This window comes from Nerophis lumbriciformis, linkage group LG22 (assembly GCF_033978685.3).
Source record: "Nerophis lumbriciformis linkage group LG22, RoL_Nlum_v2.1, whole genome shotgun sequence".
In the NCBI taxonomy this organism is placed as follows: domain Eukaryota; kingdom Metazoa; phylum Chordata; class Actinopteri; order Syngnathiformes; family Syngnathidae; genus Nerophis; species Nerophis lumbriciformis.
In genome coordinates this window covers 26,414,959-26,537,458 of record NC_084569.2, presented here as the reverse complement: position 1 = coordinate 26,537,458, position 122,500 = coordinate 26,414,959, and the positions used below count along the sequence as shown (strand labels likewise).

At 42.1% G+C, this 122,500-nt stretch overlaps 3 protein-coding genes across 4 annotated transcripts; 1 reads left to right on the top strand and 2 right to left on the bottom strand.

Annotated features, from left to right (window-relative positions):
* The first annotated feature begins 9,683 nt into the window (after positions 1 to 9,683).
* On the top strand, positions 9,684 to 15,180 carry trir (telomerase RNA component interacting RNase). Its single transcript, XM_061973582.2, has 3 exons — positions 9,684 to 10,454; positions 13,496 to 13,567; positions 14,874 to 15,180. The coding sequence occupies exons 1-3, from the start codon at positions 10,134 to 10,136 to the stop codon at positions 14,979 to 14,981; spliced, it is 501 nt and encodes a 166-aa protein (XP_061829566.2). The 5' UTR covers positions 9,684 to 10,133; the 3' UTR covers positions 14,982 to 15,180.
* Positions 15,181 to 15,920: 740 nt separating this feature from the next.
* ubn2b (ubinuclein 2b) lies at positions 15,921 to 100,946 on the bottom strand. Its single transcript, XM_061973538.2, has 17 exons — positions 100,341 to 100,946; positions 94,767 to 94,895; positions 94,592 to 94,693; positions 94,339 to 94,464; positions 94,158 to 94,261; positions 86,712 to 87,183; positions 86,583 to 86,653; positions 83,195 to 83,324; positions 78,608 to 78,714; positions 78,423 to 78,533; positions 62,428 to 62,568; positions 62,296 to 62,346; positions 62,186 to 62,228; positions 36,751 to 37,980; positions 31,916 to 32,117; positions 16,548 to 16,616; positions 15,921 to 16,469 (listed from the first exon to the last, which is right to left on the bottom strand). Exons 1-17 carry the CDS (start codon positions 100,653 to 100,655, stop codon positions 16,426 to 16,428), a joined length of 3,447 nt encoding a protein of 1,148 aa, XP_061829522.1. The 5' UTR covers positions 100,656 to 100,946; the 3' UTR covers positions 15,921 to 16,425.
* Positions 100,947 to 101,918: 972 nt separating this feature from the next.
* rpsa (ribosomal protein SA) lies at positions 101,919 to 108,374 on the bottom strand. 2 transcript variants are annotated; one of them, XM_061973541.1, is made up of 8 exons: positions 108,250 to 108,374; positions 104,055 to 104,226; positions 103,860 to 103,978; positions 103,382 to 103,627; positions 102,452 to 102,580; positions 102,210 to 102,366; positions 102,108 to 102,140; positions 101,919 to 102,049 (listed from the first exon to the last, which is right to left on the bottom strand). In XM_061973541.1, exons 2-8 carry the CDS (start codon positions 104,185 to 104,187, stop codon positions 101,955 to 101,957), a joined length of 912 nt encoding a protein of 303 aa, XP_061829525.1. In that variant the 5' UTR covers positions 104,188 to 104,226; positions 108,250 to 108,374; the 3' UTR covers positions 101,919 to 101,954. The 2 variants fall into 2 exon arrangements, with proteins under 2 accessions (XP_061829525.1, XP_061829524.1); XM_061973540.1 differs by having other exon boundaries at positions 102,108 to 102,366.
* Positions 108,375 to 122,500: the final 14,126 nt, after the last annotated feature.

The following is a 122,500-nucleotide window of genomic DNA, read 5'->3' as shown; positions in this document are numbered from 1 at the left end:
TTTATTAAATGTGCTTTTTTGTGTGCTACAGTTTGTATGTGTAAAGTTAAAGTACCAATGATTGTCACACACACACTAGGTGTAATGAAATTTGTCCTCCGCATTTGACCCATCCCCTTGATCACCCCCTGGGAGGTGAGGGGAGCAGTGGGCAGCAGCGGCGCCGCGCCTGGGAATCATTTTTGGTGATTTAACCCCCCATTCCAACCCTTGATGCTGAGTGCCAAGCAGGGAAGAATGCTGGTATGAGCTTTTAAACATAACCCTTTAACTGCTGCCAATCAAATGGTGAATAAGATACTCTTTAGGGTTCATATGTTTGTAAATCTGACTGTGATGAAGTCAGTGCCTCACCAGCCATCAACCTCACCGCACGTCACTGATATATGTATGTATTTATATATACTGTATATATGTGTAATATGTGTGTGTATATATATACACACACACACATGTATCACATATACGTATGTATTTACATATGTACATATATATGTATATATAAATATATATACATGTATTATATATATACAGTTGTGCTCATAAGTTTACATACCCTGGTAGAATTTATGATTTCTTGGCCATTCTTCAGAGAATATGAATGATAACACAAAAACCTTTCTTCCACTCATGCTTAATGGTTGTGTGAAGCTATTTATTTGCAAGAAACTGTGTTTACTCTTTTTAAATCAAAATGGCACAAGAAAATACCCAAATGACCCTGATCAAAAGTTTACATACCCCAGTGACTTTGATCTGATAACATGCACAAAAGTTGACACAAACAGGCTTGAATGGCTAATCAAGGTTCCAATCCTCATCTGTAACCTGTTTGTTTGTAATTAATGTGTGTGTATAAAAGGTCAGTGAGTTTCTGGGCTTCATTCATTTTTATTTATCTCATTCATTGATGTGCATCTTTGATTGATAGACAATTATACCACAATTATTAAATTTTACATTTACACACCAATGCCTGAGAAGGAGCAGGATGAAGAAAAATCTTATATTTTCCTGCCCCCTTCAACATAATACGTAGTCTTACTTAATAATATCATATAAACCAACAATTACATCCAAATATAACGAAAACAAACAAAACACACAAAAAAAAACCAAGTGCAAAACTTAATGAAGTACATACCGAACAAAAAAACAAAAGAGGTAATGTACACCTCACGGGATGATACAAAACAAACAAAAAAACCACACACAAAAAAAAAAAAAAGTGCAAAACTTCATGAAGTACATACCGAACAAAAAAACTAAAGAGGTAATATACACCTCACGGGATGATACAAAACAAATACAAAACCAGGCAAAAAATAAGTCAAATAATAAATATAAAGCAAAATGTAAACACTTATGGCTGTCCATACGATCTTATTGTTCTGTTTTTATATATTTTTTTCAATTGGAATATATTTTTACAATCGTTTATCTCATTGTAAAGAGAATTCCATAGTTTAACCCCCACCACTGATATGCATATTTGTTTTAAAGTTGTCCTTGAATACTGATGTTGGAAATTACCTTTTCTTCTATGCTCTTCATTTTCAGAAGTGATGACATTTTTTGTAAATTTGCTGGTAATGTTTTACTTTTAGCCTTAAACATGACACTTAATGTCTGTAACTTTACTAGCTCCTGTAATTTCAATAAACCCGAATTAATAAATAATATGTTAGTGTGTTCTAAGTAATCTACTTTATAAATAATCCTAATAGCTCTTTTCTGTAGTTGATACAATGCCTTTACGTTACTATTATATGTGTTCCCCCACCCTTCCACACAGTAGCTGATATATGGCAATATAAGTGCACAATACAATATACGCATTGCCCTATAATCTAACACATATTTTACCTTATTTAATATAAAAATACTCTTAGACATCTTTTTCCGTACATGTGCAATACGAGATTTCCATGTCATATTGCACATGTACGGAAAGAGATGTTTGACAGACCATTGCATCTTTCATCCAGTCCTGCACAGATGTTTCTGGATTCTGAGTCATGGGGAAGGCAAAATAATTGTCAAAGGATCTGCGAGAAAAGGGAATTGAACTGCATAAAACAGGAAAGGGGTATAAAAAGATATCCAAGGAATTGAGAATGCCAATCAGCAGTGTTCAAACGCTGATTAAGAAGTGGAAAATGAGGGATTCAGGTACACCAGCAAAGATTTCAGCCACAACTGCCAGGAAAATTGTTTGAGATACAAAGAAAAATCCACAAATAACTTCAGCTGAAATACAGGACTATCTGAAAAATTGTGGTGTGGCTGTTTCTAGATGCACAAGAAGGAGGCACTTGAAGAAAAATGGGCTGCATGGTGGAGTCGCCAGGAGAAAGCCATTTCTGCGCAAATGTCACAAAGTATCCCGCTTACATTACGCCAAACAGCACAGAGACAAGCCTCAAAACTTCCGGAACAAGGTAATTTGGAATGATGGCTTTCTTCTGGCGACTCGACCATGCATCCCACCAACTGTATCTCTGTCTGGACTGGAGCCTGCAGCGCCTCAGACTGGAAGTCTCTGCAGAGAGTGGTGAGGACGGTGGAAAAGATCATAAGAACTCCTCTTCTTCCTATCCGGCAAGAAGCCGCTGCCTGACCAGGGCTCAGAAAATCTGCAGAGACTCCTCCCACCCCCACCAAGGACTGTTTTCACTGCTGGACTCGAGAAAGAGGTTCCGCAGCCTCCGTAGCAGAACCTCCAGGTTCTGTGACAGCTTCTTCCCTCAGGCCGTAAGACTCTTGAACGCATCATAATAATCCACTCAATTCCCCCCAAAAATGGATTATCTAGCTGGAATATAAAGACAATACATCCATAAACGTGGATGCATATGCAAAAGTGCAATATATTTATCTGAACAGTAATTATTTATTTATTGCTTGTTCTGAGACGAGTGCGCCTGGAAGAGGGCAGCACATCATGTAGCTCCTTTGAATTCCTTTCATTTTACTTTATTTTTGGTATTATTCTTAACTTTTCTTGCCTTTTTTTAATCTCTTACCTTCCGTAAACCACTAATTATGGTTCTTGGGCACTTTTGTGTATTTTCGTTACTTTTCTTTTTCTTTTTGGGCAGTTTTGTTTGGCTTTGATCAACGGAGCAGTAGACCTTTTGTTTACACACGCGAGGAGCTGTTTGCGCTCTCTTTACCAGCGCTATGGGGAACGCGGCCGGACCTTCCCGTGGAACTACGGAAAAAGCGCAGGGGACGCCATGCCGGTGTTGTACCGAAATCTGTTACCCATCAGAATTTGTGCCTCCAGGGGGCGATGTTCTCATGGCGTTTGTTTGATGGTTAAACGGCAAGCCCAAAGAGGAGGCGAGGAAGAACGCTTGCGTAAATGGCGTAAACTATCGTTGTCAGAATGTCAGCATTAATAAATTACACATATTCTGGAAATCAATGATTTACTTTCATTATAGTGTGAGTCCATTGTATCAGCTGTTGATTCTCTCTCACACACATACATTTTCCGGATTAAAAGCTATCATGGAATGAAATGTCAGTTGTCAGAATTTCAGCATTAATAAATTACACATATTCTGGAAATCAATGACTTATTTTCATTATAGTATGAGTCCATTGTATCAGCTGTTGATTCTCTTTCACACACATACATTTTCCAATATAGATAAGGCTACATGCACATATGCGGTTGTTCTGTTTGTTATGGCTGTATGTTCCATATTCTTAAACCAGTCACCTAAATTACAATTTCCTGCCCTTTTTACACACACACCCCCCCCCCCCCCCCCTTCATCTCCATTCACTTTTTCTCATTTGGACCCCCAGAATCAGGACGCACTAGGGTTACATTTTCCGATAAACCCGTCGGCGTTTTGCCCAGCCAATTAGGCGTAAATTTATGGCATTTCACACTATTAACAGGAGGTGGCGCCTTACCAAGGTACTTGAAACATTTGGCTTTATCCAGTTTGAAGCCCACCTTCTAATTTATTTGCGGATTTTGACTCCAATCTAAATCATGGAATCAAGCACCTATAGAGAATTGTTGGAATACCTTACCGAAGGGAAAGTACCACCAAATTCCAAAAAATACGAGCGCTTCAACCTGAAAAGAAAAGCGGCAAACTACATTGTGGAAGGCAAGTTATGGTACCTAGCATCGCACTTGATGACCACCCCAACAAATGCCAAATTGTCTCAAGAGGTTCAACGACTTAGTATTATTAGAACAAAATGTGATGGTGTTAATGTATTTAAAGAAAAACAGAGCATTCCCTTTCTAAATTTACAGTTTTACATTATACTAACTACAGCATAATTCAATCCAATCCAATCCAATCCACTTTATGTATATAGCACATTTAAACAACAAAATGTTTCCTAAGTGCTGCACAACAATATTAAAAACAACATTCAAATACTATCTTGAGCTCCACCAATGACTGAATAAAAAAAAATAAAAAAAATACATATAAAACCAATATAAAAACAATATAAAATAAATATGATTAAAAACGATTTTAAGGGTGAAACCAATTCAAACAGTAAATAGAAATCAAAATGTTAAAACACAGAGGGCAACAGTGTTCAGTGTTTGTAGATTTTCATACTTAAGATGGACTCTCACCTAGCACGAGAATGCGGCGCAACTTTACTCAGGTGCATAAATGGTGTCTGAAATTGTACATATTTTAACCTAAATCCATGGAAAATTGAAGAAAAAGTGAAAGTAATGTTAATTTCCTTTTTTTGTTCCAAAAAAACCTTTCTGTATATTTTGGGTTGATGGCAGTTCTCTGCCTCATCGGATATTGACCCTTTGAGGCCGTGCCCATATCCTAGTTGATTGTGTGATGGATAAGATATTTTTTGTCGCGGATTTACTCATGTGTTTTGTTTTTTTGATAAATAAACGGTCTCAGAGCCATGTTTTCATTTTATTAATGTAATAGTCTAAGAGTAAATCTTAATATACATAGATCCTTCATGAATGAATATACACTGCCCCCACGCCATTTGTGAGTTTTGCATTTAATTTGTATTGAATTAGGCCGCTCACTTTGTTAGGTGCGAGCACAGCAAGTAAAGCATTGAAATTTCTACAATAAACAAATACCATTGCTGCAATCTCTGGATTTCAAATCAGAGATATTTGTATTTCACTGTATTACTTTTCATTGTAAGAAATAAGCTTTCAATTAATGCTTTGATTTGTCATAGATGGCAAGCTATATTACCTCCGCCACAAAGGATCGGCCAAAGAGCTGAAAGTTAAAGTGGTGTGTGGGGCAGCTGAAGCAGATGCCATATTTAGAGAGTTCCACTCAAGTGACATTGGTGCACATTGTGGCCAGATCAAAACAAGGGATGCAATTTCCAAGAGATTTTACTGGCCCTCCATGACGTGTGACATTGAAAAATGGGTAAGATTTGGTTTTTCCTCATTTTTGCCTTTACAACATGTCTTGCCTGTCTTACTGAAAGGTACTGCTGCCTTGTCAGAAATAAATGGAATACAGTCCATCATTTTATTTATGAAGGGCACTTATGACTGTCCACTTTGAAGGACAGTCTGCTGGCTTGTCATAAAAACATTAAAAATAATAGAGCAATTAAAAAAAAATTCTGAATGTCAAACAATTCAGATATTTTGGCCTTCATTGCTGAAATAAACAATTTGATTCCCAAGTATATATCAAAGAGTCTTTACCATTTTGGCCTATATACCCCATTCCCCTTTGTCAAACAATTAAATAACATACTCTGCACATACCCATACTGACATAACTTTTAAGCCATTAAATATTTTGTATTGATCAATGTTTTCTATACTCAGGTGTCTGAATGCACATCCTGTCAACAGAAGGGCAGGGTTGACCTAAAGGCAGGCACAGAGTACAAGCCAATCAAGGTGAACTTCACCTTTTGCATTTTAATTACATAGCATGTATCCTTGGCGACAGGTGGGGTGGCTAGCACTGCAATCTCCCATGAAAAGGTGGCCCTATTCAAACTCTGGCAGGGATAAGGCCTCGCTGTTTATAGGTCAATCATTTGAGACTACCAAAGTCAAGACAGAGGAATGTTGCACTACCAAAGTGGTCTGCAAACACAGTGCCTCACAGTCTACAAAAAGACAGTACCTCCTGTGGGATATTTGTATTGAAAGTAAGTTCATTTCAAAATTGCTTGAATGATTACTTAATACATCATCTATATCTGACAAACAATTGCAATGGATTTTACGTGCATTTCCAGAAAGCTTTATTAAATATCAATAAGGGACAAGATAGAATATATATTGAGGGGCATACATTTTTTCAGACTAATTGAGCTTGTATTAATTCACCATCACTTTGTCTATCACTCAATCCTAGTATGCTGAAAAGGTGTTGGCAGAGGAGGCACCCATTTTCGATAATTCTGACCAGGCGGTGGAGGCATATCGGATGGATGTTGCAAAAACGCTCCTCAAGGAAACTGGCCGGGCCGGCCCGTGGCATAGGCCGTATAGGCAAATGCTAAGGGAGCCGTCCATCAGGGGGCGCCACGCCAGTGCCACAAATGTTGGAGAAAAAAAAAAAAGAAAGAAAGTTGGTACTATTATTTCTAAATACAAAAAATGATCCCACGTTAATTAAAATGCAAAGTAAAGCCTATTTAATAGAAATATTATTTGTTACAACATTACGCCCCCCCCTCTCCCTTACCGTAACATGACTCTTCTTGGACGTCACCACATCAAAAAATCAACACAAGATGTCAAAACGGCCAAAACTGTCAGGTGCCCAAGGAAGAAAAAAGAGAAAAGAAGAGGAGTAGAAACGAGAAAAGACAGAGGTAGCAGGTAGGCAACGTTAGCCTACATGAAATGGGGGGGGGGCGCCACCTAAAATCTTGCCTAGGGCGCCAGATTGGTTAGGGCCGGGCCTGGAAACTGGTGTGTACTTTTAAAACAAATTTCCAATGAAACTACTGGGATTAGCAAGGTGTCCCTCAAAGTTACAAATGGAAGAATCTGCGTGCTGTGTTTTCACATCCTTTCGTACGTCACAAAGAAAATCAGGTTTTCTTTGTGAAAATCTCTTGCAGATGATCTCAGTGAGCTCTGCCACAGCTGCGGAGGGGAGGAGATTGGCGGGAGCCCCAAAAGTGATACCACTGACTGGGTAAGATATCTTGATAAGAAAACAAACAATATTTTCCCTTGCCACATTTGTTTAACATCAGCCACTGAAAGAAGCCAATTGATATTGATATACTGATATTGATTTATATCAATAAATATAATTTATTTAATCAATTTACATATTGATTTACATTGAACTGATACACTTGACCAAATGCATTAATTTCAGATCCAGTGTGAGCGGTGCGGGCGATGGTACCACAGCTTGTGTGTGGGAAACCCCAAGGAGGAGGGATATAGTTGTGATGCATGCCAGGAACATACCATGTTAATTTATGTATTAGAAAATAAGTTATGATTGTATGTTGCATTTGAATTCCAAAATTTATTGTAAAAAAAAAAAAGGTTTCTGTTTAGCTCTGTTTCTGCTTAGTTTAGTTTGATGGTTAGGGTATATGTATTTGAATAAAAATCTGTATTATAAATGCTGAAAGATGCAGTGAAGTAAGGTCTCGAAATCTGACGGCCAAGTCACAGTTTATCGGAAAATGTAACCCTAGTGCGTCCTGAATATGGGGGCCCAAATAAGAAAAAGTGAATGGAGATGAAGGGAGGGGGGTGTAAAAAGGGCAGGAAATTGTAATTTAGGTGACTGGTTTAAGAATAGGGAACATACAGTAAGGTCTCGAAATCTGACGGCCAAGTCACAGTTTATCAGAAAATGTAACCCTAGTGCGTCCTGATTCTGGGGGTCTAAATGAGAAAAAGTGAATGGAGATGAAGGGTGGGCGGTGTAAAAAGGGCAGGAAATAGTAATTGAGGTTCCTGGCTTAAGAATAGGGAACATACAGTAAGGTCTCGAAATCTGACGGCCAAGTCACAGTATCAGAAAATGTAACCCTAGTGCGTCCTGATTCTGGGGGTCCAAATGAGAAAAAGTGAATGGAGATGAAGGGAGGGGGGGTGTAAAAAGGGCAGGAAATTGTAATTTAGGTGACTGGTTTAAGAATAGGGAACATACAGTAAGGTCTCGAAATCTGACGGCCAAGTCACAGTTTATCAGAAAATGTAACCCTAGTGCGTCCTGATTCTGGGGGTCCAAATGAGAAAAAGTGAATGGAGATGAAGGGAGGCGGGATGTAAAAAGGGCAGGAAATTGTAATTTAGGTGACTGGTTTAAGAATATGGAGCATAACAAACAGAACAACCGCATGTGCATGTATAGCCTTATCTATATTGGGAAAATGTATGTGTGTGAGAGAGAATCAACAGCTGATACAATGGACTCATACTATAATGAAAATAAGTCATTGATTTCCAGAATATGTGTAATTTATTAATGCTGAAATTCTGACAACTGACGTTTCAGCATTAAGGATAGTTTACGCCATTTACGCAAGCGTTCTTCTTCTCCTCCTCTTTGGGTTTGCCGTTTAACCATCAAACAAACGCCATGGGAACATCGCCCCCTGGAGTCACAAATTCTGATGGGTAACAGATTTCGGTACAACACCGGCATAAAGACGAAGGAGCGCAGAAGGAAATTTAAGCCTGCAATCCCCTCTGGGAGTCCACTTGAACAGCAGACTGGACTGGAAGAACAACTGCAAAGCTGTTTACAAGAAGGGTATGAGCAGACTCTTTTTCTTGAGGAAGCTTAGGTCCTTTAATGTGTGCAGCAAGCTGTTGGAGGTATTTTATCAGTCTGTTGTGGCCAGTGCCCTGTACTTTGCAGTGGTTTGTTGGGGGAGCAGCACCAGCAAAAGGGACTCAAACCGGATTGATAAACTGATCCGGAAAGCCGACCAAACTATTGGCACGCAGTTGGAGGCGTTTGTGTCAGTGAGGGACAGGAGGACACTGGACAAACTGCTGGCCATCATGTACAATCCTGCCCACCCACTCCACCTGACAATTAAGGGACAGCGGAGTTCATACTCCAACAGGCTCCTTCAAATTCCTTCCCGCACTGTGCGATTCAAGAACTCCTTCATTCCCCACTCCATCCAGCTGTATAATCACTCGCCATACAGCAATAGATGATATCTGCCTATTACCTGACATCTGACATGCTAGCTACTTCTCTTTGTTTTTAATGTATATTTTCTATTTTCTGCTGGATCTACTCTCTATTTTGTTTTATGCTGCTGCTTTCACATATACTGTAATATTGTACATGGTCATTGGTATATATTGTGTATATGTTATAGACATAATATAGTATATCTGTATATATATTATTCTGTACACATATGTATATATTCGTATATATGTTAGATTTTGTATCGCTATATTAGTCTATTTATAGCTGCATTGTCCTTTCCATCCTTACACTTTCCATCATTGTAACTGAACTACGTGTTGAACAATTTCCCTTGTGGATCATTAAAGTTTGTCTAAGCTATCTGCACGTAATAGCTCTTTTATCCTGCACTACCATGAGCTAATGCAACGAAATTCCGTTGTTATCTGTACTGTAAAGTTCAAATTTGAATGACAATAAAAGGAAGTGTACCGGTAAGTCTTAAGTTTAGCCAGCAAGTTTCACTTCCGGTATAGCAGTTAGAGCCACACCCATGATATGACGTCACGCAGGAAATTAAACATGGCCGACAGCTAGCGAGGGGCTTGTTGACAACCTAGCCCAAAATATTGGCGAACTAGGGCACATTCTACCATTCTGGGCGACAATTTTTACACGTTTTGGTGGGTATTATCTACTTTTGTAACATTTTTGACGTTACCAAACCCTAATCGTTGGGCTATTTTCTTTCGTCGTACCGGAGGAGCGCAGTGAAGCCGACTGCGTTAGCAGCATTAGCATTTGAGCTAGCTCGCGGTTTTGTGTGTTTGTCACTAAACACGCGCTCGAGGAGTGACACTTTTTGTGGGGGGGGTTTTAATTTTTTTTTTTCTCAAGTCGACCAGTGTTACGGAACTTCAGTAAACGACTAAGCCATACCGTTGGATATTTGCTTGAGCAAACACTTGAGAAGCAACCGGAAACAACATGTCGCAAAGACGCAAACATGGCGGCTCTCACAACAACACCAGCAGTAGCAAACATGGCGGATCTAACAACAACAACAACACCACCAGCAGCAGCAGTAGCAGCAGCAGCGGGGATTCGGACTGTGGCAGCCCCGCTTCCCACTCCGCCGAGAGCCTCCAAGCCTCCTCGTCATCGGGCAACGCGTTCGCCAACGACGGCAGTTTCATGGAGATGTTCAAGAAGAAGATGGAGGAGGAGATGAGGAAAAAGGCGCAGGGGACAGATGGAGAGCAAGGACATGCGTCAGTGGAAAGGAAGCCTCCTCCAGTGACGAGCTTTGTAAGAGCTTGTGTAGCACATCCAAATTAGCCCTTGGTGTTGCTTTAATACACAAACACATAGTGGCAACACATATATACAGTCGTGGTCAAAAGTTTACATACTTAGACTTAGACTTCCTTTTTATTGTCATTCAAATTTGAACTTCGTTACATAAGCTCATGGTAGTGCAGGATAAAAAAGCAATAAGGTACATATATAAATAAATAATATATAAAATAAATAAATATATATAAATAAATAGATTACTGTACAGATAAATATATTGCACTTTTCCACATGCATCCACGTTTATGGATGTATGTTATATTGTCTTTTTTATTCCAGCGAGTTAATCCATTTTGGGGGGAGTTGAGGGGATAATTTAATTGTGATGCGTTCAAGAGTCTTACGGCTTGAGAGAAGAAGCTGTTACAGAACCTGGAGGTTCTGCTTCGGAGGCTGCGGAACCTCTTTCTAGAGTCCAGCAGTGAAAACAGTCCTTGGTGGGGGTGGGAGGAGTCTCTGCAGATTTTCTGAGCCCTGGTCAGGCAGCTGCTATTTGCGATCTCCTGGATAGGAGGAAGAGGAGTCCTGATGATCTTTTCCGCCGTCCTCACCACTCTCTGGAGAGACTTCCAGTCTGAGGCATTGCAGGCTCCAGTCCAGACAGAGATGCAGTTGGTCAGCAGGCTCTCTATAGTGCCTCTGTAGAATGGGGGAAGGGAGCTGTGCTCTTTTCATCCCACTCAAAAAGTGCATGCGCTGCTGAGCTCTTTTTACAAGAGCTCCGGTGTGTAGGGACCAGGTTATATTGTCAATTATCTGCACCCCCAGGAGCTTGGTGCTGCTTACTATCTCCACCGCTGTGCCGTTGATGTAGAGTGGAGACTGGTGCTTTCTGAAGTCGACGATGATCTCCTTGGTCTTGTCGACGTTCCAGGTTGTTTGTTCTGCACCAGTCAACCAGATGTTTCACCACCTCCCTGTAGTCCATGTCATTGTTGTCACGGATGAGGTCCACTACTGTCGTGTCGTCCGCATACTTCACAATGTGGTTAGTAGTGGACCTGGCGCAGCAGTCATGGGTCATCAACGTGAACAGCAGCGGACTCAGGAGGCAGCCCCGGGGGGAGCCGGTGCTCAGGGAGATGGCACTGGAGGTGTTGTTCCCCACTCTCACAGATTGGGGTCTGTCTGTGAGGAAGTCAAGTAGCCAGTTGCATAGGGGGGTACTGAATCCAAGGGGGGCCAGTTTGCTCACCAAGTGCTGCGGGATGATGGTGTGTACACTTGTAAAGAATGTAATGTCATGGCTGTCTTGAGTTTCCAATCATTTCTACAACGCTTATTATTTTGTGATTGAACCACTTGTTGGTCACAAAAAACATTCATGAAGTTTGGTTATTTTATGAATTTATTATGGGTCTACTGAAAATGTGACCAAATCTGCTGGGTCAAAAGTATTCAACAGCAATGTCAATGGCAAGTTTTACTGCAATAAGGCGCTTTTGGTAGCCATCCACAAGCTTCTGGTTGAATTATTGACCACTCGTTTTGACAAAATTGGTGCAGTCCAGCTAAATTTGTTGGTTTTCTGGCATGGACTTGTTTCTTCAGCATTGTCCACATGTTTAAGTCGGGACTTTGGGAAGGCCATTCTAAAACCTTAATTCTAGCCTGATTTAGCCATTCCTTTACCACTTTTCACGTGTGTTTGGGGTTATTGTCCTGTTGGAACACCCAACTGCGCCCAAGACCCAACCGGGCTGATGATTTTAGGTTGTCCTGAAGAATTTGGAGGTAATCCTCCTTTTTCATTGTCCCATTTACTCTCTGTAAAGCACCAGTTCCATTGGCAGCAAAACAGGCCCAGAGCATAATACTACCACCACCATGCTTGACGGTAGGGGTTAAAGGCCTCACTTTTTCACATGGACAAAGATAAGACCTTCTGGAGGAAAGTTCTGTGGTCAGATGAAACAAAAATTGAGCTGTTTGGCCACGATATCCAGCAATATGTTTGGAGGAGAAATGGTGAGGCCTTTAATCCCAGGAACACCAATTCCTACCGTCAAGCATGGTAGAAGTAGTATTATGCTCTAGGCCAGTGGTTCTCAAAAGGGGGTACTTGAAGGTATGCCAAGGGGTACGTGAGATATTTAAAAAATATTCTAAAAATAGCAACAATTCAAAAATTCTTTATAAATATATTGAATAATACTTCAACAAAATATGAATGTAAGTTCATAAACTGAACATCAAATCAAGTAGGCTATTTCATTCATTACAATGCAATATTCAGTGTTGACAGCTAGATTTTTTGTGGACATATTGATGTTAAAGATTTCTTTTTTTGTGAAGAAATGTTTAGAATTAAGTTCATCAATCCAGATTGATCTCTATTACAATCCTCAAAGAGGGCACTTTAAGTTGATGATTACTTCTATGTGTAGAAATCTTTATTTATAATTGAATCACTTGTTTATTTTTCAACAAGTTTTTGGTTATTTTTATCTTTTTTTCCAAATAGTTCAAGAAAGACCACTACAAATTAGCAACATTTTGCACTGTTATACAATTTAATAAATCAGAAACTGATGACATAGTGCTGTATTTTACTTCTTTATCTCTTTTTTTCAACCAAAAATGCTTTGCTCTGATTAGGAGGTACTTGAATTAAAAAAATGTTCACAGGGGGTACATCACTGAAAAAAGGTTGAGAACCACTGCTCTAGGCAATGTGCTCCAATCACTCTATTACAAAAAAATAAGAGTTGTAGAAATGATTGGAAACTCAAGACAGCCATGACAACATGTTCTTTACAAGTGTATGTAAACTTTTGACCACGACTGTAGATATATATATATATGTATATATAATATATATATATATATATATACACACACACACACACACATATATGAACACGAGAAGAGTTAAGTTTAGGGATGTTCTCCACAGATGAGGCTGGTGGTTGGACCGCAGACTAAATGTAGTCTCCTTCATTGACAAGCCAAGGCCTCCTATAACGGTGTCAGTCTTCTATCCCCTAACCCAGGTGGGGAAGCGCAGAGGCGGAGTGTTCCTTAAGACCGGCATGGTTGCGAAGAAGCAGAAACCCGACTCGGAGGTAAGCCATCGGTAAAGATGACTGATGTCACACTAGGCAAAAATAATCATCACCATTTGATATTGAAATCACGATTAGTAGCACAAATATCCATTTATTGTACCACCAAAATTCAACTTTGGATAAGAGTTAACAGAACAAAGGATAAGCAAAAGTAATAGATGAACCACAAGTAAAATAATAATGGTAACCGCAATAAAATAGCAATATAAAAAAAACTATCTTTTTTTTTTGTTTAATTTTTTCGGAATTCCGTTTTTTACTTTTTACATTTATTTTGCCAAACTATGTGCCTTTTGTGTCATGAATAAAATGTTTGTTAATTACACGCTAGACTCCTCACATTTATTGATGCCATACATATTGGTGAAGGGGCGGAAGTTAGCTGCTGTTCTGTGAATGACGAGTTGGAAGTTGAGGCAGTTTTAAAAAAGTTGCGATTGCTGATTGTTTGTACGATGATCCTACATGATGATGTTGTTCACAACAACACACCATATGAGATGTGTTGTGGGTGTATGATTGTTTATACATTAATGTTGCATGGATGATGTCGTTCACAACAACACACCACGTGAGATGTGTTGTGGGTGTATGATTGTTTATAAATTAATGTTACATGGATGATGTCGTTCACAACAACACACCATATAAGATGTGTTGTGGGTGTATGATTGTTTATAAATTAATGTTTCATGGATGATGTCGTTCACAACAACACCATGTGAGATGTGTTGTGGGTGTATGATTGTTTATACATTAATGTTACATGGATGATGTCGTTCACAACAACACACCATGTGAGATGTGTTGTGGGTGCATAGATTGTTCTTGCTAGCTTTAGCTTCCTAGTTTAGTCGCTGTTTTAAGTTCAGGATGTGGCGGTTGAGAGTTTGGGGGGTGGGTGAGCGGTATGGGACACATTATTTTCCCAAACAAATGTTCCTTACCTCACAATGACAACATTTCTCTCACATTTTATGCCAATGTTCTTGCATAAACAGTGGATTTAATTTTATTGGCCAATTCTAGTACTCTGAACCATCTGTGGTTACGTGGCAATAATATGCCTTATTTTTTGTTGAGTGATAATTGCTTAGTCCCACTAGCGCTGTGTCAAAAAGTAGCAACTATCGCAAACTTCTAGTAGGCCTGGTCTTTTTTTCATCTGTTTTGTCACAAGCTCCAAAGTGTGCGTGCACATTAATCGTTTTTTTTGTTTTTGTAATATTTTGATGATTGTGGGTTAATTGTCCTGTCCTCCGTCGACTCCTCCCCATAACTTGGTTTTTTTGTCTCCTGGCAGACCGAGCCGGGCAAGAGTGACGCCTGGTCAAAGTACATGGCCGAGGTGAAAAAGTACAAAGCCCACCAGTGTGGTGACGACGACAAGACGAGACCTCTGGTCAAGTAGAAGCTGAGCAGGAGAAGAAACCAGAGGAGAGACCTTCATCAGCCTTGCTTCCATTTTGTGTCGACCGGTTTGCTTTGACACATTTTTTTGTATGATTTTCCTTCATTCTGTTTCATAAACTTTGCATACATGCTTGATGGTTAAGTCCTTTTAGTATGGCGTGATTTATGTTGGGGCTGGATTAAAATCTACACACTTGGTTGATGTTCAGTGTCATTGTGTCGCTGGAAATGGTTTTAAAACAGTCTGTAATAGGGATGGCATTTATGGATCTTTCAAGGGAGCCGTTCAAAAGACTGAATCATTCATTCCACAGCTTGTTTTTATCAAGGAAACAATCACTAGTATCAGTTATATGGTATGAAAAAAAATTGCACTACCATACTTGGTGTGTACATTTAATTACCCCTAAGAATAGTGGACCCGAAAAGTGATTACAAATTAAAATAAATAAAATATTTTTACTATATAAAGTAAATATGCCAATGACGGAAACATATTTCTTTTTAATCTGAATGCTGCAATATTGACTTATTTTCCAGTCAGGTGGCATGTGCTGACACCTAATATGCATGTGCATCAAAAAGGGATCGGTTCTCATGGTTTTCTTAAAAGAGCCATTCAAGAGTGGATTTGTTCATGAAAGTCACATCTCTCATCCCTAAAATGGTAAAGTACCACTGATCGTCACACACACTAGGTGTGGTGAAATTACTCTCTGTATTTGACCCATCCCTTTGTTCACCCCCTGGGAGGTGAGGGGAGCAGCAGCGATGGCCGCCTCGGGAATCATTTTGGTGATATAACCCCCCCATTCTAACCCTTGATGCCGAGTGCCAAGCAGGGAGGTAATGGGTCCCATTTTTATAGTCTTTGGTATGACTCGGCCGGGGTTTGAACTCACGACCTACCGATCTCAGGGAAAGTTTTACCTGAAATTAGACATTTTGGCAATTTACCAGTCCATTTTTTTATGACATGCTTGAAATAAAATAGCCTTCTTAAATGCATTCCATCATATATCGACTCGTAATCAGCCTTGTGAAAGAGGATTCTTTTTAATTAAAAAGTTTCAGTACTATACAGCATAGAACTCCTTTATGAATTCAAGTATGATAAAAAAGAAAAAGTACAGCTTGAAGGGGAAGCTCAAATTCAGCAATCTGCAGTTGACATGTTATACAAGTAATCATCTAGTTGGAAAACAGCACCATGCATCTGAGAGAAACATACAAAAGGCACGCTGTCGATGCTACCATCACACACACACACACACACACACACACGTCCTCCCTGGCCACAGTGATTTAGGTCTGTCTTGTAAACACGACAAGCTGTTTATTTAGCAAATCTGTGAAGGATAGCGCCTTAAAAATGAGGACAAAGTTTGTTTTTTCCTTTTGAAAACTGGCATTGGTGGGGGGGAAAGTGGTTTCCTGCAGTATCATAGAGTCTTCCTCTTGGTGTCTCCTTGGCTCTGGTTGACATCTGCAGACACAACATTGTTGGAACCGTTACTTTCAACATGAAGAGGATGAGGAAGACACGAGGACAGGTGATATTTACCTGAGAAAGCCAGCTGCACGTGAGGAGGCCGAGCAACCTGAGAGCCCGACTGGAGGCTCTTATATAGATCTGTGGACAAAGGACAGCCACAGAAGGACACACAACACCACAATAAGATGTACAGTCATGCTTCAAATATTGCAGCAGATACCTTGGCAAGATTATTCCACACATTTCAGCCTAAATGAGATTGTATTGCAGTGAGTGGGTTCGACATCTTGCTGTTTGATGGATATTCTTTTCCAGTGCAGTTTGTGTTAGAGATTGACCTATTATTGATATTTGGCATTGTGACGTATTATCATATCGGCTCCTTTTTTTCTTCCTTCAGTGCAGTGTGTTAGAGACCGACTGATTATTGATATTTACCATTTAGATATATATCGGTATTTGTCTCTTTTTATCTGTATCGGTCCTTTTCCTTCAGTGCAGTATGTGTTCGGCATCCACCGATCATTGATAGTTGGCATTTTGATCTGTATCAATATCGGCCTCTTTTTATCGATATATCTTTTTCTTAGTGCAGTGTGTATTACAAATTTGATCAATATCTTTTTTTCTTCTTCAGTATGTGTTAGAGTTCGACTGATTATTGATATTTGGCAATTTGACGTAGATCGGTTTCGGCCTCTTTTTATCCGCATTGGTTCTTTTTTTAAAACATTTTTTATGACGACTACAACAGAACTACATCATTAGATAAAATATTTACACAAATGATACCGGTAATGAAATAACTCATGAGAAAGTAGATAGTGCTCACGTGGCGATATGCATAATGAAGTCATTTGCTGCAACATTAGTTAAACAATCATGTTTGCAACTAATGCAACTAATGTTGCAGTAGTGACATTGTCACTACTGCAACATTAGTTAAACATGATGTCAATACTGCAACATTAGTTAAACATGATGTCACTACTGCAACATTAGTAAAACATGATGTCACTACTGCAACATTAGTAAAACATGATGTCACTACTGCAACATTAGTTAAACATGATGTCACTACTGCAACATTAGTTAAACATGATGTCACTACTGCAACATTAGTAAAACATGATGTCACTACTGCAACATTAGTTCAACATGATGTCACTACTGCAATATTAGTTCAACATGATGTCACTACTGCAACATTAGTTAAAAATGATGTCACTACTGCAACATTAGTTAAACATGATGTCACTACTGCAACATTAGTTATACATGATGCCACTACTGCAACATAAACATGATGTCACTACTGCAACATTAGTTAAACATGATGTCACTACTGCAACATTAGTTAAATACGATGTCAATACTGCAACATTAGTTAAACATGATGTCACTACTGCAACATTAGTTAAACATGATGTCACTACTGCAACATTAGTTAAACATGATGTCACTACTGCAACATTAGTTAAACATGATGTCACTACTGCAACATTAAACATGTCACTACTGCAACATTAGTTAAACATGATGTCACTACTGCAACATTATTAAACATGATGTCACTACTGCACATTAGTTAAACATGTCACTACTGCAACATTAGTTAAACATTATGTCAATACTGCAACATTAGTTAAACATGATGTCACTACTGCAACATTATTAAACATGATGTCACTACTGCAACATTAGTTAAACATGTCACTACTGCAACATTAGTTAAACATGATGTCAATACTGCAACATTAGTTAAACATGATGTCACTACTGTAACATTAGTTAAACATGATGTCACTACTGTAATATTAGTTAAACATGATGTCACTACTGATCCAATGTTTCCTCAAAAACATGTTCAAGTCTTGTCCAGCTGTTATATTATTCATCTTTAAATCACTTTTACTGCAAATGAATATCGGTTATCGGCCTTCTTGACTACTAATAATTGGTATCGGCCCTGAGAAAAAAACGTATCTGTCGATGTGTCCTATTTTTGGCCCTGCGATGAGGTTGCGACTTGTCCAGGGTGTACACCGCCTTCCGCCCGATTGTAGCTGAGATAGGCTCCAGCGCCCCCCGCGACCCCAAAAGGGAATAAGCGGTAGAAAATGGATGGATGGATGTTGTGGTGATTGATAAGATATCCACCAAGCGGGACTTGGGTGGACAATGCTAACAACAACATGGCGGCTAACTTCAGGGCGACAATCAAGTTGACAACTTTGTGATGCATCTTGTCTTCACCGCCTGCCTCATCAATAGCACATCTCAACTTTGACATGAAGATTACGCCAACAAGACTGCCCTCAATGCTAAGTGGCGATTAACTCATTTCCGACACGCAATGCTAACAACACGGCTAATGGTCGTAGCAGCGACTGTCAAGTTGACCAAGTTTTTGCAGAACAACACACGTCTGTGGTTTCATCACATGGATGCAGTTCTAACTACCCAGGAAGTATTTCCACTTGTGGCCATGTTGTAGTGGCTGGGTGACAACCATAGGACTCGGGGGACCCTCTGGGCTAGCGGTGAGTACAGTGTGTGTGTGTCTGTCTGTAAGACTATGATATCAATATAGTATATGTGCGATACATCCTGTAAGACTATGATACCAATATAGTATAGATGCAATACATCCTGTAAGACTATGACACCAATAGTATGGGTGCGATACATCCTGTAATACTATGATACCAATATAGTATGGATGTGATACATCCTGTAACACTATGATACCAATATAGTATATGTGCGATACATCCTGTAAGACTATGATACCAATATAGTATATGTGCGATACATCCTGCAAGACTAAATACCAATATAATATGGACGTGATACATCCTGTAGACCAGGGGTGTCAAACTCAAATACAGAGTGGGCCAAAATTTTAAACTGAACAAAGCCGCGGGCCAAGGTTGAACAAATTAACCTTTTAACAGGGACCCAAACAAGTTTTGCATTGAATATTGAACAAGCAAGGCTTATATAACTTTATAGTGACATGCAAAATCGAGTTTCAAATAATAATAATTGTTGGAATAATTGTTTGTAAGTTATCACAAAAGAAATGTTGTATTATGAATGCTGTATTTCAAATGTTGTATTATGAATGCTGTATTTCGAGGCCTAACAAAAGGATGAAGTCTCGGGAAACGCCACTGTGAGTTCAGCACGGACAGATGGCAGGATGTGCTCAACTCCTGGGGGAACTCTCTTTGAAGTGTTAAACGAACTCTCTTTGAAGTAATTCACAAACTCTCTTCCCTCTATTTGGTCAACGCTATTTACGACACGCTGCCTTCTTGAAGTCACTGTGGACAGGAGACGGGAGGGGTTGTCCATTGTCCTCCAACTCTCTTCCAACTATTTGGTCAACGCTATTTACGAGACGCTGCCCTCTTGAAGTCACTGTGGACAGGAGACGGGAGGGGTTGTCCATTGTCCTCCAACACCTGCCCCAGCTGGATCCAGGAAGAGCCAAGCCCGAGAAGTCCTCTTCTTGGACTTCAAAGCGACCAAAAACAATGACTGTTTTACATACCTCCCCATTCCTATTGTGACATATGTTGGTGCGTGAACATGGAAGATCTGAATTAAAAGAGGAGACGAGAACCTTCTTGGTCAGAGCGTGGTGCAGGACTGTGCAGAGAGTACAGTGACCATGTCTTTCCTCAATTGAGTCCAAATTGAATTCTGTCTCTGTTTGATTCCTTGCCTTTTGTCTTGTGTAACAGATGTCCTGTATTTGAACCTGACATCTAATTGGTCCTTCGAGCCGGATTCCAACACGTCTGACGATTCCAGCATGAGTGAGTGAAACCAGAGGACCATGGCAACCAAATCCTGATTGAGGAACTGCTTTTTCTTCATTTCGGGCTGGAATTGAAAGACTGACGGAAAATCCGAGGACAACAGGAAGGAAGGCAGAGAGCAGTGAGTACGTTTTAAATTGACGAAGAAAGAAACGACTGAGAGAAAGCGTGTGACTGAGGGTTACGACGCATAGACAAACCCTGTAAATCCTAGGCTCTAACAGGTAAAAAGGCCAAATTAGAGGGACGTCGGAGTCCAACGTCCGTGAGTATTAAAATTTTAAATAAAAACTGAATTAAGATAAAAACTGAAGAGGCCAAAAGACTGCAGGTAAACGGAACCGCGAAAACTGGAATCCGTAATATCCATAAACAAACATACTAGGGGGTGTCGGAGCCCACAATAATTTGAAATATCCGTGAACCATTATCCTGGGGACGTCGGAGTCCAACAGACCTAAAATGGTCTATTCAGAATAAAAAACTGAATTTTGTCCGTGAAAAAACAATAACCTGGAGGGCGACGGAGTCCGCATGTAATATACATTGAAATTTCCGTAGATCAATATACTGAAAGGTGTGAATGTGAGAGTGTGTGGGAGTAATCGCCATTAGGCTATCACTCCATATGAAAGTTGTGAGAAGTAAATAGTGGGTTATTGTGGATGCTCTAGGCAAGACACCTCCACTGGGGAACCATCTCCAGTAGAAGCGACGTGTACCACAATAATAAATTAAACCACTATCTTACAACAAAAACAAAAGTAATCCTTATAAGTTTCGGCTCTGTATGGGGCGACGGATTACTCCAAATTCTCAAAATGGAAAGAGGGACACAAAGAAACGCAGATCTAATATGGTCTATTACAATCTATTTAAACCAAAATAGAAGACAACAACCACAACGTCAGCGGTTAGACCCTACTGCATGTTGGCGTTGAAGCAGAGAAGGACATTTTGCAAGAAACTGTCCTGGGAAAAAAAAAAATCAAAGTAACTCAGCATGACTGTTAAAAGACGACACCAATTAGTCATGTTGTCAGCGTATGCCATTGGTGGTAAGATCGCTGCAAATGTGTTTGTTTGTTTGTTTGTTAGTGTGTGTTTAAGTGTGTATCTTTCCAGGTACAAATTGTGTAAAAACCCTGGAGGTTCAAATAAAAATAAAAATAGGTTAAAGGAAAAAGCAAATAGGAGAATAATCTCAAAGTGCTAACGTGAGAGAAAAGTAAAAAGAAATGAAGAAATGGGGAAAAATCAATAAGAATTAATGCAAAATGAAATAAACTAATGCGAGAGAGAGAGATAATGGGGGTATTGAAATAAGAGATGAAGAAAAGGTAGACTGAAGATATACATGTATGTTTGGATATATAAAGAGCGCTTTTATATATACAAATATATATATGTATAATTAAATAATGGAACAAATAAAAACCTAGATTAATAACTATAATAAGAGTTGAGAGGTATAGTATGATAAAATGATAAAGTGGGTTACATGTTTATTAGCTGAGGGAAGAAAAAAAAAAAGGAGAGAAGCTCAAGTGTTGCTGACCTTTGCCCTAAGAAGTGCACTCACGCCCTCACACACCACCTTGTGTGTGTGTGTGTGTGTGTGTGTGCGTGGCGCAGTGGGGGAGGTGTGGAAGTGAATTTATTACATGTAAATTTAAAGTAGGTTTAACTTTGAAGTGTAGTATAACATTCTTAAGTTAGATTATGGGAAGAATGTAAATTCAGAGTTTAAAAGTATAGATTAAGTAGCATATAGACAGTTAAGTGAGTTTAAAACATTACTTAAAAAATGCATAAAGTAATATGTATAACAAGCATTGTCCTGAGGTTCCATGCAGATCTAAACAAAGGCAAAATAATGCACCTTGGATGATAAACAGTTTGAAAAATGCATGTAAAAAGAAAAATAGACTTTGTAAGGCGTTTATCAAATCAAGAACAGAGAATGCTGAAAAACGCTGTAAGAACTACAAAAACAAGTTGACCAATATATTGAGACAAGCAATGAAAGGAATACAAAGAAATTATGAGGATGATGTTGAACAAAAAAGACATCTATGTATGTCCAGACAATAAACCAATCTTACAAAGAAAAATCGGTATAAGTGAGCAGCAGTTTTGAGCCATGGTTGAACTCATGGCTCAACAGGAGGGATATGAATGCCCTTATACAGAAGTACTATACTTCCTATAGTTTAATTCTTATAAAAAAAATTGTATAAAACATCTATGCAATTAACTAAATAAGAGTGAAGGAAAACATTATTGTCTGGTCATAGTAGATGCATTTTCAAAGTAGTTAGAAATATTTCCTAAAGGAAAAGCAGATGTGCTGACAGTAGCAAAAGCATTATGCAAATATTTAGTAAAAATGTACATTAACATTACAAGTACAACAGGACTAACACCATTTGAAAGATAGTGGAAAGACCAACCTGGGTACACTTAGTACATAGTAAAAAGGTCATTTCTGTTGAATCATCCAATAAGGAAAGGGAAGCAAGGTCTGGTAATAGTGTGGACGCACACGATGACTAGAGTTGAGCCAAACCACTGACCTTGGTAGACGAGTGAATCAGCAGAAATGACACCCCAATGGCTCAGACGATCCATAAACATATGGGTTAACGATATTGGTACTGGTCGGCCCTGCCCCCCTAATATGGTTCACTTGGGAATCTGAGGAAAATGTAGAACTCAGGAAACAAAATGATACTGCACCCATAGTAAACCCAAACCACTGGCAGAATCAAGAAGTAAAATACACTCACAGGGGAGGTCGTATTAGAAGACGGGTAATGGGAGGATTCGGAATAACCCCATTAGTGAAAAAAATGCCAGAAAACCCATGCCAGAAAAACAGTAATGGGAAAAAGTATTTGGGATTGTATTTAAAAAGGTCATATAATGGAAAAAAAAGTATTTGGAATTGTATTTGTGTTATCAAAGGGACATGTTAACTAGCACACTACAAATTCCACTGTGACAAAGTTGTAAGCATACCATTTGATGGTGTGTCAAAGTTTGATAATAATTGGTTCCTGTTTTGGTAATTAATTTGTTCCTTATGGCGGAGCAAGTGGGAAAGGCTACAAAAACTGATTGTGTTGTATGTATAAGCCCAGACAATTACTCAAGATGAGTCAAAAAAAAAGTTGAATTGAAGTAATGAGCAAAACAAAATTGACCCTGTAGCTAAAGAGACAAAACAGAAACCAATATTTGATAAATATGTGAAAAAAGCTAATTATACCTGCATTAACATGCAAGACTCTGTACAACAGTTAGGAAACGTATCATCAGATAACTGCATACACATAGTAAAAGAATCAATATTTGTACAAGAATTGTTAACACGCCTGAACAGTTTGATATCTGAACATTGGAAAATAATTAGACATGATGTAAACTGACAAAGTGTTGTAGATCCAACTTATATTGATGGGTGTCCAAGAGGTGTACCTGACGACTATAAATTGGTAAATCAAGTTGCAGCTGGATTTGAATCATTTGTCTGCTGGTGGTGTACGATTAACAAGAATGTTGACAGAATAAACTATGTCCACTACAACGTACAGAGATTGGGAAATTGGACACAGGCCGGACTTGAAGCAGTCGCTGATCAACTCGCCGCCACCTCCCTTATGGCCTTTCAAAACCGTATGGCGCTGGACATGTTAGCGGAAAGAGGGGGTGTGTGCGCAATATTTGGTGAACAGTGTTGCACGTTCATACCAAACAACACCGATGCAGAAGGTAGCCTGACCAAAGCACTGGAAGGCCTTCGCACCCTCAACGGTAAAATGAAAGAGCACTCAGGCATAGATACATCTATGTGGGATGGGTGGATGGACGGTTTCGGCAAATACAAGTCTTTGGTATCATCAATTCTAGTATCTATGGCCGTGTTTGTAGCAATACTGACGTTGTGTGGATGTTGTTGTATTCCCTGTCTGCGTTCTCTGCTTAACCGTCTGATTACCACAGCGATTAGCCCAGCAGATGATAAAGCTGTTCAGATGCACTTCCTGGCGGACGATAAGGAAGATGAATCTGATGATGGGGATACCTACCTGGATGGTGTTCCTGATCTGTTTCCAGACCCGAGTAACAATGAGAAAAATTGATGTTGAACTCTGAGTGTAAACATAACTTTGTCGTAAGGAAATTAACCATTAACTGAAAATTGCAAGAAGACGTTATTAGGGATAAGGAGATTATGGGAGGTTTTTGTGATAAACAGGGGGGAAATGTTGGAATAATTGTTTGTAAGTTATCACAAAAGAAATGTTGTATTATGAATGCTGTATTTCAAATGTTGTATTATGAATGCTGTATTTCGAGGCCTAACAAAAGGATGAAGTCTCGGGAAACGCCACTGTGAGTTCAGCACGGACAGATGGCAGGATGTGCTCAACTCCTGGGGGAACTCTCTTTGAAGTGTTAAACGAACTCTCTTTGAAGTAATTCACAAACTCTCTTCCCTCTATTTGGTCAACGCTATTTACGACACGCTGCCTTCTTGAAGTCACTGTGGACAGGAGACGGGAGGGGTTGTCCATTGTCCTCCAACTCTCTTCCAACTATTTGGTCAACGCTATTTACGAGACGCTGCCCTCTTGAAGTCACTGTGGACAGGAGACGGGAGGGGTTGTCCATTGTCCTCCAACACCTGCCCCAGCTGGATCCAGGAAGAGCCAAGCCCGAGAAGTCCTCTTCTTGGACTTCAAAGCGACCAAAAACAATGACTGTTTTACATACCTCCCCATTCCTATTGTGACATATGTTGGTGCGTGAACATGGAAGATCTGAATTAAAAGAGGAGACGAGAACCTTCTTGGTCAGAGCGTGGTGCAGGACTGTGCAGAGAGTACAGTGACCATGTCTTTCCTCAATTGAGTCCAAATTGAATTCTGTCTCTGTTTGATTCCTTGCCTTTTGTCTTGTGTAACAGATGTCCTGTATTTGAACCTGACATCTAATAATAATAATAATAAAAAAAATATCAATGGCATATCAAATACAATTTAAATAAAAATGGAATGCCTCTTTTCTATTTGCAGCTATCTGAGGTAAATATCAACATTAACTTTTTCCACAGGCTAATAAATTTGAAAATAAAATAACAATGAATAAACCAACCATTCAGGACTTTAAACTGCTCAGTTTGCAACACACTGATCTAATCGGATGTGCCCAAGCCAGATACCTGGCATCTTTTCTTGGATGCTAGTTCATTAATGTCGGGGCTCAGGCTTTGAGCTGAGGCAACCTTCATTATCGAACGAAGGTGTTCATCAGTCATTATATCTCGTAGTCCACCCGGACCACAGTCTTGGGGGCGTGTCTTAAAGGCACTGCTTTTAACGTCCTCTACGAGCTGTCGTCACGTCCACTTTTCATCCATTCTAACAACGTGCTGGCCCAGTCACAAGATATGTGCGGCTTCTGTACGCACACACAAGTGAATGCAACGCATACTTGATCAACAGCAATACAGGTTACACTGAGGGTGGCCGTATAAACAACTTTAACACTGTTAGAAATATACGCCACACTGTGAATCCACACCAAACAAGAATGACAAACACATTTTGGGAGAACATCCGCACCGTAACACAACATAAACACAACAGAACAAATACCCAGAACCCTTTGCAGCACTAACTCTTCCGGGACGCTACAAAATACACCCCCCGCTACCACCAAACCCCCCCCCACACACCTTGTAGCGTCAGTGACCTGCAGTGACCGCACCGATCCGTCTGTTAATCTCGCCTTCTATTCTTCCCTCACTCGTGAACAAGACACAGACATACTTGAACTCCTCCACTTGAGGCAGAACTTCACTCCCGACCCGAGGGCTGCAGTCCACCCTTGTCCCACTGAGAAAAATGGCCTCAGATTTGGAGGTGCTGATCCTCACCCCAGCAGCTTGATATCCATGTAGACCAGGGGGTGTCCACACTTTTTCTGCAGGCCAGCTACTTTTCAATTGACCAAGTGGAGGGGATCTACCTCATACTGTATATATAATTTAAATGTATTTATTTATGAAATATATGTTTTTGTTAAATGTGTTTAATGATAATAAAGCATGTTTAACACATATAGATTCCTTTCTTTCATGAAGACAAGAATATAAGTTGGTGTATTACCTGATTCTGATGACTTGCATTGTTTGGAATCAGACAGTAGTGATGATAACGTCCATATTTTTGAATGGAGGAGAAAAAAAGTCCTTCTTTCTGTCCAATACCACATGAAAGTGGTTGGTTTTTGCCATCTTATTTGTCCAGCTTCCATACTCCTTTTTGTACACTTTACAAGAAATACATTGGTGGCAAACTCCGTAGCTTGCTAGCTTGTGCGCGCCAACTTTCTGAGAGTCTTATTTTGTTAGCGCTTTTATTGTGAAGACAGGAACTGTGCAGTCAGAGTTTTGACGGCAGGTACGGCGTGAGAGTCTGTTGAAATAAAAAGTGTTTCTGGCCTTCCTGTCGGTCATTTTTTCTTAATAATGATTTGGCAGCAGCCAGCGTCATCTCACAAGACCCTCGGGTGCCGTGAATGTCAATCAAGTTATGAAAGTGACGTTTTAGTGAAGATTGATTATCGCTAATTTTAGGTCTATTTTTTTAATGCCTGGTTGGCGATCGACTGACACACCCTACGCCATCGACCGCTAGCTCGCCATCCATGTAATGGTAGAGACTGATGTAGAAAATAATGAATGTCCATTTTGTATCACAACTTTGCTAGCACATGTACTTTTTACCCCACTCGACGTGGGTTTGATTCTCAGCAACGTCAGTTCTCAAATGTGTTGTTCACTCTAAACATGACATGTATTAAAGTAAGGCATTCTGTATTATTCTTTTTAACCAACTACCGGAGAAAAAAAATAGCCTAAAACCAAAAATAAAAATGTAGTAAATCTCCTCTGTTCTGTCCAAGTTATGTTATATTGTCATCTTGCTCTTTATGCCATTTACTCAACATTATACAACCTGCCATATTCATGTTGGCAAAATACCAACACACAATATATATAACACATAAACCATATTTTACTATACTTTGTTAATTTACCTGGCAAAACCCTTTGATCAAACATTTATTGTCATTTCAAAAAACCATAATAGACGCAACATTTCAATGCATCACACATTAAGTGGTTAAGGTGTAATTATACATTTGACCAGCAGGTGGTGTCTTGTGCCAAAGTGGTTCAATGCATCATGAGGCTTCATCTGACCATCACTAGTTGTAGTATTAGGAGAAATATATCATTATTCTAATAGAATTATGATAGTAGAAAATGCTCTCATTCTTTCCATGTTAACACAGAACAATAACACAGCCATACCTTTTTTTGTTGAGTAGTGATTAGGCCGATTAGCGCTGTGTCGATTAAAAACTAGGATCTCAAATGTGCTTGTTTTTTTTCACTCGCTCATCTCTTTCAAAGCTCAGGAGTTTGCACACATGGTTTTTCCCAAATATAATATTTTTATGAATGTGAGGAGCCAAAATAGAAACGGGATTAATTGTCCAGCCCTACTTAATAAATAATATTTAAAGACAAAAAAAACCATGAGAAAAGTAAACGTGTTTGTATGATAACTAAGTTTTGGTAATATCATAAAATCTAATAATCATTTTATGGAAGTACAGTTGTAAAATTTGTTATTATTTATAAAAATAATAATAATATTGTGCATTTGTATTGTACTTTGCCTTTTTATATTAGATGTCATTTCTGATATTTTAACACTGTTGTGAAGCACTTTGTGGCTTTTTTAGTCTGTGAAAAGTAAAAAAAAATAGTACATTTACAAGTTGTAGTATAACGAGAAAAAGTCATATCATGTAAATAAAGTTGTGAAATATGAATAAAACTTAACATAAGTGATCAAGTACGGTAAAATGTCATAATTTTACAAAAATAAAGTTGTAATATGAGAAAAATCTTGTAACTGTGTGTTGAAAAAAAAACACTATTAGAAAAGAAAAAAACAAGTAATTTTACAAAAATAAAGTTGTAATATGAAAAAAAGATCATGAGAATTTCATAAAAATAGGAGAAAACTAGATACGTGCTTTTAAGATAATTAAGTAGTGGTATCGTGATAAAAATGATCATTTAATAATAATTAAGTTTAAAATGTTTTATGTTAAAATGGTTTACAATCCATCCATCCATCTTCTTCCGCCTATCTGAGGTCGGGTCGCGGGGGCAGCAGCCTAAGCAGGGAAGCCCAGACTTCCCTCTCCCCAGCCACTTCGTCCAGCTCCTCCCGGGGGATCCCGAGGCATTCCCAGGCCAGCCGGGAGAGATAGTCTTCCCAACGTATCCTGGGTCTTCCCCGTGGCCTCCTACCGGTTGGACGTGCCCGAATCACCTCCCGAGGGAGGCGTTCGGGTGGCATCCTGACCAGATCCCCGAACCACCTCATCTGGCTCCTCTCGATGTGGAGGAGCAGCGGCTTTACTTTGAGCTCCTCCCGGATGACAGAGCTTCTCACCCTATCTCTAAGGGAGAGCCCCGCCACCCGGATGTAAACCTCAATTGTAAACCTCCTGGTTTACAATTGTACAAGAATAAAGCTGTAATATTCTTGCCAAAATGTCTTTTTTCAACAATAAATATTGTGGTAAAATAATTTGAAGTGGAAAAACAATCCAGTGATACATTTTAGTAGAATAAAATGTCAACGACGAAGGCAAACATTTACCGTATTTTCCGGACTATAAGGCGCACTTAAAATCATTTAATTTTCTCAAAAATGCACAGTGCGCCTTATAAACCGGTGCGCCTAATGTACCGAATAATTGTGGTTGTGCTTAGCGACCTCGAAGCAATTTTATTTGGTACATGGTGTCATGATAAGTGTGACCACCAGATGGCAGTCTGACATAAGAGATAGGTGTAGACTACAATATTACGCCAGTAAATAACACCAAAACTTTAAATGTTTCATTGAGAATATAGAACATTACACACGGCGCTCAAAAATCTGTCAACATTTTTTAGTACGACTTTGATAAGCTTAGAAGCCGCACTGCTTGATGGATTGTTGAAGCATTACGGCTACCGTAGTCAGAGATACAAGTGTTATTATGGTGTGTGTCTACGGACACCAAAATGGCACCCATTAGCAGACATTTTATCTGAAGTTTTTTTTTGCATTATGCAAAACCAACTTTTCTTATCTTCTGGTACCTGATGATGTGTATTTGGGATCTGCACAGGGCTCAAATTTAACCACGGCAACTGCGGCAATTGCCGCGACCGCCCTCTCATTTGCCATAATGCCCTAAAAAATTTACCAACATTTGCATCAACAACTTGCCGTGACCGCCCTTGACTTTTTACTTGCTAATGGACGAGGCTTATAATTGTCCACGGCATTATGATAAATCGCCATAAGAATCAAGATCATTAGTCATACCATCTACTTTATAATTTATCAATACCACGTCATTTGTTAATGCATTTTAAGCACCACCAAGTCAGGCGCATGCGCACTAATGTCGTTTAACTGATTATTCATGGCGGACCAACAACATCAACCTTGCTCCAGAGGCACTCCCTCGGAGTATACTTAATCAACAGCCATACATGTCACACTAAGGGTGGCCGTATAAACAACGCCAACACTGTCATAAACCTATGCCATATAGTGGGACCATACTAAACAACAATGACAATTACAATTCGGGAGAATATTTGCACCGCAACACAACATAAACACAAGAGAACACATTCCCAGAATTCCTTCCAGCACCAACTCTTCCGGGACGCTACAATTATTTTCCCTCGCTTCCTGCCGTGCGTTTAAAAGCGCACTGCTGTGTTTAGATGGAGACAGGTGTGGGCCATATTGGAGACAGATGCTCTTGTCCCCACACAAAGTATACAGCGAAGGAGAAAAACTATACGATGTTGCTTTCATTTTGACAATACAGCGTCCATCAGCTGATGTGACTGAGAGTGAATGAGGTGAGGAAACACCTGTCACTCCTGGGTTTTTTGTTGTTTGCCAAACTGTTGTACTGAACCACAAGGGTGGCGTTGGAGCAGAAAACATATTGTTTATAAGACTTTATCTTCATTAGCCAAACTGCTTTGTGTTTTATTTTGATATCAAAAAGTAAACGGCATGTTTTTTTTTACATTACTTGTTTTTTTAATGTCACAAAGGTATTGCTTTAAAAACCATTTGACACATAATTTTGTTAATGTTTTATTGTGTATAGTTAATTCCTATATGACACATTTCTGCTCAAACTCTTAATGGATCTGTCCCGATACAGCATCTACATGTACATAACTTTAAAAAAACAATAATAAAAATATATACTTTCCTCTATCAAAAGATAAAAATAGAGTTAAAGGCATCATGAAATGACAAAAAGCTGACAAGATTATATTAATAATGAATAAAAAAACAGTATATGTATGCTTGCATGCTTTGGAGCCCCTGCCTGGAAAGAAAATAATGTTTGCCTTGGTGCCCTACTAACTTGCCTTGGTGCCCTTAAATTTGAGCCCTCCTTTAAGGCAACACTTGCCTTGACTTTAAAAAGTTAAAATTTGAGGCCTGTCTGCATAAGTCCTGAAAATGTGCGCGTGTCCACCATTGTAGCCCGTGCCGACACCGTAGTCGATAAGCTTCTTCTTTTTCACTATTTTCTTGACATTCATCCTCCGCTGTTGCCATTTCTAATATAAAGTAGTGTAAAGTTCTAACTTATATCTCGCTATGGAAGCGCTAAAACTACCAGTGTAGTGGGTTTACATCATTCACCCACAAAACTTTAGTTATTAGAGAGTTCCAGTCGGATGGTTTTTCACGGGACACATTTCCGGCTTTCTTATTGCACTAGTGAGCCATGGATGAGAAGATGCTGCTCCGTTGTTGATTTAAGTAAAGTTTGAATGTCATTAAAACAGTTAAGTCCATCTTTTGACACTTCTTCCATTCCCGCACGCTACACAGCTACAACAAAGATGACGGGGAGAAGACGCTGCCAAAGGTAAATAAGACCGCCCACAAAACGGCGCATCCTGAACCTAAGGTCAGAAAAGTGACTTGAAGATGATCGAGTCATACCAAAGACTATAAAAATGGGACCCATTACCTCCCTGCTTGGCACTCAGCATCAATGGTTGGAATTGGGGGTTAAATCACCAAAATGATTCCCGGGCGCGGCCACCGCTGCTGCTCACTGCTCCCCCCACCACACCTAGTGTGTGTGTGACAATCATTGGTACTTTATCTGTAAAACATAATCTATGCAACATTTCGACCAAAGAATGGTCGAAATGGAAGTATTTTAAATGTAGAAAAAAATCATAATATGACCCCTTTAATGCGCCTTATAAAACGGTGCGCCTTTTGTATGAAAATAGACCTGAATAGACGCACTCATCGGCCGTGCGTCTCATAATCCGGTGCGCCCTTTGGTTCGAAAAATACGGTATGTTTTACATGCTGCTGCTGTCGCATCGTTTAGTTTTCTTTTCTGCAAACGTGAACAGAGTTTCTTTGAAGCAAAAAAAAAAAGTAAGTTTGCACTCACTCTGAGTCAGGAAAGAGGCGTTGCTATTGGTTGCTGAGCTCCCGGCCACCGTGTTGGAGCTAGCTGTGCCCAATGTCGGCATGTTGAGCAGTGAGGGGAACTGGAAGGGCAGCGAGACGGGAACCAGGCCGCCTAGCATCCCGAAGCCCAGATTGAGAGACGCCGTGGAGCCCAGCAGACCGCTGCCCCCTGCTGAGGAGACCTGAGGAAACAATACCATAAGGGACCAGCAGGTGACAGTATTGCTCTGCAAACATCTTGCATTACTGTCCATCAGCTGAATATACATCAATATGTTCATTTTAGCACACCTTATTATTATCATTATATTTGACATGGGATAATAGAAAAGAATAGAAGTTGTGTACAAAAAAAAAAAAGATTGTTTGACTTTGGAGGTTCCACTGTACACTTTGTGCATGAGTTTGCAGTATGATGACATCATCGCTGCAAGCCCCACCCCTCTCTGATTATGCTAGCACAGCAGCAGCCTCAGCTAGACTCACTCCTGTCACCACAGAGCTGCTTCTATTTTTTTTTATACTTCTCAGTTGCCTTTTTGAAGTAAATGTCTTTTTTTCCGTTCAACAAAAGCCAGTTCCACATGGATTAGTTCCGCGAACAAGCATTTGGAGGACATTTTAGCCGCCATTGTTCCTATGGAGAGCCATTAGGGAACAAAATTAAATACACAAATCTTTAAATAATTACCGTGTCAATGAGTTTTATTTTAACAAATGATTGTTTATTTGATTATTTAAATTATTTTCACTAATTATTAAAAAAAATACTTAAATGCATCAATGAGTTATACTTGTAATTAAATACATAATTGTGCTATTACATGTAAAATTACATTTAACTATTTAAGCAACTGATTTTATTATTTGATGTTTTTTATCATTTAATTTATTTTTACTGATTATTAAATACTTACTTAAATGTGTCAGTGTTATACTTGTATTTAAATACATAATTGTGCTATTAAATCTAAAATTACATGTAATTATTTTTAGCAATTGATTGTTGATTTTATTATTTAATTTATTTTCACTAATTATTAAACAATTATTTAAACATGTCAATGAGTTAGACTTGTAATTAAATACATAATAGTGCTATTAAAATGTAAAATTACATTTAATTATTCAAGCAACTGATTTTATTATTGAATGTTTTTTTATAATTTAATTTGATTTCAATAAATACATAATTACTTAAATGTGACAATGAGTTATACTTGTAATTAAATATATGATTGTGCTATTACTACTAAAATTACATTTAATTATTTTAAGCAATTGATTGTTTTTATTATGAATTTTTTTATGGTTTAATGTATTTTCATTAATTATTCATTTAATTATTTACTGATTTAATAATTAATGACACATTGAAGTGAACATTTTAAGATTTGTTTATTTAACGTTGTCCCATTGATATGTCAAAGTCACCTGTCAAAGTCAGTGGGCGGGGCTAACACAAATCTGGTCTAATCATTGCAAGTGGAAGTGCCCAATATGATGTCATATAATTTGCATAATGAGCAATCGATATATTTCCTTTTAAAGGCTAAACAATGTTATACATACTTATAAAAACAAATCTGTGTTATTATAATTCATATTAACATATTTTATCTTATAATTTATCTTTTTGCAAAATGTTTTCAATTGTTGCGTCTTATTGTAGAGACTTCTTCCATTCTTTTAGTGACATTTTGTTCAGTATTAAAAACGACAAGCAACAAACTAGCATTTTTGTCAGGTGTTATTGGAGGCTGTACTCGTGTTTGGAGACAACCCCGTGCGTATCGCTCGCGTCGTCACAACATCCGGTTTCAGCAGCGCTGTTCCGGTGATCCAAGTCTTTTTTTGGCGGTCGAATTTTCGGTGCCTCACTAGTCAAAAGCAAATACTAGGCAATATACAGGTGAACATGGTGGAAAAGTCCATTTATTACAGCAGTTTAACTTCAAATGTGATATAAACTTATTATACCAGTGTTGGGACTAACGCGTTGTAACGGGGGTGGGGGGAATGGGGGGGTGGTGTCTGTGTTCAAGACATGGCAGAGCCAAAGTCCAGTTTCTTAACATGGAGATATTCTCACTACTTTTCTTTTGTCGACCACAAAGAAAAGAACATTTTAGTTAAATATAAGTTGTGTCTTGGATCAAAGATCCTATCCTAGCAATTCAAATCTGCTGAAATAGCTACAAAAGCAACATGCTTCGACAAAGCTAGTAAAGAGAGACACACTTCACCTCCTAAGCAACAGCGGCTGGATTTTAACGAGGCACTGCGCACTGAGGGTACACACACTCTGTCAATTCTCTTACATACTCTTTCATTCTAGACTTCTAGAGTGTTTGATTATCACATCACTCTAAATGTATAGACTATACAGTTCACAAACATAAAGAGGGATGCTAGTGGGCCAGGCCAATCTTTCCTTATCTCTAAACTAAAACTGGGGAAATGTGTAGTGTTCTGGGCTTCAGACATGATTTTATTTCAGAAAAAACGCCTGGTTAGGCTTTGTGTATGTAGTGTGTGCCTTCCTTGGTTTACAGCTATGTTGTTATCATGCTGTTTCTTACTTTTGTATGTTATGTTGCAGCTATTTAAAATAGTTTTGTCAATTTGTTCTGGCCTGAAACAAATTGGCCCTTTGAAACATATGGTCTTTGTGTGTTGTTTGTAGACCACATTGCTTAGCAGAGTTCAGTGATGCAAATGCATGTCAAGTTGATCAACAGATTGTATTATTCTCCACTGCAATAACTGTACTGAAATGAAGGCTAAAAGGGCATTCATTAAAGGGGGCCTTAAAAAATATATATATAAGTAACTAAATAGTTACTTTTCACAGTAACACATTACTTTTTGGTGTAAGTAACTGAGTTAGTAACTGAGTTACTTTTGAAATAAAGTAACTAGTAACTGTAACTAGTTACTGGTTTTCAGTAATTAACCCAACACTGCTCATTACATACAAAGTGAAATATGTCAAGATTTTGTTATAACTTTGATGTTTTTGAAAACTCAAGAGTTTCTGAAATTTTCACTTTAAGGTTTTTAGAAGCTGTAAGCCATAATCATCAAAATGATATCAAAATAAGTCTTGAAATATCTTGAGTTGCATGTTATGAGCCTGTCATATAGGAGTTCCACCTTGTACATTTATTTGCTAGTATAAACAAACCTTTGCATGGTATTCTAATTTTATGAGCTTCACCTGTAAGTCCATTCATACATTATATTACTTAAATTTGTTTTCACGTTAAAAAAAAAACTCTTTAAAAAAAAGTTGTGGTGGCTTTTATTTTGCCGTGGCAGGGCTTCCTGGTCAATTACATGTAAGGGAAACCCTGATGTTGTGTCTATATATTTGATTCTATTTCTAAATAGAATTTGTTTTAGAAGATTTCATTGTGTATAAGTACTTCTTGAGCACAGTCAACAAAAATGTGATAATAATAACGTATACTGTAAATTCCAAACTATAAGCCACTACTCTTTTGTTACGTTTTGAGCCTGTGGCTTAAAAATGGTGCAGCTAATATATGGATTTTTATTTGCTGATGGCTGTAACGCAATAGTTAAAAAAAAACGGTGCCATCTTTTGGACAAGTTCGCTGACTGCAGGTGCTGCAGTGTCCTTCCATTTAGTCCCTTCACCCGGAAGTAGAAGTGCCATTCAGTCTTCTAGCTGTCCATAGCGTTACTACTCATATGGATTCTTTATTAATCACTTCAATCAATATCTGTAATAAAACTAAAAACTGTTTAGACTGTAAATTCCGAACTATAAGCCGCTCCTTTTTTTCCCAGGCTTTGAACCCGGCGGTGCGGCTAATTTATGGATTCTTCATTGTTGACGGCCGGCTATAAAGTAAATAGTTTAAAAAAACACTTACTAGGTGCGTTACTGTTTGTGCTATGTCGCCATCCTTTGGATGAGTTTGCTCATTGAAGGTGCTGCAGTGGCCGTATTGCCCTTTTGTTTAGATTTTTTTATTTTTATTTAAACCTGCCATAAGTACAAATGCCAATTGATCTCTTAGTCGTCCAGTGTTAGATTAGTTTTACAATATAACTAAAACTATTCTTACTTACTAATGTGTCCCATGTGTGATGTCTGTAGGAGTGTTTTCATGCATATTTGTACAAGCTTTCGTGATGTAATGAACTTAACGTCATTAGCATTAGCTACATTGACATTTACGAGTGGCTGTGTTAATACTAAAAACTTACAATGGTATTCTTTTTGTATTGTTTCACTTTCACAAGTTCCTCAGTAAATTCACCAAAACGTCACCGTGGATTTATTGAGTCTGTTTAGCTGAGTGGAGAGCTAGCTTCCACAGCTAGTGGGTCCATGACGATGACTTCCGTTTTGTTTGATCAGCCGTTTTACTTTAATCTTTCTGTGTAAATAATTCATTTAACAACATATATACCTGCGACTTATAGTCCGATGCGGCTAATATATGGAAAAATATTTTTTCTTCTAAAATTTAGTGGGTGACCTTAAAAACTGGTGCATTTTATAGTCCGGGAAATAGGTTAATTTTGTTCATACCAATCTTGGTATGACATGCTCATATTGTTACCTCCTTTGAAATAGTAGGGATGTGAATAATTTGATACATATACTTGGGGTGACGATTCTCACAACATATTATTTAGTAGGTATATGATACAAAAAAATTACATAAGCTCCTCCTGGCTGCATCAATAAGTCCTAAAGACCTTCTTTTGAAAAATGTTTTCTTGCACTTTTTAAGAAGTGGGATGTGAACGGACGACATGTAAGGTCAGAGCACTAACCTGCGTCAAGTGAGAAGAGGCCGTTGACAACGGGACAGATGTGACCGGCTTGGGCCCCTGAGACGACCCCACCCCCAGCCTCTGCCGCTGGCCCAGACTGGCAGAGGTTGGCGTTGGGGCGATGCTGGATCCTGAATGCTTGCTGGTGGATGAGGTGCTGATAAGGCTGCTGTTGGCTGTGCTGCTGATGATCAGCGGACTCTTATGGCCGCCGGGGGATGTGAAGCTCGCCTTGGCTGCCCCTGTCTGGGCACCTGAGAATGGCGGGCGGAACCCCGCGGGGCTTTTGGGGGAGAACTGCTGCGGCATGGGATGGGCTGCCTGAGACCTGGCGGAGGGCGAGCTGGAGGTGCTGACGGCGGAGTTGAGGGTGCGAGGCGTGAGTTTGACGATGGGCGTGACGCCGCTGTGGGCGGACTTGGTGAGAGTAGCGTGCATCGGCGTGATGAAGGCGGATTGTGGCGGGTGGGACGGGGAGGGTGTGGATTTGCCCTGCTGGGCCAGAGGCGAGCGTGTCGCCAGGAAGGTCTTGGGCGCCATTTGTGCGGGCGAAGGATGCGGCGCTGGTCTGGATGAAGGTGATGTCATGATGACAGCGTCGCCACTGCTGACTCCTTTATTATTGCTGCATTTGATGAGGCCAGACGCTGCGGTGGACACACCCATCTTCGATCCTGGGGGGGCGAGTGGCGACGCAGTAGGCGGAGGGCGGGGTTTAGACGTAGCGGCGGACACGGGCGAGCTCACTTTAGGCGCGTGTCTCTGAATGTTCAACACAGAGTGCCGGTGCATTTGTCCCGGGCCTTTAACCACCCCCATGGCGTCCACCTTCACCGACGAGAAGGCGAGGGAGGGCGACCGAGACAGCGGGGCGGAGGACGACGGAGAGGTAGACATGTAGAGGGGGACGTTGGCGCTGGCCAGGCCCAGCGAGTTCTTTTTCTGCTGCTGAATGAGCGGCGACACATGAGGGGTCGGGGAGGGGTTGGTGGCGCTCCTGGATCTATCGGGGGAGGGGGGGCTGTCCCCTTGCGCCAGGCCCTTGGCGGCGTTGCCGAGGATCAGGAGCGCCTGGGAAATAGAGTCCAGGGAGGGGACGGCCAGATCATCGTCTAGGGAATCCACGCATATGGGCTCGGGTGGCAACTGAGGTGGTCGCTTAGCAACCGGGCCGACGTGGGACGGGGCGACACCTGCTGAGGGCGTGGTCCGCTGAACCCACGCTGCTTCCTGGGAAACAACAAAGTAACATGCGTCAGGCTGTGAAGTTTTGGGCACTGCATGATTCCATTAGATTCAGAAACAATTCTTGATTGAAAACTATTACTTTTTTTAATAACATTGTGTGCCAGTTCTATGATGAACTACATTCCTCCAATAAATGAATCAACAGCTCTGATACCTTTCTTTATTACTTCAAAGAAAACTGGTTTTGTTTAATAAAATTCTACTCAAACATTTAAGAACTTCTCTCTTCTAAAGTAAATCTGTACAGCAAATATGATTACATCAGGGGTGTCCAAACTTTTTGCCCTGGGGGCCGCATTGGGCTAAAAATAATTGGTCAAGGGCCAAAAGCCGACTGCCGTCACATATACACACACACACACACACACACACGCGCGTGCACACATACACACACATTTGTGTGTGTGTATGTATATATATGTATGTATGTATGTATGTATGTATGTATGTATGTATGTATGTATGTATGTATGTATGTATATATATATATATATATATATATATATATATATATATATATATATATATATACATATATATATATACACACACACACACACACACACACACACACATATATACATTTATACACACACACACATATATATATATATATATATATATATATATATATATATATATATATATATATATATATATATATATACACACTAGGGCTGCAACTAACAACTAATTTGATAATCGATTAATCTGTTGATTATTACTTCGATTAATCGATTAAACAAGACGGCACCCCCCTTGGCTAACGTCTTTCCGTCGTCCTCCCGACAACATTTACGTTTTTTATTTATTATAGTACTAATTTGCATCCTAAATGCAAAGTTTTTGCACGCAACAGTGAGATATAACAGAGATGCACTTCTGGACATCGGAAAAGCTCACCATGAGCTCACTTATAGTCTGACGGACTTCAACTTTCTGCTACGACGAGAGCCAGCTAACCACAAAACAACAAAAACAAGGCGGCGAGGCAAGAGAGCGGGGCTACATGCTAGACTAAAGGCTAGAGCTACATGACCACCACTACCTAGCCTGCTGCTAGCTAACGTGCGCTCGCTCGACAACAAGCTGGATGAGCTGAGAACCAGGATTACATCCCAGCATGAACTGAGAGAATGCTGTGCTTTTATTTTCACGGAAACCTGGCTTTCTGACAACATCCCAGACTCTGCTATCCAGCTAGCAACGCACTCAGTCTACCGTGGAGACCCGACAAAGGCTTCGAGAAAGGCGAGAGGCGGCGGCGTCTGTGTTTACGTGAGTAACCGCTGGTGTTGGGACGTACAGGTGATTGAAAGACATTGCTCGGACAACATTGAGTTTTTGATGGTGAAATGCAGACCTTTTTGTCTGCCAAGGGAGTTTAGTGCAGTGTTTATACTGTGTGTTTACATCCCGCCACGGGCGGATTCCACTACAGCGCTAAAGCTGCTGCATGACGTCATCAGTAAACAAGAGACCGCACACCTCGATGCTGCGTTCACCGTAGCTGGGGATTTTAACCACCCCAACCTAAAGAGTTTCCTCCCAAAATACCATCAGTTTGTGAACTTTCCTACGAGGGAAAAAAACATTTTGGACCAAGTATATTGCAACGTGAGGGGAGTCTACAAGGCTGTACCCAGACCACACTTTGGACTATCTGATCACATCTCAGCTTTTCTATATCCAGCGCACAGACATCGCCTCAAGCAAGCCCCCCCAGTGAGAAAAACTGTTAAAGTGTGGAATGAAGACACTGAACTAGTGCTTCAGGACTGCTTTGGGAGTACAGACTGGGACATGTTCAAAACTGCTGCTCAGAGGGATGACGGTACTGTGGACATAGAGGAATATGCTTCCAGTGTAACTGCCTACATCAGCACATGTGTGGAAAACATTCTACCCACAAAACAATACAAAATATACCCAAACCAAAAACCCTGGATTAACTGTGATGTTCGGTCCAAGCTACATGCCCGCTCCACTGCATTTGTCTCAGGCAATGCTGAGGACTACAAGAAGGCCAGATATGACATGTGTAAATCCATCAGCGAGGCCAAGGGACAATACAGACAAAAGCTGGAGGGATTCTACTCCACCCCAGATTCCTGGCGCATGTGGAAAGCCTGCAACACATCAAAGACTACAAGCAGGAGAGCAGGGGGGGTCACAAACAGCCAACGCTCACTGCCAGATGAGCTGAATGAGTTCTACGCCCGCTTCGAGGTCCTCAACACCAACCAACAGAGAGGGGCTCTGACCACGGAACGCACGCAGGACCCACCACTCACTGTGACAACAGCAGAGGTACGTACAGTTCTGAGGAGAACAAACCCACGGAAGGCAGCCGGCCCAGACAACATCCCTGGCCAGGCCCTCAGGGTGTGTTCATCAGAGCTGGCTGACGTACTTGCTGACATATACAACTTGTCACTAGCACAAGCTGTTGTGCCCACCTGCTTCAAGACCACCACCATCGTGCCCCTGCCAAAGAAAAACACTGTGACCTGTCTGAATGACTATCGCCCTGTTGCACTCACCCCAATAGTGATGAAGTGCTTCGAGACGATAGTCATGTCACACATCAAGAAGACCATCCCAGACACACTGGACCCTCTACAGTTTGCCAACCAGCAGAACCGGTGCACTGAGGATGCAGCCAACACCGTCATCCACACCACCCTCACCCACCTAGAGGGAAAGGACACCTTCCATCCATCCATTTTCTACCGCTTATTCTCTTCGGGGTCGCTGGAGCCTATCTCAGCTACAATCGGGTGGAAGGCGGGGTACACTAAGGCTGCAGCTAACGATTATTTTTCTATCGATTAATCTATACCTACTCAGTGGCCTAGTGGTTAGAGTGTCCGCCCTGAGATCGGTAGGTTGTGAGTTCAAACCCCGGCCGAGTCATACCAAAGACTATAAAAAAAATGGTACCCATTACCTCCCTGCTTGGCACTCAGCATTAAGGGTTGGAATTGGGGGTTAAATCACCAAAATGATTCCCGGGCGCGGCCACCGCTGCTGCCCACTGCTCCCCTCACCTCCCAGGGGGTGATCAAGGGTGATGGGTCAAATGCAGAGAATAATCTCGCCACACCTAGTGTGTGTGTGACAATCATTGGTACTTTAACTTTAACTTTAACTTTATAGATTATTTTTTCGATTAATCGGTTAATCTATAGATTATTTTTTTCGATTAATCTATAGATTATTTTTCCTTTTACCGACTATTTTTTTTATTTAAAATGAAGATGAAAAAATAAATGTTGGCCAGTTTTTTCAAAAGGCATGACTTTTATATACAAAAAAAAAAGTATGGCCACTCAGTCAACATTGACAACAACATGACAAAATATTCTGTAACAATGTAAACATTTAAAACTTTTAACATTTAACAAAATTAAAAGTAGCTTATTTGCTTTTTAATGTGCAAATATAAAAGTAAACATCCAGTGCAAATCTTAATATTCTGCAATAGTATAAGCATTTCTAAAGTAAAAGTATTGCTTATTTTGCTTTAAAATGTGCAAAAATAAAGATAAACATCCAATACAAAAAAGTGCAAAACGAAATATTCTGTAACAGTGTAAACATTTCAACAAAAGTAAAAGTATTGCTTATTTTGCTTAATAACACAACAATGATAGTATGATTAAAGTGAAAGTTAATTGTTGGTTTGTACATAGTATATGTAACTGTTAATGTTGTAAAAGGTATTTGCACAACTAATTAACGTTAGCGTTAAAGAGGAGCGCGTCTTTGTAAACACTGAACAGGCATGCCAAACGCGCCTCTCAGAGCGAAACAGTGTTTTAGTTTATGAATTTACAACGCAGATACAAATGACACATTCATGATTTTGTGTAATGATGACAATGTATACTCACGCGGACGATTGACTAGTTGATGGTGATGGCAAGAACGCTGTCGGGTGTTTTCTTTTCAAATGTTCCTTCATAGCCGTTGTGCTGCTATGATAGGCCATTTCCGCTCGACACAGTGTGCATACAACAACTGTCAAGTGTTTTGCTTTTTTCGCTGTGCTTATCCCACACTTGAAGGGATGTACCAATGCTGAATGTGGCTTCTGGATTTCACTCAAAAGACCAGACCGTAGTTACTTTTTCCTTTTATTTTCCTTTAGTTTGCAACAGTTTTTCCAACCAAGAAACAGCTTCTTTTTTCTTCTTTAGTCTTTTTAGCAGTCTTTAGCAGTGTTAATAGACTTTAGATTCTTTAGCTGTCATTAGCTGTCTTTAGTAGCCTTTAGCTTCTTTAGTAGGTGAAAAACCTTTAAGGACAAAACACCACAAGATTAACATGCTGTAAAAAATCAATCAATTATCAATCCCATAATTTACAACTATTAATTAGCTATCAAACTCTTAACCATTAAACAAGTGCAAGAAAATGGACACATCTTTTCCCTTTAAGTTAAAACAGATTTTAAATAAATTGTCTCAACATAAATGCACCAAGATACATATAAAATACATTTAACACCAGAAACACAATAGATAAATGCAACAGAAAACCCAATATGCAAATACATAAATACCTAACCAATTAACCACCTATTTAGATACATATTTAAAATCCATATTCAATATAAATATATTATTAATTTAGCAGTGAAACACTCAATCTTAAACGCTGTCTACTGGTAGAAAAATGCCCCTTTTTCTACGCCCTCACCAACACAGTTAAATCCAACACTTTAAATTGAGCGACTTCACCCTCCTGATGAAGCAAACTGCTCCAACATTTATCAAACTAAGCAAAGAATATCAACACTAAACAACAGTTACATAACACACTGTGTGTATTTAGCCTCCAGACTAAGCACGCTACATGCACACAACCCCCCCTCCCATCTCACCAGCGCAACAGGTGCGCCACACCCACGAAGAGAAATATTAAATCTTACATACTTTTGGCACAACTCTGGGTTATCTGTAATGAACTAAACCTTTTTCCACTCTGCGCTGGCGTCTTTTGTACTTCTTGATTTGACACAGCGGTCTAATTACCGGGCTCGCGCACCAGCAGATGAGACAGGAGCGCGCCGCGTTATACCTGCGCGCGAACGTAAACTGATCGGCTCTGATTTTATAAGCCGACTGGCCGAAATAATGCCGAATTATATACATTTGTTTATTGAAATACTCCCACACTTTTGACGACTTTTGGCGTGCTTTTTTTCCCTCGCTCGCACCGCTCGCATCATCTGCTTTGCGCTCCGGCAGTGTGACGTAAATATGCGACGCGTCGAAGCATAAAAACGACGTCGACGTATTTACGTAACCGATGACGTCGACTATGTCGACGCGTCGTTTCAGCCTTAGGGTACACCCTGGACAAGTCGCCACCTCACCTATGCCAGGCTATTATTCATCGACTACAGCTCTGCTTTTAACACGGTCATCCCACAAAAACTCACTGCTAAACTCCTCTCTGTGACTGGGTCCTGAACTTTCTCACAAACCGGCCCCAGTCAGTCAGAATCGGCAACCAGACATCAGGCACAAAGGTTCTAAGCATAGGGACCCCCCAAGGCTGCGTGCTGAGCCCCCTATTATACACCCTCTTCACACACGACTGTGTGGCCTCCCAGAACAACACCAGTATCAAGTTGGCAGATGATACTACAGTCGTCGGACTGATCATCGGGGGAGCTGAGGCAGCATACAGAAGGAAGGTAGCGGAACTGGTGGCCTGGTGTCAGGATTATAATCTCTCCTTGAACACAGACAAGACCAAGGAGATGATTATTGACCCACGGAGAAGGAGTACCCACTACACACCTCTGTACATAGGGGGGACAAAGGTGGACAGGGTGAAAACCTTTAAATTCCTCGGGACCCACATCAGCGAGGACCTCACCTGGGATCACAACACCCAACAAACAATAAAGAAAGCCCAGCAGCCACTGTACTTCCTAAGAAGGCTGAGAAAATTTGGCATGCCACCTAAAATTCTCAGCAACTTCTATAGAAGTACGGTTGAGAGTGTCCTTACCGGCTCAATCACGGTCTGGTATGAAAACTGCACTGCTAAGGACAGGAAGGCACTCCAGCGAGTGATTAAAACTGCTCAGTACATATCAGGAGCAGCCTTCCCCTCACGACAAGACATGTACTGTACCAGGGCCACCAGGAGAGCACACAACATCATAAAGGACAGTACACACCCCCAGCACAGTCTCTTCAGCCTCCTACCATCAGGCAGACGATACAGGAGCCTGAAATCCAGGACTACGAGACTGACAAACAATATCTACCCACAGGCCATCAGGCTTGTGAATGCTAACTTGTCAATGCTAGCCCCCCCCCACCCCCCTCCGTTTTACTTTTATCTTTTTGAACAAAAGACAGCTACCATGACCACCCCCGAACTGTGAACCATCACTGTAGACACTTTTCACCTTTGATCACTAAAGACACTTTAACTGCTGCTGTGACCCAAGGTCACCTCCATATTTATACTGTTGACTGTCAATCAGAATGTGCAATAATGTTATGTTACTTACTGTGCCTTGTATATACATTTTTATTTTTATTTTTAGCGAAGTACCGTGTGACTTGTTGAAGGGTGGACTAGCAAAGTAAGATTTTCATTGTATGGCAAACTGTCTGTTTAAAGGGGAACATTATCACAATTTCAGAAGGGTTAAAACCATTAAAAATCAGTTCCCAGTGGTTTATTTTATTTTTCAAAGTTTTTTTCAAAATTTTACCCATCACGCAATATCCCTAAAAAAAAGCTTCAAAGTGCCTGATTTTAACCATCGTTATATACACCCGTCCATTTTCCTGTGACGTCACATAGTGATGCCGATACAAACAAACATGGCGGATAGAACAGCAAGTTTATAGCGACATTAGCTCGGATTCAGACTCGGATTTCAGCGGCTTAAGCGATTCAACAGATTACGCATGTATTGAAACAGATGGTTGTAGTGTGGAGGCAGGTAGCGAAAACGAAATTGAAGAAGAAACTGAAGCTATTGAGCCATATCGGTTTGAACCGTATGCAAGCGAAACCGACGAAAACGACACGACAGCCAGCGACACGGGAGAAAGCAAGGACGAATTCGGCGATCTCCTTCTAACCAACGATTGGTATGTGTTTGTTTGGCATTAAAGGAAACTAACAACTATGAACTAGGTTTACAGCATATGAAATACATTTGGCAACAACATATGCACTTTGAGAGTGCAGACAGCCCAGTTTTCATCAATTAATATATTCTGTAGACATACCCTCATCCGCTCTCTTTTCCTGGGGGTCTGGCGGCAGATTTCTTTGACTTTATCGTTGGAAATGCATCTGCTTTGAGTGTCGCAGGATATCCACACATTCTTGCCATCTCTGTCGTAGCATAGCTTTCGTCGGTATAGTGTGCGGAACAAACGTCCAATTTCTTGCCACTTTTGCATCTTTGGGCCACTGGTGCAACTTGAATCCGTCCCTGTTCGTGTTGTTACACCCTCCGACAACACACCGACGAGGCATGATGTCTCCAAGGTACGAAAAACAGTCGAAAAAACGGAAAATAACAGAGCTGATTTGACTCTGTGTTTGTAATGTGTTTGAGAAAATGGCGGATTGCTTCCCGATGTGACGTCACGTTGTGACGTTATCGCTCCGAGGGCGATAATAGAAAGGCGTTTAATTCGCCAAAATTCACCCATTTAGAGTTCGGAAATCGGTTAAAAAATATATGGTCTTTTTTCTGCAACATAAAGGTATATATTGACGCTTACATAGGTCTGGTGATAATGTTCCCCTTTAACTGTGCATATGACAATAAACAATCTTGAATCTTGAACCTTAATAATCGGATAAAAGAGACAAACTACATTTCTATCCTTTCCAGTATTTTATTGAAAAAAAACAGCATACTGGCACCATACTTATTTTGATTATTGTTTCTCAGCTGTTTGTAAATGTTGCAGTTTATAAATAAAAGTTTATTAATAATTAAAAAAAAAAAGTAGCCTCATATCATAGATCCAACGAATCGATGACTAAACGAATCGCCAACTATTTTTATAATCGATTTTAATCGATTAGTTGTTGCAGCCCTAATACAGTGGTTCTCAAATGGGGGTACGCGTACCACTGGGGGTACTTGAAGGTATGCCAAGGGGTACGTGAGATTTTTTTTAAATGTCTGTCAAAAAGAACTGTGAAAAGAAATTAAACAATGCAATATTAAGTGTTGACAGCTAGATTTTTTGTGGACAAGTTCCATAAATATTGATGTTAAAGATTTCTTTTTTGAGATATAAGTTAATGAATCCAGATGGATCTCTAATACAATCCCCAAAGAGGGCACTTTAAGTTGATGATTACTTATATGTGTAGAAATCTTTATTTATAATTGAATCACTTGTTTATTTTTCAACAAGTTTTTAGTTATTTGTATATCTTTTTTTCCAAATAGTTCAAGAAAGACCAAAACAAATGAGCAATATTTTGCACTGTTATACAATTTAATAAATCAGAAACTGATGACATAGTGCTATATTTTACTTCTTTATCTCTTTTTTTCAACCAAAAATGCTTTGCTCTGATTAGGGGGTCCTTGAATTTAAAAAAAATTCACAGGGGGTACATCACTGAAAAAAGGTTGAGAACCACTGCCCTAATATATACACACACACACACACACATATACCTGTATGTATATAACCTGTACATACATACATACATACATATATATATATATATATATATATATATATATATATATACACACACACATATACATATATATATACATATGTATACACATACATATATATACACATATATATACACATTTACATATATATACACATATATACATATATATATATACACATACATATATACATATATATATATGTGTGTGTGTGTATATATATATATATATATATACATATATATACACATATATATACACACACACATATACATATATATATACATATAAATACACATACATATATATACACATATACATATATATACACATATATACATATATATATATATATACACACATACATATATACATATATATATATACACATACATATATACATATTCATACATATATACATACATATATATACACATATACATATGCATATATATACCGTATTTTCCGCACTATTAGCCGCACCTAAAAACCACAAATTTACTCAAAAGCTGACCGTGCGGCTTATAACCCGGTGCGCTTTATATATGGATTAATATTAAGATTCATTTTCATAAAGTTTCGGTCTCGCAACTACGGTAAACAGCCGCCATCTTTTTTCCCCGTAGAAGAGGAAGTGCTTCTTCTTCTACGCAAGCAATCGCCAAGGTAAGCACCCGCCCCCATAGAACAGGAAGCGCTTCTTCTTCTACTGTAAGCAACCACCCGCCCGCGTAGAAGAAGAAGAAGCGCGCGGATATTACGTTTCATTTCCTTTGTGTGTTTACATCTGTAAAGACCACAAAATGGCTCCTACTAAGCGACAGGTTTCCGGTTCATGAAAAGACGCAATCTCTCCATCCGCACACGGACTACTATTTCACAGCAACTGCCTAAAGACTTTCAAGAAAAGCTGGCTACTTTCCGTGCATATTGTAAAAACAAGATAGCTGAAAAAAAGATCCGGCCAGAGAACATTATCAACATGGACGAGGTTCCACTGACTTTTGATATTCCTGTGAACCGCACTGTGGATACAACGAGAGCACGTACGGTGAATATTCGCACCACAGGGAATGAGAAGTCATCCTTCACTGTGGTTCTAGCTTGCCATGCTAATGGCCAGAAACTTCCACCCATGGTGATATTCAAAAGGAAGACCTTTCCAAAAGAGACCTTTCCAGCCGGCGTCATCATAAAAGCTAACTCGAAGGGATGGATGGATGAAGAAAAGATGAGCGAGTGGTTAAGGTAAGTTTACGCGAAGAGGCCGGGTGGGTTTTTTCACGCCGCTCCGTCCATGTTGATATACGACTCCATGCGCGCCCACATCACGCTGGTTTTTAATATATTATTAAAGTTTGACTGACCTATCTGACTGTTTTTTTGACATTCCTTTAGCGCAGTTAGATGCGGCTTATAACACGGGGCGGCTTATAGGTGGACAAAGTTTTGAAATATGCCGTTCATTGAAGGCGCGGCTTATAACCCAGGGCGGCTTATGGTGCGGAAAATACGGTACATACATACATACATATATACATATACATACATATATACATGTACATACATATATACATATATATATATATATATATATATATATATATATATATATATATATATATGTCTTAATAAGGTTATCCAAAAAATAGTGCTCGATACCGTAGTAGAGCGCAATATATGTATGTGTGGGGAAAAAATCACAAGACTATTTCATCTCTACAGGCCTGTTTCATGAGGGGGGGTACCCTCAATCATCAGGAGATTTTAATGGGAGCATTCACATACCATGGTTTATATAGGGCAAACCGTCAACTTCCTTGACGTCACTTTCAACCTGAGAAATAACAGCTACCAACCATTCACGAAACCCAACACAACACTCCAATACGTGCACCATGACAGCAACCACCCACCCACCACCACGAAAAGAATACCTACCGGAATTAATAAAAGGCTATCGATGCTGTCATCTACCAAAGCTGAATTTGACCAAGCAACCCCCCCGTACCAAAAAGCCCTTGATGAAAGCGGATACAATTTCACCCTCACCTATGAACCCACGCCAGGAAACCAGCCAAAAAAGAACAGAAAACGAAACGACATCATCTGGTACAACCCCCCATACAGCAAAAACATCTCAACTAACATTGGACACAAATTCCTCAATCTGATTGACAAACACTTTCCCAAAGACAACACCCTAAGAAAAGTATTCAACAAGAACAACATTAAATTGAGCTACAGCTGTATGAACAATATACGACAAATCATCTCAAACCACAACAAAACAATTGCAAATGAGCCGTCGGCCCCCGGACAGAGCGACTCCAAAACCAACAAAAGCTGTAACTGTCGAAAGAAACCTGATTGCCCTCTCAACGGGGGATGCTTACAAACATCAGTTGTCTACCAATCTAAGGTAATACGCAAGGACATTAACACATCCGACACATATGTAGGATTAACCGAGGGAGAATTCAAAACCAGATGGAACAATCACAAGGCTTCTTTCAGGAACCAAAACCTGCGGAATACCACAGAACTCAGCAAACACATTTGGGACCTCAAAGACAATAATGTTGAATATTCAATAACATGGCAAATTCTTGCATCCAGCACACCTTACAATAGTGGTAATAAAAGATGCAACCTATGCTTGAAAGAGAAACTGTTTATTATTTACCGTCCAGACCTGTCATCCCTCAACAAGCGCAGCGAAATTGTAACAGCATGCCGCCACAGACGGAAACACCTCCTAGGTAACACATGAGCCAATCACCACGCCCCTACGCCAGCCTGTACCCACCCACTCTGTGCCCTATATAAACCATGGTATGTGAATGCTCCCATTAAAATCTCCTGATGATTGAGGGTACCCCTGAAACAGGCCTGTAGAGATGAAATAGTCTTGTGATTTTTTTCCCACACATACATATATATATATATATATATATATATATATATATATATATATATATATATATATATGTCATGTCTGTGTAATCATGTTTTGTCTTAGTCATGTTTTGTTTAGTTTCTGGCTTTTTCACTCCCTTGTCTTGTCACCATAGTTACCCATTAGTTTCACCTGTCATGTCACGCACCTGTTTTGAGTCACGCACCTGTTGTTAATCATGTCTGTGTTATTTAAGCTTTTCATTTTCTGTTGTTCGTCCTGGAGTCATAGCCTTTCTCATCCTGCTATCCTCGCGTTTCAAGCCCTGTTCACGATCCCATGCCACAGTAAGTTTGTTTATTAAGCCACAGTTAGTGTTTTGTTTAATTGTTCATAGTTTCTGCCAATGTGTGTTTATAGTCTAGTTTTGTACCTCCGCCCCTGTGCGCGCTTTTTGTTTGATCCTTTCTTTATAGTTATAGTGTTAAATAAATCATGTACCCACCTTCAAGCCATGTCCGATCCAAATTCTCTTGTATCTTGGGAAAACAAAAACTCCACAGTCCAAGTCATGACATTATGACTCCAGCAAATCGCTTTCCCGCAAAGAATTTGGTCGAAGAAGAAAGTTGGGAGTCGTTAGGAGCCATGGCGGAGCGAGACCTGACGTGGGGGCCAAATGGGAAGCTTATTCCTATTAGCTCCATTTGGTCCGAGGACGAGGCTTCTTGGGCGGTCCTGTGCGCGATGGAGGAGGAAACTCGGCGCTACTCCTCCGTGGAGTACAGAAACTCCATTTGGTCCCAGGAATGGGAGGACGCAGCGCAGCAGTGCCGGAAGCGCCGCTCCCGACGAAGGACGTCGGGTAGAACTTCCGCGAGCCTGCAGGACACGCCGCTCCCACATGCCCCTCCCCCTCCGGGCGGAAGCAAGCAGCAGCCAGCCCGGCTTCGCCCTAATGACGTCAAAAATCATGATTTTTTTTTTCTGAATTCTTTTTCTTTTGATTCCCCGCCCCCCAAGACTCATGCCCCGCCCCCCAAGACTCAAGTCCCGCCCCCGTCACAATTTTTTTCTTTTTTCCCGCCCACACAACCCCAGGTGGGGGATAAAAAACAAAAACATTGTGGACAACTTAAAGGGGAAATTTCAGCCCCCCTCCAGACCTCCCTCCGCCCACCCCTAGAGGGAGTTCCAGACCGCAGGGAGCGCGTCTGGTATCCGCCCCTTGAGGGGGGGGCTGGGGTCGGGAGCTGTGTTGGTGGGGTGGCTCGGCATCACCATGCCAAGCCACAGCCTCCAGCACGGCCGCCACCACCAGTCTTCCGACCTGTCAAGCCACAGCCTCCAGCACGACCGCCCTCACCAGTCTTCCGACCCGTCAAGCCACAGCCTCCAGCACGACCGCCCTCACCAGTCTTCCGACCCGTCAAGCCACAGCCTCCAGCACGACCGCCCTCACCAGTTTTTTACCATGCCAAGCCGCAACCCCCAGCTAGACCACCTCTACCTGCACCAAGGCTAGCACCAGTAGCTGCACCACGGTTAGCGCCAAGGCTAGCACCAGAGCCACGGCTAGCACCAGTAGCTGCACCACGGCTAGCGCCAAGGCTAGCACCAGAGCCACGGCTAGCACCTGTCGCTGCTTCATGGCTAGCACCAGTAGCTGCACCACGGCTAGCGCCAAGGCTAGCACCAGAGCCACGGCTAGCACCTGTCGTTGCTCCACGGCTAGCACCAGTAGCTGCACCACGGCTAGCGCCAAGGCTAGCACCAGAGCCACGGCTAGCACCTGTCGCTGCTTCACGGCTAGCACCAGTAGCTGCACCACGGCTAGCGCCAAGGCTAGCACCAGCTCCACCACGCCAAGTTCCACGGCAGACTCCAGTACCCGCACCACGCCTAGCCGCATCATGCCAAGCTACGGTACCAGCTCCACGCCGCCAAGCACTGCCTAGCCAAGACCAAGACCAAGACCCTCCACGCCAAGTTCAAGACCAAGACCCTCCACGCCAAGTCCAAGACCAAGACCCTCCACGCCAAGACCAAGACCCTCCACGCCAAGACCAAGACCCTCCACGCCAAGTCCAAGACCAAGACCCTCCACGCCAAGCCCAAGACCAAGACCCTCCACGCCAAGCCCAAGACCAAGACCCTCCACGCCAAGTCCAAGACCAAGACCCGCCATGCCAAGACCTAGACCAAGACCCGCCATGCCAAGACCAAGACCAAGACCCGCCATGCCAAGACCAAGACCCGCCATGCCAAGACCAAGACCCGCCATACCAAGACCCGCCATGCCAAGACCCGCCATGCCAAGACCAAGACCCGCCATGCCAAGACCAAGACCCACGCCGAGCTTCGCCGCCTGACGTGCCACGCCGAGCTTCGCCGCCTGACTTGCCACGCCGAGCTGCCACGCCTGCCAAGTTGACGACGCGCCTGCCTCCTCGTCGGCCACGGATATGGCCGCTACCTGGTCGCCCGCCACGCCAAGTGCGCCCACCTCCCAGTCGGCCACGGATGTGGCCTGTCCCGGGTCGCCCACCTCGCCTGCTGCAGCGGCGTTCCACTCGCCGCCGCCACATGACTATGCCTCGATGGATTCGGGGCCACTTGGGCTGGCGACCCACCGCCATGTCCCCCTCCCGCCCTCCCATGACTCTTGTTAATTTTTTTCTTGGACATCTGGGATCTGTCCGTAAGGGGGGAGTTCTGTCATGTCTGTGTAATCATGTTTTGTCTTAGTCATGTTTTGTTTAGTTTCTGGCTTTTTCACTCCCTTGTCTTGTCACCATAGTTACCCATTAGTTTCACCTGTCATGTCACGCACCTGTTTTGAGTCACGCACCTGTTGTTAATCATGTCTGTGTTATTTAAGCTTTTCATTTTCTGTTGTTCGTCCTGGAGTCATAGCCTTTCTCATCCTGCTATCCTCGCGTTTCAAGCCCTGTTCACGATCCCATGCCACAGTAAGTTTGTTTATTAAGCCACAGTTAGTGTTTTGTTTAATTGTTCATAGTTTCTGCCAATGTGTGTTTATAGTCTAGTTTTGTACCTCCGCCCCTGTGCGCGCTTTTTGTTTGATCCTTTCTTTATAGTTATAGTGTTAAATAAATCATGTACCCACCTTCAAGCCATGTCCGATCCAAATTCTCTTGTATCTTGGGAAAACAAAAACTCCACAGTCCAAGTCATGACAATATATATATACATATACATACATATATACATATATATCCATCCATCCATCCATTTTCTACCGCTTATTCCCTTTGGGGTTGCGGGGGGCCCTGGAGCCTATCTCAGCTACAATCGGGCGGAAGGCGGGGTACACCCTGGACAAGTCGCCACCTCATCGCAGGGCTATATACATATATATATATATATATATATATATATATATATACATATACATACATATATACATATACATATATATGCATAAGCTAGCTCTTGGGACGTGGAACGTCACCTCGCTGGGGGGGGGGAAGGAGCCCGAGCTAGTGCGCGAGGGAGAGAAGTTCCGGCTGGATATAGTCGGACTCACCTCGACGCACAGCAAGGGCTCTGGAACCAGTTCTCTCGAGAGGGGCTGGACTCTCTTCCACACTGGCGTTGCACGCAATGAGAGGCGACAAGCTGGGGTAGCAATTCTTGTTGCCCCCCGGCTCAAAGCCTGCACGTTGGAGTTCAACCCAGTGGACGAGAGGGTAGCCTTCCTCCGCCTTTGGGTGGGGGACGGGTCCTGACTGTTGTTTGTGCTTACGCACCAAGCAGCAGATCAGAGTACCCACCCTTTTTGTATGCACTCGAGGGAGTACTGGAAAGTGCTCCCCCGGGTGATTCCCTTGTCCTACTGGGAGACTTCAATGCTCATGTTGGCAATGACAGTGAAACCTGGAGAGGCGTGATTGGGAAGAATGGCCGCCCGGATCTGAACCCGAGTGGTGTTTTGCTATTGGACTTTTGTGCTCGTCACAGATTGTCCATAACAAACACCATGTTCAAACATAAGGGTGTCCATATGTGCACTTGGCACCAGGACACCCTGGGCCGCAGTTCCATGATCGACTTTGTAGTTGTTTCATCGGATTTGCGGCCTCATGTTTTGGACACTCGGGTGAAGAGAGGGGCGGAGCTTTCTACCGATCACCACCTGGTGGTGAGTTGGCTGCGATGGTGGGGGAGGATGCCGGACAGACCTGGCAGGCCCAAATGCATTGTGAGGGTCTGCTGGGAACGTCTGGCAGAGTCTCCTGTCAGAGAGAGTTTCAATTCCCACCTCCGGAAGAACTTTGAACATGTCACGAGGGAGGTGCTGGACATTGAGTCCGAGTGGACCATGTTCCGCACCTCTATTGTCGAGGCGGCTGATTGGAGCTGTGGCAGCAAGGTAGTTGGTGCCTGTCGTGGCGGTAATCCTAGAACCCGTTGGTGGACACCGGCGGTGAGGGATGCCGTCAAGCTGAAGAAGGAGTCCTATCGGGTTCTTTGGCTCATAGGACTCCTGAGGCAGCGGACAGGTACCAACAGGCCAAGCGGTATGCGGCTTCAGCGGTCGCAGAGGCAAAAACTCGGACATGGAAAGAGTTCGGGGAAACCATGGAAAACGACTTCCGGACGGCTTCGAAGCGATTCTGGACCACCATCCGCCGCCTCAGGAGGGTGAAGCAGTGCACTGTCAACACCGTGTATGGTGCGGATGGTGTTCTGCTGACCTCAACTGTGGATGTTGTGGATCGGTGGAGGGAATACTTCGAAGACCTCCTCAATCCCACCAACACGTCTTCCTATGAGGAAGCAGTGCCTGGGGGATCTGTGGTGGGCTCTTCCATTTCTGGGGCTGAGGTTGCTGAGGTAGTTAAAAAGCTCCTCGGTGGTAAGGCCCCGGGGGTGGATGAGATCCACCCGGAGTTCCTTAAGGCTCTGGATGCTGTGGGGCTGTCTTGGTTGACAAGACTCTGCAGCATCGCGTGGACATCGGGGGCGGTACCTCTGGATTGGCAGACCGGGGTGGTGGTTCCTCTCTTTAAGAAGGGGAACCGGAGGGTGTGTTCCAACTATCGTGGGATCACACTCCTCAGCCTTCCCGGTAAGGTATATTCGGGTGTACTGGAGAGGAGGCTGCGCCGGATAGTCGAACCTCGGATTCAGGAGGAACAGTGTGGTTTTCGTCCTGGTCGTGGAACTGTGGACCAGCTCTATACTCTCGGCAGGGTCCTTGACGGTGCTTGGGAGTTTGCCCAACCAGTCTACATGTGCTTTGTGGACTTGGAGAAGGCATTCGACCGTGTCCCTCGGGAAGTCCTGTGGAGAGTACTCAGAGAGTAAGGGGTATCGGACTGTCTGATTGTGGCGGTCCGCTCCCTGTACGATCAGTGTCAGAGCTTGGTCCGCATTGCCGGCAGTAAGTCGGACACGTTTCCAGTGAGGGTTGGACTCCGCCAAGGCTGCCCTTTGTCACCGATTCTGTTCATAACTTTTATGGACAGAATTTCTAGGCGCAGTCAAGGCGTTGAGGGGATCCGGTTTGGTGGCTGCAGGAGTAGGTCTCTGCTTTTTGCAGATGATGTGGTCCTGATGGCTTCATCTGGCCAGGATCTTCAACTCTCACTGGATCGTTTTGTAGCCGAGTGTGAAGCGACTGGGATGAGAATCAGCACTTCTAAGTCCGAGTCCCTGGTTCTCGCCCGGAAAAGGGTGGAATGCCATCTCCGGTTGGGGAGGAGACCCTGCCCCAAGTGGAGGAGTTCAAGTACCTAGGAGTCTTGTTCACGAGTGAGGGAAGAGTGGATCGTGAGATCGACAGGCGGATCGGTGCGGCGTCTTCAGTAATGCGGACGTTGTATCGATCCGTTGTGGTGAAGAAGGAGCTGAGCCGGAAGGCAAAGCTCTCAATTTACCGGTCGATCTACGTTCCCATCCTCACCTATGGTCATGAGCTTTGGGTTATGACCGAAAGGACAAGATCACGGGTACAAGCGGCCGAAATGAGTTTCCTCCGCCGGGTGGCGGGGCTCTTCCTTAGAGATGAGAAGCTCTGCCACCCGGGGGGAGCTCAAAGTAAAGCAGCTGCTCCTCCACATCGAGAGGAGCCAGATGAGGTGGTTCGGGCATCTGGTCAAGATGCCACCCGAACGCCTCCCCAGGGAGGTGTTTAGGGCACGTCCAACCGGTAGGAGGCCACGGGGAAGACCCAGGACACGTTGGGAAGACTATGTCTCCCGGCTGGCCTGGGAACGCCTCGGGATCCCCCGGGAAGAGCTGGACGAAGTGCCTGGGGAGAGGAAAGTCTGGGCTTCCCTGCTTAGGCTGCTGCCCCAGCGACCCGACCTCGGATAAGCGGAAGAAGATGGATGGATGGATGGATGGATAGTTGTTGCAGCCCTAATATATATATATATATATATATATATATATATATATATATATATATATATATATATATACATACATACATACACATATACCGTATTTTCCACACCATAAGCCGCCCTGGGTTATAAGCCGCGCCTTCAATGAACGGCATATTTCAAAACTTTGTCCACCTATAAGCCGCCCCGTGTTATAAGCCGCATCTAACTGCGCTAAAGGAATGTCAAAAAAACAGTCAGATAGGTCAGTCAAACTTTAATAATATATTAAAAACCAGCGTGATGTGGGCGCGCATGGAGTCGTATATCAACATGGACGGAGCTGCGTGAAAAAAGCCACCCGGCCTCTTCGCGTAAACTTACCTTAACCACTCGCTCATCTTTTCTTCATCCATCCATCCCTTCAAGTTAGCTTTTATGATGACGCCGGCTGGAAAGGTCTCTTTTGGCAAGGTCTTCCTTTTGAATATCACCATGAGTGGAAGTTTCTGGCCATGAGCATGGCAAGCTAGAACCACAGTGAAGGATGACTTCTCATTCCCTGTGGTGCGAATATTCACCGTACGTGCTCCCGTTGTATCCACAGTGCGGTTCACAGGAATATCAAAAGTCAGTGGAACCTCGTCCATGTTGATAATGTTCTCTGGCCGGATCTTTTTTTCAGCTATCTTGTTTTTACAATATGCACGGAAAGTAGCCAGCTTTTCTTGAAAGTCTTTAGGCAGTTGCTGTGAAATAGTAGTCCGTGTGCGGATGGAGAGATTGCGTCTTTTCATGAACCGGAAATCTGTCGCTTAGTAGGAGCCATTTTGTGGTCTTTACAGATGTAAACACACAAAGGAAATGAAACGTAATATCCGCGCGCTTCTTCTTCTTCTTCTACGCAGGCGGGTGGTTGCTTACAGTAGAAGAAGTAGCGCTTCCTGTTCTATGGGGGCGGGTGCTTACCTTGGCGGTTGCTTGCGTAGAAGAAGAAGCACTTCCTCTTCTACGGGGAAAAAAGATGGCGGCTGTTTACCGTAGTTGCGAGACCGAAACTTTATGAAAATGAATCTTAATATTAATCCATATATAAAGCGCACCGGGTTATAAGCCGCACTGTCAGCTTTTGAGTAAATTTGTGGTTTTTAGGTGCGGCTAATAGTGCGGAAAATACGGTATATTTATATATATGGGTGTACATATAAAAATATAATGGATATATAATTGAATATTAAGAGTATGTGAAAATTCGACTCTTACTTTGTTTACTTTCGTGACAACCTCCTTAAAGTTTTGTAATCAATCAGAAATATCAAGCAGCTAAAATGCGGCAGTGTGCAAAGTGTTTTTCATTTTCCCATCACGCTTTATAATGGATTTAAATGGGTGTAATTCTAAAAACGTTGTTATGAGGTGGCGAATGCAGCTGAGATAGGCACCAGCACCCCACACGACCCCAAAAGGGACAAGCGGTAGAAAATGGATGGATGGATGGTTGGTGCATAGACGTTGTTTTTTAAATATCCACAAATAGTGTTAAGTGTGATGTGTGTCTGTTGACGTTTTGTGTTGGTTGGATTTTGTTTTGCACCATGAATAGGGAAGGTTGTTTGCATTGGGTCATATGTAAATGCTGCGCTTGATTTCTTTCAAAGAATGATAATTGATCATAGGCCCGAATTACTCATGTGTTCCACAAGATGGTGATTAAGCAGCAGCATATAAATTGACTCATGGACCGAATTGAAGACGCCGGCGGGCCGCAGTTTGGACACACCTGACCTACATCAACAATATGATTTGCTTGAGTGGCTTGGCAGAACAGATCTTTCTTTTTTTTTAAAATCAATATTTTATTTTTTTTAATCAATTAAGAATCGTTTAAAATAAGAATCGCGATTCATTCAAAAACAGATTTTTGACTGCCCTAAAATCTAGTAATTGACTCATTTTACCAACTTGTCTCATCAACATAAACAAATTGCTGTTCCTTCACAAATGCTGCAGAGATGATCTAGTTAACAGCTAGACCTGTACTCGTCCATAACTGGTTTGCGTCATGTTGCTAACAGACAAACAAAACATAACCTCTTTGGTAACAAAGTCTGCGCCACCTTGGTCTGGAGCGTTTCCAAGCCGACACAGCGTGCCGTGTAAAAGGAAAGCGCCCAGTGGGAGCGCGGACACTGCACACCGCAGGGAATACGAGTAATGAGATGCTGCTTGATAAACACCAGCCGGAAATATTTAAACATCAGTTTGTGAGGTACATACAGGATTAGAAGTTAAATAATTTGAGTTTAAAATTATCTGACAAACAACATTTTCCAAACTGATATACAAAATGTCCACTGCAGAGGACACTGCTTCTCATAATGTAAAAGTTGAAAGACACTAAAGTGAACATTTTACACTTGGATATTTATATTGTCACTTAGATACTCTACTGTATCTTTTAATATTTGTAACACTGCACTATTCCTTGCACTTAAAAAATTACTAATTTGTATCATATCATATTAGTAATATGATTAGAACATTCTGTGTGTGTGTTCAATTACAGTAAAGTTCTTTATCCTAAACATTTCTAACACTTCATTTTACACACTATGGCAATTTCAAGTCCTTTTTTTTTTTTGGACATGTGCCACAATAATATCGTACCGTGGTCTTAATACCGTAATAATATCGCACCTTGAGATTTTGATATCATTACATCCCTATTGTTAACACAAATATTTTATTCAAGACAGAAGGTTTACATTTGTGCTTGATCGATCTCAAATGTTAAACTTTATTTATTTGAATGCAATGATATGCCACTTTTGTTTACAGAAGTATTTTATTCATTACAGAAGTTTTGCCTCATATAAGGAGCTATAATCAATAAAATAAATATTTGATTAGGACAATGCATATTCAATATATAAGCAAAAGCATCACAGTAAATCTGACAGAATTATCTACCAAAGCTAAATTTCATCTCTATATCTATAGTCTTTATTTTGGGCGGGGGGGCAATACCACAATAATATCGTACCGTGGCCTTAAAGGGGAATTACACTTTTTTGGGAATTTTGCCTATCGTTCATATTCATTATGAAAGACAAGACGACAGATGTATTTTTTAATGCTTTCTGACTCGTAAATAAGCGTAAATAAAAGTTGGCTTACAACGGAGCCAATGGGAGGTCCACTATTCCACCCATAAAACCCGATAAAAAACATCAAAAAGCGCCAACAATACTACATTTACATTTGGTGACTTGAATATTAACAAGTATTACTGATCTTGTTACTATAAATATTAACAAGCATTAGTGATATTGTTATTATAAATATTAACAAGCATTAGTGATAGTTATTATAAATATTAACAAGCATTAGTGATAGTTATTATAAATATTAACAAGCATTAGTGATATTGTTATTATAAATATTAACAAGTATTAGCGATATTGTTATTATAAACGCAAACGCAGACAAGCTATTTATAGTGGCATACTGTGTGTGCAGATGTTTAACATCATTGAGTGGTCAGCTGTTTCCTCACTTTCTTTGCTCGTGAAAGTTTATTGCAGATCATAAATCATGCCTCTCACCTGGATAGTAGAAGGATGAGGACGTATTCTGACATGTTGGTACACTTTGACAGACAATTTAGACCTAGAAATGGCAAGAACGTAGCAAAAAGATGCTTGGCTCCACCCCCCTTTTCTTCCTGAGGATTATGAGAATGTATGAACATCCTAGCAGTCTAATGACAGCAGACATTGTACAGTAAGTGATGTTTTATTATGTTTGTTGGCTCTGCTGAAGTCCGCAGTGAGTAATAATCAGTGAAAAAGCAAACGTAATGCGTTTTTTTAAAATTAATGCTTAAAATGATCAAAACACGTAAATATTAAATGTTATAATAAATGTTACTACATTACATATATACTTACATCATGTATATATTACATGTTATTATGATGTTACTACATTACATATATACTTACATCATGCATATATTACATGTTATTATAAATGTTACTGCATTACATGTATACTTACATCATCTTCTCTGTGAGAGCTGTGAGTTTCTAACAATAGAAAAGCGCGATATAAAATCTAATCCATTATTATTATTATGTATATATTACATGTAGGGCTGGGCGATATATCGATATGCTCGATATATCGATAGGCTCGATATATCGCGGGTTTGTCTCTGTGCGATATAGAAAATGACTATATCGTGATATTCGAATATACGTTCTCACGCAGTTGCTTTTAGCTGCAGGCATTACACTGCATGCGTTTCCCACTCTTTCTTGTCTCTCCTTCTCAGGGAGACTTAAAAATAGCGCACCTTCTTACATACGTGACGTGTGCAACATCACACGCTCACGCGGAGCAGACAGGTAGCGACATGGTAACGTTAGCTGTGATGGTGCGGTGCGGGTGGTAATACGAGAGAGAGAAGGTGCGAATCTGGTAACAAATGAAGGAAGAATAAATCCCCAAGAAAAACAGCACGGGGCCCATCGTCTGGCGGTGGTTTGGCTTCAAGCGGGAAGATGTTGAACAATTATGCGGCAAAAGCGTTGCTCCAAAAAGTAGCACCACTGCGAATGTAGCATCATTTGAAAAGTCACCCGCTAGAGAATAAGGAGTGCTTGAAACTCTGCATGTCAATATCTCCGTTCGGTGCCACACCAACAAAATGCCGAAGCAACTATTTCCAGATCAACACCGTATGAAAAAATTAGTCAGCAACAGAAGGAGATAACGTCCGCAGGAACCTACCACATAGCGAAGGACATACACTATTTGATTTCCTATTATGCAGCTCATTTTTATTTGACACTTATTGAAATATCTTGTGACATCATGCACAAAAGTGCATTTTATTTGTTTTAAACTATTTTGTGGCGTTTTGTACAAAAAGCGCACTTTAATTTAGTGTTGTTTTGATATGTCATCTTAGTGACATCATGCACAAAAGTGCACTCATAGCTTGTTTTAAAATGTCTCTGACAATCTTGCACTTTCTGTTTTGGAAATGACATGAATGTTTGTGCCACTGCTTAATAACTGCTTAACAAATACAGTTTGGGTAAATTTACTTAGTTGTGATTTCCCTCTCTGCGTGAAAGTTTAAAATAAGCATATATTAATGAAGTATGAACAAGAATGTTTTAATGTAGACACATAGAATCATCATACTGCTGTGATTATATGCATCAAGTGTTCATTCAAGGCTAAGGCAAAATATCGAAATGTATATTGTGTATCATGACATGGCCTAAAAATATCGAGATATTAATAAAAGGCTATATCGCCCAGCCCTAATTACATGTTATTATAATGTTAGTACATTACATATATACTTACATCATGTATATATTACATGTTATTATGAATGTTACTACATTACATATAGACTTACACCATGTATATATTACATGTTATTATAAATGTTACTACATTACATACAGTATATACTTACACCATGTATATATTACATGTTATTATAAATGTTACTACATTACATATATACTTACATTATGTATATATTACATGTTATTATAAATGTTACTACATTACATATATACTTACATCATGTATATATTACATGTTATTATGAATGTTACTACATTACATATATACTTACATCATGTAAATATTACATGTTATTACAAATGTTACTACACTACATATATACTTACATCATGTATATATTGCATGTTATTATAAATGTTACTACATTACATATACACTTATATCATGTATATAAAACCTTAATGGAGGCGTTTGAATGTTTTTGGGGGGCTTTAAAGGCGGAACAGATTTACAGAGCATAAAAAAGACAAACATATGTGTTTTTGTCTTACATATAAGGATTTTCAATGATAGGCAAAATTCCCCAAAAAAGTGCAGTTCCCCTTTAATACCGTGACAATATCATACTGTGAGATTTTAATATCCTTCCATCCCTACTGCTAACTGTCCATATTTTATTTTTGTTAAAAGCTGCATCATTGCGAAGCTTTGAACATGCTTTTTTCCACATGCCGCCTTCCGGCCTGATGTTTTTGTTGAAAAAAAAGGCCAAAACGGAGTTGGCGTCGTGAATCCAAACTATCTTCCCATACTAATAACCCTGTGAATGTTGAGCATTCACACAATAAACACAAAGTGCATACATAACAGTAAAACAGTGGTAATGAGCATGTATAGTGTTACCTTTGGCTTGGCTTTGGGTGTGGTGACGATCCTTTTCTTTGCTCTGGAAGAAACAAAAAAAGATTAGGCAACCTTTCTCCAATCATTTCTTTGCGTGTCTGCTTACTCACGTGTAGCCCGTGAAATGGCCGTGAGCCATGATGCTCTCTTTAAACAGTATCCTATCACAAACACACACATGAGGGGAGGTGCGCTGCACATTGGAAGCGAGAATAGTGGAGGAGAACCAAATAAAAACTCACCTGCCCTGCATCCAGCCTTTGGGCCAAAGAGGTTTTACCTCGGTTTCCATAAAGCCTTTGAGGTAGTCCTCTGGCGAGGAGTTCTTCCCCTCCAGCTCGTAACAGCTCAGCTTCACCCGTACCAAGTTACACAGCAACGACCTGACCAACAACGACAGCTTATAGGACACATGTCGGACATATTTTGTGGCCTGATGCAGGGTTTGAATGTGGGTTTGAAAATAAGGGCTTTTTTTAAGGTGAAAACAAATGAAAGTAATATACCGTATTTTTCAGACTATGAGTCGCTCCGGAGTATACGTCGCACCGGCCGAAAATGCACAATAAAGAAGGAAAAAAAACATATATACGTCGCACTGGAGTATAAGTCGCATTTTTGGGGGACATTTATTTGATAAAATCCAACACCGTGCAAACACTTACACCACAACATTACTAGGAAGCATTTCTAATTTTTGAGTGGCTCAAAGAGAGTACAAGTGCTGAAAGATACAACAACCCCATCAGTCGGCATACCGGTAAGAGCGGACATTGTAAATCAATATGTATTCTTCTTATTTAAAATGTTTAGCAATAGGCTTTCACCAAGTCTGCTAGTAATAGTAGCAAACACAGAAAGTACTTTCTATGTTTTTATTGCGCACAGCCATTGTGCTCTGTGAAATAATTGTGCCCAGGAAAGATGTAACTCTAATGCAGGGGTGTTCAAACTATATGACTGGGGGGCCAGATTGGGCTAAAAAAAATTGGCCAGGGGCCGAAAGCCGACTGCAAGTAGCACATATACTGTGTATATATATGTACATATGTACGTATATATACACACATGTATATACATACAGTATGTACGTACATATAAATATGTACGTATATATGTATATATACATATACGTAAATATGTATGTATACATATATCCAATCCAATCCACTTTATTTATATAGCATATATAAACAACAAAAATGTTTCCAAAGTGCTGCACAACAATATTAAAAACAATATTAAAAACAATATTCAAATATTATCCCTTAGCTCCACCAATGACTGAATAAAAACAAAAAATAAATAGATATAAAACCAATATAAAAATAAATATGATTAAAAACTATTTTAAAGGGTAAAACGAATTAAAACAGTAAATAGAAATCAAAATTTATAAAAAAAAACACAGTGGACAACAGAGGACAGAGGACCACACAACTCACATAGTGTTGAAAGGCAAAGAATAAAAAAAAGTGGGTCTTAAGACGAGATTTAAAACACTCCACCGTGGAAGCAGTTTGAACATGGAGGGGCAGAGTGTTCCAGAGAAGGCCCTGTCTCCCCTGGATTTAAGTCTGGTCTTGGGCACCACGAGCTGGAGCTGGCTCTCGGACCTCAGAGCGCGCGCAGGAGTGTAAATTTGGATGAGGTCCGAGATATACTGAGGTGCCAGTCCATGTAAAGCTTTAAAAACAAACAGCAAGGTTTTAAAATCAATTCTAAAATGAACAGGGAGCCAGTGCAAACTCTGAAGAATTGGGGTTATATGCTCGCGTTTCCTGGCCCCTGTTAAAAGTTGTGCTGCCGCGTTCTGGACTAACTGCAACCGGGAGAGAGCTTTTTGGCTAATGCCAGCATAAAGTGCATTGCAGTAGTCCAGGCGACTTGAAATAAAAGCATGCACGACTTGTTCAAAACGGTTAAAAGATAAAAACGGTTTTACCTTTACGAAAAGACAAAGATGATAAAAACACAATTTTAAAACGCCATTGACTTGTTTGTCAAGTTTAAAATCGCTGTCTATAGTGACGCCAAGGCTGGTGACTTTGGGACGCACATAATTTTGCAATGGTCCCAAGTCAGTGAGGGCCAAATTTCCATTTTTCGCTCATTCATTATTAAAACATTCTGGGCTAACCAAGCCTTGATGTCGCATAGACAGTTGAGAAGGGGTCTCAGGGGGCCGTGGCCTTTTGAAATCGGCATATAAATTTGGCAGTCATCTGCATAAAAGTGATAAGACACTCCATGCCCCTTAAAAATCTTTCCAAGAGGGAGAAGGTACAGTGCAAACAGGATGGGGCCTAGAATAGATCCCTGGGGGACACCACAGTAAAGCAGAGCAGAAGAAGAGGTGGCGTCCCCCAGCCTGACAGAGAAGGACCTCTCTGACAGGTGGGATCTGAACCACTCTAATGCATTTCCCCTGACACCCACACAGTCTTTCAGGCGGTCTAAAAGATGTGGTCGACTGTGTCAAAAGCAGCTGTAAGATCTAAAAGCACTAAAATGGCAGAGCTGCCAGAATCAGACATTAAAAGCAAGTCCTTAAAAACCTTTAAAAGTGCAGATTCAGTACTATGCAAAGCTTTGTATCCAGACTGAAATGGATCTAAAGTGCTATTTTCATCTAAAAAAGGCTGCAGTTGCGCCAAAACACATTTCTCCAAAATTTTGGACACAAAAGGTAATTTGGAAATGGGCCGATAATTTGACAAACTTGTAGGATCAAGACCTGTTTTTTTTATCAAAGGCTCAACAACAGCTCTTTTACAAAAAGAGAGGACACTGCCAGAAATCAAGCTGCTGTTGATGATGCCCCTAACGGACAAGTCAATATAATACCAGACTTCTTTAAAAAAGCGAGGGGGGACTGCGTCTGTGGGACAGGACGAGGGTTTTAGTTTGTCAACTATTCCTATAAGCTCAGGCATGGACACAGGCTCTAACTGACAAAACACAGCCGAGCACTGAGTGGCCACATTAAAACTCAATGAAAAACGAGAAAGATTTGCCCCAATAGAAGCAACCTTGTCGTTATAAAAGGAGAGAAATTTTTCACAAATTTCACATGTCATCTCCATTGAAGTGGCTGGATTCGGATTAAGAACATGACTAATAGTTTTAAAAAGAACACGTGGCTTGCTGATACTATTTGAAATTAAGTCTGACAGATATTATATTTTCTCAGCTTTAACCATACATATATATTTGTGTATGGTGTATATATGAATGTGTATATTTGTGTGTGTGTGTGTGTGTGTGTGTGTGTGTGTGTGTGTATATATATATATCCATCCATCCATCCATCCATCCATTTTCTACCGCTTATTCCCTTCGGGGTAGCGGGGGTGCTGGAGCCTATCTCAGCTACTATCGGGCGGAAGGCAGCGTACACCCTGGACAAGTCGCCAACTCATCACAGGGCCAACACAGATAGACAGACAACATTCACACTTACATTCACACACTAGGGCCAATTTAGTGTTGCCAATCAACCTATCCCCAGGTGCATGTCTTTGGAGGTGGGAGGAAGCCGGAGTACCCGGAGGGAACCCACGCAATCACGGGGAGAACATGCAAACTCCACACAGAAAGATCCCGAGGCCGGGATTGACCTCACGACTACTCAGGACCTTCGTATTGTGAGGTGTACACATATATATATATATATATATATATATATATATATATATATATATATACATATATATATATATACACAGTATATTAGGGCTGCAACTAACAACTAATTTGATAATCGATTAATCTGTCGATTATTACTTCGATTAATCGATTAATAATCGGGATAAAAGAGACAAACCATACTTATTTTGATTATCGTTTCTCAGCTGTCTGTAAATGTTGCACTTTATAAATAAAGGTTTATAAAAAAAAAAGTAGCCTCTGCGCATGCGGATAGCATAGATCAGTGGTTCTTAACCTGGGTTCGATCGAACCCTAGGGGTTCGGTGAGTCGGGCTCAGGGGTTCGGCGGAGGTCAAAACACACCCGACTCATCGTGTAAATAAAAACTTCTCCCTATCGGCGTATTACGGATACGGCAACAGCAGAAGTCACACTGATTTGCAGGTGTGTAATTTGTTGTGAGTTTATGCACTGTGTTGGTTTTGTTGTTTGAACAAGGTGATGTTCATGCACGGTTAATTTTGTGCACCAGTAAAAAAACATGGTAACACTTTAGTATGGGGAAAATATGCACCATTAAGTAGTTGCTTATTAACATGCAAATTAGTAACATATTGGCTCTTAACTAGTCATTATTAAGTACTTATTACTGCCTTATTCGGCATGGCCTTATTATAACCCTAAACCTCTAACCCTGGCCCTAACCCTCTAACCCTGACCAAATAACTCTAAATTAAGTCTTTGTTACTTAGAATATGTTCCCCTAGTGTCCAAAAAACTCTAAATTAAGTCTTTGTTGTTTGTCTATGTTCCCCATACTAAAGTGTTACCAAAAACATAAAACTTTGTCTTGAATTTGAAAAAAACAAAACATTTTATTTTTCACTAAAGAAGGGTTCGGTGAATGCACATATGAAACTGCTGGGGTTCGGTACCTCCAACAAGGTTAAGAACCACTGGCATAGATCCAACAAATCGATGACTAAATTAATCACCAACTATTTTTATAATCGATTTTAAACGATTAGTTGTTGCAGCCCTAATATATACACACACACACACACACACACACACACACACACACACACACACACACACACACACACACACACACACACACGCTTAAAATGAGCAAAATATTGCTTGTTACTACATTACATGAATATAAAACTGAGTTTGTGTACAATTTAGAATGCACAGAAAAGGGGAAGACACGCATGTTCTTGTCTCACAAAAGGATTGCGGATGACGGGCAAAATTCCCCTATAAGTGCGTTTAAGAAGTGCGAGTGAAAAGCGTCCAAAGCGGTGAGTGTGCAGCGATGGAAACCTCACCACTCTCAATCATTACCTTCTGGGCTCCATGGCGAAAGGGGAATTTCTCAATGGAGTGGTCGCAATTCACAACTACAGACAGACGAAGAGGAAGCCATCGTCATTTCCGCTAATTGCGCAACGACAAAATCGACACTGTCAAAATTTCCGTCCTCATTGAAGTGGGAGGATAAAAACAAAGCCAGTGACTTGCGCAGCTTGCTTACACTAGCACCATGTTGCAATAAAGTCTGTTTCCTGTTCTTTGATCCTTATTTCTCTATTTCTCTCTCAGTGCCATCAGATAAAAAAGATGGTGGTTGGACTTCTAGATTTATGTGGCATTTTATAGCGCTAATATCCCTAAATTGTGAAGTCAAAACTCCAAGTTTTTATTTATAAATTTTAATATTATTTTCATTTAGTTTCTAGACGAGAAGCTCGGGTTCGGGTAAAACATTTGCTGCTGGACACACGATGGACTCTTGGGAGAAGTGGCGGGTCGTGTGCCCGGCGATTCTTTCAGTCGAGGACGGTAAAGTATTAGGAACCCTAACAACAGGACATCTGCTGATCGGAGTAAGCGTTGCCCTGGTGTATCCACTAATTAGAAGGATGCTGGCAACTGTTCACGCTGCCACAAATGATTGAAAGACGGGCAGAGCTGTGAGCACTCTGCCTTTTGTGGTTTCTGAACTAAATCGCAAACTGAATAACATCTTGGAGAAGCTGTTTGGTCTGCAGGGCGAAGTTATGATCAATTTAAAGACCAGGAATGGACAATCAGAGTGAAACATTTCAATTTGTTTCGCTCGCTCAAAACACAAACATTATAATCTGGATTTGTTTTCCTGCTGGAACGGCTTGGCGAGGTTATTGCTACCCGACTCATCCAGAGGACAACGCAGCACAGAAGCTCCAAATTCCTTCCCTGTCTTTCATGGACATATACCTGTTGTTGGTTGACTTTTATTGGACTGACTGGCTGTGTTAGAGCACCAAACTTGCGTACACACACGCGCATCCGCGTAAAACACACGCCACACAAATAGTCGACATTGTTGACAATAAAATTTGTCACCGACAATCATATTTGTCGCCAACAGTTGTGACGTCATCTTTCGGACGGAAGCAGGTCCGCGGTGTCACTCGCAAAAACATGGCCAGTGAAAACATGTAAAGTGTGAGAACATTTCCTCTCATTCTTGTTAAAAACATGAATACTTTGCTCATTTTGCAAATCGGACCTTGTTTTTATGGCAGTACATTGTGATACACCAGTATTTAAAGACATGATGTTGGACATTTGGAGGGAGGATGCGGACACAGCCTCGGTAAGAGTGTTAGCTTCTACCTTGCTCACTAGCTAACAAGAGTGAGACGAAGTTGTTTGAAAATAACTTTAAGTATAATTTTAGCCAAAGTCAGCCAGCTCAACTTTGTTTATATCAATTCAAGTACGTTTTATAGCAGCTTCAATTTGTAATGCCGTAAAAAAGGCACTTTAACGAACCCGAACACACAGGTACCAATGCAGAGGTATCATAAGATTAAACATCCATCCATGCATCCATTTTCTACCGCTTGTCCCTTTTGGGGTCGCGGGGGGTGCTGGAGCCTATCTCAGCTGCATTCGGGCGGAAGGCGGGGTACACCATGGACAAGTCCCCACCTCATCACAGGGTCAACACAGATAGACAGACAACTTTCACACTCACATTCACACACTAGGGCTGATTTAGTGTTGCCAATCAACCTATCCCCAGGTGCATGTTTTTGGTGGTGGGAGGAAGCCGGAGTACCCGGAGGGAACCCACGCAGTCATACAATCTATAGAGCCAACGTTTTAAGAATAATCAAAGATAAAATTCTACACATTGAGGCCATGTCCACACGAACACGGATACTTATTTCTGCGTTTAGGCCTCTTGTCCACACGCAAACGCATACTTGTGTCCTTAAAAAAAGGCAGACTTTTGCAAACGCAGGCCAAAGTGTAGAGTTCCAAAACTCTCCACTCAGCTATGCGCGACACAAACGGAGACTCATACTCCTTAGATGACGTGACGATTGTGCGCTGTCGTTTCCAAAGCTCAACAACACGCCTTTCTGCCTTTCAACACACTATTGTACACTACAGGCTTTTTCTCACTCTTTCTTGTCTCTCTTGTTCACAGAGAGATAAAACAAGCGCACCTTGTTATATACGTCACATACTGTCGGGCGTGCAACGTAGGGCTGGGCGATATATCAAGTTTGTAAGATATATCGATATATTTTTAAACAAGATATTAATTAAGAAATATCGTAATATCAATATAATTTATTTCACGTTAAAATTACCAAACTCCGCTTATTTGTTGTGTTCCTTGTTCTCCCCCGCTCCCCACCATGGGTACTAAGCCCCCCCCTTCCTCCTTTCAAGACGTGCTTGCACGTATAAGAACATCCATGACTGGTTGGTTGTTTACTATGATGAGTCACGATTGGTTGAGATTAGGCCAATCAAAGGCAACATAGGGCGGGTCATCGAACCAGGAAGGGAAATTACAACAGACATCCCAAATGACGATGAGCGAGTCGTAGAAGAGAAAAGGGAATCTTCAAGCGGGCGATTTAAATATTAAAAAAACTAGTGGAAGATGGGAGACTTTTCTTTTAGCGATGTAGACCATGTCCAGGAAACCCACAATGCGTTTATTTGGCCACATTTGGACAAATGTATGCGTCTGGATAACACATTCATTTGAGTTGTTTACCATGTAAGTGTCATGGTTTGGGGTGCAGCTTGCTGCGGTTCGTTCTCCCGGGACGCAAAACTGACGACTCCGGACGAAAGCGTGCAGGTAGGAGATGATTTATTTATCATAAATCATAAATGGATACAAACAGACAAAAACAAAACAAAAGGAAAGTGTCCGTTCGCACGAAAAGCTAAGACAAAAACTTACTTAGCACTAGAAGCTAAGGAATCGCTTAGCACAGGAATCATGAACTTGAAAACTTGCGTGACATTAGCGTGAACCAAACAATGAAGCCACGACGAGTGACCGGAAAAGGCAGGCTTAAAATAGTAGACTCTTGATTAGACCCAGGTGTGTCCCAAACAACAGAGGCATGTGAAAATCATAAGTAACCATGGTGACTAAACTCAGGAGGTGCACAAACAGGCACTAAAAGGAGTCCAAAACTAACAGAACATAACTAAACAAAACATGATCCGGACCACGGATCATGACAGATTCCAGATGTCCAAAAAAAACCAACCAAAAACCAAGCAGGATCAAAAGTCACGGAAGGGCGGAGGGAGGACTTGGCGGTGGGTCGCCAGACCAAGTATCCCCGCAACCAGCGAGGGAAAGTCAGGTGGCGGTGACGTATTGAACGCCGCTGCACTTGGCGAGGCGGGCGACCACGGAAAGGCCACATTCGTGGCTGACGGGGAGGTGGGCGGGAGTGACGCCAGAACTTAAGCAGTCAGAGTTTTACGCCCAATTCGTGGGCGTCCATGAATTAATCCCCGAGAGGGCTGCATGCCGGCGTCTGATGGCTGCTTGCGCAGCCGGCTAGCCGGAGGTAGCGGAGGCAACGACGCTGGAGACGAGAAGGCTAGCGGCGCCGTGGGAAGGCCCGCCGGAGACGAGGAAGGTGGCGCCGCCGTGGGAAGGCCCGCCGGAGACGAGGAAGGTGGCACCTCAGGAGCTTGAGTGGTTGAGCGGCAGGCGAAGGAAGCAGCTGTGGAGCAGTAACCGGAACTGGAGGTTGCCTCGGTGCAGGAACTGGAGTTTGCCTCGGTGCAGAAACAAGAACTGGAACTGGACCTGGAGTTTGCCTCGGCGCAGGAACAGGAACTGGAACGACAGGAAGTGGAACTGGAGCGGCAGAAACAGGAACTGGAGCGACAGGAGCTTGTCTTGGTGCTGCGACAGGAGCTTGTCTTGGTGCTGCGGCAGAAACAGGAACTGGAGCGACAGGAGCTTGTCTTGGTGCTGCGACAGGAGCTTGTCTTGGTGCTGCGACAGGAGCTTGTCTTGGTGCTGCGACAGGAACTTGTCTTGGTGCTGCGACAGGAACTTGTCTTGGTGCTGCGACAGGAGCTTGTCTTGGTGCTGCGACAGGAGCTTGTCTTGGTGCTGCGACAGGAGCTTGTCTTGGTGCTGCGACAGGAGCTTGTCTTGGTGCTGCGACAGGAGCTTGTCTTGGTGCTGCGACAGGAGCTTGTCTTGGTGCTGCGACAGGAGCTTGTCTTGGTGCTGCGACAGAAGCTTGTCTTGGTGCTGCGACAGGAGCTTGTCTTGGTGCTGCGACAGGAGCTTGTCTTGGTGCAGCGACAGGAGCTTGTCTTGGTGCAGCGACAGGAGCTTGTCTTGGTGCAGCGACAGGAGCTTGTCTTAGTGCAGCGACAGGAGCTTGTCTTGGTGCAGCGACAGGAGCTAGCCGTGGTGCTGCTACTGGTGCTCGCCGAGGAGCAGGAACAGGAGCTAGCTGAGGAGCAGGAACAGGAGCTAGCTGAGGAGCAGGAACTGGAGCAGATGCTAGCCGAGGAGCAGGAACTGGTGCCAGCCGAGGAGCAGGAACTGGTGCCAGCCGAGGAGCAGGAACAGAAACTGGTGCCAGCCGAGGAGCAGGAGCAGGAACTGGTGCCAGCCGAGGAGCAGGAGCAGGAACTAGTGCCAGCCGAGGAGCAGGAACAGGAACTGGTGCCAGCCGAGGAGCAGGAACAGGAACTGGTGCTGGCCGAGGAGCAGGAACAGGAACTGGTGCTAGCCGAGGAGCAGGAACAGGAACTGGTGCTAGCCGAGGAACAGGAACAAGAACTAGCCTTGGAACAGCAAGTTCAGATGCTGGAAATGGTGGCATCTGCAGGCCCACCTGAGATGATGGTGGCGTCTGCAGGCCCACCGGAGATGATGGTGGCGTCTGCAGGCCCACCGGAGATGATGGTGGCGTCTGCAGGCCCACCGCAGATAATGGTGGCGTCTGCAGGCCCACCGCAGATAATGGTGGCGTCTGCAGGCCCACCGGAGATGATGGTGGCGTCTGCAGGCCCACCGGAGATGATGGTGGCGTCTGCAGGCCCACCGGAGATGATGGTGGCGTCTGCAGGCCCACCCGGGCTAAGGTTAGCCATGAGCTTGGCGGAGGTGGCCGAGCTGGAAGTTGCGGCTTGGCATGCCGACGGACTGGTGGTGGTGGACGGGCCGGAGGTTGCGGCTTGGAAGTCCGAAAGACTAGTGGTGGCGGCCGGGCTGCAAGCTGTGGCTTGGCATGGCGATGGACTGATGGTGGTGGACGGGCCGGAGGTTGCGGCTTGGCAGGCCGAAAGACTGGTGGTGGCGGCCAGGCTGGAGGTTGCTGCCTGGCTGGGCGCAGCTGAGCCACCCCATCAGCACAGCTCCCGGCCCCAGCCCCCCCCTCAAGGGGCGGATACCAGACGAACTTTAAAACAGACTGTAAAATGTACAAATTCATGTGCGTTACGTGATTTTTTGAAGTGAAGTGGTCTGCACAGTCTTTAGGGGTGGGTGGCGGGAGGTCAGGAGGGAGGTAGAATCCTCCCCTTTAAATTGTCCAAAAAGTCCCCCCCCCCACACCTGAGATTGTGTGGGAGGCCAGGAGGAAAAAGTCTGTGTCGTGGGCGGGGCTAGAGTCCTTAGGGGCGGAGTCCGAAAATCAGAAGGTGACTGGGATTGACTAGACCTAATGTTTAAAAAAATGTTTTGATAATGCTTTTTTTTTGGAATAAAGTCTTTGTTTGGCGGTGGCTGACAAAGGGAGACAGAAGGCAAAAAAAGACAATTCTGGTCCGTGACTTCCCTTGATGACGCCGGTGTAGTGATGTCATTAGTAGGCGGCGGCGTGATGTCATCAGCGCGGGTCTCCAGCTGACTGACAGCCCAATCGGTAAACTGCTTGGTGAAATGTGCGAGAGGATTACTATACAATGGCGGCGAGGAAGACTGGGTTGCCTGTGGAGTCTTGCTGTCCAGAGGAGGAGTTTGGGGGAACGACGCATCCTGACGGCGAAACGAAGCCTTTCTGGCTGGCTTCCGTCCACGCCAGCGCGTCTCCATCTCCTCGTGGTCAGTTGCGAGAGAACAGACAGGTGGCTTCATTCTGTCACGGTTTGGGGTGCAGCTTGCTGCGGTTCATTCTCCCGGGATGCAAAACTGACGACTCTGGACGAAAGCGTGCAGGTCGGAGATGATTTATTTATCATAAATCATAAATGGATACAAACAGACAAAAACAAAACAAAAAGGAAAGTGTGCCGTTCGCACGAGAAGCTAAGGCAAAAACTTACTTAGCACAGGAACACTAGAAGCTAAGGAATCGCTTAGCACAGGAATCCTGAACTCGAAAACTTGCGTGACATTAGTGTGAAGCAAACAATGAAGCCAAGACGAGTGACCGGAAAAGGCAGGCTTAAAATAGTAGTCTCTTGATTAGACCCAGGTGTGTCCCAAACAACAGAGGCAGGTGAAAATCATAAGTAACCATGGTGACTAAACTCAGGAGGTGCACAAACAGGCACTAAAAAGAGTCCAAAACTAACAGAACATAACTAAACAAAACATGATCCAGACCACGGATCATGACAGTAAGCCCAAATCAAAACTGGAAGAGGTGGAATACACATTTAAGAACACACATGCTTGTGGCAGACATGTGATGACTTTTGCTACAGTATAGCCTGTAGTGTTTTACAGCAAGACAGTAGCTGACATTTTGTTCATTATTTCTACTCTTTATATTTCAACATTGAATAGTTGAATCATTTTGAAACAAACAACAAGATCATACTTTGTGCTGACCACAGATGTGTGGTCTAGTAGGACCACAGAACAGTCCATTACATCGTCGACTGGGAATTAAAAAGTGCCTGCCTGCAAATGTATTTTTTATCGGAGTTTGATACATTTTTTATTATTTGCACAGCTATATTATTTATTTTATGGAGAAAAAATATGTTTCTATTTTATTTATACATTCTTTGTTTTTCTATTTTATTTATGTTATGTAATTCTGTGATACTTGAACAGTTTATTTTCTGTGCTGTTAATACCCATCTTGCCTAACTGGGTTAAACTGAATTTCCCCCAGGGATTAATAATGTACTTTCTATTGTATTCTAAAAGTGCCACTGACTGTTTACAGTACAGTTGTCATTCACTTCAATTTCAGTGAGTTTCGCTCAAAAATGAATATCTTTATATAAATATTTTCACTGGAAAATATATCGAGATATATATCGAATATCGAGTTTAAGTGAAAATATATCGAGATATACTTTTTCGTCCATATCGCCCAGCCCTAAGCTCAGGTTTTTAATTCTTTAACGACGGATCATGAAGTTAATTTACCGTATTTTTCGGATTATAAATGGCAGTTTTTTTCATAGTTTGGCCGGGGGTGCGACATATACTCTGGAGCGATTTATGTGTGAAATTATTAACACATTACCGTAAAATATCAAATAATATTATTTATCTCATTCGCGTAAGAGACGAAGCATATGTCAGCAATCGTCACACACACGTCAACCAATAAGAATTCGGCGGGGGCGGGTCATGGCAGAAGTGCATTGTGCGTCATGGCAGAAGTGCATTGTGGGTCATGGGATGCTAACTGCTACTGCGACACAGCACACTGCTACAACATTGGCGGTAACTTATAAAAACTGAGAATGGCTGAACTAAAATGGCACCGAAAAGGAAATCATATACTGCAGATTACAAGCTGGACGTAGTGAAATATGCAGCAGAAAACGGCGATCGAGCAGCAGAAAGAAAGGGAGCAAGCGCATACCAGGAGCAACAACAAGGCAGAAGATTTCATCGGATTTAGCAATCAGGAGTGACAGATTGTTTGGTAAACGTATACCATGTTCTATATAATAGAATGGACTTTATTTTTTTTAGAGTTACAGTTATTTGAATGACTCTTACCATAATATGTTATGTTAACATACCAGGCACGTTTTCAGTTGGTTATTTATGCGTCATATAACGTACACTTATTCAGCCTGTTGTTCAATATTCATTATTTATTTTAAATTGCCTTTCAAATGTCTATTCTTGGTGTTGGATTTTATCAAATAAATTTCCCCCAAAAATGCAACTTATACTCGAGTGCGACGTATATATGTTTTTTTTCCTTCTTTATTATGCATTTTCGGCCGGTGCGACGTATACGCCGGAGCGATTTATAATCCGAAAAATACGGTACATAGATGAAGCCGGTGTCAGGCTTGTCCCTGACAGTTTGACTGTGTTTTGCGCACATTTAACGCAACTAAAAAACATGATCCTCCCTCCTTGTTAATGTTAAAGACAATGTACACTTCAGTGCACATGTATCTCTATATTGATCATTAAATGCGTAATAACTCTACTAGAGTTTTGCAGCGGCACTTAAACATGCAAAAGGGTTTCCTTGGCTCGTGCTGATTTTAGAAATAATGTACACTACACTGTACAAGTAATATATCACCATGTTGCTAATTAAACATGTTATAATTCTGTGAATGTTGGGTTTCAGCAGCACAGGCGTGCTTTAAACACTAAAAAAAGAGATTCATAACGTTCCCAGGGCTCTGTGTATGTGCAGGCTGGTTTTGGTTTTGGAACAACATATGCTGCCATCTAAGCGCCGTCTTTTTCATGGACGCCCCTGCTTATTTCAGCAAGACAATGCCAAGCCACATTCAGCACGGGTTACAACAGCGTGGCTTCGTAAAAAAAGAGTGCGGGTACTTTCCTGGCCCGCCTGCAGTCCAGACCTGTCTCCCATCGAAAATGTGTGGCGCATTATGAAGCGTAAAATACGACGGTGGAGACCCCGGACTGTTGAACGACTGAAGCTCTACATAAAACAAGAATGGGAAAGAATTCCACTTTCAAAGTTTCAACAATTAGTTTCCTCAGTTCCCAATCGTTTATTGAGTGTTGTTAAAAGAAAAGGTGATGTAACACAGTGGTGAACATGCCCTTTCCCAAATACTGTGGCACGTGTTGCAGCCATGAAATTCTAAGTTAATTATTATTTGCAAAAACAAAATAAAATTTATGAGTTTTAACATCAAATATCTTGTCTTTGTAGTGCATACAATTGAATATGGGTTGAAAAGGATTTGCAAATCATTGTATTCCGTTTATATTTACATCTAACACAATTTCCCAACTCATATGGAAACGGGGTTTGTAGGTCTAGTATATCAAAACAAACATAATAGTGAAGTGAAGTGAATTACATTTATATAGCGCTTTTTCTCAAGTGACCCAAAGCGCTTTACATTGTGAAACCCAATATCTAAGTTACATTTAAACCAGTGTGGGTGGCACTGGGAGCACGTGGGTAAAGTGTCTTGCCCAAGGACACAACGGCAGTGATTAGGATGGCGGAAGCGGGGATCGAACCTGCAACCCTCAAGTTACTTGCACGGCCGCTCTACCAACCGAGCTATACCGCCCAATAACAGAGATGTAATGCCACCAAGTCAGCTGTGGCTATTTTTCCAGACTTCTGATTGGATCAAATGTGCATGACAGCAGGTCTGTGTGTTTGTGTGTAGACAGACAATTTTGGAACAACACTTGTGTGGATGGAGATTGTTTTACCTCAAATATGTGTTTTTGAAACTCTCCGTGTTGGTGTGGACATGGCCTGAGTCTATTAGAGTGCTAAAACTGCCGCTGTGCATCATTTTAAATATCATCACAAAATGCTTTTCTTTGACAGGAAGTTAGATTTTGTGTTTTGTTTGTTTTCATTGCTGCTATTTTACTATATTTACTTTAAACACATAAACAATGTTAATTGTTTTTTTTAGCACTTTGCCTTTCCTTTCTTTTAAATGGACAACATTTTATTAGTCATTTTATTTTTTGTAACAGCTGAATGAGCAGCAGTTACAGTATAAATAAATATTTATGAACAAATTTGTCATCTTTGCTGTTAGTAAGCACATGCCTAAAATAACTTAAGCTCCATTTAGAAGTCGATGGAAAAACTACAGCCATTAAATATGTGGACGCTTTATTATCCGACTAATCGATTAATCGTTAAGATAGTCGTTGACTAAATCGATTATCAAAATAGTCGTTAGTTGCAGCCCTATGCTGCTGACTGCAACTTCAGGCTGGAAGAGTCTCAAGTTTAGTGTGCTGTAACGTGCTCATATGTGCTTATGTTGCTCAAGGTTTTTTGCTGGTCTTAAACTGAGCCCTTGACCCCAATAGGTTAGGATTATCTTTTTTCTCCTCTTCCCATATTTACCTCTTTTTCCTACCTTTGTAAAAAAAAAATCCTAACTTTGTTTACATTTTTCCTACCTTTGTTTACTTTTTTTCCTACCTTTGTTTACATTTTTTTCCCTACCTTTGTTTACATTTTTTCCTACCTTTGTTTACATTTTTTCCTACCTTTGTTTACATTTCTTTTCCTACCTTTGTTTACGTTTTTCCTACCATTGTTTACGTTTTTCCTACCTTTATTTACGTTTTTCCTACCTTTATTTACATTTTTTCCTAACTTTGTTTACATTTTTTCCTACCTTTGTTACATTTTTTCCTACCTCTGTTTACATTTTTTCCTATCTTTGTTACTTTTTTTCTGACCCTTGTTTACACTTTGTCAAATTTTTTCTTACCTTTGTCAGATTTTTTCCTACAATTGTTTACATTTTTTCCTACTAGTGTTTACACTTTTTCCTAATATTGTTTAAATTTTGTCCTACTTTTGTTTAAATGTTTTCTTACCTTTGTAAAAAAAAATCTACCTTTGTTTACACTTTTTCCTACCTTTGTTTACACTTTTTCCTACCTTTGTTTACATTTTTTCCTACCTTTGTTTACATTTCCCCTACCTTTGTTTACACTTTTTCCTACCTTTGTTTACATTTTTTCTTACGATTGTGTCCTTTTTTCCTACCTTTGTTTAAATTTGTTCCTACCTTTGTTTACATTTTTTCCTACGATTGTGTCCTTTTTTCCTACCTTTGTTTACATTTTTTCCTACCTTTGTTTACATTTTTTCCTACCTTTGTTAACATCTTTTCCTACCTTTGTTCACATTTTTCCTACGTTTGTTTACATGTTTTCCTAGCTTTGTTTACATGTTTTCCTACATTCCTTTCTTTCTACGAGGCACCACCCTTCAGTCTTCCTGTTCTGCCTACCCAATAAGGTTGTGATCCTTTCCAATGTGTACTGGCTTTTGAATGAAAGCACATGAAAATATGAAACATTTTGCGACGGAGATGAGAGACAAACCTGAGTTTGTCATCCCAGACAAACTTCTTCCGAGGCCCCATCACCCGCTTCCCTGGCTTCTCTTCGTCGTCGTCCTCAGAGCCGTTTTTCTCCGCCTCCCCAGACTGCTGCCTGTCGGGTAGAAGCAAGTGGGTGCTTTTACGGAACCGACCTCAGAGATATGCCCAGTTGAATTAGTGGCTTACTTTGCCACCTTGGCGATACAGTCCATGTTGTATCGAGCGATCTGCTCCGGCATCACATGGCACACCGCCAGCTTCAGCTTGAGGAGGGGAGCCCGCAACCGGTCATCCTGGTCAAGGGGGAGGGGCCACAGTCAGTATTGCAGAGGCATAGACTCTATTGTTTATGTCAGGGTTGCTAACATACCACCATTTCAGGAGTCAATACCTATGAGTTTCCATGATTATTGATGCTATTTCAATACCACAACAAAAATTTTCAAAAGATTTAACCCACGTACTTTAGGAAATTGTTTTAAAGTATCAAGTATTCAAGATCGCTGTGTTTTGCACAGAATTGAAAATGCAGTATCAGTCCTCTCGCCTCCCAATATTGTATGTAACAATATTGTATGTATAAATATGATTATTAATAACAATAGATCAAAACCAACAATATTGTATGTATAAATATGATTATTAATAACAATACATCAAAACCAACAATATTATATGTATAAATATAATTATTAATAACAATACATCAAAAACCAACAATATTGTATGTATTAATATGACTATTAATAACAATACATACAAACTAACAATATTGTATGTATAAATATGATTATTAATAACAATACATAAAAACTAACAATATAGTATGTATAAATATGATTTTTAATAACAATAGTCAACTATTTGACATTCTAAATAAAACAGCAGTGGCCTTCAAGTATACAAAACAGTTTTGTTCCTAATATTCTCTCATAATGGTGGTTGCGTCAGGTTATGTAATTTGTACCGCTATAGGCCAGTGGTTCTCAAACTCTGGTACGTGGGCTCCGTCTTTTGGAACGCCAAATAAATAGTTAATTAAAGTACAGTGTTTTATTTTCCTATATTGGCTAATATTAGGGCTGTGAATCTTTGGGCACCACACGATTCGATTCGATTCTTGGGGGTAACGATACGATTCAGACTCAATTCTCGATTTAAAACGATCCTTGATATCAAAATCAATACTTTTTAATAACATTGTTAGTGATTAACTACGTTCCTCCATAAAGTAGATACACAGCAGTGATACATTTCTTTATTACATAAAAGGAATCTGGTTTTGTTTAATACATCCATCCATCCATTTTCTACCGCTTATTCCCTTCGGGGTCGCTGGAGCCTATCTCAGCTACAATCGGGCGGAAGGCGGTGTATACCCTGGACAAGTCGCCACTTCATCGCAGGGCCAACACAGATAGACAGACAACATTCACACTCACATTCACACACTAGTACAATTCTACCCAAACATTTAATAAAGTCAAATACAAATAATGATAGACAAATAGATGATGAAATAAATATGATCATCTACACCAACAAAATGATTTGCCTGGGTGGCTGGACAGGACAGATTTTTTTACAAAATAAAAAAAAATGTACATTTAAAAAAACTTTTTTTAATCAATGTTTGATTTTTTTTTTAATCGATTAGGAATCGTTCCAAATAAGAATTGTGATTCATTATAAAATCGATTTCCTTTGACACCCCTATTAAATAAATCATCTGCCTTGTTTTAATGAAAATTTAGGCCTACTACGCTACTGTATTTTAACGTTGGTCATTATGGTGGTACTTAATGAATACTTATGTCTACTACACTACTGTATTTTAATGTTGTCATTATGGTGGTACTTAATAAATACTTATTTCTACTACACTACTGTATTTTAATGTTGTCATTATGGTGGTCCTTAATGAATACTTGGGTCTACTACACTATTGTATTTTAATGTTGTCATTATGGTGGCAATAAATGAATACTTATGCTTTTACACTACTGTATTTTAATGTTGTCATTATGGTGGTACTTGGAGAACCAAGTCTTTTCTGAAGTGGTACGAAGTGAAAAAAGTTTGAGAACTACTGAAATAGGCGAATAAAAAGGCTATAACATATATTTAAAGGCAAATCTTTGTGTTTTAATTTCTTATTAGTATCAAAGTTTCAGATTTTTCTCATTGCGTTATGTCTTTTTGCTCTATTTTCCCTTTTTTTTCTTCTTTTTTTTTTTTTTACAAATGTGTATACAATGTGACAAAAAATGGACATACTTTGCCTTCCTGGTGAAATAAGTAAAGCAGGGGTGTTCAAAGTGTTTCCAAATAACAGAAGAGTGTCTACGAGCTAGGTTTTTTTAGCACCTATCCAAGTGATAACGGTTTGGTCGCACGCTTCTGGGTGTTTTCTACACTCTGTGGCTTGTGGTGGCGGATCTCCGCTATCACAGTGAATACTTTAATTGCAAGATACACCTCTCTTTCACTTTACGATATGTATGAAGCAGAGCCATGCCACACTTACATTGTCATGTGTTTATGCTCCATATGCATATATTCCATGCTAAATGACAGCATTGCTTATTTATGTGATGGCCCCAAGGTGTTTATGTGCACGAAATATCGCGTCAACACAGAAATTTATTTTTGAGTCAAACTAGGGCTGGGCGATAAAACAATATCAATATACATCACGATAGACACGTACTCAATATCAATAAAAATGGGTTTGATAAAAGGTTAGATCATTTTTTCCCTTTTTTAGTCGTAAAAAAAAAGCGGAAGTTGCAAAGCAAGGTTAACCGAGCAACGCAGGAATTGATCACTGATCAGTGGAGGTGACACGCTAATATCCTGTCAGGTCTTGTTGTCTCGTGGTTCATTCTTTGCAAAGTGTGAGAAGACAAACTAAAATTGAGTGCTGCAGAGACTGAAGAAATTGTCAATAAAAAATTAAGTCACCTCAACAGTATAGCAGTTTTTAAGATTTTTTTTAAAACGGACCCCAGTCAGACCAACATGGCTGACCCTTTAGAGCCCAGCCGTGACTTCCTGGCACTAAACCTGCAGAAAATAGTTCTTTTCGGGTTTCTCTATGTTTACATTGTCATACTTTCCACTTTTTTGTTACACTTTATTAAGCATTTCTTACATATTCCTTATTTTTATACCTTAATTTTACGAGTGTTCAATGTGATTTTAGAATTTTGTTTACATTTTTTGAGTGTTTTCCATGGTTGTGTTGACATTTCATTTCTGCATTGATAGCTGAGAGGATTATAAACACAGAAAATTACATTTAAAAAAATCTAAATGTTTACTTTTGATATAGTTTTCTACTGGTCCTTATTTTCGATAGGTCATTAAAGGCCTACTGAAACCCACTACTACCGACCACGCAGTCTGATAGTTTATATATCAATGATGAAATCTTAACATTGCAACACATGCCAATACGGCCGGGTTAGTTTACTAAAGTGTCATTTTAAATTTCGCGCGACATATCCTGCTGAAAACGTCTCGGTATGATGACGTCAGCGCGTGACGTCATGGATTGTGGAGGACATTTTGAGACAGCATGATAGCCAGCTATTAAGTCGTCTGTTTCATCGCAAAATTCCACAGTATTCTGGACATCTGTGTTGGTGAATCTTTTGCAATTTGTTCAATGGAGACAGCAAAGAAGAAAGCTGTAGGAGGGAAACGGTGTATTGCGGCCGACTTTAGCAACACAAACACGGCCGGTGTTTCATCGTTTACATTACCGAAAGATGACAGTCAAGCTTTACCATTGGCCTGTGGAGAACTGGGACAACAGAGACTCTTACCAGGTGGACTTTGAGGTGGATACGCAGACACGGTACCGTGAGTACGCTTCCAAACATTTGATCGCTTGCCCGTACGTGCGTGCCGCTATGTGCATGTCACGTAAATAATTCAATGTATACACCCTGATGATTATCTTGTGTGATGACTGTATTATGATGATAGTATATATGATAGTATGTATCTGTATCATGAATCAAGTGGACCCCGACTTAAACAAGTTGAAAAACTTATTCGGATGTTACCATTTAGTGGTCAATTGTACGGAATATGTACTTCACTGTGCAACCTACTAATAAAAGTCTCACGTACGTAACTTTGGGGACTTTGGGGAAATATATGTGCTGTATGAACGTTGGGGATGTGAACGGTACTTTGGGCTGTGGGATTGAGTGTGTTGTGCTGGTGTTTGAGTTGTATTGGCGGGTTATATGGACGGGAGGGGGTAGGTGTTTGTTATGCGGTATTAACAGGTCTCACCCACCTCTCACAGCATCTTCCCTTTCTGAATCGCTCCCACTGCCCTCTAGTCCTTCACTCTCACTTTCCTCATCCACGAATCTTTCATCCTCGCTCAAATTAATGGGGAAATCGTCGCTTTCTCGGTCCGAATCGCTCTCGCTGCTGGTGGCTATGATTGTAGACAATGTGCGGATGTGAGGAGCTCCACAACCTGTGACGTCACGCTACTCGTCTGCTACGTCCAGTAGAGGCAAGGCTTTTTTATCAGCGACCAAAAGTTGTGAACTTTATCGTTGATGTTCTCTACTAAATCCTTTCAGCAAAAATATGGCAATATCGCGAAATGATCAAGTATGACACATAGAATGGACCTGCTATCCCCGTTTAAATAAGAAAATCGCATTTCAGTAGGCCTTTAAAAATATCAACAATTATCGACCGATACAAATACAGTTGTCAGATTTAAGAATATGTTCCAATCACCTGTATGTTGAGGCTGAGCTTCTTTAGGCGCTTAAGCAGTGCTTCCTTATTACATGGAACAAAGGCCTCTAAGTGACAGTATACAGCTGAACGCACATCTGCTGGCTGCTCCTGAACCTGTAACTCAATACTAAAACAAACACACACACATATAAATATACATGTCTTCTCAAGAGTCAATACTATAGAAATGAGTAAATGATGTCAAAAATAATAATCACGATTATTTTGATTGCTATTGAAATCGAGATTAATAATAGGATTATTCTTTCATTTGAAAACATGGGTATTTATTGTACCACCAAATATCAACTTTAAATATAATTTAAAAGAAAAACTAATACAAATTAGTAAACAACAAGTAAAATAATAGTAGTAACAACAATAAATTAAAATAACAATAGAAATGTAATAATACAATGAAATTCAGTTTTTCCATTAATTTTTTTTTTACCTTTTACACTTATTTTACCACCCAAGTGTGTGCTTTTTGTGTAAAAATCAAATATAATCCTCACATTTATTGATGAAATACATCTTTGGACAGATTTGACAAAGCATTATACTTTTGTAAATGCATCAATCAGTGCTTTAAGTACATTATGGTTGTGTACTTTTTTGAAACCTTTATTTTCAGATCGGATGTTGCGCACAGCGCTGTTATTGTGAAAGGAAGAAATGAGCTGCTGTTCGGAGCTTGATGAGTAAGGAGACGACTAGAGGAGGTTTAAAAAAAAAAATTGACAGATCCTCTCAAGTTGCGACTGATCTTACATTCATGATGTCGTTCACAACAACACAACACATGAGATGTGTTGTTTGTGTAGGATTGTTTGTAGATTGATGTTACATCCATGATGTCGTTCACAACAACACGAGCAGATGAGATGTGTTGTACGTGTATGATTGTTTGTACATTGTTACATCCTTGATGTCATTCACAACACAACAAATGAGATGTGTTGTGTGTGTATGATTGTTTGTACAATGATGTTACATCAATGATGTCGTTCACAACAACACAACAGATGAGATGTGTTTTGTATGTATGATTGTTTGTATTTTGATGTTACATCCATGATGTCGTTCACAACGACCCAATAGATGAGATAAGTTGTGTGTGTATGTTTGTTTGTACATTGATGTTACATCCTTGATGTCTATGGCGTCACATTAGTGCCAAAAATCCGAGCGCATAAAAACTGTTATCGCGCGCTGATTCTCCAATTCGTGCGCGCGCGACACCCTTTTGCGCGCGCGTGGTGCCTTTCTGCGCGCGCGTGGTGCCTTTCTGCGCGCGCGCCGTCTCGGTCTGTGCGCTGTCATGTTTCGTTTTGGCACTTTGGGGGCGGGTATGCTTAGACGGCCCCTTCTTTCTGATTGGTCATGCGAAAAATGCTCAGAGCCAATCAGAAGTATAGCAGGGCGGGTCATCGTCAATATGTATCAAGATTTACGGAGGAAGAAGTGGATAAAAACATGTTGTGCGCTGATGAAGGCTATTTCATACCACATAAACACAATACAGGGTAATACAAAATGTGACCCAAATAAATAATAAGACAACAAACACCTTAATCATATCTTTCAGCCAGAACTGGTCCACCAGCAATAACATCCAACCATAACATTATTTTATATTTTCACTTCTTCTTGAACATTTGTTTTCTAATTTATGGAATTTCTTTTGATTCAGCCATAAAATTAATGAAATAATCTTTGAATTTTGTTTTTAAAATGTTAAAAATAGCCTTTTAATAATGTATTCTGAAACAGTTTAAAATAATCAGAGAACTGACTAACACTGACCCTACACAACTATGTTGCACAATTAAGTCTTTTTTTTTTTAAAGCGAAAGAGGTAATTTCAACAGGTACAGCATCCTATGTCATATCTACATGTAATAAGATTTGTAACAAGGCAAATCGTTTGTAAATTGGTCGAAAATCGAGCAAGTTATGGTAATTTCATTAGTACATGTACCATTGACATCAATGTAATGATTGAGGCTAGCTGTCCGAGGTAAGATGGCTACAACGTTGCTACGCTGGAGAATCATTGGTCATATGAAAAATGCTCAGAGCCAATCAGAAAGGAGGGGCCGTCTAAGCATACCCGCCCCCAAAGTGCCAAAAAGAAACATGACAGCGCGAGGAGAGATGCCAGGAGTACACAGAGAGCGCACAGACCGAGACAGCGCGCGCGCAGAAAGGCACCGCGCGCGCGCAAAAAGGCACCACGCGCGCGCAGAAAGGCACCGCGCGCGCAGAAAGGCACCGCGCGCGCAAAGAGGCACTACGCGCGCGCAAAAGGGTGTCGCGCGCGCGCACGAAGTGGAGAGTCAGCGCGCGATAACAGTTTTTATGCGCTCGGATTTTTGGCACTAATGTGACGCCATAGATGTCATTCACAACAACAGATGAGATGTGTTTTGTGTGTATAATTGTTTGTACATTGATGTTACATCAATGATGTTGTTCACAACAACACAACAGATGAGATGTGTTGTGTGTGTATGATTGTTTGTATATTGATGATACATCCATGATGTCGTTCACAACACCACAACAGATGAGATGTGTTGTGTGTGTGTAAGATTGTTTGTACATTGATGTTACATCCATGATGACGTTCACAACAACACAACAGATGACGTGTTGTGTGTGTGTATGATTGTTTGTACATTGATGTTACATCCAAGATGTAGTTCACAACAACACAACAGATGACATGTGTTGTGTGTGTATGATTGTTTGTACATTGATGTTACATCCCTGATGTCGTTCACAACAACACAACAGATGAGATGTGTTGTGTGTGTGTGTATGATTGTTAGTACATTGATGTTACATCCATGATGTCGTTTACAACAACACAACAGATGAGATGTGTTGTGTGTGTACGGTTGTTTGTACATTGATGTTACTTCCATGATGTCGTTCACAACAACACAACAAAGAGATGCGTTGTGTGTGCATGGGTTTGAATGGGGATGAATGATTATTTTCCCAAACAAATGTTCCTTCTTTTAACAAAGACAGCATTTCACTCATATTTATGTTAACGTCTGTGATATTCTCCGTTTAACTTTGGATTCCGTTTAATGGTTAATTCCGTGACTGCATCTGTGGTTACGTTAACGTGGAAATGCCTTACTTTTCATGTTGAGTTTAGTGATTACTGGTGAGGCATAGTAGCGATGTGTCAGATAAAAAGTAGCAAAACTTCTAGTAAACGTGGTCTTTTTTTTTCACAATTTGCATGCACGTTGCGCGGCCCATTAATAGTTTTTTTAATTATAATATTTTTATGATGGTGAACAGCCAAAATCAATTCAAATTGGAATAATTGTCCAGCCCAAGTAGATAAGAGTAAAAAGTGACTCACTCCAGCAGGATGTTGTTCATGTCCAATGTAAAGAACTTCTTCCGTCCCTCTGCGTCGAACAGACGGGAGGCCTGCCACAAAAAAGAGGAATGAGACTCCCTCAAAGGAAGTAAAAACAAAGTTTCGTACCGCTCGGAGGTCGTCGATACGCTTGGAGAGAGGGCCCGGGAGAGCGTTGGGCAGGGGCGGAGGACTCATCACGTTACGGCCTAAGACTGCTTTATGGCCCATGCCCAAGGAGCCGTTCTCCCCCGCGGTAGGACTGGAGGGCTGCGGCGAGTCCAGCATGGCAAAGTCCAGATCCCCCATCATGTCCTGCAACACCTCGTTGTTGGTGGCGCCGAGCAGCGACATCACGGCCGGGTCGCTGGTGAGGTCCGCCATGTTGCAGTCGTTGGCCGCGGCCTTGGACTGGCTGTTGACAACCACGCTGGTGGCGCTTGGCACTTTGGCGGGGGGTCGCGGCAGGCTGGTGGTGACCATGTTCCTCTTTCGCATCTCCTCTTTCTCCCTGGTGAAGCGGCGCAGCATGTTGGCCAGGTGGATGGAATCTTTCATTAGCTTCTTTCGCTTCTTCTTTTCAGGACGATGCAAGGACACTCTGCAGACAAAATGGCGGTGAGTAGATGCTAAGCGAACTTGATACACAACTGCACAATATAAATTTGGCCGATGATTTCATACTATTGTTATATAGTGCGAATGCTGATGACACATTTTAGTTGCACCCCACAAATTTGACAGCAAACAAACGCCTCCTCAACGCAATGTAAAAATGTCGCTAACGGCCCTCTACAGTCCAAAGCCACTTCTAAGTCTGTAATCCTCGCATCCACTGCGGCAAATAAATTATGTTTCCCACTAGTGTCTTACAAGCCAAACATGCACACTGTAAGCGGACATCCATCCATCCATCCATCCATCTTCTTCCGCTTATCCGAGGTCGGGCCGCGGGGGCAGCAGCCTAAGCAGGGAAGCCCAGACTTCCCTCTCCCCAGCCACTTCGTCCAGCTCCTCCCGGGGGATCCCGAGGCGTTCCCAGGCCAGCCGGGAGACATAGTCTTCCCAACGTGTCCTGGGTCTTCCCCGTGGCCTCCTACCGGTCGGACGTGCCCTAAACACCTCCCTAGGGAGGCGATCGGGTGGCATCCTGACCAGATGCCCGAACCACCTCATCTGGCTCCTCTCGATGTGGAGGAGCAGCGGCTTTACTTTGAGCTCCCCCCGGATGACAGAGCTTCTCACCCTATCTCTAAGGGAGAGCCCTTCCACCCGGCGGAGGAAACTCATTTCGGCCGCTTGTACCCGTGATCTTGTCCTTTCGGTCATAACCCAAAGCTCATGACCATAGGTGAGGATGGGAACGTAGATCGACCGGTAAATTGAGAGCTTTGCCTTCCGGCTCAGCTCCTTCTTCACCACAACGGATCGATACAGCGTCCGCATTACTGAAGATGCCGCACCGATCCGCCTGTCGATCTCACAATCCACTCTTCCCTCACTCGTGAACAAGACTCCGAGGTACTTGAACTCCTCCACTTGGGGCAGGGTCTCCTCCCCAACCCGAAGATGGCATTCCACCCTTTTCTGGGCGAGAACCATGGACTCGGACTTGGAAGTGCTGATTCTCATCTCAGTCCCTTCACACTCGGCTGCGAACCGATCCAGCGAGAGCTGGAGATCCTGGCCAGATGAAGCCATCAGGACCACATCATCTGCAAAAAGCAGAGACCTAATCCTGTAGCCACCAAACCAGATCCCCTCAACGCCTTAACTGCGCCTAGAAATTCTGTCCATAAAAGTTATGAACAGAATCGGTGACAAAGGGCAGCCTTGGCGGAGTCCAACCCTCACTGGAAACGTGTCCGACTTACTGCCGGCAATGCGGACCAAGCTCTGAGACTGATCATACAGGGAGCGGACCGCCAAAATCAGACAGTCCGATACCCCATACTCTCTGAGCACTCCCCACAGGACTTCCCGAGGGACACGGTCGAATGCCTTCTCCAAGTCCACAAAACACATGTAGACTGGTTGGGCAAACTCCCATGCACCCTCAAGGACCCTGCCGAGAGTATAGAGCTGGTCCACAGTTCTACGACCAGGACGAAAACCACACTGTTCCTCCTGAATCCGAGGTTCGACTATCCGGCGTAGCCTCCTCTCCAGTACACCTGAATAGACCTTACCGGGAAGGCTGAGGAGTGTGATCCCACGATAGTTAGAACACACCCTCCGGTTCCCCTTCTTAAAGAGAGGAACCACCACCCCGGTCTGCCAATCCAGAGGTACCGCCCCCGATGTCCACGCGATGCTGCAGAGTCTTGTCAACCAAGACAGCCCCACAGCATCCAGAGCCTTAAGGAACTCTGGGCGGATCTCATCCACCCCCGGGGCCTTGCCACCGAGGAGCTTTTTAACTACCTCGGCAACCTCAGCCCCAGAAATAGAAGAGCCCACCACAGATTCCCCAGGCACTGCTTCCTCATAGGAAGACGTGTTGGTGGGATTGAGGAGGTCTTCGAAGTATTCTCTCCACCGATCCACAACATCCGCAGTCGAGGTCAGCAGAACACCATCCTCACCATACACGGTGTTGATAGTGCACTGCTTCCCCTTCCTGAGGCGGCGGATGGTGGTCCAGAATCGCTTCGAAGCCGTCCGGAAGTCGTTTTCCAAGGCTTCCCCGAACTCCTCCCATGTCCGAGTTTTTGCCTCCGCAACCGCTGAAGCCGCACACCGCTTGGCCTGTCGGTACCTGTCCGCTGCCTCAGGAGTCCTATGAGCCAAAAGAACCCGATAGGACTCCTTCTTCAGCTTGACGGCATCCCTCACCGCCGGTGTCCACCAACGGGTTCTAGGATTACCGCCACGACAGGCACCAACTACCTTGCGGCCACAGCTCCAATCAGCTGCCTCGACATTAGAGGCGCGGAACATGGTCCACTCGGACTCAATGTCCAGCACCTCCCTCGTGACATGTTCAAAGTTCTTCCGGAGGTGGGAATTGAAACTCTCTCTGACAGGAGACTCTGCCAGACGTTCCCAGCAAACCCTCACAATGCGTTTGGGCCTGCCAGGTCTGTCCGGCATCCTCCCCCACCATCGCAGCCAACTCACCACCAGGTGGTGATCGGTTGAAAGCTCCGCCCCTCTCTTCACCCGAGTGTCCAAAACATGAGGCCTCAAATCCGATGACACAACTACAAAGTCGATCATGGAACTGCGGCCTAGGGTGTCCTGGTGCCAAGTGCACATATGGACACCCTTATGTTCGAACATGGTGTTCATTATGGACAATCTGTGACGGGCACAAAAGTCCAATAACAGAACACCACTCGGGTTCAGATCCGGGCGGCCATTCTTCCCAATCACGCCTCTCCAGGTTTCACTGTCGCTGCCAACATGAGCATTGAAGTCCCCCAGTAGAACGAGGGAATCACCCGGGGGAGCACTCTCAAGTACTCCCTCGAGCGAATCCAAAAAGGGTGGGTACTCTGAGCTGCGGTTTGGCGCGTAAGCGCAAACCACAGTCAGGACCCGTCCCCCCACCCGAAGGCGGAGGGAAGCTACCCTCTCGTCCACCGGGTTGAACTCCAACGTGCAGGCTCTGAGCCGGGGGGCAACAAGAATTGCCACCCCAGCCCGTCGCCTCTCATTGCCGGCAACGCCAGAGTGGAAGAGAGTCCAGCCCCTCTCGAGAGAACTGGTTCCAGAGCCCTTGCTGTGCGTCGAAGTGAGTCCGACTATATCTAGCCGGAACTTCTCAACCTCGCGCACTAGCTCAGGCTCCTTCCCCCCCAGCGAGGTGACGTTCCACGTCCCAAGAGCTAGCTTCTGTAGCCGAGGATCGGACCGCCAAGTGCCCTGCCGTCGGCTTCCGCCCAGCTAACAATGCACCCGACCTCTATGGCCCCTGCTATGGGTGGTGAGCCCATTGGAGGGGGGACCCACGTTGCCTCTTCGGGCTGTGCCCGGCCGGGCCCCATGGGGACAGGCCCGGCCACCAGGCGCTCGCCATCGTGCCCCACCTCCGGGCCTGGCTCCAGAGGGGGGCCCCGGTGACCCGCGTCCGGGCGAGGGAAATCTGGGTCCTTTATTTTTATTCGTCATGGAGGCCTTCGAGCTGCTCTTTGTCTGATCCCTCTCCTAGGACCAGTTTGTCTTGGGAGACCCTACCAGGGGGCATAAAGCCCCTGGACAACATAGCTCCTAGGATCATTGGGACACGCAAACTCCTCTACCACGGTAAGGTGGCAGCTCAGAGAGGAGTGTAAGCGGACATGCTAACCAAATATACTATCAGTATTAGGGATGTCCCGATCCGATATTTGGATCGAATCGGCCGCCGATATTTGCAAAAAAATGCGTATCGGCAGGGCATGGGAAAATGCCGATCCAGATCCAGTTTAAAAAAAAACTCCGGTCTGTGTTTTCCAACGCACCGATTTAAATAATACTTTCCACTTTTCTGCTGTTCCCTAATTTCCGTTCCGCATTTTCCAGCACACCTTCAACACATCCACAGGTCTGTGGATTCTCACGCAGTTGCTTTTAGCTGCGGACATTACACGACAGGCTCTTCTCACTCTTTCCTGTGTCCCCCTCTCACAGACAGCAAGCGCACCTTCTTATACACGTCACAAACTGTCACGTCATACGTCACATATGTATACGCCCTCTCCCAGCAGAGAGGTAGCAGCATGGCTAACGTTAGCTGTGATGCTGGCGCAGCCGTGGGAGCAACGCTCCCTCTAAGGTGCACGCCTGTGCAATTGCGCACTGCTCAAGTGTCCTCTGCGCACGGCAAATCGGTGCCACGCACAAAATCAAATAAAAAAATAAGCGCATAACAATTTTCGACACACGGACACGACAGAGAAAACAGTTTTTGTCATCATTGTTCAAATATTGCAACGTCTGTCGAGACGCTTATCTCCATTCGGTGCCACATGCCCACACCATCAAAATGCCGAGGCAAACATTTCCAGATCAACACCGTATGAAAAAAAATAGTGATTTTTTTAGTTGTGATTTCCTTTTCTGCATGAAAGTTTAAAAGTAGCATATATTAAATGATAAATAATTAAATGGGTTGTACTTGTATAGCGCTTTTCTACCTTCAAGGTACTCAAAGCGCTTTGACACTATTTCCACATTTACTCATTCACACACACATTCACACACTGATGGAGGGAGCTGCCATGCAAGGCGCTAACCAGCAGCCATCAGGAGCAAGGGTGAAGTGTCTTGCTCAGGACACAACGGACATGACGAGGTTGGTACTAGGTGGGGATTGAACCAGGGACCCTCGGGTCGCGCACGGCCATTCTTCCACTGCGCCACGCCGTAATATTAATGCAGTATGAAGAATAATGTTTTAATGTAGACACATAGAATCATCATACTGCTGTGATTATATGCATCAAGTGTTCATTCAAGGCTAAGGCAAAATATCGAGATATATATTGTGTATCGCAATATGGCCTTAAAATATCGCAATATTAAAAAAAGGCCATATCGCCCAGCCCTAGCTCAATGATGCCATTTCTGTTTGTCATGTATAATTTTGTCTATTTTGTGTTTATCCTTGAATAAACAGGTCAGTTTCTTGTTACCAACCATTGTGTATTATTCAAACTCCCCTAATTCAGCTGGCTAGTTGTTATCAAGAGTACTAAAACCCTTTTCAACATGATTCTGACAACTAAGTAGGCTAAATAACTTTAAACTTTAATACATGCTCGGATAAGCCAGTATCGGTCAGTATCTGTATCAGATCGGAAGTGCAAAAACAATATCGGTATCGGATGGGAAGTGCAAAAACCTGGATCGGGACATCCCTAATCAGTATATGGTCAATATTACAGTGGCTAGATCCATATTTTTTCATCATCATAAAATCTTTTGTTTTTGTTTAGAAACTCAGGAAATAAGTCCCTGGACACAGGAGGGCTTTAAGGGTTTAAATCAGAGCCGATTGGAAATATAATTGAAATATTTAATTGCTATTGTTACACCACCGTCTGTCTTTTTGTCGGATTATAATTGTAATCCAAAATGTAATCATTTTGAAAATTTGAAATATCAACATCAGCATTGGTACGACTAGTACTAAAATGTGTGGTATGGCTCAAAACTAATGTCAAGTACAGAAGAAGATTTGCTTATTACATAAGTGTGGATAGAATCATGTCACCACAGAAAGTAAGTTTTGAGAAAATAATACAACCGCACAAAATGCAATATGTTACCGTATACGTCCTGTGTATGTCAAGCTGGTGGTCTCGCTCTCCGCCCACTGAGACGAAGATTGTGGACGACTGAAAAGAGGGCTCACTGCATTCGAGTTCATTCAACTGTTAAATAAACACGCTGAGGTGCTGAAAGCGATACACAGAGTGAGACCTCTTTCTCCCGCTTTGAAGCGAGAGACGAAAAAAAACCAGGCTCAACAATTCTGATTGGCGAACATGTCTGTCACTCAAATGCCGGTGGGGGGCAGAAAAAAAAATCTCCCTCTGGCGGTTATTTATCGCACTAATTAAAACCTCATGTCGATTTGATGTTGATTACCGTAAATTTCGGACTAAACAACGCTACTACCTGCGGCTTACAAAATGGTGCAGCCAATTTAGGGATTTTTCTTCACTGACGGCCATAATACAAATAGTTAATACAAACACATACACTGAAAAAGTGTTGTATTGTTTGTGCTGTGGCGCCATTTTATGGGCCAGTCACTCAATGCAGGTGCTGCAGTGTCCTTCCATTTAGTGCAGTCAGCCGGAAGTGGAAGTGCCGTTCAGTCTTCTAACTGTCCATAGCGTTCCTACTCGTATGGATTCTTTCTTCATCACTCCAAGCAAAGTTTGTAAGTTTTACAATATAACTAAAACTGTTTATACCTACTAAACTGTCACATGTGTGATGTATGTAGGAGCATTTCTAATGCATATTTGTACATGCTATCGTAATGACACTAGCTTTGTTAGCATTAGTTAATATGCTAACACGTTGACGAGTGTCTGTGTTAGTATTATTAACTTACAATGGCATTCTTTTTGTATTGTTTCAGTTTCATAAGTTCACCAAAACGTCACTGTGGAGTTATTTAGTCTGTTTAGCTGATTGGAGAGCTCGCTTCCGCAGCTAGTGGGTCCATGACGATGACTTCTGTTTTGTCTGATCAGCCGTTTTACTGCCGTGTTACAATCAGTGATTGGAAACAATTACCGGTAAGGTATGTAAATAAACATTTACAAAATTTCTGTGTAAATAACTCATTTCACAACGTATATATCTGCGACTTGTAGTCCGGAGCAGGAAAAATATTCCCCTATAATTTAGTGGGTGTGGCTTATATACCAGTGTGCTGTGTAGTCCATAAAATACGGTAATCATGCAATCCAAATCCCTTCTCTATAATCTAGTGAGTTCCTGTATCATAATGTCTGCCTCCACAAAGATAATATCAGTTTTACTTAAGTGTTATTTACTGTGGTGATACTTTGCAGTGATGTTTATTCAGCTCCAATATTAAAACCAATAGCATAAAAAAAGTTAGATCCTCACCCGGGCTTTGGTACTCTCATTTTGCGGGGTTTTTTCTCCTCCAAAATGGCACCGTCCGGCTTTTTCCTCCGTTTTTTGATCACGCGCTCTTCGCCGTCTTTCATCTTTAACAAGCGTGGAGGAAAATGTGGTTTGTTTGATCACAGCAGCGGAAATGAGGGAGAGAACATCAAGAACGCACCTTGATATGATTATTCTCAGTGTCGTCTCCTTCCGAGTCGGATGCGGGCCGGAACTGCAGAGTCCCCGTGTTGATGTAGAAACCTCCATGTTTGGTGGTCAGGGAGGCCGGCACCAGCTCATCGTACTGTCAAGTATTGATCATTTGTTAAACTACAGCAAATATTCCAATTTTGTAGAGTGTGACAAAAATCAATGTAGATTTATAATCCAAGCATGTGTGCTTGTTTTGCATGTTGGAGCTAAAACCTCACCGCTTCCGAATTGTCTATAAAAGGGTCCGTCTCATCGTAGCCGTAGCCAATGTCGATGAGATCCTGCATCCTGTCCCTCTTCTTCTTCTTTGGGGCACCGCCCTGCAAATAAAGCAGACATCTTGGAACACCTTCCTCGCCGGCGCTGTGCTTAAAAAAAAAAAAAAAGACGTACGTATTTGCTTTCGAACTTCCTGGCCAAGTCTTCCACCTCCCGTCTCTCCCGCTCCGTGTCAGCGAGTGGGTCATTGGGGTCCAGGGCAGGTGCGAGTCCTTTTGGGACCGTTGAAGCAGGCGGTTTGACCTGCACGACATAGTGGTTCATTAGTTACAGTGCATGAAGTTTAAAAGTCAAAGTTGTGGGATGGCAGGCTGTATTTTCATCAACAACTGTCCAAAGGCTCCAAGGCAGAAAGGATCTAACACAAACACACACAAACCTGCTGCAATCACATATTACCATATTTTTCGGAGTATAAGTCGCTCCGGAGTATAAGTCGCACCGACCGAAAATGCATAATAAAGAAGGAAAAAAACATATATAAGTCGCACTGAAGTATAAGTCGCATTTTTGGGGGAAATTTATTTGATAAAACCCAACACCAAGAATAGACATTTGAAAGGCAATTTAAAATAAATAAAGAATAGTGAAAAACAGACTGAATAAGTGTATGTTATATGACGCATAAATAACCAACTGAGAACGTGCCTGGTATGTTAACGTAACATATTATGGTAAGAGTCATTCAAATAACTACAACATATAGAACATGCTATACGTTTACCAAACAATCTGTCACTCCTAATCGCTAAATCCGATGAAATCTTGTACGTCTAGTCTCTTACGTGAATGAGCTAAATAATATTATTTGATATTTTACGGTAATGTGTTAATAATTTCAGGTAGTTACTTCACCTGGTTCCTGTGTAACAGCGGATATCAAAACTTGGGTTAAAAACAAAATGGGTTGGGGGTACTGTTGTCCCGATACTATATTTTGGTACCGGTACCAGTACCAAAAATGTATTTCTATACTTTTTGGTACTTTTCAATACTTTTCTAAATAAAGGGGACCACAAAATGTTTTATTATTGGCTTTATTTTAACAAACAATCTTAGGGTACATTAAACATACGTTTCTTATTGCAAGATTGTCCTTAAATAAAATAGTGAACATGCTAAACAACTTGTCTTTTAGTAGTAAGTAAACAAACAAAGGCTCCTAATTTAGCTGCTGACGTATGCAGTAACATATTGTGTCATTTATCATTCTACTATTTTGTCAAAATTATTACGGACAAGTGCTAGGAAATTAATTATTAATCTACTTGTTTATTTAGTGTTAATATCTGCTTTCTTTCTCTTTCAACATGTTCTATCTACACTTCTGTTGAAATGTAATAATCACGTATTCTTCTGTTGTTTGATACTTTACACTACATGGTAAATGGGTTATACTTGTATAGCGCTTTTCTACCTTCAAGGTACTAAAAGCGCTTTGACACTATTTCCACATTCACCCATTCACACACACATTCACACACTGATGGCGGGAACTGCCATGTAAGGCCCTAACCACGACTCATCAGGAGCAAGGGTGAAGTGTCTTGCTCAAGTACACGACAGACGTGACGAGGTTGGTAGAAGGTGGGGATCGAACCAAGAACCCTCAGGTTGCTGGCACGACCACTCTTCCAACCACGCCACGCCATCCCCATTAGTTTTGGATGATACCACAAATGTAGGTATCAATCTGATACCAAGTCGTTACAGGATCATACATTGGTCATATTCAAAGTCCTCATGTGTCCAGGCCCAGGGACATATTTCCTGAGTTTGTAAATATAATATACATTTTTAAAAAACAAAAAAAGATTTTGTGATGCTAAAAAAATATCGATATAATCATAGTAGTATCGACTAGATACGCTCCTGTACTTTTTAGAGGCGGTATAGTACCGAATATGATTCATTAGTATCGCGGTACTATACTAATACTGGTATACTGTACGGTACAACCATAGTTGGGGGTCAGGCTATCTATTTATGATCAGTGTGAGTCTCACAGGCATTTTAGCCTGAGCTGTTATGGTTAGCTTAGCAGGCTAGCAGCGGCAGCTTTTTTTAATCTTTCACTGTTTTGCGTGGCCTCTGCTTAATAGATTGAATGTGCTTCCATGGCTGTATCTTGTCAACAAACGGGGTAATGTTTGGATGGCAAGTTCGTCACTTCAATCGTGGATTCGTTGGTCAATATTCCCTCCGACCCTCCAAGTTACTCGCGCGCAGTGCAGTTTGTGTCAAGTTTTATGGAAGGGAAAAAAATGTTGTCTTCTACTGACCGGTTTCTCCAACTAAGACCTTGTTTCTGCCGTGTTGGAAGACTGAGTGTGTGAGCTAGGGGTTCCAGCCCCGCTCCCCTCCGTGCATGGCTCAGGAGTGAGGGGAACACACAGTTTACAGTGCCCACAGAGTGATCAGTGACACTTACATGTCAATCACATGTCCTTTTGGTTATGGTTTAAGTTGATTTCAAACTGTGTATACAAATGGGCGAAAATTTTACTAGAGTTTCATCAAATTTGGATGAATTTTTTTTATGATCAAAATGCTAAATATAGGGTTAAAATCTGTAATCGCACGTGCTACTTTTTTTTTCAATACTCCCACAACCTATTTTCAGTTGCAAAAGAGACTAAAAAGACTAAAAATATCCATCAAAACATCCAAATCACGATTCTTATTCATCCCTATTCTAAATCGATTCATAACTTTCAAAAATCTATAATTTTTTTTACTTTTTTTTAGTAGAGTCAATTTTTTTAAGATATGTTTTTAGGCCATCTTCATGCAACCAGAAGGAGCTTTTCTAAACTGGAACCTGTTTCAAAAAAGTGTCACTATAATAATTATAATAAATGATACATTACGAGAATCGGTTTGAATTGACAACCCTGTTGAATTGAGAATCGATTCTAAATCAAATCGTCACCCCAGGACTCGGAATTGGATTGAATCGTTAGGTACCCAAAGATTCACACCCCTATTATCTATCGATCTATAAATCTGTAAGTGGATGGTTCTGGAAAAGTCCATCCTATGTAAATGAATTAAATGGCTAAATCACTACACTACCATCAGAAGTGTATACAGAAAGTTACAGAAACTTAGTTAAAATGTTAATAAAAAACTGTTTTTCTTATTGTTTATTCCAAATCAGTGTGCTGAACTGTGAGTGCTGATAAAGTTTACGCAGCTGTTTTCACACGTGATCGGCGATCCCAATGATTTATGTCTGAATATCAATTTAATACCAAATTAAAGAGGGAAGTTTACCAAACATGCAAACATACAGTACAGCCTGCAATAAAGCCCAATTTTCGGGAGAAATCGCCAGTACGCTGTCATACAGACACAAAAGACATCATGTCAGACACAAAAATGCATTAACATGCTAAGCAGCAGAGTGAGGATCATAACGTAACTACGGTCATTTGTACATATAAAAAAGATTTAATCAGGACATATCCGGATTAAATCTTTTTTATATGTACAAATTACCGTAATTTTGACACCTAATTTTGCTAAGGCATCGATTAAAGCAAGCTATAGGTAACAACAAAACATGACATTTAACTGTTAGTAACAACCCCCGCCCACACATTAGACTGTGACATCTCAAACATCTCAAACATCAAACATTTAGATTATGTGAAAGTTCGATTCCAACCTTAATTACTTTCCTGAATACCTCTTTAATGTTTTGTAATAAATCAGATATATCCACATAAAATGCTCCAAATAAAGAGAAATGTGTGGAGAGTGTTTTGCCTATTACCCATAATGCTTTGTAATGGATTTAGATGGGTGTCATTTTGAATTGCGTATGGTGCTTAGACATTTTTTTTATAATGTTCACTTAGTTCTGCGGACAAGTGAGATTGTGTGGCACATAGGGGCGTAATGATTGATCGATATATCGATAGATCGATTTATATTCCTAAATTTCAGGTATATCGATCTGTGCTCATTAAGTTTACCTTACGGCAGATAGGCATTGAACCAAGATCGTTTTAAAAGAGAATCGATCAATTTTATTGATACTAGAATAGAGAAAACATTGGATTTGAGAACAACAAACGTTATGTGAAGTTTAGCACTTTTAATAATAAGGATGTTAAAGGATGTCATCTACGGTGGTCGAGAAAGGTCATAACAAACGCAAAAGCCACAAGACTATCATTAATTACAACTCAAAAATTTCAGCTACAGCACGATTGCAAAAGCCACAACACAATGAAATAAGCCACAACTTAACTCCAAGCCACAAAAGACGGGAACGACAAAACAGGAGTGACAGCGACGCACCGACGAGCAAAACAGGAAGTGATCAGTGAGCAATGGGAGGGACTTGCTCAACAGCCAAATCGCTAAACAGGAGGCGGGGCTCTCTGAAGGCTGCTACACAGCCAATGGCGTAACAGTATCGACTATCAAATTTGGTTGCACCATCTTGTTGTCTCGCTGTTGGGAGAGTGGCCGTGCCAGCAACCTGAGGGTTCCTGGTTCAATCCCCCACCTTCTACCAACCTCGTCACGTCCGTCACACTTCACCTTGCTCCTGATGGATCGTGGTTAGGGCCTTGCATGGCAGCTCCCGCCATCAGTGTGTGAATGTATGGGTTAATGTGGAAATAGTGTCAAAGCGCTTTGAGTACCTTGAAGGTAGAAAAGCACTATACAAGTATAACCCATTTACCATTTGCATGGAGTGAGATTTGAAAGTAAAAATGTGTGCTGCAGAGAGCCAAGAAATTGTCGATAAAACAGGAAAAGTCACCTCGACAGTAAGGTAGTTTTTCTGATTTTTTTCAAAACGGCCCGGAGTCCTTCGCCATGCTCATCTTTTCTTTTCAACCCTTGTCTGTTTACGGAAACAGTGAGGAACTATGTATTTGTTTTTTTAATACATAAAACAACTAACAAAATATGACAAATGTGCTACTCCAAAATAATAATTTGACCCAATAATATTTAAATAATAATTACTGCATGACACAAATTCATTTTTATACTTAAATAACAGACCAAATCAAATGTTACACAGACCTCAGAACTTCCTGGCAGTAAACCAGCAAAAAAGTGTTCTTCTCAGGGTTCTCTGTTTACATTTTCACACTTTGTATTATTTTGTTACACTTAAATAAGCATTTCTTACATACTCCTACATTTTGCACTTTAATTTAAAGAGGTTATAGTAGAATTGTGTTTACATTGATCAAGTGTTATTAATTGTTTCTTCCTTGATAGCTGAGAGGGTCATAATCAGAGGAAGGCTAAATTTTAAATAGAAATGTTACCATTTAATATATTTTCTCCTGGTCCGTTATTTTTCATAAGTCATAAAAATATCAATATGATCTATATCGACCAAAAAACAAAAAACTATACCTTGGTAGTTTTCAGTCAAATCGCCCAGCCCTAGAATTTAAAAAAATCTGCTTCTTCCTACTCCTTTTCGGGCATGTTTTAATGAGAAATTGGAAAAAGATGCATGTACAATATTATAACTGCATGCATATTCGAAATAAACTTGGAACAACAAGTATACTGTCATAAGAGATGTACTGTGTAAACTTAGCACACATGTATGGAGCAGCTCCCCATTTCACAACAAGCACATGCCCAACGTTTGGCCTCCCCAGCCGGGCGAGGCCCCTCCTGCTCACATCGTGGAGACTTCCTCACCTGAGAAGGACGTGGAGGAGTCGTGACCACCAGCTCAGTGTAGTTGAACTCGGCGGAACCACGCTCACTCGGCTCGGAGAGAGAGAGGTCGAGGCGGACAGTGGGCTTGCTTTCCCCGCCGGGCTCGGCGACATCTGCCTTGGTGTTGCCGAACGGTCCTCCATCACCTCCTGACCCGGCCACACTTCCACCGTCTCTCCGCAAAGTCACGGCCTCATCTTCGCGGCGGCGTTTCTTGCTCAGCTCCGGGGTGGTTGGAGCGGACGTGTTGAACGACGATATGGTGACGAAGGGAACTTTCCTCGGTTCTGCCATTTGTTCCAATGCGGCCAAGAAAGCTAAAGCTGGAGTTTACAGCTAGCTAGCTAGCTTCCTCAATAGCCGCTACAGGCGACACAATGACTACTATTTCCTCTTAACCCGTCATTAATCCATATAATATTATGCCGGGCGCAGTCCTCGTCGCCTACGAGGGACTTTAATAGTTAGAAACCAGTTTGGAGTGATTTCATGAAATTGGTACTTAGCTACAGAAAGGCTTCTGTAGTAGCCATCTTGATCATTATTATCATCATTCCGTGGTTGGGCGTGCGTATGGAAAGAAAGCGGAAGTCGGGGAGGAAAGAATCACTATTCGTCCAATGGCAGCGGCGGAAGCTCTGTATGACACGCCCACTTGGCTGTCGAGCGCGAATGTGGAGATGATTGTTGTGCCCAGGCGGGATGCTGGACTCAACAAAGGCTCGAATCGACACTGCTCTAAAACAATCACTATCGAAGACAGTCTGCATCTACGTCACCGCTACTTCTTTTTGCAAACAACTGCCTACATACAAGTTAGCATTTGACTATATAGCTTTTTTGGTCAAATTACTCCAGTGTAGATAAGATAGCACAGTCCTTTCAAAGTATGAAAATTAGTATATGTATTGTATATTAATTGCACTAAAATATAACATCTACTCATAACAGGTGTCCAAAATGTTCCTCCTAGGCCGCATACTCAAAACAAGCGGGGGCCATTTTGATATTTTGAGGGGGGGGACAATCATTAAAAACTGAGAAGTTTGGATTATAGGTTAAACGCATAGTTAATATAAACATTTAATTTTGACTATGCTGTGGGCCACACTGTAACTTAAGACCAGACCTATAGCCATATTTTAATATGTTCATTGCACCACTTTATTAGAACTTTTCATTGTCTGGTAAATCATTTAGAGCTCAAGCTGTAAACATTTAATTACCGGTACATTAGTCCTAATATACTTAATGTGTACCTTGTACTTATGCAGCAGTATTAATCTATTGTATAATTGCTTACTAGTACATACAATTGGTCAAAAATATCCAAAGGTGGTGAAATGCATGTTACTAACGTGCCATATTTCTAGTCCAGTGTCTAATCGAAAAGTTAGACCAACTTCATGGTATAGCGATATTGAGTCCGTGCAAAATGTTGATTTTGACATCACTGTAGAATTGACAAATGTTAAATCTACTTCTGCTCATCTAATCCTAGAGTTCAGTTTGATTTAGAGGACAGGTGCAAAATATCAGAAAAGACTATTCCAAAAGTGGTGTTTGAAACTTTTATTTTGTGCCAGTAAGCATTTAAGACCAGTCGGAAGTGGCACCGCCCCAGTCGGAGGCCTGGGCAGTGGGAGCAGTGGACCAGTCTTCGGTGGCAGGCTGATTGCTCCAGTCCTCTGGAAGGGAAACTTTATTAGCAAACAATATCAAATTGAAAGTGTTTAAACATCTTACCTGTGAAGCCTTCTGGCTTTACAGCTGGAGTGCCTGAGGAAAAAAACAGATGAATCAACACTGGATTGGTGCTACTGAAAAGTGCAAGTTGGTGATAGTTACCTGCAGGGAACTGCTGAATGGGCACAGATGGCACAGCAACACCCTCAGACCAATCAGCAACCTCAGGCTGAGCAAACTCTGCTGCAGGGGCCGTCCATTCACCCTGGAACTCCTTTCCAACAGCCTTTTCAGCTGCAGCCTGTTCCTCCTTCTCAATCTACATTTTCAAAACAAGTGTTTTGGGGTTCAGCCATCTTAAAAAAGAAAAGAAAAAAAAGTGCTGCACATGGGTATGGTTTTACCTCTTCAGGGTCTCTGTAGAAGTACAGATCAGGCATGACTTCCCAGGGGTGTTCTCTGGAAATGGTGCCTCTCATGCGAAGAACTTCCCGGGCCAACATCCACCACATCAGACCCACAGAGTGATGACCCTACACAGAGTTATTGGAGGAGATTGTACATGCCATTACAATGTGGCGTGTGCCTATGGAAATAGAATTGTCTCAATCAACTCATGATATTACTACATATGCATATAATATACAAATGAATAAATTGCATAAATAAACTTGTATTTGTACATTTTTGAGATTTGAAATATACAAATACTATTTCTAAACATAAAAATGTGACACAAAAATCAAGAATTTGTATAAACATGTATTTGTAAATATATTTGAGATTTGAATATAAATGCTTGATTTTGTATTAGTATTGAATTTGCATTTGTTGATTGCTTTTGTGTCGATGAGACATTCCTACCGCAACCCAGATGCACAAATAAATGTGACCTACACACTCCCCTGAACAACCAGCAGAGGGCACTGCAGCCAGAGCTGTCTGGGTCACAGACATGGTTAGACACTGGTGAGCCAATCAGAGGCACACTAGGGAAGGTCATATGTCATGACTTTAGTCATGATTTGACACATTGCACCGATAAGAGATCGTATCTACATCAGGACAAGGTCATTAAACGACATTGATACAATAAAATAAGCAGCTAGCACGGTCTTTTATTTATACAATTCTTGATTTATTTGTCACATTTTTATATTTATACATTATATATTTGTATATATTTTCAAATCTTAAAATTTACAAATACACGTTTATACAAATTATTTATATGTATATCACATTTGTATATTTATTAATATATGCATATGTATTAATATCATATTGATATGTATAGGTTTATGTGAGACAATTCTACTTCCATGTGTGCCCACCTTGTTATTGCAGGGGATGGCAATGTCCACGTATCGAAGTGGAGAGTCCGTGTTGCACAAGGCAATTGTGGGGATGTTGACATAAGAAGCCTCGGTCAGTGGCTGATGGTCAGCGCGGGGATCTGTCACAATCAGGAGGCGGGGCTCTCTGAAAGCAGCTTGGATTTGATTGGTGAAAGTGCCCGGGGTGAAACGACCATGGAAGGTGGTAGAACCCGTGGCGGAAGCAAACTTCAACACTGCTCTCTAAAGGAGGACACAAGTATTGATTCTACTGATCTTTCTTTCATTTTAAATGGTTTACAATGTGGCTCGGGCTACTATCAAACTCCAGTCATGGGACGTCAAGTCCTACTGGTGTTAGCGAAAACCCGTCCGTAATTGCTCTTGCACACTTCCGACACCAGAACACCCACATGGGTGCCCAGTTTTAATAGAGTGCATCGTCATATGATAGATTTGAATCAGTGCAACCCACCTGTCCAGTGTTCCTGGAGGAGATGACACACACATCAGCAGGGTTTTCAATTGCAACTATGGCCCTTGCTGCTAGCAGCAGCTTCTCCCAGGTCTTCTTCAGGTTAATGATGTACACACCTGATGGACAGGGGGAAAATAGCAGGATTAATTAAAAGAAAGTGTAATTTGTCTACTAATCTGAATCTAGACTTACCATCACTTTTTCTCTTGTAGACATATTGCTCTACCTGGAAGTCCAAGTTGGTGCCTCCCAGGTGGGTTCCTGCAGCCAGAAACTTCAGCACATCCTCCTCCTTCATTTGAAGGACATCCAGACCTCCGGACATCGTGACCGCTTTCCCTGCGTTACGAGTAAGATGGGAGAGCTGGAAAAAAAGACAAGACGGCATATTAAATGAAAGATTGACCAAGTATATTTGAAAATAATCAAGTTAAAATAATCGCTTTTTTTAAGTTATTAGGTGTGCAACAATTTTTATGCTTTAAGTTTAACTACACCAATCTGCACGCAGCAAGTTGATAGGTACGGATCCAACATTGATTTAAAAAGAAATACATCGATATTTGGAGGAAAATACTGGATTTAAGAACTGCAGACTTTGTGAAGTCTTTATAAGAACATTAAACCTTGTTCAAGTCTGTCGGCCCGTCATCGCCATCAGTCGGCGAAACAAAATGGCGGATAGCTACGGTGGCTGAGAAAGGTCACAAGCCACAAAGAACACAACTTAAGTGACAGAAGTGGAAGTTATGGCGACGGACCAACTTCCTGAACATAGTCAATTAGTATTATTGAAAAAGTCAGTTATTTATGACTAGCAAAAGTGTCCACATTTCACTTATCCAATTTCGTTCATTACACCGCTTTCAATTTTCCGCCTCAGGAAGTCGGTGAATCGCTGAAACTTGTCTCGCTTTCACTTCCGTTCCATCTTTCTAGGGTCGTATTTTGGCTTATAGTTATGGCTTTTAAATTTGTGGTGACCTTCCTCTGCTTTTATAGCAGTTTATTAAAATGACTATCAGATCAAACCATTGCTCATTTAAACTGAAAATTTGGTACCACTTAATTTGTATAATTTACATGTAAAAATGCAGTCAAAGTAGCAGGTGAACCTGCTGTTCATTCAACCTGAAGACATGGTTACACTTTATTTTTGATTGTGTTATTTCAAGTTAGAAAACCAAATCAGAAGTAGCAGGTACATCTACTGTTAAATGGTTGCTGTATGTTTAAAATACTGAAGATGGGAGCATAAAAGGTTTCCTCTTAATTCAACCTAAAACGTATATTGCACTTTATTCAAATAAGTGAATGCATTGGCCATTCATTTTTGTGTACCGTATTTTCCGCACTATAAGGCGCACCTAAAAACCACAATTTTTCTCAAAAGCTGACAGTGCGCCTTATAACCCGGTGCGCTTTATTACGATTCATTTTCATAAAGTTTCGATCTCGCAACTTCGGTAAACAGCCGCCATCTTTTTTCCCGGTAGAACAGGAAGCGCTTCTTCTTCTACGCAAGCAACCGCCAAGGAAAGCACCCGCCCCCATAGAACAGGAAGCGCTTCTTCTTCTACTGTAAGCTACCACCCGCCCCCGGAAGAAGAAGAAAAAACGCGCGGATATCACCGTACGTTTCATTTCCTGTTTACATCTGTAAAGACCACAAAATGGCTCCTACTAAGCGATCCGGTTCATAAAAAGACGCAATCTCTCCATCCGCACACGGATTACTACCGTATTTCACAGCTGATATTCCTGTGAACCGCACTGTGGAACGGGAGCACATACGGTGAATATTCGCACCACAGGGAATGAGAAGTCATCCTTCACTGTGGTTCTAGCTTGCCATGCTAACTTCCACCCATGGTGATATTCAAAAGGAAGACCTTGCCAAAAGAGACCTTTCCAGCCGGCGTCATCATAAAAGCTAACTCGAAGGGATGGATGGATGAAGAAAAGATGAGCGAGTGGTTAAGGGAAGTTTACGCGAAGAGGCCGGGTGGCTTTTTTCACACAGCTCCGAAGGCGAACACACCTTCACTAAGACGGGCAGACAGCGCCGGACGACATACGCCAACATTTGCCAGTGGATCGTAAATGCCTGGGCAGATATTTCGGTCACAACTGTGGTCCGAGCTTTCCGGAAGGCAGGATTCACAGAACAACAGCGACACTGACTCCCGATGACTTCGACGAGACGGAACCGGCCATTTTGGATACCACGCTTGCGCAACTTTTCAATTCGGACACCGAAGACGAAGAATTCGAAGGATTTACGAATGAAGAATAACTTCAGAAGGTGAGCGCTATGTTTATTTTGTGTGTTGTGACATTAACGTTCGAGCAACATTATGTTACTATTGCTCTACACCATTTTGAATTTTACTATGTTTGTGATTGCACATTTGCGTACATTTTGGGACAGAGTTGTTAGAACGCTGGTTTTCAATATATTATTAAAGTTTGACTGAACTATCTGACTGTTTTTTTGACATTCACTTTAGCGCAGCGTTTTTTTGACATTCACTTTAGCGCAGCGTAGGCGCGGCTTATAGTCCGGGGCGGCTTATTGGTGGACAAAATTATGAAATATGTAATTCATAGAAGGTGCGGCTAATAATCCGGTGCGCCTTATAGTGCGGAAAATACGGTACTTGCGTGTATCCATAATTCATGCATACATATAAATAACAGGACTATAACAAACTTCACCTGCAATATCAGTATTTCTCAGTCCCTGCTTGATTTATTTCATAGCTAAAGTTACTGAATCGTTTTTAAGTCACTGAATCCTTCCAGATCAGATAGTCTTAAAATTTCATCCCTCAATCGCATCGGCAACTATCAATTTGAATCTAAGTCAAAAAACGCAAGTCCCTTAATAGTTATGGTTTATTTTATTGTATTTTTCACGAGTTACATTTTCTTATCGTAGGTGATCTATTGTGATAGTCAGCAATTTCCCTTGGGCAAGTTGGGGATAATAGTTTATCCATGTAGAACCAATTTACGCAACTGCCTTTAAGCAACATGTCACATGCCATTTATTTAACATGTAAAAAAACGGCAACAAAGTGGTGATTAAACTGTTAATTATAAACAGCTGATTAATGATTCCCAGAGCCCAAAAAAAGTCTGCAGGCCATAGAGCGTTTTCTATTCGGGCTCCAGTAGTGGAGTGTTCTACCAGTAACAGAGATGCTACCTCAGTAGAAGCATTTAAGTCCCATCTTAAAACTCATTTGTATACACTAGCCTTTAAATAGACTCCCCTTTTAGACCAGTTGATCTGCCATCTCTTTACTGCTCTGCCCTTCTCCTGCGTGGAGAGGTTATTAGGTGACCACAGATGACGCACGAGCTGTTCAAAGTCGGGACCAGGGGTGGACCACTCATCTGTGCATCAGTTGACGTCCCTGCGCTGCTGACTTGTCTCCACTCAAGATGATCCCCTGCTGGCCCCACTATGGACTGGACTCTCCCACTATTAACTAGATCCACTCGACGTCCATTGCAGCGGTCACCCAGAAAGGGGGGGGGTACCCACATCTGCAGTCCCCTCCAAGGTTTCTCATTGCATCCCATTGGGTTGAGTTTTTTCTTGCCCTGATGTAGGATCTGAGCCGAGGATGTCGTCGTGGCTTGTGCAGGCCTTTGAGACACTCTTATTTTAGGGCTATAAATAAACTTTGATTAATTGTTAAGCCTCCGAACAAGTAGGATCAAATTGCTTCTTCGAAATACTTGAGGCATGTATCTAACATGTTAGTAGCCTTATTGTGCGTGTTTGTTTTAAACGTCATTTGGAAAAGAAAGCGTGTAACACATGCATGCTAAATCATGTAGGAATTAACGTTACAATGAGTGCACGGTGTTTTTTTTAATTGATTGAAACTTTTTAGTAGATTGCACAGCACAGTACATATTCAGTACAATTGACCACTTAATGGGAACACCCGAATAAGTTTCTAAACTTGTTTAAGTCGGGGCCCACTTTAATCAATTCATGGTACAGGACGGCGCGAGCGCGTAAATGTTTAACATTTCATTAACTGGAAACACCAGAATTTGTTCAAATGTATTACATGCCTGCTAAGTAAGAATTGCGTATTTTAGTTTAATCGTAAACCCTAAGTTATACTACGATTATAAGAGTACAGTGAGTGGATGGCAGTACAAGTATAGCGCGAGCGCGTGTCACAAGCTAGCAAGTTAGCTTGGAATGTTAGCATTAGGTGCTCGGGCGTTTGTAGACGATTTAAAAGCCACATGTGTCCTTCAGAGCAGCAATCTGTGCTGTTATGGCGAATAACGGCGTTTAACTGTTTCGTTTATCGACTTCAGGGTTTAATTGCGACAGAAATACGGTTTGAACACTCACCACGAAACAACGCCGTATGGAAGTCTGACCACACAGTGGAAAAAAGAGGCTGCAGGGCGGAAATGACGTTATATTTATAGCACAAGTCTAAGCTGGTGATTGGTTGCTTCGTTACACCGGATGTGTTGCAGTGCTGTCTTTTCGCCAAAGGGTGGCGACATTTACCAATTTGCTGCTCTTCCACCGGACGTCGAATGAGCGTCCCGTATTAGGACAGCCAAGACGGAAAGACCAAATAAAGACAATGGTGTGTTAGAAGTTTATTTGATGAAGATAAGGGCTTCCCGTCAACGTGCTCTTAAAATGTACACCAAGTACGGGCTACAAGTTGAGAAATTTACTCCAATGTCCAGGTGTAAAAAACTGTGCTTTGCAAAAAAAAAACAAAAAAAAAACATTAAGGACTTGGAGTGAAACATGGGCACTGCTAGGAACGTTTTTAGGTGTTCTTTTAATCAAATTAAGAAAATAATTATGCTGTCAACATACATGTAAATTGTAACCATTTATTTGATTTAAACCAAATAAATGCAGCCCGTGTGCACAGTATATAATTGAGGGTCAAATGGGAGTATGTCTTTGAGTAAAATAGATACTATATATATATTTTAAATAATTACATTATGGTGTCATGCCTCTATTGTAGAGGCGGCTGATTGGAGGTGTGGCCGCAAGGTGGTTGGTGCCTGTCGTGGCGGTAATTCTAGAACCGCTGGTGGTCACCAGCAGTGAGGGATGCCGTCAAGCTGAAGAAAGAGTCCTATCGGGTCCTTTTGGCTCATGGGACTCCAGAGGCAGCGGACAGGTACCGACAGGCCAAGCGAAGTGCGGCTTCAGCGGTTGCGGAGGTAAAAACTCGGACATGGGAGGAGTTTGGGGAAACCATGGAAAACGACTTACGGACGGCTTCGAAGCGATTCTGATCCACCATTCGCCGCCTCGGGGGGGCAGTGCACTGTCAACACCGTGTATGGTGAGGATGGTGTGCTGCTGACCTCTACTGCAGCTGTGGATCGGTGGAGGGAATACTTCGAAGACCTCCTCAATCCCCCCAACACATCTTCCTATGAGGTAGCAGTGCCTGGGGAATCTGTGGTGGGCTCTCCTATTTCTGGGGCTGATGTTGCCGAGGTAATTAAAAAGCTCCTCGGTGGCAAGGCCCCGGAGGATGAGATGCGCCCGGAATTCCTTAAGGCTCTGGATGCTGTGGGCCTGTCTTGGTTGACAAGTGAAGTGAAGTGAATTATATTTATATAGCGTTTTCTCTAGTGACTCAAAGCGCTTTACATAGTGAAACCCAATATCTAAGTTACATTTAAACCAGTGTGGGTGGCACTGGGAGCAGGTGGGTAAAGTGTCTTGCCCAAGGACACAACGGCAGTGACTAGGATGGCGGAAGCGGGGATCGAACCTGCAACCCTCAAGTTGCTGGCACGGCCACTCTACCAACCGAGCTATACCGCCCCAAGACTCTGCAACATCGCGTGGACATCGGGGACGGTACCTCTGGATTGGCAGACCGGGGTGGTGGTTCCTCTTTTTAAGAAGGGGAACCGGAGGGTGTGTTCCAACTATCGTGGGATCACACTCCCCAGCCTTCCCGGTAAGGTCAATTCAGGTGTACTAGAGAGGAGGCTACGCCGGATAGTCGAACCTCGGTTTCAGGAGGAACAGTGTGGTTTTCGTCCTGGTCGTGGAACGGTAGACCAGCTCTATACTCTCGGCAGGGTCCTTGAGGGTGCATGGGAGTTTGCCCAACCAGTCTGCATGTGCTTTGTGGACTTGGACAAGGCATTCGACCGTGTCCCCCGGGAAATCCTGTGGGGAGTGCTCAGAGAGTATGGGGTATCGGACTGTCTGATTGTGGCGGTCCGCTCCCTGTATGATCAGTGTCAGAGCTTGGTCCGCATTGCCGGCAGTAAGTCGTACCCGTTTCCAGTGAGGGTTGGACTCCGCCAAGGCTGCCCTTTGTCACCGATTCTGTTCATAACTGTTCAGAATTTCTAGGCGCAGTCAGGGCGTTGAGGGGATCCGGTTTAGTGGCTGCAGGATTAAGTCTCTGCTTTTTGCAGATGATGTGGTCCTGATGGCTTCAACTGGCCAGGATCTTCAGCTCTCACTGGATCGGTTCGCATCTGAGTGTGAAGCGACTGGGATGAGAATCAGCATCTCCAAGTTCGAGTCCATGGTTCTCGCCCGGGAAAGGGTGGAGTGCCATCTCCAAGTTGGGTAGGAGATCTTGCCCCAAGTGGAGGAGTTCAAGTACCTACGAGTCTTGCTCACGAGTGGGGGTAGAGTGGATTGTGATATCCACAGGCGGTTCGATGCGGCGTCTTCAGTAATGCGGACGCTGTATCGATCCGTTGTGGTGAAGAAGGAGCTGAGCCGGAGGGCAAAGCTCTCAATTTACCGGTCGATCTACGTTCCCATCCTCACCTATATGGTCATGAGCTTTGGGTTATGACCGAAAGGACAAGATCACGGGTACAAGCGGGCAAAATGAGTTTCCTCCGCCGGGTGGCGGGGCTCTCCTTTAGAGATAGGGTGAGAAGCTCTGTCATCCGGGAGGGGCTCAGAGTAAAGCCGCTGCTCCTCCACATCGAGAGGAGCCAGATGAGGTGGTTCGGGCATCTGCTCAGGATGCCACCCGAACGCCTCCCTAGGGAGGTGTTTGGGGCACGTCCGACCGGCAGGAGGCCAAGGGGAAGACCCAGGACACGTTGGGAAGACTATGTCTCCCGGCTGGCCTGGGAGACATGAGCTGGACGAAGTGGCTGGGGAGAGGGAAGTCTGGGCTTCTCTGCTCAGGCTGCTGCCTCTGCGACCCGACCTCGGATAAGCGGAAGAAAAATGGATTGATGGATGGTGTCATTCATTTATTAGGATTGTAATATAAAAAATAAATGCATAATATAAATGTGGCATTAATTAATTTATTGCAAGATGTAATATACTTAACAATATAATTACCTATTTTCAATGTTAGCTGAATAGTTCCCCTCCTTTTAACAGAATACGAACACCTAAGAAGTCTTGAGTAGCTTAGGCTTTGGTTCTGCAACAGGAGTCACACACGTATTAAATGTAATGGTGTAACCGAGTCATGAAGTGCCAGCCTGCGGAGACACTGAAGAAGGAGGAGGGTGCGTGTGCTCGGCACGCATGTCAAGTTAACTTTCAGTTTCGGTTGCTGCCAAGGCTTGATGGACAAAAGCCTGAAAGACGGGCGACCACTTTAGAGATTGCTTTGATCTTTCGATGGCACAGTTCATTCTCTCACAGCGCTGGCATTTCCATTGGTTGTACTTCTTTTTTGTAGGATAAATTGTTCAATTCTAGTCACTTTTTATTTTAGACAACCTTAGAACTAACTCCTTAGTCCTAATAATATGCTTAATTGATCATGTAAATAATGAATAATTTTACAATTTAATCATATCTTTCAAGAGTTAATTAATTATTCTATGTTTGATTAATTTATTGCAGCATGTATGTATTTAATTCCAATTTGAATGAATTAATGAACACATTTAAGTCACTATTTAAAGATGTGTGTATTCATTTTATTCTGTCCCATTTGACCCTCCATACTAAAAAGGCCTAAGGTACAGAGAAACATTTGAATTTGTTATACTAATACAACAAAGCTGACATGCAGGCTGTTTTCTTTATGTATATATATTTATGTGTGTGTGAGTATTGCTTATGTATATGTATATAAGCTGACATGCAGGCTGTTTTCTTTACCGTATATACAGTCGCAATCAAAAGTTTACATACACTTGTAAAGAACATAATGTCATGGCTGTCTTGAGTTTCCAATAATTTCTACAACTCTTATTTTTTGTGATAGAGTGATTGGAGCACATGCTTGCTTGTCACAAAAAATATCCATGAAGTTTGGTTCTTTTATGAATTTATTATGGGTCTACTGAAAATGTGACCAAATCTGCTGGGTCAAAACTATACATATAGCAATGTTAATATTTGGTTACATGTCCCTTGGCAAGTTTCACTGCAATAAGGTGCTTTAGGTAGCCAACCACAAGCTTCTGGTTGAATTTCTGACCACTCCTCTTGACAAAATTGGTGCAGTTCAGCTAACATGACATGGACTTGTTTCTTCAACATTGTCCACACATTTAAGTCAGGACTTTGGGAAGGCCATTCTAAAACCTTAATTCTAGCCTGATTTAGCCATTCCTTTACCACTTTTCACGTGTGTTTGAGGTCATTGTCCTGTTGGAACACCCAACTGCGCCCAAAACCCAACCTCCGGGCTGATGATTTTAGGGTGTCCTGAAGAATTTGGAGGTAATCCTTATTTTTCATCGTCCCATTTAAAGCACCAGTTCCATTGGCAGCAAAACAGGCCTAGAGCATAATACTACATCAACCATGCTTGACGGTAGGAATGGTGTTCCTGGGATTGAAGGCCTCACATTTTCTCCTCCAAACATATTGCTGGGTATTGTGGCCAAACCGCTCAATTTTTGTTTTGTCTGACATCACATTGACAAAGATAAGACCTTCTGGAGGAAAGTTCTGTGGTCAGATGAAACAAAAATTGAGCTGTTTGGCCACAATATATACAAACCCTGTTTCCATATGAGTTGGGAAATTGTGTTAGATGTAAATATAAACGGAATACAATGATTTGCAAATCCTTTTCAACCCATATTCAATTGAATACACTACAAAGACAAGATATTTGATGTTCAAACTCATAAACTTTATTTTTTTTTGCAAAAAATAATTAACTTAGAATTTCATGGCTGCAATACGTGCCAAAGTAGTTGGGAAAGGGCATGTTCACCACTGTGTTACATGGCCTTTCCTTTTAACAACACTCAGTAAACGTTTGGGAACTGAGGAGACACATTTTTTAAGCTTCTCAGGTGGAATTCTTTCCCATTCTTAATTGATGTACAGTTTAAGTTGTTCAACAGTCCGGGGGTCTCCGTTGTGGTATTTTAGGCTTCATAATGCGCCACACATTTTCAATGGGAGACAGGTCTGGACTACAGGCAGGCCAGTCTAGTACCTGCACTCTTTTACTATGAAGCCACGTTGATGTAACACGTGGCTTGGCATTGTCTTGCTGAAATAAGCAGGGGCGTCCATGGTAACGTTGTTTGGATGGCAACATATGTTGCTCCAAAACCTGTATGTACCTTTCAGCATTAATGGCGCCTTCACAGATGTGTAAGTTACCCATGTCTTGGGCACTAATACACCCCCATACCATCACAGATGCTGGATTTTCAACTTTGCGACTATAACAATCCGGATTATTCTTTTCCTCTTTGGTCCGGAGGACACGACGTCCACAGTTTCCAAAAACAATTTGAAATGTGGACTCGTCAGACCACAGAACACTTTTCCACTTTGTATCAGTCCATCTTAGATGAGCTCCGGCCCAGCGAAGCCGACGGCGTTTCTGGGTGTTGTTGATAAACGGTTTTCGCCTTGCATAGGAGAGTTTTAACTTGCACTTACAGATGTAGCGACCAACTGTAGTTACTGACAGTGGGTTTCTGAAGTGTTCCTGAGCCCATGTGGTGATATCCTTTACACACTGATGTCGCTTGTTGATGCAGTACAGCCTGAGTGATCGAAGGTCACGGGCTTAGCTGCTTACGTGCAGTGATTTCTCCAGAAACTATTAACACTGTCATTGATGCTCCCAAATCTGCTGGTTTTGATGCTTCTTTTGAATTCTGTGAAAATTGTCTCCATTTTTTCACTGACAAAATTGTGTCAACTAGAGCCAGTCTATCTCAGCCTTCATATGACCCTTCTGTTCCTCTGCATTTCTCTTCTGTTTTCCATCAGTTTGAGCCGGTGTCCTTTTCTTTTTTAAGTGACACAGTTAGTCATATGAAGCCCTCTGGTTCTCCTGCAGATGCCCTCCCACCTCGCCTGTTTAAGGAGGTACTTGCTACTATTGGACCAAGTGTCCTTAACATTATCAATAGTAGCCTCTCTTCTGGAATAGTTCCAGTAGAGTTTAAACATGCAGTGGTACGACCTCTACTTAAAAAACCCAGCCTCGACCCCTCTCTCCTCTCTAACTTCAGACCTATCTCTAATCTTCCATACATTTCCAAAATATTAGAGAAGGTTGTCTACAGTCAGTTGTTGCCCTTCTTAGAGGATAATGGTATCACTGAGCTGTTCCAGTCCGGTTTTAAAGCCCTCCACAGCACAGAGTCAGCACTTCTAAAAGTTTTTAACGATATCCTCCTGTCCACTGATTCTGGTAAATATGTTGTCCTGGTGCTTTTAGATCTGTCTGCTGCGTTCCACACCGTCGACCACGCCACCTTAATCACTCGTCTTGAGAACTGTGTGGGCATTAAGGGCGCCGCCCTCAACTGGTTCCGGTCGTACCTAACCGACAGGAGTTTTTGTGTAAAAGTAGACAGTTTTATGTCGTCCACAGCTCCTTTACCACATGGGGTCCCCCAGGGCTCAATCCTTGCCCCAATTTTATTTGCGCTTTACCTTCTCCCCCTTGGTTCTATTTTTAGGAAGTACAGTATTGCATTTCATTTTTATGCCGATGATTGCCAGATTTATTTTCCCATGGCACAAAATAACACGGTTCAACGTCTTATTGACTGCCTGCACGACATCAAAGTCTGGCTTTCAGCTAACTTCCTGAGCCTAAATGAAGATAAAACAGAAGTTATGTTGTTCGGTCCAAGTCGCTCTCCCTCCCCCAACGTTGACCTCGGCACTCTGACCCCGTATCTCAGCGACTGTGTCACAAACCTGGGGGTAAAGTTTGACTCAGATTTTAAATTCGAAAAACAAATCAGCAGCGTCGTTCAAAAAAGCTTTTATCAATTACGCCAAATAGCGAAAGTGAAACCGCTTCTATCAAGACATGATCTTGAGAAATTAATCCACGCTTTTATCTCGACTCGTCTTGACTACTGCAATGCCCTGTATGTTGGCATTAGCCAGGCCTCCCTCGCCCGCCTGCAGTTCGTGCAGAACTCTGCTGCTCGTCTGCTAACACAGACCCGCAGACGTGAGCACATCACCCCTATTTTAGCGTCCCTTCACTGGCTCCCTGTGCGTTACCGAATACATTTTAAACTCCTTTTATTTGTTTTTAAATGTCTAAACAACCTTGCGCCAACCTATCTCTCCGACCTCCTTCAGCCTTACTGCCCCACCCGATGCTTAAGATCAGCCGATCAGCTGCTGTGACGGTCCCTGACACAAGGCTGAAGCTTAGAGGTGACAGAGCTTTCGCCGTTGCTGCTCCCAAGCTCTGGAACGACCTACCCCTGAGTGTTAGACAAGCCTCCTCTCTTCCTGTTTTTAAATCTCTCTTAAAAACATACTTTTATTCCATGGCTTTTAACACTGAGTGATATCCATCCTGCAATGGCGCCCCATAATACACCTGCTGTGATCCTGTTTTTATGTTTTTATGTTTTTATTAATTCTATTTTAATTTTTATTTTTTTTATCGTGTTCTGTTTGTGTTGTGTTGTGTTTGCTCAGTACTCGTTTTATCTTTTAACCTGTTCATTGTACAGCACTTTGGCTACCCCTGTGGTAAATTTTAAATGTGCTCTATAAATAAAGTTGATTTGATTTGATTTGATTTGATTCTCTGAACCCTTTGATGATATTACGGACCGTAGATGGTGAAATCCCTAAATTCCTTGCAATAGCTGGTTGAGAAAGGTTTTTCTTAAACTGTTCAGCCATTTGCTCACGCATTTGTTGACAAAGTGGTGACCCTCGCCCCATCGTTGTTTGTGAATGACTGAGCATTTCATGGAATTTATTTTCATACCCAATCATGGCACCCACCTGTTCCCAATTTGCTTGTTCACCTGTGGGATGTTCCAAATAAGTGTTTGATGAGCATTCCTCAACTTTCTCAGTATTTATTGCCACCTTTCCCAACTTCTTTGTCACGTGTTGCTGGCATCAAATTCTAAAGTTAATGATTATTTGCAAAAAAAAAATGTTTATCAGTTTGAACATCAAATATGTTGTCTTTGTCACATATTCAACTGAATATGGGTTGAAAATGATTTACAAATCATTGTATTCCGTTGACATGACATGGCACCTCAAACCATCACCCAACCATGTAAATTTTGCATTTCCTTTGGAAATCGAGGTCTCAGAGTCTGGAGGAAGACAGGAGAGGCACAGGATCCACGTTGCCTGAAGTCTAGTGTAAAGTTTCCACCATCAGTGATGGTTTGGGGTGCCATGTCATCTGCTGGTGTCGGTCCACTCTGTTTCCTGAGATCCAGGGTCAACGCAGCTGTCTACCAGCAAGTTTTAGAGCACTTCATGCTTCCTGCTGCTGACCTGCTCTATGGAGATGGAGATTTCAAGTTCCAACAGGACTTGGCGCCTGCACACAGCGCAAAATCTACCCGTGCCTGGTTTACGGACCATGGTATTTCTGTTCTAAATTGGCCCGCCAACTCCCCTGACCTTAGCCCCATAGAAAATCTGTGGGGTATTGTGAAAAGGAAGATGCAGAATGCCAGACCCAAAAACGCAGAAGAGTTGAAGGCCACTATCAGAGCAACCTGGGCTCTCATAACACCTGAGCAGTGCCAGAAACTCATTGACTCCATGCCACGCCGCATTAACGCAGTAATTGAGGCAAAAGGAGCTCCAACCAAGTATTGAGTATTGTACATGCTCATATTTTTCATTTTCATACTTTTCAGTTGGCCAACATTTCTAAAAATCCCTTTTTTGTATTAGCCTTAAGTAATATTCTAATTTTGTGACACACGGAATTTTGGATTTTCATTTGTTGCCACTTCAAATCATCAAAATTAAATGAAATAAACATTTGAATGCATCAGTCTGTGTGCAATGAATAAATATAATGTACAAGTTACACCTTTTGAATGCAATTACTGAAATAAATCAAGTTTTTCAAAATATTCTAATTTACTGGCTTTTACCTGTATATATATATATATATATATATATATATATATATATATATATATATATGTATGTATATATAGATATATATATATATATCTATATATACAGTGGGGCAAAAAAGTATTTAGTCAGCCACGATTGTGCAAGTTCTCCCACTTAAAATGATGACAGAGGTCTGTAATTTTCATCATAGGTACACTTCAACTGTGAGAGACAGAATGTGGAAAAAAAATCCAGGAATTCACATTGTAGGAATTTTAAAGAATTTATTTGTAAATTATGGTGGAAAATAAGTATTTGGTCACTTCAAACAAGGAAGATCTCTGGCTCTCACAGACCTGTAACTTCTTCTTTAAGAAGCTCTTCTGTCCTCCACTCGTTACCTGTATTAATGGCACCTGTTTGAACTTGTTATCTGTATAAAAGACACCTATCCACACCCTCAAACAGTCAGACTCCAAACTCCACTATGGCCAAGACCAAAGAGCTGTCGAAGGACACCAGGAAAATAATTGTAGACCTGCACCAGACTGTGAAGAGTGAATCTACAATAGGCAAGCAGCTTGGTGTGAAAAAATCAACTGTGGGAGCAATTATCAGAAAATGGAAGACTTACAAGACCACTGATGATCTCCCTCGATCTGGGGCTCCACACAAGATCTCATCCCGTGGGGTCAAAATGATCATGAGAACGGTGAGCAAAAATCCCAGGACCACACAGGGGCACCTGGTGAATGACCTGCAGAGAGCTGGGACCAAAGTAACAAAGGTTACGATCAGTAACACACTACACCGACAGGGAATCAAATCCTGCAGTGCCAGACGTGTCCCCCTGCTTAAGCCAGTGCATGTCCAGGCCCGTCTGAAGTTTGCCAGAGAGCACATGGATGATACAGCAGAGGATTGGGAGAATGTTATGTGGTCAGATGAAACCAAAATAGAACTTTTTGGTATAAACTCAACTCGTCGTGTTTGGAAGAAGAAGAATACTGAGTTGCATCCCAAGAACACCATACCTACTGTGAAACATGGGGGTGGAAACATCATGCTTTGGGGTTGTTTTTCTGCTAAGGGGACAGGCTGACTGATCCGTGTTAAGGAAAGAATGAATAGGGCCATGTGTCGTGAGATTTTGAGCCAAAACCTCCTTCCATCAGTGAGAGCTTTGAAGATGAAACGTGGCTGGGTCTTCCAGCATGACGCCCGGGCAACGAAGGAGTGGCTCCGTAAGAAGTATTTGAAAGTCCTGGAGTGGCCTAGCCAGTCTCCAGACCTCAACCCCATAGAAAATCTGTGGAGGGAGTTGAAAGTCCGTGTTGCTTGGCGACAGCCCCAAAACATCACTGCTCTCGAGAAGATCTGCATGGAGGAATGGGCCAAAATACCAGCTACTGTGTGTGCAAACCTGGTAAAGACCTATAGTAATCGTTTGACCTCTGTTATTGCCAACAAAGGTTATATTACAAAGTATTGAGTTGAATTTTTGTTATTGACCAAATACTTATTTTCCACCATAATTTACAAATACATTATTTAAAAATCCTACAATGTGAATTCCTGGATTTTTTTCCCACATTCTGTCTCTCACAGTTGAAGTGTACATATGATGAAAATTACAGACCTATGTGATCATTTTAAGTGGGAGAACTTGTACAATTGGTGGCTGACTAAATACTTTTTTGCCCCACTGTATATATATATATATATATATATATATATATATATATATATATATATATATATATATATATATATATATATATATCGAAGACCTTGATGAAGAACAAACACAAAGGACCCAGATTTCCCTCGCCCGGACGCGGGTCACCGGGGCCCCCCTCTGGAGCCAGGCCCGGAGGTGGGGCACGATGGCGAGCGCCTGGTGGCCGGGCCTGTCCCCATGGGGCCCGGCCGGGCACAGCCCGAAGAGGCAACGTGGGTCCCCCCTCCAATGGGCTCACCACCCATAGCAGGGGCCATAGAGGTCGGGTGCAGTGTGAGCTGGGCGGAAGCGGAGGGCAGGGCGCTTGGCGGTCCGATCCTCGGCTACATAAGCTGGCTCTTGGGACGTGGAACGTCACTTCGCTGGGGGGGAAGGAGCCTGAGCTAGTGCGTGAGGTGGAGAAGTTCCGGCTAGATATAGTCGGACTCACTTCGACGCACAGCAAGGGCTCTGGAACCACTTCTCTTGAGAGGGGCTGGACTCTCTTCCACTCTGGCGTTGCCGGCAGTGAGAGGCGACGGGCTGGGGTGGCAATTCTTGTTGCCCCTCGGCTCAAAGCCTGCACGTTGGAGTTCAACCCGGTGGACGAGAGGGTAGCTTCCCTCCACCTTCGGGTGGGGGGACGGGTCCTGACTGTTGTTTGCGTTTACGCGCCAAACGGCAGCTCAGAGTACCCACCTTTTTTGGATTCACTCGAGGGAGTACTGGAGAGTGCTCCTCCGGGTGATTCCCTCGTTCTACTGGGGGACTTCAACGCTCATGTGGGCAGCGACAGTGAAACCTGGAGAGGTGTGATTGGGAAGAATGGCCGCCCGGATCTGAACCCGAGTGGTGTTCTGTTATTGGACTTTTGTGCTCGTCACAGATTGTCGATAACAAACACCATGTTCAAACATAAGGGTGTCCATATGTGCACTTGGCACCAGGACACCCTAGGCCGCAGTTCCATGATCGACTTTGTAGTTGTGTCATCGGATTTGCGGTCTCATGTTTTGGACACTCGGGTGAAGAGAGGGGCGGAGCTTTCTACCGATCACCACCTGGTGGTGAGTTGGCTGCGATGGTGGGGGAGGATGCCGGACAGACCTGGCAGGCCCAAACGCATTGTGAGGGTTTGCTGGGAACGCCTGGCAGAGTCTCCTGTCAGAGAGAGTTTCAATTCCCACCTCCGGAAGAACTTTGAACATGTCACGAGGGAGGTGCTGGACATTGAGTCCGAGTGGACGATGTTCCGTACCTCTGTTGTCGAGGCGGCCGATTGGAGCTGTGGCCGCAAGGTAGTTGGTGCCTGTCGTGGCGGTAATCCTAGAACCTGTTGGTGGACTCCGGCGGTGAGGGATGCCGTCAGGCTGAAGAAGGAGTCCTATCGGGTTCTTTTGGCTCATGGGACTCCTGAGGCAGCAGACAGGTACCGACAGGCCAAGCGGTGTGCGGCTTCAGCGGTCGCGGAGGCAAAAACTCGGACATGGGAGGAGTTCGGGGAGGCCATGGAAAAAGACTTCCGGACGGCTTCGAAGCAATTCTGGACCACCATCCGCCGCCTCAGGAAGGGGAAGCAGTGCAGTGTCAACACCGTGTATGGTGGGGATGGTGCTCTGCTGACCTCGACTGCGGATGTTGTGGATCGGTGGAGGGAATACTTTGAAGACCTCCTCAATCCTACCAGCACGTCTTCCTATGAGGAAGCAGGGCCTGGGGAATCTGTGGTGGGCTCTCCTATTTCTGGGGCTGAGGTTGCCGAGGTTGTTAAAAAGCTCCTCGGTGGCAAGGCCCGGGGGTGGATGAGATCCGCCCGGAGTTCCTTAAGGCTCTGGATGTTGTGGGACTGTCTTGGTTGACAAGACTCTGCAACATCGCGTGGACATCGGGGGCGGTACCTCTGGATTGGCAGACCGGGGTGGTGGTTCCTCTCTTTAAGAAGGGGAACCGGAGGGTGTGTTCCAACTATCGTGGGATCACACTCCTCAGCCTTCCCGGTAAGGTCTATTCAGGTGTACTGGAGAGGAGGCTACGCCGGATAGTCGAACCTCGGATTCAGGAGGAACAGTGTGGTTTTCGTCCTGGTCGTGGAACTGTGGACCAGCTCTATACTCTCGGCAGGGTCCTTGAGGGTGCATGGGAGTTTGCCCAACCAGTCTACATGTGTTTTGTGGACTTGGAGAAGGCATTCGACCGTGTACCCCGGGAAGTCCTGTGGGGAGTGCTCAGAGAGTATGGGGTAACGGACTGTCTTATTGTGGCAGTTCGCTCCCTGTATAATCAGTGCCAGAGCTTGGTCCGCATTGCCGGCAGTAAGTCGGACACGTTTCCAGTGAGGGTTGGACTCCGCCAAGGCTGCCCTTTGTCACCGATTCTGTTCATAACCTTTATGGACAGAATTTCTAGACGCAGTCAGGGCGTTGAGGGGATCTGGTTTGGTGGCTGCAGGATTAGGTCTCTGCTATTTGCAGATGATGTGGTCCTGATGGCTTCCTCTGGCCAAGATCTTCAGCTCTCGCTGGATCGGTTCGCATCAGAGTGTGAAGCGACTGGGATGGGAATCAGCACCTCCAAGTCCGAGTCCATGGTTCTCTCCCGGAAAAGGGTGGAGTGCCATCTCCGGGTTGGGGAGGAGATCTTGCCCCAAGTGGAGGAGTTCAAGTACCTCGGAGTCTTGTTCACGAGTGAGGGAAGAGTGGATCGTGAGATCGACAGGCGGATCGGTGCGGCATCTTCAGTAATGCGGACGCTGTATCGATCCGTTGTGGTGAAGAAGGAGCTGAGCCGGAAGGCAAAGCTCTCAATTTACCGGTCGATCTACGTTCCCATCCTCACCTGTGGTCATGAGCTTTGGGTCATGACCGAAAGGACAAGATCACGGGTACAAGCGGCCGAAATGAGTTTCCTCCACCGAGTGGCGGGGCTCTCCCTTAGAGATAGGGTGAGAAGCTCTGTCATTCGGGGGGAGTTCAAAGTAAAGCCGCTGCTCCTCCACATCGAGAGGAGCCAGATGAGGTGGTTCGGGCATCTGGTCAGGATGCCACCCGAACGCCTCCCTAGGAAGGTGTTTCGGGCACGTCCGACCGGTAGGAGGCCACGGGGAAGACCCAGGACACGCTGGGAAGACTATCTCTCCCGGCTGGCCTGGGAACGCCTCGGGATCCCCCTGGGAGGAGCTGGACGAAGTGGCTGGGGAGAGGGAAGTCTGGGCTTCCCTGCTTAAGCTGCTGCCCCCGCGACCCGACCTCGGATAAGCGGAAGAAGATGGATGGATATATATACAGGTAAAAGCCAGTAAATTAGAATATTTTGAAAAACTTGATTTATTTCAGTAATTGCATTCAAAAGGTGTAACTTGTACATTATATTTATTCATTGCACACAGACTGATGCATTCAAATGTTTATTTCATTTAATTTTTATGATTTGAAGTGGCAACAAATGAAAATCCAAAATTCCGTGTGTCACAAAATTAGAATGTTACTTAAGGCTAATACAAAAAAGGGATTTTTAGAAATGTTGGCCAACTGAAAAGTATGAAAATGAAAAATATGAGCATGTACAATACTCAATACTTGGTTGGAGCTCCTTTTGCCTCAA

Bases quoted from the DNA above. Each gene is read 5' to 3' on its own strand.
- rpsa (XM_061973540.1), bottom strand. From the start codon at position 104,187: ATGTCCGGAGGTCTGGATGTCCTTCAAATGAAGGAGGAGGATGTGCTG. The intron at 103,979-104,054 runs GTAAGTCTAGAT...CCTGTCCATCAG, and splicing joins CTACAAGAGAAAAAGTGATG to GTGTGTACATCATTAACCTG. The intron at 102,050-102,107 runs GTAAGATGTTTA...TTTCCCTTCCAG, and splicing joins AAAGCCAGAAGGCTTCACAG to AGGACTGGAGCAATCAGCCT.
- ubn2b (XM_061973538.2), bottom strand. From the start codon at position 100,655: ATGGCAGAACCGAGGAAAGTTCCCTTCGTCACCATATCGTCGTTCAAC. The intron at 16,617-31,915 runs GTGAGTGCAAAC...CTTTGTCCACAG, and splicing joins CGCCTCTTTCCTGACTCAGA to ATCTATATAAGAGCCTCCAG. The intron at 16,470-16,547 runs GTAAATATCACC...TTGTGTCTGCAG, and splicing joins CGTGCAGCTGGCTTTCTCAG to ATGTCAACCAGAGCCAAGGA.
- trir (XM_061973582.2), top strand. From the start codon at position 10,134: ATGTCGCAAAGACGCAAACATGGCGGCTCTCACAACAACACCAGCAGT. The intron at 10,455-13,495 runs GTAAGAGCTTGT...CCCCTAACCCAG, and splicing joins CTCCTCCAGTGACGAGCTTT to GTGGGGAAGCGCAGAGGCGG. The intron at 13,568-14,873 runs GTAAGCCATCGG...GTCTCCTGGCAG, and splicing joins AGCAGAAACCCGACTCGGAG to ACCGAGCCGGGCAAGAGTGA.